Source organism: Canis lupus, chromosome 3 (assembly GCF_003254725.2).
Source record: "Canis lupus dingo isolate Sandy chromosome 3, ASM325472v2, whole genome shotgun sequence".
NCBI classification, from domain to species: domain Eukaryota; kingdom Metazoa; phylum Chordata; class Mammalia; order Carnivora; family Canidae; genus Canis; species Canis lupus.
Genome location: NC_064245.1, coordinates 52,724,185 through 52,847,852, shown reverse-complemented (window position 1 = coordinate 52,847,852; position 123,668 = coordinate 52,724,185). Strand labels below are relative to the sequence as shown.

General features: G+C 48.5%; 5 protein-coding genes and 2 long non-coding RNA genes across 19 annotated transcripts; 4 read left to right on the top strand and 3 right to left on the bottom strand.

The window, feature by feature from the left end:
• The first annotated feature begins 17,634 nt into the window (after positions 1–17,634).
• On the top strand, positions 17,635–32,916 carry LOC112653425 (alanyl aminopeptidase, membrane). The gene is made up of 20 exons (XM_025437577.3): positions 17,635–18,472; positions 19,025–19,167; positions 19,281–19,420; positions 19,840–19,966; positions 20,049–20,203; positions 20,426–20,539; positions 20,646–20,789; positions 20,944–21,009; positions 21,155–21,220; positions 22,725–22,900; positions 23,168–23,247; positions 24,458–24,591; positions 24,723–24,778; positions 25,600–25,747; positions 28,837–28,928; positions 29,672–29,782; positions 29,906–30,073; positions 30,890–31,030; positions 31,447–31,528; positions 32,301–32,916. Exons 1-20 carry the CDS (start codon positions 17,865–17,867, stop codon positions 32,451–32,453), a joined length of 2,904 nt encoding a protein of 967 aa, XP_025293362.3. The 5' UTR covers positions 17,635–17,864; the 3' UTR covers positions 32,454–32,916.
• Positions 32,917–37,764: 4,848 nt separating this feature from the next.
• Positions 37,765–40,071, bottom strand: MESP2 (mesoderm posterior bHLH transcription factor 2). The gene is made up of 2 exons (XM_025438030.3): positions 39,199–40,071; positions 37,765–38,346 (listed from the first exon to the last, which is right to left on the bottom strand). The coding sequence occupies exons 1-2, from the start codon at positions 40,069–40,071 to the stop codon at positions 38,077–38,079; spliced, it is 1,143 nt and encodes a 380-aa protein (XP_025293815.3). The 3' UTR covers positions 37,765–38,076.
• Positions 40,012–45,246, top strand: LOC112653767 (uncharacterized). The gene is made up of 2 exons (XR_003132507.2): positions 40,012–40,142; positions 44,983–45,246. It is a non-coding gene; the product is annotated as an uncharacterized LOC112653767 (long non-coding RNA).
• Positions 45,247–57,402: 12,156 nt separating this feature from the next.
• Positions 57,403–58,949, top strand: MESP1 (mesoderm posterior bHLH transcription factor 1). Its single transcript, XM_025437685.3, has 2 exons — positions 57,403–58,245; positions 58,583–58,949. Exons 1-2 carry the CDS (start codon positions 57,523–57,525, stop codon positions 58,655–58,657), a joined length of 798 nt encoding a protein of 265 aa, XP_025293470.1. The 5' UTR covers positions 57,403–57,522; the 3' UTR covers positions 58,658–58,949.
• Positions 58,950–64,316: 5,367 nt separating this feature from the next.
• Positions 64,317–112,617, bottom strand: WDR93 (WD repeat domain 93). Of its 11 annotated transcripts, none has more exons than XM_025437094.3 (18): positions 112,498–112,616; positions 110,743–110,895; positions 103,778–104,119; positions 102,744–102,936; positions 101,071–101,135; positions 95,008–95,086; positions 92,781–92,896; positions 90,748–90,786; positions 85,208–85,292; positions 81,472–81,643; positions 79,994–80,064; positions 79,363–79,449; positions 78,218–78,337; positions 76,407–76,620; positions 74,243–74,306; positions 73,227–73,383; positions 72,731–72,929; positions 64,317–64,637 (listed from the first exon to the last, which is right to left on the bottom strand). In XM_025437094.3, the coding sequence occupies exons 3-18, from the start codon at positions 104,075–104,077 to the stop codon at positions 64,541–64,543; spliced, it is 2,058 nt and encodes a 685-aa protein (XP_025292879.3). In that variant the 5' UTR covers positions 104,078–104,119; positions 110,743–110,895; positions 112,498–112,616; the 3' UTR covers positions 64,317–64,540. The 11 variants fall into 11 exon arrangements, 8 of the variants coding, with proteins under 8 accessions (XP_025292879.3, XP_025292882.3, XP_025292880.3 ...); XM_025437097.3 differs by lacking the exon at positions 112,498–112,616 and adding an exon at positions 112,148–112,472; XM_025437095.3 differs by lacking the exon at positions 110,743–110,895 and having other exon boundaries at positions 112,498–112,617.
• PEX11A (peroxisomal biogenesis factor 11 alpha) lies at positions 112,611–123,187 on the top strand. 2 transcript variants are annotated; one of them, XM_025437103.3, is made up of 3 exons: positions 112,611–112,751; positions 118,801–118,916; positions 121,140–123,187. In XM_025437103.3, exons 1-3 carry the CDS (start codon positions 112,696–112,698, stop codon positions 121,709–121,711), a joined length of 744 nt encoding a protein of 247 aa, XP_025292888.1. In that variant the 5' UTR covers positions 112,611–112,695; the 3' UTR covers positions 121,712–123,187. The 2 variants fall into 2 exon arrangements, with proteins under 2 accessions (XP_025292888.1, XP_025292889.1); XM_025437104.3 differs by lacking the exon at positions 118,801–118,916 and having other exon boundaries at positions 112,618–112,751.
• LOC112653178 (uncharacterized) lies at positions 114,171–115,688 on the bottom strand. Of its 2 annotated transcripts, XR_004814464.2 has the most exons (3): positions 115,484–115,665; positions 114,553–114,725; positions 114,171–114,436 (listed from the first exon to the last, which is right to left on the bottom strand). It is a non-coding gene; the product is annotated as an uncharacterized LOC112653178 (long non-coding RNA). The 2 variants fall into 2 exon arrangements; XR_003131957.3 differs by having other exon boundaries at positions 114,171–114,725; positions 115,484–115,688.
• Positions 123,188–123,668: the final 481 nt, after the last annotated feature.

The window sequence follows — 123,668 nt, the reverse complement described above, 5'->3', positions numbered from 1 at the left end:
CGCTCCTTCATCCTGGGTGTGGAGCTGACTTGGTGCAGAGCTACAGCCAACCCACGACACATGCAGCATGGACAAGACACAAGCCTTGTTGTAAGACTGTAAAGTGTTGGAGCTGTTTATTACTGCAGTGTAGCATGACCTCAGCTGACTGCCTCAGCAGCTTCTGGGTTTGGGGTGCTTCCTCTGTCCTGGGGACTGTGGGGTTAATCCACACACAACTCTGTGAGAGCAGCAGCCAGATACGTGATTGAATTTATGTACAATTCTAGAAACATAAACTAATCCATAATGACAGAAAGCAGGCTAGTAGCTGGTGATGGGGTGGGGAGAAGGTAGAGTGGGGAGGATGTGGGATGGGGAGGAGGTGGGATGGAGAGGAGGTGGGGTGGGAGGGAGGGATCACAAAGGGGCACGAGGAGACTTTGGGTCAACAGATACCTTTGGTATCTTACTTGTAGAGACAGAGTCATGAATATGTACCTGCCAGGACTTGTATACTTTAAGGAGTTTACCATATGTCAAGTGTACTCCACTCTACCCACCTCTGTTAGATCAGAATTCTAATAAAATCCTTATCTCTATCTCACAGATGAGGAAGATGGGGCTCTTTGGGTTTAGATCACGTGCTGATGGTCACACAGCTACTAAAGGATGGATCCAGAATTTGAACCCAGTGTACCTGAATCCAAAACCTGTGCCTTTCAACCTTGAGGGAATCCAAATGGCTGGCAGGATACGGACATGGGCTACATACAGGAACCCCAGAGACAGCCCCTGCTTAAACATGCTCCCTGAGAGTCAGCCTGGGACAGAGGGGAAGTGGGCAGACCCCAGACCCCAGTTTTCAGACCAACTCTACCTCTCCTGGAAGAGTGCATGGCAGCAGTGGGGGGCTGGAGTCAGTGTGTCCCAGCTTGTGAGAATTACACAGTTTGTGAGTCAGTTGTGAGGCACAGCCATTATTAAAAATTAAATTATAATGCTTACAATTAAATAAAGTATAGCAAAAACAAAGGTAATACTCAAAACTCACGGCTTCCTAATTATGTTCCCACATTTGACCAGTATTTATGCCCTTGAGATTCCACATGCTGATCGTGTCCTATGGTGGAGCATTCTACAATGCTGTGCCCCGCCCCCAGCATCTTTTCCCAACTCTGCCTGGAGCTAAACTTAGATGTAGGGGGGTTAATTATACATGGAGATCAGAAAATGCTAACTCAGGGCTACCTCATGCCCGCCACTGGCTGCTTGTTAAACATTTAACCATCCCCATCACCGAGCCCTAGGGTCTGGCTACCAGCAGGGGTGAGGGTGGCAGGGGCGGTAGGGGCAAGCACAGCTGGGCACTGAGGCCCAGGGCTGCCCAATGTATTTCTTCACTTAAAGCCTGATCACACCCCTGGGAGGCAGAGTGCTGTTTCTCTTGGCAGATGAGGAAACTGAGGCACATAGGAGCTACCTGACCAATCACTCAGCTAATAAGTTGTCACAGCCTGATTCTTAACAGTCACTGTCCACACTCTGTCCCCCACAACTCTGACCACTGTTGGTCACAGGGTCTGGCCTCTTTCCTGAAACCTTCACCTTCAGCCACGTGCAGACCCCAGGCCCCCAGAAACCTGGAGTGGGCTTCAGCGATCACCAGGCCCATGGCCTCATCTCTCCTGTGCACAGCTAGTCCTGGGGACCACAGTGCAGGTCTGAGTGCCAGGGAGAGGGCCAACCCATCTCCAGAGACCTAGGCCAAGGGTGGGTGGGCCTCTTTCCCAAAACAGCTTGGTGCCATTCTTGGGAGCCCTGGAGCACTAGGGGTGAAGCTGGATAGGTGGAGGCCCCAGGACCTCCCAAGGGCTCTGAAAAGCAGAACTTCCAGGAATTGCACAGCCTGACAGCCTCTCAGCTGGTCAGTGGAAGGTGTGAGTGGAGAGCTCCCTGGGTTGTAAAAGGGGTCAGACTGTCCAAGGTCTGGGGTTTCAGAGAAGGGAATTCTAGAAAAGGGTTCAGGCTGCCAGAGCAAGAGGACGAGGTCCCAGAGGTGACAAGTTGGAGCAGGTCTCCCTGGTGTGAGGTGGTTGGGGCCCCAAGAGCAGGGAGGAAGGACCCGTCTGATGCTGAAGCAGGGGAGGCTGGGACAGGGGGTGTGGAGTGAGGGGTTGGTGTGCTCTAGGTGAGCCACATGGGGCGTGGGCAGAGGCTGACCTGGAAGAGGCTAAGGATGGGTGGAATGGTGGCTCTCCAGAAAGTATGTCCACCTCCTAATCCCCAGAACCTGTGAATGTGACCTTATTTGGGAAAAGGATATTTGATATAAGTAAGTGAAAATTCTGGAGATGAGGTCATCTTGGATTATTTAGGTAAGCCCCAACTCCAACGACAACTGCCCTTATAAGAGATGCATAGAGGAGAAGGCCATATGATCATAGATGCAAAGATCGGAGGGACACAGTCACAAGCCAAGGACCTCCTGGAACCACCAGAAGCTGGAAGAGCACTGAAGGATCCTCACCTGGAGCCTTGGAGGGAGCATGGCCCTGGTGACACCTGGATTTCAGACATCTGGTCTCTAAACAGTGAGAGAATACATTTTTATGGTTTTGGGCCACCCAGTTTGTGGTCATTTGTTACTGAAGCCCTAGGAAACCAAAACAGTGGAGGTGAAAACCAGCATATTACAGAGTCCTCCACTGCACAGGGCAATGGGAAAGGAGGTTCACAAACTGGCAGGGGGACGAACAGAGGGAGAGCCAGAGAGCGGGGCTGCCCAGTGACCTCGGGTGGGTTCAGGCAGGGAGGGCACAGGAAGGCCTGCAGAGGGCAAAGGATAGACAAGACGCAGGTGGGAGGTGGGCAGAGGATCTGGAGCTCTTAGAGGGATGGGAGAGCTGGGCTCCAGGAGGGGGGCACAGGAAAGGGCACTTTCAGGAGACAGGGGGGTCTGGGAAAGGAGGTAGGAGGGATGGTCACAGGGGCAGATGGGGAACCCCCCCCCCAGAGCTGACCATTGCTGGGGAAAGAGGCCCAGGAAGGTGCATGGCCAGAGGTGCAAGTTTACACCTTGCAGAGCTGGTCAAAGATGGACACTTCCACGGTGGAGTCATCAGTGAGGGTTTCGAATGCTCTGGACACACTGTTTCTCATATAGTTTTCACAACAGCCCCACAAGGGACTGTGCCCATTTCACAGATGAGGAAGGTGAAGGCTCCGGGGTAAGTAACCACTCAAAGTCAGTTAACTCATTTGTATGCGTCAGACCCTGAAAGGAGGCCATGTGTCTGACTGCAAAGCTGGCCTCCTACTGAGCACCCTGCCCTGCCCTGCCCTCTCCTGCCCTGAGGAGACTCCCTGGACTGGGGGGCTGAGAGAGCACTAAAGTGGGAGCCCACCAAGGGGTTCAGGGCTCACTGCCTTCCTACCCTGCATGCCTGTCCTTCTCACCCGGGCTCGGGACCTCTGTCCCTCCCACTGTGCTCTGGGTCCAATCTGTCCCTTCTGAGGTCCAGGACCCTGCTGGGCCCAGCCTCACATCAAAATCCTTTCCTGCTTCCTGCCTGAGCCAAGGCAGTTTGCTCTCAAAGCTGCTCTTTGTCCTCCTTTATTTCCAACAATGTGTTTTTAATCAATTTTATAATAAAACCCAAACTGAATTCTTGAAAACAACAGCAAGGAGGAATAATAATACAAGAATCCCAGCTCCAGCAGCCAACGGATTCACCTTCCTTCCTTCTTGGAAAATCTACCTCTTCAAGCCTGCAGCTCCTGGTTACCAAGCCTCCTCAATATCCTCAGACTGCCCCCTTGGTGAAGGCAAAGCCCTCCCTCCTCCCTCGTCCACTGAGTTCCTCCACCTCTGGAAAGCCTGGCCCCTTCCCATCAGGTTCCCTGCCTCCCACCTGACTCCCCTCCAAAGGGGACCCAAACTGTCTCCAGGAGCGTGCTCTAAAAGGCAAATCTATCTCCAGTAGGGTCTTTCTCTCAAAATTCATCAGAGACTCAGCATCCCCTAGGAGCAGAGTCTAAAATCCTCAGCATGGCATCCAAGGCTCTAATGTCCCATCCTCACCTGCCCCAGCCTGATGCCCCAGCCTGATGCCCCATCATGCACTTGACCCCCTGCCTTTGCAGATGCTGGTCCCTCTGCTCCAGACAAGCTTCCTCCACCTGTCCACTAGGCTAATTCAACTCCATCCTCAAGACTCAATTCAAATAGCTCCCCCTGTTCACTGACCCTCTCCTGCCCTTCCCAGGCACAGAGCAGACCTCTTGCTGTCGTCACAACAATGACGTGGATCTTGGTTCCTTCATTCATCTGATAAATGTGCCAAGTCTCACGCTAGGCACTGGGGCCCCGTGGAAAACAGTACCGACTGGCCCCTGCACCCTTGGAGTTTATGATCTCTGCTACTGTTGCCTCAGTAGACCATGAGTCCCCCAGGACAGGTGCCACCTGTGTCCACAGAGCCACGCTTGGTGTCCACACGCACGCAGTGTGTGCTCCTTAAATGTCTGTTGATTGACCAACCAAACGAGTGAATGAATAACTGTAACCCTTTCTCTCTTCACTGTTTGAGGCTCCTGGGCAAGGAACTGTGTTGGCCTCAGAGTTAAATCACTTGCTCACAATAGGTGTTCAGTTCTAGGCTACATTGTTCCCCCAGGAGAGGGAGGAGTGTGGAGGGAAGGGACCCTGAGAGATGAGGAAACTGAATGCTGCTGGTCTTCGAGGCTGAGGACCCCAGGAGTCCCCACCCCTCTCCTGCCTACTCCCACTCTCTTTATGAACTCATGGGGAGATGGAGACCTTGAAGGGACTCCTTGGTCCTCAAGGGACTCCAGCTTGGAGGAGGGGGCTTGAGAGGGAACCTTCACTGAGCTGCCTTGGGCTGGTCCCTACCCCACCCTGACATTAGGCACTCCCTGCCAGGGCTCTGCACAGCTGCTCCAGAGCTTGCAGCGGGATCAGGAGCACCCAGGTGCCCCACGCAGGGCAGGGGGGGGGGTGGCTGACTCCCCCCATCTCCCCCTTCCCCAGGGCTTTTTTGTATCCTTTTCTTTTTTAAATAGTATTTTACTGTTTGGGGTGGTGGTTGCTACAAAGATAGTAGGTTTGTTCTATAATTTAAAGAGTACACAGATGTATAAGAAAATAGGGGCAGTCTCTTTGCCCTCCCCCCAGCCCCCTGCAGCAGCAAACTGACCTCACTGAGAACACAGGTTAATCAATGGGCACGTGACTTTCCACTCATCCCAACACTCATGACACCACCCCCAGGAGAGTGCTTACGAAGATAAGAGCTCTTACGAAGAACAATAGTACGCATGTTCCTTTAGCACATGCTTTTTCTTTTTCTTTTTTTTACTTAAAAATATCCATGGACATCTTTCCAAGGTAAATATACAGAATTAACTCATTCTGTCTAACTGCTGTGCTTCCTGGGATGTTTATAATCATTTGTTTAAATGGCATGCTGCGGACCCTTTGGCCTTTTAATTTTTCCTATGACAAGGAATGCTTCAATAAGCCTCCTCCTACACATCCTTGCATTTTTCAAAAGATTTATTAATTTATTTTCAGAGGAGGGGAAGGGTCAGAGGGAGAGAATCTTCAGCAAACTCCCCACTGAGCGTGGAGCCCAACGCAGGGCTCCTTCTCATGACTTTGAGATCATGATCTGAGCTGAAACCAAGAGTCAGATGCTGAATTGACTGAGCCACCCAGGCACCATGTCCTTACATGTTTAACAGTAAAATTGCCATTTTACTTTCTCCAGCACTCAGAACAATTCACAAGTGTTCCAGGAATGCGACCCTCACACCCTGGCCAACTCTAGGTGTGGTCAATTGTCTAAACCTTTGCCAGTATCCTGGGGAAAATCTGACATCTCCTTGCTTTGAAATGGTTTCCTGAATAGGACTAAGATTGAACATTTTTTCATATATCAATTGGCCGTTTTAGTTTCTTCTTCCACAAGTCTTTGAATCTAACCCTTCCACCAGTTTTGAATTGTGAGATCCTTATTTTTAAAAATCACCTTGTAGCAACTTTTTGAATGTTATTGATATTCTTTGTTATATGTGTTGCAAATATTATAGTCCAGGGCAGTTGTCTTTTGCCACGTAGAAGTGCATATATACTTAAATCATTTTTAAATTATCACAGAAATTTGAAAACATACTCAACATAATAAGAACAGTATAATAAGCTCCCAGTGTACCCACCTTTGAGCTCCCAGACAGTGATCAAGATAAGGCTGATGTTCCCCCCAGTATAAAGTTTCCCTTTTGATGTTGCTTGCAGTGGTTTTTGTAATGCAGAGATTTTTGCTTACACGTCAAATTACTTACTTTCCTTTTGTGACTTTTGGGCTTGGCATAATTCTTAGAAAGGTCCTTCCAGTCCATGTTTATTAACAAAACAAAAACAGATTCTTTTACTACTTCCAAAACATGATTTGTTATTTTTAAAATGATGACATAGTATTTTTTTTTTTTGTCCACACGGAGGACCTTAATTTATTTAATCAATCCCCAATTACTGAATATTAAGGTTGCTTGTGATTTTCCCCTACTTTAAATCATGCTATATTGAGCAGCCAGCCCTGACATACCCCTGTGCCTGGATTATTTCCAAGCAAACCCCAGACATCAAGTCATTTCATCTGCAAATATAGAAAAGTTAAACAATTTTTATATTGCAAAATCTGTTAATCCTCTGGTCTTTTTGCCTTGCACTTTTATTTATATTTTGAATACACAGCATATTCACGTGGCTCAATGTGCCAAAAAATGAAAGGATACATGGAAAAATCTGCTTTCTGCCTTGTTTGCTAGCTCCCCCATTCCCTTCCTGGAAAACAACCAGTGTTATCAGTGTCTTGTGTAGCTTTAGAATCATTATTTACATATGTGAAAGTGAATTATGTGCTTTCTCCTGCTTAAAATACAATTGATAATCTACTTGGACATTGATCTGTTTATTTCCTTTTTTAAAAAATGTATTTATTGGGGCACCTGGGTGGCTCAGTGGTTGAGCATCTGCCTTGGGCTCAGGTTGTGATCCTGGGGTCCTGCGATCGAGTCCTACATCAGGCTCCCCACAGGGAGCCTGCTTCTTCCTCTGCCTGTGTCTCTGCCTCTCTCTGTGTGTCTCTCATGAATACATAAATAAAATCTTCTTTTTTTAAAAAAGATTTTATTTATTTATTAGAAACAGAGAGAGAGAGAGGCAGAGAGAGAGAGAGAGAGAGGCGCTAAACCACTAAGCCATTGGGGCTTCCCCAAAATAAAATCTTTTTTAAAATTTTATTTATTAGTTTTATTGCTTAACAGCGTGTCTTAGAGATTGTTATAGGTAGCACACTAGTTCTTTTTTTTTCATAGCTACCCACATTCCTTGTTGCACAGACACACAAGAACGTTATCCTGAATGTTTAGGTTCATTCCAACTACAGATGATTTTGCAGTGAAAAGCCTGATGCATTCACCATTTCACTTCTATGTGAGGATATCTGTAGGATAAATCTCCAGAAGTGGAAGTGCTGAGTCAAAGGGGACGTGTGTTTATATGTTTGATAAATATTGCCAAATTCCTTCTGTCAAGGTTAAATCAGTTTACACACCAACCAGCCAGGTGGGAGGGTGTCTGTTCTCTCCCACACTTGCAAACCCAGTATGTTACCAAACCTTGTTGTCTTTGCTGATCTGGTAAGTGAACAACAGTATCATTGGAGATAAAGTTTTCATTTATCCTTTATAAGGGAGTTTTGAGCATCTTTTCACATATTTAAGAAATTGAATTTCCCCTTTTCCTATGAACTGTTTCTTCATATCCTTTGGCTATTTCTACTTCAGTCATTGCTGATTCACTTAAAAATAATTTGTGGAGGGACGCCTGGGTGGCTCAGCAGTTAAGCGTCTGCCTTTGGCTCAGGGCGTGATCCCAGGGTCCCAGGATTGAGTCCCACATCAGGCTTCCTGCATGGAGCCTGCTTGTCTCTCTGCCTCTCTCTCTCTCTCTCTCTCTCTCTCTCTCATGAATAAATAAGTAAAATCTTTTTAAAAAATAATAATTTGTGGATACTCTTCATATACTAGAGAAGTCATCCCTCTGCCTGTGTCATGAGTTGCACAACCATCCCCCCAGCCCCGGCCCTCTACACACTGCTCCTAGTTTAAAGTTTTTCTTTTGACTTTGCTTGCTGTAGTTTTTGTGATGCCGAAATTTTTAGTTGTTTTTGTAATCAAATTTATGAATCTTTTGAGACTTTAGGTTTTGTGTAATACTTAGAAAGGACTTCCCCACTCTGGGATTTGTGCTTTCTGGCTTTTTATTTTGTTTTTGTTTTGTTTTTTTAATTCTCCCATGGGTCCATTTAGTAGTTAGAAAACATGATTTGTTTTTCATGACGGGATATACTTCATCATATGAGAAAACCATAATTTATTTAACCAATCATCTGTAGCTGAACATTTAGGCTATTTCTGATTTTCCTGAATTATAAGTCATACTTCAGTAAAGAGCCTTGTCCATAAATATTCTTTTAAAATTTTTGTTTGTTTGTTTGTTTATTTATTTATTTGAGAGAGAGACAGAGCACAAGCAGGGGGAGGGGCGCAGGGAGAGGGATGAGGAACAAGCAGGCTCCCCACATAGTGAGGAGTCCGACATGGGGCTCGATCCCAATATCATGACCCGAGCTGAAGTCAGAAGCTTAAGCAACTGAGCTGTCCAGGTTCCCCAAATAATCTATTTCATTGGGCTAGATTCCTGAAAGCAGCCTTCATTCCTGTCCCCAAACTGCCCTCCTGAAAGTTGGGCTGCACTTCTGCCACAGAGGCATGTTTACTCCTCTCAAAATGTCCTCAGAGCCTAAGGCAGAGTGGCAGGGACCTAGGGTGGAAGATTCTCTCCTGGCCTGAGTGAACCTTTCCTTGGCTTTATAGCCATAGAGCAGATAATGTGAAATATGCTGGAGGAGGGGGTGAGACAGGATGAGACCTGAGAAAGAGAAGGAAAACCTACAGTAGCTGCTAGGGTCTCACTCAGAGCCTACCTACTCTTACTTTACACACATGTCTATATTCCAATAAACTTTGTGATCTGGCTTTTAAGAGCACGGCAACAAATTAGGAAGCAGAAACAAGACTGCTGCTTAGAGGCATCCCTGGTCCACAGTACGGTTTCCAAAGGAAGAGCAAGTGAAAGTATCATAAAATGGAGTTAGAAAGTGAGTCTGGACCATGCAGCACAGTGCTAACTGTCCCACAGACCCCAGCAATGGATAAGGAGGCGTGTATTAGATCAGGTGATCTCTAGATGTGCTCCTCAACCTGAGGTTCTGGCAGACATCCTGAATACTGTGGTAGGCAGAATAATGCCCCTGTCCCCAAAGATGTCCTCCTAGTCCCCAGAATCTGTGACCACGTTACAGCTATGTGACAGAGGAATGAAAGTTGCAGATGGAATTAAAATAGCTAACCAGGTGATGTTAAAATAGGGAGATTATCTTGGCGGACACTGTAATCACAAGGATCTTAAAAGTAGAAGCAGGAGGCCGAAGAAGAGTTAGTGTTGGATTGATACAATGTCAGAAAGATGGGACCATTGCCAGCTTTGAAAAACTGGTGGCAGCCACAAACCAAGGAATGTGGGTGGCCTCTGCAACCTGGAAAAGGCAGAGAAGTAGATGCTCCATAGAACCTCCAGGAGAAAAAAAAAAAACAAAAAAAAAAAAAAAAAAAAAAAAAAAAAAAAAAAAAAAAGAACCTCCAGGAGGAGGCCCTGCGGACACCTCTGAGTTTAGCCTAGTTTAACCCATTTTGGATTTGACTAATGGAACTGTAAGGTAATAAATGGACATTGTGAAGTTTGTGCTAATTTGTTACAGCAGCCAGAGGGAAGGAAGAGAGTGTGATCTGGTACTGCCCAGCAGAACAACGCCCCTGGAAGAAGAGTGCCCTGCCCTTGGTTGCACAACGCCTGGAAGCAGAATCTGAAGGAGAAGCACATGCATAGTTCTGGCTCTGGTCTTTTTTTTTTTTTTTTTTAATTTATGTACGTATGTATTTATTTATTTAGCTAAGTCCTGCTGCGTCTCTGCCTTCTTGATGATGAAGGTGTTACCGAAGTTCAATTCTGTGGTGGCATGCATGATTCCGTTATCTGGAACACTCATGTTCAGGGGACGCCAGTCGGCTTTCTGGAGTGGTGCTCTGCCCCCACCCCCACCCTCAACTCCCTGGGCGAAGCGCTGCGCCCCTCCCTCAGGGGCACGTGCTGTCCAGATGTGGAGGGGCGGGGCGCTGGGGCTTTGGGCCCCAGCTGGGCTCGCTGGGCAGCGCGGTGGGGGGTGCGCAAGGGATCGGGGACCCAAGCGCGCTTCCAGGCGGCGCGGCCGGGCCCGGCGGAGCGGCTCCCCACCCGCGGGGGGCTCCGGGGAATGGGAGGGCTGGGGGGGCACGGGTCCCGGCGGAGCTGCGGGCGCGCGGCCTGAAAGGGGTTAACCCTGAGGAGTAGTGGTCGGGTCAGGTTACTTCCCTTTAAAAAGCCGGGGAAAGGAGGAGTCAGGCCCTGGAGGGGCAGTGTCGGTGGCCGCCGGGCGCGCGGCGCGCGGCGTAGTCGGGGAGAAGCTCCCAGCGGCCTGGGTCGGGCGCCTCTGCGGCTGCAGGCAAGTGGGGCGTGGAGGGGCTGCGGGGCGGCTGCGGGGCGGCTGCGGGGCCGCGGGGGCGGCAGCCCGAGCGAGCGGGGGACAAGGACGCAAGCGCAAGCAGAGCACCCCACGTCTGCTGCCGGCGCCCCCTTCTCAGACGTGTACACTGAGGCCCAGGGAGAGCGAAAACTTCTCTCTTCTCCTCTCCCGCCTCTCCTCCTCCTCTTCTTTTTACAAAAGTTTATTCCTAAGTGTACAAGGTTCCAAGGCAACACTTCGTTCTAGATGTAGGTGGCAACAGATGTTGTGGTAGGGAACCCAGATGTTTCCCCAGGAATGGAATGAAGCATCGCCCACTGCCCCAGGCACGGGAAGGGCTTCTGATGCCAGAGTTCTTCATTGCACCTATGGGGGGGGGGGGGCTTCCCCTTCCCCTGGGGGAGCCCGGGGCGGGGCGGGGTGGGGGTGGTAGGAGTTTCTCCTGCTCCTGTTTCTGTTCCTGCCTGAGTGCTTTATCTTGACCCCCCTCCTTGGCCAGCTTCTCGGGCTGCTTCAGGGGCTTCTTTTTGCCGTCTTTGCCGCGGGACCAGGTGCCTGCTGCTCCTTCCGAGGCGTCACCACCAGAAGTGTGAGGAATTCTTTTGGCAGACAGCCCACGGTGATCTTGTGGCCTACTAGCCCACTTTCCTATGGAGTCTTGGAGTCTAAGACTAGACCATCGTGGAAGAAGGTTGAGCTGCTTCCATTTCGCACATGGGGAACAGGCCCAACTGTGTGAGGCCACCCAGCTCCACTCTGGATTCCCACCACCCACCCCAGCCGCTGGGGGCCAGGGGCCCAGCTCCTTACCACTCCCACACCCCTAGTCAGGTCTTCCAGCCCTTCTGCTTGAAGTTTTATTGCTAAGCATTCTGAGGCGATAGCAGGGGTCCCCACATTGGAAGGGGCCAGGGGAGTGGAATTGGGCATAGTTCCTCAGCTTGTGGCTCTGGTGGAAGGTCCAGGACCCCTTGCTGGGTGCTCTTGGACAGTCTGAGAGGGATGGCAGGGACAGTGGGCCAGCTGCTCACACCGAGGCCCCTTGGTGCTGTCATCCATACTGACAGCCATTACCACCTGCCTGGGCCCCACTGCAGGTATCATCAAAGACCCCACAGTGGCCCCAGCTGCAGCCATGGAAGTATAGCTGGGGTCTTCCACAGGCCTGTGCCTGGTAGCAGCCCCCAGCACTGCCCTGCTGCCAAGAAGTTCCACTTCTTGTTCCTAGAGCCACCCCTGGCTTCCAGTCCTGGTCTGGAGGCATGGGGCTCATAGCACACTTGCAGAGCCCCCAAGCTGGCTTGCATCAGATTTTCAGCATCTTGGTCATTCACTACAACAGCTGCTTCAGCTCCATGACCCTTAATGTACCTATAACATTCAGAAAGAGGGGGCACCTGGGTGGCTCAGTCAGTTCAGCGTCTGACTCTTGATTTCAGCTCAGATCATGATCTCATGTGAGATCTCTTAATGTGTGATTAAGCCCCGTGAGCTTTATGCTGAGCTTGAGGCCTGCTTGGGATTCTCTCTCTTTCCCTCTGCCTCTACTTCACCCCTGTAAGGGGTGTGTGTAAGGGCCCCTGTAAGCATGTGCATGCGTGCTCACTCTCACTCTCTCAAAAATAAAATAAAATAAAATAAAATAAAAATTCACAAGGGACATACAGTTCCCCTAAAAGGTGATCAGACCTTTCATCCTGCCCAGATCTGCCTTTGTGACTTACTCTTCTTCTGTTGTGCTAAAAGGTGTTTGTCTCCTCCAACCAGGAGAAGATGCAGGATGGGTTGGGAGAGTGTTTTATGATTTTGGGAAGGTGCATGTATAGTTAAGCCTACAGAAGCTGCCACTAACTAGCTGTGTGACCTTGAGCAAGTCACTTAATCTCCTTTTGCTTTGGTTTCCTCAGCAGCCCATTGGTGGTGATTATCCTGGTGGGGCCCATAATAGATGCTCACTTACACAGATGGGAGCTGTCAGGCAAGATCCACAGCCCAGAATGGTCCCTCCTCAGCTGGTGTACTCCCCACCCTCCACCCCCATCCCACCAGGGCCTCTCTGCTCTTTCCCTCCTGAGTGCTCTTCGTTGGGTTAGAAAATCCACTGCAGGAGCTAACTTCCCATCAGGGCCTTCTGAGTTCTCACAGGACAGACAGTATCTGATGCTCCCAGAGGAAGCACCCTGGGGGCTGGCCCACACCCAGCCTCATGCAGCTGCAGATGGAGGCCTCAGAAGCTTGGGAGTAGGCCAGGGGCTGGAGGGGCCAGGGTGTGCCCTATGCTGGGGCCCTAGCCTCGTCCCTGCCTCCCCCACATGATTCCTTCGGGACAGACATTTGGGCTTCAGACTTTAGGACCCAGCCTGCCTGACCCTACAGGTGACAAGGGGAAACTGAGTGTTAAGTAGCAGCTTACCCAGGGGAGGTAAGCTGGGAGGGAGCCTGGATCACACCCGACTGCTATTCCTGGGCTCTCCCCACCACACTCCCTCCCAGGCTCCTGGTCTTCCCATGTTAGAATAAAAAGTAGTTTGTACCCCCTACCTCTGAGACTTTTCTTGTTCAGCTAATGTCTCCTACATGTGTGGCTATCTATGCCTTTAATATTCTCCAAGTTGTCAACCTTAATTTTTTTTTTTTAATTTAGAAGAACTTTTGTTCTCTAAACCAAAACATAGACAGAAACATATAAACCCATAGAAAGGCTGCTTTGGTTGCAATGAGGCTGGAGATCCGCAGCTTCTCCCTCATCAAGAGATGAACAGTAAAAGGACACACATTTTGCTCACCTGCAGAAGGGTCCCATTCCAAAGACAGCCCATGGGGGGCGCCACCCCCAGAACCAGACAGGGTGGAGCAGTGATTTCCAAAGTGAGTGCAAGATGATTTGAGAGGCCACCTAGATGAATAGTTTTTAAATCAATAATCATTAATTAAGTTGTACCCAGGAAAAAAACGATAGCTTCACACAACTAATCATGAGTTCCTGGTAATTATGGGTCAAGAGAATAAGAAGCGATTGATTTGAAGAAAAATATTGGGGTGCCTGGGGGACTCAGTTGAGAATCTGACTCTTGATTTCGGCTCAGGTCATGATCTCAGGGTTGTGAGATGGAGCCCCATGTTGGGCTCCATGCTCAGTGTGGAGTCTGCTTGAGAATCTCCCTCCCTCTCCTTCCACCTTTGCTTCTCTCTTCTTCCCTTGCTCCTATACATGTGTGCGCTCTCTTTTTCAAACAAACAAATAAATAAAATCTTTAAAAACACAAGAAAAATATTAAGTGAATAATATACAAGAGTATCACAGGTATGGCAAAACTCATGAAGGTGATCCAAGAGCCCAAGGAGTATGAGGTATGTGGGTGGGGTGGGGGGTGGAATCTTCCCCGAGAATCAAGTGTCTGAACTATGGGTGAGTTCCATCTTTCAACCACTGGCTCATTTTCTTTTTGATGCATCCATTTCACAAGCATGTGGTACCTGCCTGCTGTGTACTAGGTGCTTCCCTCGTGTAGGGGATACTATCCCCATGATGCTCAGAGTCTTGGGAGTGCTGGGAGGACTGTCCTGGGACAGCATCACTGCAGTGGGCCTCCAGGGGGATAGGTGAGGGAAACACAGAAGCCTCCCAGAGCTGTTGCAGGTGGGGAGGGGATTGCGATATGCGGCTGGAAGGGGGAGAATGTGGTGAGCTTGAGGAACAGAAAGAGGCCAGTGGGCAGAGCCCAGAGGGTGATAGGGGGAAAAAGCTTGAGATGAGACCAGAGAATCTTGGAGAGCTGTACCATGTCAGACCTAGAAGCCATGGCAAGGATTGTATGCTCATTCATTTAGCCAGTATTTGCTAGACTCCTGCCCTGTGTTGGAAATGGAGGAGGCCTACAAAATTAGGGTCTTCCTTTAAGGTGCTTGGGTCCAGTGTCAGGCTTTTGAACACATAGATGGTCTATCCATGAATGCTGTGATAGAGATGTGGACCAGAGGCCAGGGAAGCACAGAAAGGCGAGAGGTCCCGGTCCCCATGCACAAGAAGGCAGTGACATTTGAGCTGGGTTTTGAAGGATGAGTAGGAGTTTGACAGGAGGGAGAGGAAAGGCATTCCTAGTAGCAGAAACAGGGTGAGTGAAAAGGCCCAGCAAGTGTAGGGAAATGACTGCAGTTGGAGCCACAATAGGCATTGGAAAGAGGAGAGGCCAGACGGTCAAGTTCACAGAAGGTCTTCAGACTCAAGACTGAGATTTCATTCTACAGGCAGTGAGGAGCCAGAGATTGAGTTTGATCAGGAAAGGAAAATTCTTCAACTGAGGTATGTGGTGAGCTTGGGGACAGCCATCACTGCTCGGGGGGTGTGAAGATGGCCAGGCTTGGGCCATAGCTCCATGGGCTATGGAGCATGCCTCTCCCTGTGCCCCCAGCCTGAGCTGGCATGGTGCCTGGAGCAGGGACCCCTCATTACAAGGCAATAAGCCGCCTGCTGTACCAACTTTGAAAACCAGAGGCTCTTTCCAAAATAGTGAAGATTGTAGCCAGCTGGGCGTGTGGTCCATGTCCAAAACAAACAGGAAGAGATCATAGTGGGCCAGGCAGGGCCTCTTTCTTTGTTTGGAGAAGGGATTAGGCCAAGTGGGCTTGTGGGTCTTTCTGCCTCAGAGGTGGGGGGCTGCAGGCCCAGTCAGGGTCAGATTTAAACTTGGTTTAGGGGGACGTGTAGCACTCGGTGCCAGCCTACAGGGTTACTAGAAAGATGTCCTCCTTAGGCAAATCCTGGCCTCGATAGTAGGAGCCTGGGAGCACATGCCACATCACCCATGGGAGCCACTGTTCCCTCTGTCACCGCGCCCTAGCTGAAGCCTTTTCTTGGGCACTTGGCTTCCTATTAGTGGGTCTTGGCCATCAGCCCAGGCCTGAGGAGGGTGGCTTTTGGCCCCCACAGTGGGAAGTACACACTGTCCAGACCAGGGCTCCAAAGGTAGGTCTCTAGAGAGAAGTAAAGAAATACATGTCAAGGGCTCAGAACACCCCCAATCTGAAAGATGGGCACGAAGGATTCCCCTGAAGATCCCGCACTCAGACCCTCACCTCCGCTGGCTAGATGACAGGTGGCAGTCCTTCATTCTTGTAGTTATGCATGAATAAATCAATGTAGGTGTCCATTCAATTCATGTGAGCTTTCATCTACGAAGCATTCTCTCAGGCTCAGGGGAAGGCTGACCCAAGCCAAGGCAGGGAGTGGTAGATGAATGAGGTTCTTAAGGAGCTTACAAGCTGATGGAACAGGCATATGTGAGCCCTGAGATACATTTGGCCTGAATAAGAGCACTGCTTGTCTGCATGTTTGGAGGAAGGTTCAGAGAAGGGGCAGGAAGGTTCAGGCAGGCATTTCTCTCAGGGCCAGAGTGGGGACAGGGACAGGGATGGAAATGGACTAGAAAGACTTCAAATAAGCAGTGACTCCTGAATCAATTCATGCATGTGTGCGTTCAACAAATATGTATTGAGCACCTGCTATGTGCCAGGCATACCAGGAAGTAGCCAAAGGCCAGCTTTCATGAGGACAGCAGTTGCTGAGAGAGAGACAGGACTCAAGTCTTTACCACACAGATCAAACGGAAAACTAACAACTGAGTTATAGAGCTTTGATGAAGAGGTTTGTGGGACTACTGGAACCAATAGGGACTTGACCTGGTCAGGAAGGTTGAGGTGGCTTCTCTGAGAAAGACTTAAAGGATGAATAGGAAATAACTAGAAAAAGAAGGAGGAGAAGATGATCCAGGCATTGGGCCAGCATGTGCAAAGGGCCTGTAGCAGAAGGGCTGAAGACCAGAGTGGCTGGACCACTGTCAAGGGAATGTGGTGAAGATGAGGCTGGGAAGTGAGCAGGCTGATGTCACCTGAATTTGTGGGACCTTTAGAAGATTTAATCTGGATTTTGTGAGCAAAATGGGAAGTTTTGGAGTTTTTTAAAGATTTTATTTTTAAGTCCTCTCTACCCACAACATGGGGCTTGAACTCATGACCCTGAGATCAAGGGCAGCATGTTCCACTGACTGAGCCAGCCAGGTGCCCCAGCAAGCAAGCTATGATGAAAAGTGATCCAGTTCTTGTGACAAACAGGTTTGAGGGGGCCTGAGTGGAAGTGGCGAGTCCATGAGGGGATAGTATCTGCATAAACAAGGAGAGTGGTTTTGACCAAGGACATGGTGAGATGAGGGGATGGGGGCAGAATTGGACATAGAAGTCAATGTCTGAGACACTGGGCTGCTAGATAAGAAGAGTGATATTGAACATTATTTTATTACGTATGATAAGTAGTAACTTCATTGCTACTAAGGATAGGAAAAGAGGCCGTGCCATGCTCTGAGTAAGGAAGAAGGGAATGGTGTTTGGGTTCTGCTCTGTAGTGTTTAATATATTTTCTTGTTAAATCTGTGCAACAAAGCTGAAAGGTGAGTCCTATTTTCTATTTATGAGGAGAGAGCTCTCAGCAAGGTAAAATTACCTGCCTAAGCTCACAGCTGGGAAGAGGGTAAACCTCCACCAGCCTCCTCTCTTAAAAAAAAAAAAAAAAAAGGCAAAACATCTTCTTCCTCCTCAATATGCTGGAGAGTTGGGATAGAAGTTTTTGGCAAGAAGCGATGAGAAGGAGAGACCTCCTGCCCTGGAAGATCGCAAGGGAGGCTAGGACCGTGCCACTGAGGAGCCCTGGGTGTCCTGCCAGGATCCAAACCATAGGGGTGACCCGAGACACACCTGACTCAAACCAGAAACTGACTCTCCTCTGCATCTCCCACCTCCCACTCCTGGGAAGTCCTTCCTTGACTCTGACCTCATCTGATCTGCTTCTGTCCCCACTGTCACAGCATGCAGGCTCACTGCTACCCGGCCCCGCTGCTCCTTCTCCCTGCACCCTCTTCCTGCAGCCTATGACCGGACGCCGTTTGCTCCCCAGCAGGCACCCCGGCGCGCTGTGTCTGGATCTCCTCCCTCTCCGGAACCTGAGCACAGGGTGCCCCTGCCCCATCCACTGACCTTTGCCTGTGTGAGCCCTGGTTAATTTTTTGCCCAGTCTGTGGGCTGTGGGGCTCCTCCTTCTCCCTCCCAGGGATATAAGTCTGGCCGAGGCTCGCTTGCTTCTCGCCGTCCTGAACCTCCCCCAGCTTCCCCGCCCCTGCCCTCACCATGGCCAAGGGCTTCTACATTTCCAAGGCTCTGGGCATCCTGGCCATCGTCCTGGGCATTGCGGCCGTGTCCACCATCATCGCTCTGTCTGTGGTGTATGCCCAGGAGAAAAACAAGAACGCTGAGAGCTCCCCAGTGAGCTCCCCGGTGAGCCCCACAAACCCCAGCACCACCGCGGCTACCACCTTGGACCAAAGCAAACCTTGGAACCATTACCGCCTGCCCAAGACTCTGATTCCGAGCTCCTACAACGTGACGCTGAGGCCATACCTCACCCCTAACAGTAATGGCCTGTACACCTTCAAAGGCTCCAGCACAGTTCGCTTCACGTGCAAGGAGTCCACCAGCATGATCATCATCCACAGCAAGAAGCTGAACTACACCAACATCCAGGGGCAGCGGGTGGCCCTGCGGGGCGTGGGGGGTTCCCAGGCTCCTGCCATTGACAGGACCGAGCTGGTGGAGGTCACCGAGTACCTGGTGGTGCACCTGCGGGAGCCACTGCAGGTCAACAGCCAATATGAGATGGACAGTAAGTTTGAGGGGGAGCTGGCCGACGACCTGGCGGGCTTCTACCGCAGCGAGTATACAGAGAATGGTGTCAAAAAGTGAGTTGTGGCTGGGTCTGCACCTGGGGGTAGGGAAGTGGGGGGTGGGCAGGTCCTAGATGCTGAGGCAGAGCTGGATCCTGGGGGCCGAGGGAGGGAGGGCTTGGACTGGCAGGCCTTTGAACTTCCTGGAGGCTTTTGCTGGTTCATGACTGCGTCCACAGGTACTGGTGGAGCGGCTACCTAGAAAGCAGCCCTCTCCTGGGGGCCCCCATTCCCCGCAATAGGGAGTCAGGGGAAAGTGGTAAAAGAGCCTCTGAACAGATAGGAAAACTGGGGCTCACAGGAGAAAAACTTGCCCAAGGTCTCCCGGCTAATACAGGGAGACCTGTATTACCCTGCCAGGACTTTGACTCTGATCTCTCAAAGGAGCGGCCTGTCGGGATCCAGAAGTTGGAAGTTGGGAGGGCAGGGATGAGGCCAGACCGGACTTTCATGCACCCCTTCTCCCACATGCCCAGCAACACACCCTAAATCCCCCACCCCACCTTGCTCACCCTCATGGGTGCAGGCGTTCCACCGGCACCCGCTCTAATATCCTGGTTTGGACAGGGTGCTGGCCACAACACAGATGCAGGCTGCAGATGCCCGGAAATCCTTCCCGTGCTTTGATGAGCCAGCCATGAAGGCCACGTTCAACATCACCCTCATCCACCCCAGCAACCTTGTGGCCCTGTCTAACATGCTGCCCAGAGGTGAGTGGGTCTGTCCCGGAGCCACACACCCTTAGGAAGGAGGCACCTCCAGGGCTAGGAGGCAGGGCAAGGGAGAGGAGGCATCTCTATGTGCTCAAATGCTCCATGCCTAGGTCCCAGTGTCCCTTTTACCGAAGAACCCAACTGGAATGTCACTGAGTTTGAAACCACGCCTATCATGTCTACTTACCTGCTGGCCTACATCGTTAGCGAGTTTAAGAATGTGCAGGAGAACACGCCCAGTAATGTCCTGGTAAGAAGCTGGGCCCACCTGTCCTTCCCCTGGGATTGGTCCTGGCCGGAGAGATAGTCTTGTTTTAATTCATTTTCATCTAAGCCCCAGATTTGTTTGAATCCCAGCTCTGAGTGATCTTGGACAAGTGTCTTAAATGCTAACCCTCAGTCTTTGCATCTGAAAAATGGGTCTCTCCTCATGAGGGGTGTTCCTAACATGTGGGTGCCAGACATATGGTGGCCATGACTGCTATTATTCCCAAAGCCTCCTCCCTAAGACTCAAAGCCCCTCAGAGACCACCAGCCTTTTCCTCTGCTGCCCACAGCTCTCAGTTTAACTCAGTTGATGCCCTCACTAGCCTACTGGGCCCCTGGGGCTCAGCGCATCTGCACCAGAACCCAGGAGGGACCTCTGACCTACCTTCCTTGTCTTTGCAGATCCGGATCTGGGCTCGGCCAAGTGCGATGGACCAAGGCCATGGAAATTATGCCCTGGGGGTGACAGGCCCCATCCTAGACTTCTTTTCCAGACATTATGACACACCCTACCCCCTCAATAAATCTGGTGAGTGAGGGGCCTTGGGGTGGGGGCAGAGGATGGGGCTTCCTCCCCAGAGGCCATCCTGCCAATGGCCTTGCCCTCCCAGACCAGATTGCCTTACCTGACTTCAATGCTGGTGCCATGGAGAACTGGGGGCTGGTGACCTACCGGGAGAGTGCGCTGTTGTATGACCCGCAGTCTTCCTCCATCGGCAACAAGGAGCGCGTGGTCACTGTGATTGCTCATGAGCTGGCCCACCAGGTAGCACCCCCCCATCCCAGAGAGTGCTGGGAAGTGAGCAGGGGGGCTCTGGGAGGAGAGGGCACAAGTCCTCACTCTGTCCTGGGTATCTGGACCCCACCCTGGACTAACAGCAGAGGGGAGTCCTGCCCAGCACCTGGCACATGGGGGACGCTCACTGAAGGGGAGTTCTGGGTCACAGAGCCAGAGTGGCTAACTGGGTTGACCTTCCCTCCCCAACAGTGGTTTGGGAATCTGGTGACCTTGGAATGGTGGAATGACCTGTGGCTGAATGAGGGCTTTGCCTCCTACGTGGAGTACCTGGGCGCTGACTATGCAGAGCCTACCTGGAATCTGGTGAGCCAGCTGCCTAGTGGAGGGGGAAGGGGGGGCCCCTGTGTGCAGGGTCGGTGGTCACCCCCCACCAGGTTGGTCCCTCCTCATGGCCACTGGGGATTTGCAGAAAGACCTCATAGTGCTGAATGAAGTATACCGTGTGATGGCGGTAGATGCGCTGGCCTCTTCCCACCCTCTGTCCTCGCCTGCCAGCGAGGTCAACACCCCGGCCCAGATCAGTGAGGTGTTCGACTCCATCTCCTACAGCAAGGTACTGAGACAATGGGGAGGCAGGCAGAGGGAGCAGGGACTCAGCCCACAGAAGCCACCCCAACCAGGGCTCTGGGAGCACCCGCCCTGGCCAAGGGGGGACACGGGGTCCTGCTGGCACAGCACTGCTTTCTGAGATCCCTGCCCTTCCCCAGGGAGCTTCTGTTCTCAGGATGCTCTCCAGCTTCCTGACTGAGGACCTGTTCAAGAAGGGTGTGGCAGTGAGTACCCTTGGCCAGCCATGGGGGTGTGGGTTGCCCCCGGCCCCTGCCCTGTGTCCCCGAGCCCCGCCCCCCACCACAGGGGCTCAGTGGGAAAGGCTGGGGAGCACCGGTTCTGTGCTCACTGTGGCCTGTCTTTCCACAGTCCTACCTTCATACCTTTGCCTACCAAAACACCATCTACCTGGACCTGTGGAACCACCTGCAGTGGGTCAGTAAAGCCAGCCCCCTAGAGCCGTTTTATTGGGGTCCTGAGATGCTGTAAGTCCCCAGGGGCAGCACATGTGGGAGAGAATGTGTCCAGCTCCACTGGTTACCAGCCCAGACAGGTCATTTGAAGCCTCGGTTGCTCATCTGTAAAATGGGTGCAATGATACAGCTCCATGAAGGAGGTGTTAGGAGACCAAGGGTCAGGATCCCTGGCAGGCAACTCGCCCCCCACTGTAGTGAGCTCCATGATGCGAGCCAAGGATTGCCCTCATCAACCAGCCTGCAAAGTTCCTAAGCCTCTTCTGCCTCGAACTTTGGAGTTAGTCATTCTACTTACTCAGCACTCCTGGCTGCCCTGTGCCCCGATGGGTCCCTCCCAGGCATGACTGTGCACACTCCGGCACCCCCAGCACCAACTTTGACCTTGCCACCCAGCCCTGCTTTGTATTCTTGTCCACTCAGACCCCACGCAGCCCTGTCTGGGCAGACCCTCTGACCTTCCCCACCTCCACTCTCCCCTCCCTGCCTTTCTTAGGGCTGGAGTCTGCATCCTCCCATCTTCCCATCACTTCCCCTTCCTTCCAACAGCCTGATGGACCCCTCCAGAATCCCGAGCCCAGTCCCAGCAGGGAGGGGAACCAGGGCCTTGTCATGGGATCACAGATGGCCTCTAGTGCCCCCCACTGGCTGGTCTGCAGCCCAACTTCTATCTGCCAGGAGGCTGGTCCACCCCCACCCCTACATCCCCCCTCCCGGAACCTCCCACAACCTGCTGACAGGGGCACCTACCTCACTGCCTTTGTCCCTTCCCTCCACATCCTGGCTCCACTGTCTTCCTGGCCTGCCTCAGTCTCCCTCTCCTTCCTTCCTGCAAAGCTGAGCCCTCCTCCAAACCACGTGCCCCTCTAGCTCCACCCCTCCCTTCTACCTGCTCTGTCCCTGAGCCCCCTCTCTCTGCAGCAGCCCCCAGCTCCCCTCCCTGCTCAGCTTCTGCCCTTCTGACACTCTTCTTCCTCTTTCCTGTCTTTATTTTCTCAGTTATTAACAGATGTTGTTGGCTTTTTGCTGTTATTATAAAAGCAACGTATGTACATGGGAAAAGATGAAAAAAAGACCTGAGAAGACTATAGCAACCACACTAAGCCTATGCCCAGACCACCCACACTCTCATCCTCTCCCTCACTCTGCACCCTGCCTGTTCCTCTCCCCTCTCCTCCTCCGGGGTTGTTCATGCTGGACGCCCCCCTCCCATACCCACCTCCCGTTAGGCCACAGAAGCAGGGAGTGGGGGGGCTTAGATTTGCTTAACCGAAGTGCAACGCACCAAACACCTGGAAGTTCTCAGCCTACCCAACCATTGGCAGCCAAGGAGAGGCAGAGCCTGGCTGAGGACCACCTCCCTCTTGCCTCCCTGCAGGGTGGTGCCAGGTGTACGGAGGCTGCTGAGGATGGGCGAGGTAGGAGGGGTGGTCCGCTGATGGCCGCTATATCTTGCTCTGCCCCAGGCTTTAGGCAATCAGACAGCCATCAACCTGCCTTACACAGTGAGCGCCATCATGGACCGCTGGATCCTGCAGATGGGCTTCCCCGTCGTCACTGTGGACACCACCACAGGCACCCTCTCCCAGAAGCACTTCCTTCTTGACCCTCAGTCCAACGTCACCCGCCCCTCAAAGTTCAAGTGAGCAGACAGGGTCGCTGACCCAGGCGTCCCAGTGAGGGCTCTGAGGGGCAGTTGCCATGGCACCCCTTAACCATTGCAGGTCCTGGCCTGCGGTGGCCCCAGCCCCAGGGGCTGGAGCCAGGCTCTCCCTCTCTGACTGGGAAGATGGGAGTGTTTTGTGCTGGAGCTGGGCAGAAATGGGGAGCGGGGACCTGGGCTGCTCATCACTGACCATGTCCAGGAGCTGCTATCTCTCACCACCTGGTTTGGGGGCTCTTGTTGCAGCTACCTGTGGATTATACCCATCTCTTCTGTCAAAAGTGGCACACAGCAGGCACACTACTGGATGCCAGACAATGCAAAAGGTAATCCAGCCCTGCCCTAGGGGACAGAAGTTCCACCCCATATTCCTGGGCCCACATCTCCTGGCCCACATTCTGAGGGTCAAGACAGGTCTCAGTGATGGCTTCCTTCATCATTTCATTCAATTAATGGAGCCAACTGCTTTGGTCCTAAGTTTTAATCTGCTGTGTGACTCTTGGCAAGTTATTATCCCTCTCTGGTCTCCATTTCCTCATCTATAAAATGGGGCTGAGAACAATATCTAGTTGTGTGAGTTGTGTGAGGACTAAAGAAGAGAATCTACATGAAATGTTTAAAACAGTATCTGGCACAAAGTATGAACAGCCCTGCTCTGCCAGTTACTGAGGACGCCAAGCTCAAGGTAATTCATCCTTGGCCTAGGCCAGAACTGCAGGTGAAGAGAAGGAAGATAAGCAGTTAGAACTTTCCAGAGCCATGTTGAATGCTTTAACCGAGGCATGTACAGCTTCCGGGGCATGGGGCAGGAAGCCAGGAATAAGAAAGATTTGGCTTCATGGAGAGGTGAGAGAAGGCTTCCTGGAGGAGGTGAGCAGAGTCTTAGAGGAAGAGAAGGAGTTGGCCAGGCCCATGGTGGCAGAGATAATAGTAAGTGCAAGGCATAGAGGCAGGAGAGAAGTAAGGCCTGTGACTTGGGCAGAGGTGTGCCCTCAAGGTAAGGCTGGTTCCTGAGGTCCCTGCAGGCTGCAGGACACAGTGGCTGTGTCTTCAGGCCAGGAGAAGCCAGGGAAGGTGGGAAGTGGGCAAGGACCACCTCTATGGAAGGACTTCCTCTGGCTGCCCGGAGAAAGGCTGGAAGGGAGGGAAGAGAGGGGCAACACTGAGGGGTTGACTGGCTGGGAGGCATTGCCTGAGCCTCCTCCTCAGTGACTGGGGGATGATGTTGCTGTTATGAGCTGGGGAGGAGGAGCAGTAGCCTGGGGAGTGCGGATGGAGATATCTGGGTGGCTGTCACTGACCCAGCCATGTGGATCCTATGGGAGGCAGGGTGGGCAGTGAGGGGCAGAGATGGCACTAGGTCCATCTGAAGTCACCGGCAGTCCTGTGCTTCTTCTCCTCCCCACTCCTCGGCATCACCCAGGGCTTCAGGGCCAGACAGTGCCAGAGGCTACATGGGAGGCTGCTCTCACCAAGGCCAAGGGTCAGCCTGTGGCCTTCTGAGCAGCACCATCCAGTGCTGGTCTCTCCCCACAGTCCAGAATGACCTGTTCAAAACCACCGGTGATGAGTGGGTCCTGCTGAACCTCAATGTGACGGGCTACTACCTGGTGAACTATGACCAGAACAACTGGAAGAAGATCCATACTCAGCTGCAGACAGACCTGTCGGTGGGTGTCTGCCCCCCCCCCGCCCCCACCCAGTTGTCCTCCTACCAGGCCCGGGCCAAGGATGGTGCACCAGACAGCCGGGCCTGCCCCCACCGCCAACCTGAGGTCACATCCTCTGTTGCCCCTTCTAGGTCATCCCTGTCATCAACCGGGCTCAGGTCATCCATGACACCTTCGACCTGGCCAGGTGAGTACCCTTTCCCTCTTGGGCACAGCCCAACTCAGGCCTGGTGACATTAGCAAGAGGTGCCCCATAACAAGAGCAGCACTCTTCCTGTTGGCCTTACCATCCGGGGCACAGGGCAGCAGGCTCCCTGAGCTGCTGCACACCCCCAGATAAGGCATCTGAGACTTAGTTTGAGTGCTTTACCTAAGGTCACACAGAAGTAGCCCCTGAGGGCCAGACGCAGGCCTGTCTACCTCTAGCACCATGCTGTGCTGCACAGCACCAGGCTTTTTCTGAAGCTTCACAGGGTGCCAGGCAGCCATGCTAAGTGCTAAAAAAAAAAAAAAAATCTGAGCAGGCCAGGACAGGAGATGCTGTACCTACTGCATCCCCAGCAGGTGCTCAGCCCTCTGATTTAAGTGATGTCCCCAGAGACGTGGACATTTATGAACCAAATGTGCACACACAGCCTGAGAAGGAGGGGGAAGGAAGGGACGGAGAGCCAAGAAAATCAGAGAAGAGGTGGGCCGAATAAGGAGCATAGACTTTTTGTACTTAGGAATCTCAGCTCTGTGGCCTTAGGCAAATCACATGACCTCTCTGAGCCTCAGTTTCCTGTTTGTAAAATGGGGATAATACGCAAGGGAACGTGATTGGCAGCGGCTGAGGGCAGGGCCTGAGCTGGCCTTGTTTGTGGTAGTGGCCAGCGTCCATGTCCCCCAGCTCATCCACAGTGAACCCCAGAGCTGGCGCAGCTGGGGCTCCACGACCTCAGGTTCCACGAACGGGTCAGGGTTCCGTTAGTGTGGCTGACTTACTTGAGCCTCTCTGTTTGTCCCCAGTGCCCAAATCGTCCCTGTCACTCTGGCGCTGAACAGCACCCTCTTCCTGAACCAAGAGACAGAGTACATGCCCTGGGAGGCCGCCCTGAGCAGCCTGAGCTACTTCAAGCTCATGTTCGACCGCTCTGAGGTCTACGGCCCCATGAAGGTACAGGAGGTCATGGCAGGATCCAAGGACCACTTGACTCATTGCCTGGAATTGCATCATTAGGGGGTTAACAGAAACATGGTCTGGGGTGGTGGGACCCTTCAGAGAGGCGAGAGGGCTGTGGGATGAAGGGAGCAGGGATTGACAAACTGAACAGGTTGGGGAGGACAAAGAAAGGACCCAGACTTCTAGCGGGGTTTGTTGTTTTGGAAATTAGCACTGTCAGGAGCACAGAAAAAGCCACTGAGCTGGGAGTTGGAGGGCCCCACTTTTACCAGCTGTATGGCTTTGGCCAACTCTCATCAGCCCCAGTGAACCCCTCTGTGAAATGAGGGAGGTGCAGGTGGGAGGTGCAGGTATTAACAGCTGTGAGCTTGGGGTGGCAGCAGGGAGCACATATGTTGAGGCTCCCATGGGGGAGACCAGAGGGAAACTCGGCAGGTTCACCGAAAAAAAAAAAAAAAAAAAAAAAAAGGCACCTAAGACCTTAAATGTCCAACAGCTGGGGATTGGTTAAGTAAACTACAAGATCCATTTCATGGAATAGTACACAGCCCTTAGATGATACTTGAAGAGATCTTTTTGTTTGTTTTTTGAGAGAGAGAGAGAAAGTGACCTAATGGGTGAGATTGGGTGGGGGGCAGAGGGAGAGGGAGAATCTTAACCAAATCTGGACTCTGCGCCCAGAATGGAGCCTAACGTGGGGCTCAATCTCACCACCCTGAAATCATGACCTGAGCTGAAATCAAACAAGTATCCAAAAAAAAAAAAAAAAAAAAAAGAAAGAAAGAAAGAAAAGAAAAGAAATAAATAATGAGGCACTTAACAGTCTGAGCCACCCAGGTGCCCCTTGAAGAGATCATTTTTACTTAAAAAATTTTTATTTTCCTTTAAGATTTTATTTATTTATTCATGAGAGACACAGAAAGAGAGGCAGAGACATAGGGAGAGGGAGAAGCAGGCTCCTTGCTGGGAGCCCCATGTGGGACTCGATCCCAGAACCTCGGGATCATGACTTGAGCTGAAGGCGAATGCTCAACTACTGAGCCACTCAGGTGCCCCTGGACCCAGAATTTACCTGGGTTTGGAAGGTTCTAGGTTGGAAATTGTTCCTCAGAGATTTTCAGGCCTTGCTCTACGGACTCCCAGCCTCTTGTGTTGCTATTGAGAAGCTCAGAGTCTTGCTCATTCCTGGTTATTTGAATGTGGCTGTTCTCTCCCTTCTAGAATCCTGTGGGCTCTTTTCTCAATCCTAGTGGGCCTTTGCATGAGTCTTTCTCCTCCTCCTCCCCTTTCCATCTGGACCTTTTAGCATTGCTTCCTAAGACATCCCTCCCCTCCTTGCTGTTGGGTTCTCTCCTTCCCAGGCCCCTGTTAATCCAACTTACTGTTCTTGTGTTGGCCCTCTGATTGTCCTCTGACTTCCAGCTTCCAGCTCGCTGACTTTCTGTTCTGCCCTCTGTGATGCACCACCTCTCCGCCTGGCAGGCCACCTCTCTGCTACAGACTGCTGGCATTTCTTCTGTCACGCGTTTAAACTTCCAAGTCCTGGTCCTGGTTCTAGCATCTTATGCAAATCTTCTCTGGACATTCAGAAGGTATTCGTCTCAGGCTTTTACAAAGCTTTCTTTTTTTTCCATTGACTTGTTTCCTGAGTCTTCTGGTGTTTTTGGTCTTTGGAGAGACCACATCAGAGGCTATGCTGCCCCCTTCGGATTTGAAGGTGAGGCAATAAAAAGCCATTGGAAGTTCCGTGCAAAGGTCACATGTGTCACCTGCAGGTCTCGTTGGGGAGGTGGGATGACTGGGTAGCCAAGTGATTCCTCATGGGGACCCTCAAATATTAGTAGCCACTGGGCACCTGGCTGGCTCAGTTAGAAAACCACACAACTCTTGATCTTGGGGTTGTGAGTTCGAGCCTCACATTGAATATAGAGATTACTAAAAAAAGAAAAAGAAAAAAATTTAGTATCTATGAGTGTATTTCTCTGAGACCAGAGAGTCATCTTCTATCTTATATAACAAAGCTGGTGATGCTCATTCTTTGGGATTGAGGGTCAGGGAAGAAACTGGAGATCTCTGCATTCGGGATATAAACTTTCACCTCTGGGCCTCTCTGCAGTCTGCCAACCCTTCCCCTGTGTCTGGTGACTGCCAGTTCTGAGTCCCCACACATTGGGCCTCACCCATGGTGAGGGTGGGGAGGGCAGGGTGCTGCCTGCTGCCAGAAGAGAAGTGGGAGCTTGGGGGGTTTAATTGCTCCTGCTACAGACTTTGACTCCTTAGCTCTGTGTCCACCCCTGCCTCACCCCTGCCCACTGCAGCCCTGTCCCTCTGACCCTGAGCCCTGTCTTGGCCAATCTCACTTCCAGTTCCATGTACCCCTTGGCAGGTGCTGTGCTGCAGGCCATGCCACTCTGCTCTTCCATCCCTCTCTCTCCACCTTCCAGCTCCTTGTCTGCGCAGGGCCCTCATCCACTCCGGTTTTCCTTCCTATTTCCTTTGTTCTTGGAAGTTTATTCCTTTAACATTTGGACGTGGATGCCGATTGGCACACGTGGCGATCTACACCGTTGCACCAGAGTCTGCAAGGGGTTTTGATCATGTGAAGCAAGGCTTACATTCCAGTGTCAGGGACAAAGAGCAGTGTGCAGACTTATAGAAACACTAGGTAGAAGAAGAAAAATAAGGGGTGAACTCACCAACTTGAAAATCATAGTTTAGGGAAGCTCCTGGGTGGATTTTATTTTCTGCAGAGGCTGCTCCCACAATACACATGTGATATTTAGCATCGGGCAGCAGGGATGGTGGGACCCAACACTGTATGAAAAAGTGGTAACATGAGCACATGGAGTGTTAGACTGGCAGAGGGAGGGAGGGAGAACCTGAGACCGGTCAGCTGACAGCTGGCCCAGCCCCGGACCCTTTGCGCACTGGCCGGTCCCGGGCAATACCCAAGCCTCCAGCCTCTTCACTTCTGTGCCGTTAGCCCTTCTACACCTACCCACCCACGTCAGAGGGTGCATGGGGCTCAGAGCGGTCAGGCATGAGTCTCACCCTTAAAGCTCTTTGTGTTTTCTTCTCCCCAGAACTACCTGAGGAAGCAGGTCACACCTCTCTTTAATCATTTTGAAAAAATCACCCAAAACTGGACCGATCACCCACAGACCCTCACAGAACAGTGAGTATGCAGTTGAGAAGCTCAGGGCCTTGCTCGTTTCCTCATTCCCAGAGGTCATGGGCGGCCCAGCCACCCTGACTGAGGAGTCCAGAGCACAGCCCTGCAGTATCCTCCTTTGGAAGACATCTCTGGACCTGGGCAACCAGCAGGGAAAGAACCCCTCCTAGGAGTAGGAGGTGGCCTGCCCTAAGGCTCTTTGTGGCCTGTGGGGCCATCTGGCCCTTTGTATAAGAGACCAAACTGAAACTCTGAGGTCCCTCACTGGCTTGGTCATTTATTTTATTTTAAAGATTTATTTATATATTTGAGAGCAAGAGAGCAAGAGCACATGAGCTGGGGAGGGACAGAGGGGGAGAGAGAGAGAGAGAGAGAGAGAGAACCCCCAGCAGATTCCCCACTGAGCACAGAGCCCAATGTGGGGCTCGATCCCAGGACCCCCTGAAATCAGGACCTGAGCTGAAATCAAGAGCTGGCTGTTTAACAGAGCCACCCATGCGCCCCTTGGTCATTTAGATTCTAAATGTTCAAATTGGGGCTGGAGCCTGTGCTGACCCCTCTAGGTCCCTGGGCTGTCCAAGGCACAGAGCAAACAGAGGAACCCAGTGGGTGGGATGGACTGCAGCCTCAGACAGAGCCTGGGCCGTGCCATCCTCTCCAGAGCTGTGCATCAGCAGGGGAATCTTTGCCAGAGTCTAGGCCAGGTGACCCATGGGCCTGCTGACCAAGTGTCACCCCTGGGACAGGTACAACGAGATTAATGCCGTCAGCACCGCCTGCACTTATGGGGTTCCTAAGTGTAAGGACCTGGTCTCAACTCTTTTCGCAGAGTGGAGGAAGAACCCCCAAAATAACCCGTGAGTGTACCCCTTCTCCTCCCCCAACCTCCATCTGTCCCACAAACCCATAGCCACATCCTCATCAGACCTTCGTCCTACCCTCCCTGCTCTTGCTCTCCCCGACACCCCCACCCTCGCCAGGATCTACCCCAACCTGCGGTCTACCGTGTACTGCAACGCCATTGCCCAGGGTGGCGAGGAGGAGTGGAACTTTGTGTGGGAGCAGTTTAGGAACACTTCGCTGGTAAACGAGGCTGACAAACTCCGCTCAGCCCTGGCATGCAGCACCCAGGTCTGGATCCTGAACAGGTGAGGACTGGGCCCGGACGGGGCTGAGCACGTTTCCCTCCCCACTGGGAACCAGGATCTCCACATGGGAGACAATGAACCAGCCGGGCCTCCACACTCTCATTTACGGGGGATCCCCATAAACTTGTACAATGGGGGCAGTATGTTCCCCATTTTACAGATGAGAACACTGAAGCTCAGAGAAGCCAAACAACTTGCCCAAAATCCAGAAGTTTTAGTAAGTGGTGAAGTCAAGATCTGAACCCAGATCTGCATCCATGTCTCATGTTTTTAACTGCTGTGGCTTCTTGGCCTGTAGTTGATAGCAGCTCAGTTTAACTTCACCAGGGACTCTGGTGCAGCTGGACCTGAGTACTTTGAAGGTGCAGCCGGGCATGCCTCACAGTCTGGGATGAGGGCTCCTGGCTCCCGCCGTGTGCCACATATACCATCTCCCAGACTCCAGTGAAGAGCCTCCCTCAATGTCAAGGACAAGAGTAGCCACTCTACCTGGTACAGGGCTCTGGGCTCTGGGAGTCCTTCCTTTACTCAGTCATTCATGGTCAGTCATCAGATATTTATCAGGCACCTGGTCCATGTCAGGCATGACCCTTGGCATTAGCCAATGACCCCACCGAGGAGACTCAGTGTCCCATTAGGCAGAGGGAGGTAGCACTAAGGGGTCTTCAGCCCGTAGTAGGGTAAAGAGATACTAAGAGGCTACAGGAGAGGTGTGGGCGAGGTGAGCATGGGACCCTTTGCTGTCCTGGATCCTCTCTCGAATCATATGACTCTAGCCCTTGGAAGTGTCACTAACACAACATCCTGCCCTCACAGGTACCTGAGTTACACCCTGAACCCTGAATTCATCCGGAAGCAAGATGTCATCTCCACTCTTAGCAGCATCGCCAGCAATGTCATCGGGCAAAGTCTGGCCTGGGACTTCATTCAGAGCAACTGGAAAAAGCTCTTTGAGGAGTGAGTCTGCGAGAGCATGTTAGAAGTGCCCACTGAGGCTGGAGTGTCCTTGGAGGGAGACACGTGTGTCTGTGTGTCTGTGTGCATGGGACACTGCAGGGCTGGAAGTTAGGAGTGCTGACAAATTAACCGAGCTTGAGGTCAGGTGAGGGGCAAATAATGCAAGACAAGACAGGGTCTGGGCTGTCCCTTTTCACCCTCAGGTGGGGGCGGGGGTGAAGAAAATCTAGTTCTCTGCAGAGATAGGAGCAGGGACAGTGCCATCAGACCTGTATTCGCATCCCTAGGGCATGTCATTTCCTCTCATCTATAAGATGAGAACAGTCACAGGGTGGTTGTAAGGATATAGTGTCCCCTGCCAGTCACTGAGCTTAGTTCTCAGTTTCTCATGGCTCTTCTCTCTCCCCGCCTTGTAGCTATGGCACCGGCTCCTTCTCCTTCTCCAACCTCATCCAGGCAGTGACCCGACGATTTTCCACTGAGTTTGAGCTGCAGCAGGTAAGCTGCCCTGGACTCTGGGGCAGCCCGCAGAGGTCCATCCCCTATCTAAAGGGGCAGCTCAACCACTGAGCCACCAGGGTGTCCCTAGTTTTTGTATTTTTCATTGCTAGTGTGTAGAAATGTACTATGATCTTTGTACTATGCTCTTGCATCTTGCAACCTTGCTGAATTAGTTAGTTTTAATAGTTTCTTGGGTAGATTCCTAGGATTTTCTGTATGCAAAATCATGTCATCTGCTAATAGAGTTTTATTTCTTCCTTTCTGGATGCCTTTTATTTCATTTTCTTGCCTAATTATCCTGGCTACACTAGTACTAATATATCTTTTAATCTATGATATTTAAAAAAATAATACCATTTATTTGTTGAAACAACTAGGTAATTTTTAGTATAGAAATGGCCACATTTTGAATTTGCTGATTGCTTCCTTGTGGTATCTTGCTTAATTTGTCCCTCTCCCCTCCCTTGATTGGGCTGAGATTATAATTCAATTAAAAACTGAGGGCCAACTCAATAAAGAACCATGCAATGAAGGTCAGATATATCCAGGAGCCAGATTTAAGCATGAGGCTGTTCGTTTTCACCTCTGCCCTAGATGAAGACTTTCTCCTACAGAGAAAGAAGGACAGCCCTTCCTCTCCTGGAGAACAGGCTGTGGCTCTGTTGCCAAGGGCCCTAATGTGGGTGGGAGGACAGAAGACTGGACAGCCCTCTCCTCAAGGCTGTGTTAGAGACCAGTCTGGGGCTGAGAATTTTCATTTTCCCGGCAGCTGGAGCAATTCAAGGCAAACAACATGGACACGGGCTTCGGCTCAGGCACCCGGGCTCTGGAGCAAGCCCTGGAGAAGACCAAAGCAAACATCAAGTGGGTGAAAGAAAACAAGGAGGCAGTACTCCAGTGGTTCAGAGAAAACAGCCAATAGTCCTTGGTCCTTACCATCACCTGGCCCCCACGGGAGATGCCTGTATGTGCCTGTCCCTGTGGCCCACAGCAGGACCCCATGTCGGACCCTGAGGCAATGGTGTCCTCCCCTCAGGGACAAAGTCTCTGGCCCATGTTTTCTCCACTCTGCCCATGGGGGCCAGTCCAGTTCCCAATGGCCAGACTGTCCAAGCACCTCCCAAGCCGCTGCCCCTCATGCCAACCCCTACCCCAGGACTGGCCTGGTGTCTGTCACCCAGGGCCCTGGGGCTGATCTCAGGGAAGCCCAGCTCTAGGGCCAGATGAGCAGAAGCCCTTGATGGACGATGGATGGCCTTAGGGGAGCAGCCCTGTGCCCTCTCTCACCTTTCCATAGAGATCCTGAACCTGAAGAATCAACAGGGGACAAGATCTATATATTTTTTTTTCTAAGAGAAAATGTAAATAAAGGATTTCTAGATCAATGTCTAGACTCATTGCTAAACTAGAGCAGGAGTGGGTTTGCCCAGCAGCCAGGAAGACTGAGAGGGGAGGTACCTGGGGTGTATGGGACCCCCAGCGGGCAGAGGGCGAGAAGCATCAGCCTGCTGGTCCCTCCTACATAATGCCTGTGTGTCCCTGTGGGGTCTGCCGGCAGTCTTCATTTCATCCATAATCAATGGCAGGCTGGAGACCTGGGTGCTTGGGAACTATGGGGGGAGGGGCCCTAGGCCACTGGACACGATGGTTCTGATGGTGGTGTGGGGAGAGCTGGGGCTTGGTGCCAGGCCCAGAGCAGGTCCTGACAGTGAAGGGAGTGTTTTTTCAGAAAGCAGAAGTTTCCATAGTTCCAGACACTGGGGTCAGCACCTGTCCTAACATGAGGGAAGGGAGCAGGGTGCTGACTGGGCTCCTCTTCTTGTGTCGCAGCCAGCACATGTGGGACAGTGAGAGGGGGCCTTGGAGTGAGGACAGAAAGCTCTGGGACCCAGGTCTGGTCTGACCATTCACTGGCCAAAGGCATGTCCCATCTCCTCTCCAGGATCCATGGTAGCAGGTGGGATATCAGTCTGTAAAGTGGTTGTTTTCACGAGTAGCATGCAGGAAAAGGCAGATGCCCCCCAGATCACTTGGGGCAGCTGGTGGTCAGTGCCTATTCTGAGGAGGAGGTCTGGGACCCCATGGCTCCATGGCCCCCATTAGCCTTGGTGGAAGTTTCGAGGCAATTGGAGCCAGGTTGTTGGAAGCTCACCTTGCCCTCAGCCCCACAGGGCCCAGCTGAGCACCCCAGGCCGGTGGAGAGAACATGGGAGGTAACAGATCACAGTGCTCCTTGGGGGTCTCCTCCAAGTGAGTCACTGGGGCTGGAGTCATAGAGAGCAGGGGGCCTGGTTTCAGATCACAGCTTGGCCAGTTTGTTGGGCAAGTGACGCAAACCCGTGGGCTTTGGTTTCTGCATCTGTACAATAAAAATAATGGATCAGAGGGTTGGGGTGTGGATCTAAGGAGAGTCACATATCGGGCTATCTGGTGCACTGCCCTGCAGGAGGAGGAAATCTGGGTGTTGTTACCCCTAGTCCTGCCTCCTGGCCTCCCCTCTCTCCTCACAGCCTCTGTTCCTTCTTGGGTGAAGTGGGGGTGGGGCTGGGCCAGGAAGGCTCCTCAGCGGCAACTGCAGTCCCTACATCAAAGGCGGGGCGGGCCAAAGAGTGAGACCAGCCCAGGTTATGGGGTGGGATCTCTTCACCAATCAGGAGGCTTCCCTCAGCCTAGCCCCGTGAGCCAGCCCTTCCTGTCGCCAGTGCCCAGCAGCCATGGCTGGCACTTAACCTTCTGGGGATCAGAGGGCAGGCCCCCTCAGGAGGCCCCGCTGGGGGAGGGGCCGGCCCCCCCAGGGTCCCTGGGAGAGAGCTGACCTCCAAGGAGAAGTGTCTGCAGGGATCCTCGTCTTGGTGCCTGGCACTGGGCCAAGTGTTTATGCGCATTATCTCATTTGGGTCTCAACACACCCGGGAGATAAGGATTGTTTTTATCTCAGGTTTGCAGATAAGGAAACTGAGGCGCAGGGAGTTTAACTCAGTAGAGCTAGAATGAGAAGCAGGCTCTTGAGCTGGGGCAGAGTGGCGGAAGCCCTCCTCCATTTGGAGCTGGGGCGAGGTCTGTGGCATCCACATGTTGTGTGCTCCCCACCACCTGACAGCTTCCGAGGCTGGCATCCCGAATGCCCTGTGTGTCTGGAGGAAATCGGGTCCTGAGAATACAGTGAGGGTGCACAGAGCCAGAGACCCGCCTGCAGAACCATGGTCAAGGTCGCACACAGAGCAGAGGCCTGTGGACTAGAATTCAGGCTGCTTGTCCCTGCCCAGCACTCTGCAGGGGGTTGACCACTCAGGGCCAGCAGGGAAGGAAGACCCTGGGGATGGGCAAGAAGCCGCTGGTGTGGGAATGTCTCCTCCCTCCTCTTCCCCAGGAGGCTCCTCAGGAGGCATGTTCTCTATGACAGGGTCGTGAAAGGATGTCCAATGTCTTACAGATGATGATGGAGGCAGGGGTAGAGGGTGTCCCCAGGAAGGATTGGAAAGATCAGTCACCAGGCAGGGCTCAGGCATCAGCCCCTCTCCCTCTCCTGCCAGGCACTTAGCAGCAGGCAAGCACAGCAGGGGTGAGGCCACGGATGGAGGTGAGGGGCTACTGCTCCTGAGAGGTGGGCCTGAGTCTTCCCTTGCAGAGGCTGAGGACAGGGCTGGGAGATCGGCCCAAGCCCCCTGGGCTCTGTACCCCCATTCCAGCAGCACCTCAGGTGTCTCCCAGGCAACTCTAGCTGGTGGCCTCTCACCTCTGCCTCTTGAGGGGAGCTAGGGGAGCTGGGAAAAGACGGCTGCTGGCTGCCGAATTGCAGACGCTCCAAATGCTGCTGGAGGAGGCCAGTGCTCTGTGGGGCTCCACTCCAGCCCTCACAGGAGGGAGGACCTGGCCTTGGAGCTGGAAGGGCATGGCCATCCGTGCCTGGACCAGGGAGTATCCCCCTCTGTCCCTATGAGGACTAACTCCAGATCTGTGCGAACCAAAGGAAGAGATGGGCAGTTGTTTAATTCTGCCTTTGGTGTAGCTGCTATGAGACCATGGAGCCAAGACCTTGGGTCTTCTAGGGAAGGAGGGAGCACTGGACAGGGAGTCAGGGGCCTGACATCCCTACCTAGCTGGGGGGCTGGGGAAAGTTGCTCCTCTCCCTGGGCTTGTTTCATCAGCTATAAAATGAAGGAGTGAAGACTATCCATTGAAACCAAATCTGGGAAGGATTTTCTTAAAGCCCCAGGTTCCTAAGTCCCAGCTGAATGCACTGAATCATGCTCTCAGGGTGGGCCCCTAGAACCAGGTGTCTCGGCATGCAGTCAGGTTAGGCACCCACCAGACCACACCATCTCCCTCCATTCAGCAATTACTATGTGCCAAGCCCAAGAACCCTGAGATATAGGGCCTGTTACTGTCCCCATTTCATAGCTGAGAAAACTGAGGCTTGGGCAGGTTTCATAGTTTTCCCAGTTATACGGAGAGTTAGAGCTGAGTGGAACGCACACCCAGGTCAGGCCCCTGTAACCATCTCCTCACTGTGTGAGGTCTTCTCATCCTCCCACCTGTGGCTGGCAGGCCCCAGGGACAGGAGCCCCTTTGGTAAGAACCAGAACCCTAGAAGGCTAGGGGAAGAAGCTACCTCAGTGGGCACCTAAACTAGTTCCTCTTTTAGGAGATGGAGTAACTGAGGCACAGAGGAGTGACTTGCTTGATGTCAGCGGGCACATCATCGGGTCGGATGGCTGGCCTGCGTGCAGCTGAGAGCTCAAGCAGCTTGTGCTCTGGTCTTCCTCCCTCCGCTTCTGTCGCCCTGCACTGTGGCCTCCCCACCCAGCTCCATTTCTGCCAAGCAGCCCAAGGGACCACCCGTGCCTCTGACCCAATTCCTTCCACTTTCCCCGCCTTCACTGCCTTCCCAGCACCCAAGAAAGAGGCCAGACAGGATCCCCATAACCTATGAGCTCCTTTTTCGACTGTATTCATCACCTCTGTCAACTCTGGACATGCGGTTTCTTCTGCCGGGGTCACTCCCCACTCGCCCGCTTGGCAAACATCCCTCACTGCCCATCCCCTATATCCTGCGATTCTCCCCTACTTGGGTCAGTATATACAGAACGAGGTTGTTACCACTTTTGGCGCCCAAGCCCACGGTGGCCTTGACTTATGGATCTTGGGTGGCATTCTTTCAAGATTCTGGAGATGCCTCTTATTTTTACTTAAAGCAGCATACATCAGAACAGCAGCAGTAACATGGATCAGGTAACTCAAGAAAGAGGTGTCAACCCTGTCTCCCACCACGCTGTCGCATTCTCTCTGTACTGTATGTAAACTCACATCCTCAACTTGGGCCTTGACCACTCACTTTCCTCTAATCTGCCCTGCTAGCTGGGGAATGTTGTCTCTCCAGGACCTCACATCAGGTATTATGGGTTGTGTTCCCCCAACATCCATGGTGAAAGTCTAAGCCCCAGGACCTCATAATGTGAATGTATTCAGAGATAGTGCCTGCGAAGAGGTAATTAAGGTAAAATAAAGTCGTATGTGTAGGCCCTAACCCAGTATGACTGGTGGCCTTAACCAGAAGTGATTAAGCCAAGTGCAAAGACCACAGGGTAATTATGTGAGGGCACAGAGAGAAGAAGGTGGCCATCTGCAAGCCAAAGAGAGAGGCTTCAGAGGAAACCAACACTGCTGACACTGACCTTGGGCTTTTAGCCTCCTGAACTGTGAGAAAATTATACTTCTGTTCTTCAAGCCACCTGATGTACGCTCTTCTCTTATGGCAACCCTAGAAATAAATACACTGGCCCTAGCTTATGCAAGCTAACCACCTCATTTCTTTTTATTATTATTTTTTTAAAATCACTTTTATATAACTGTGAAAGAGCCCTCCGGGTCAGCGGGAATGTACTCAAAAGAATGGACAACAGAGTGGTGATGGGTCGGAGGCAAGTGAACAGGCCCAAACGTTAACCCCCTGTGTGACCCTGCCCAGCAGGCCAGGTGGAGCCCCTGGAGATAAAGACTCGTCAAAGTGGCAAGTGAGGGCACACACCGACCTCAGGAGGCCTAGTCCCAGGGTGAGGAAGAGCAGCATGACTGTTCCCTGTGGGCTGGGAACATTCTTCCTTCTCCAGGGCAATAAAAACCCAGGTTGATAGAAGAAAAACAGACCAAATAAAAATTTTTGTTGTTGTTTAAGAAGTACAAAATCTAAGCATACAGGCTTCTCTCCCCGCTCACCCACCCCCTCACCCACTCCCCCCACAATCCCAGCCTGGCCAACTCTGTGGTCAAGCAGCCACCACCTTCCTGAGGCTCAGGCAGTGCCCTGCAGAGCACTGGTCATTCTGGGGGATGTCCAGGATGTGGAGGACACTACCCCAGTCCTGATTCCAGCCAGGGAGGCCACCCACTATGTTTCAAACACTGCCTCTGTGAGAGACATCACTTGGAAAAGAGATCATTGGCTCAAAAAAAAAAAAGCTTGAAGATCACAGCAAGTAGCAAATGAGGAGGGCACTTCACACCAAAGGCCCGATTCCTGGCTGACAAGGCAACAGGCAAGACCATTAGTAGAAGATGCCCAGGTGGGCCCCTTCCAAATCTTCTTGCCAAAGTTCAGGGCAGCCACTGAGCTGCAGGCCTGAGCTCTGGGAAGGGCTTTCATCACCGAGCTGGAAGGCAGAGCCTGGTCCCTGGTTCTCTGAGCTGGGGAGCACCTCTACGCTGTGGCTCCAGCATCCCCATTGGGTCTGAGGCTGGAGTCTCTGGCATGCTGGGCGGGACAGGAGGGGTGGGGTTTCTGGCAACAGACAGGACTCTGGAGACACTGAGATACCCTGCAAGAGAGACAAAAGGAGCTGATTAGTAGGCCACTGCCTGATGCCCTGAGACCTTGACCCTGGATGCTCCCTGGAACGTGGCTGGCAGCTTCTGGACAGCCCTGGTGCCGTGGATGCAGTGAAGCAAAGTGGTGAAGAACACTGGCTCTGGAGATACACTCCAGGGGTTCAAATCTCACCTCTGCTACTAATTAGGTTTAAGAATTCAATCTCTTTTATTCAGTTTTCTCATCTGTAAAATGGGGGTGATGATAACAATACCTATTCCACAGTTGTAGGGCTGGCTGAGTTAATACATGTACAGCGTCAAGAAGGTGTTGGGCAAACAGCAAGCAGTAAATTTTGGTTATTAATATGCTCTTTAATGGACCATGATTCATTCACTCATGGGCCTCATGAACAAATGAAGCTTGAAGGAAAGAGGAAGGTCAGTCACCAGCTCCAAACCAGTCTACCCTGGAAGTCCCCACCCCTGGGGCCGGCCGGGCTCCCTCTCCCCAAACCTTAATGGAGCACTTGGGAGCGAATCCCCAATGGCTATTACTTTTCATTTTGCCTCTGGAGCAAGTCCAAGGATTCCCTCTTTAACTTGGCTGTCAAGTTTTCTAGGTCCAGGTGGTGGTGGCCTTAACGACCTGGGGCCCGCCACACCTCTTTCCCCATGGAGGTAAGGGTCCTCTCCATACTCTCTTCAGCTTCTCTCTACCTCTCATAGGGTTGTCGGATTAGATAAACTGGGATAGAAAAAGCCTGTGATTCCCTGCAGACTAGAGCCTACCCACCCCTGCCATTTCCAAAGGAACCTGGGGACCACCCCGAGGGAAGTAGCACCCTAACATGCGCGCGTACCTGGTATACTACAGCCAGCTCGGGGGCCGCGGGGGGCGGCGTCCAGGGCGTGGCCTGGTTCCTCGGTTCTGGGGACGTCTGAGTTCCGGAACAGGCCTGGGGCGGTGTCCAAAGGGCAGCGTCGGGGGCTCTCCCTTGGGAGAGTTGCGGGGGCGACTGCATCGCAGGGCAGTAAGGGGGTGTAACCCAGGGATCCACGTCCGGCACCCCGTTCCCCAGGCGCTCGGGCGCCACTAGCGCTCCGGGACGGGCCGGCGGGGACCCCCAGGGCGCCGCGGAGCCCAGGCCCCCCGGGGCGCGCGCCTGCACCTGCACCTGCACCGGCGTCTGCGTCTGCGCCTGCGCGGGGCCGCCGCCGCCGCCGCCGCCGCCGTCGGGGCAGAGCTGGCAGCACGGAGGCGCCGCCGCGTCGCCACGCCGCCGCCGCCGGCGCTGCAGGCTCTCCTCGCTGAGGCCCAGCACGGCCGACAGGTGGCCGATGTAGCGGATGGCCAGGCGCAGCGTCTCGATCTTGGTGAGGCTCTGGCCGGCGGGCGCCACGGACGGCGGCAGAAAGCGGCGCAGCTCGTGCAGGGCGCGGGCGAGCGTGCGCATGCGCAGCTTCTCGCGCTCGCTGGCGCTCTGCCGCGGGCCGCCGGCCGCTGCGCTGCGGGTTCGTGCGGGCGCCGTCGGGGCGGCCTCTGCGGCGCGGCCGCTGCGGGCCGGGGGCGCGGGCTGCGAGGGGCCGCGGGCGCCGTCGCAGGGGCACGAGCCCGACGAATCCGAGGAGGAGGCCGGGGACGTGGAGTCGGGGTGGCCGGCCCAGCCCCAGCCCCGGGGTGAGGCCCAGTGGTCGTGGCCCAGAAGGCCGCGCAGAGGAGGGGACTGGGCCATGGCCGGGCCGCCGAGGGCTCTGGGAGGCTGAGCCGGCCACCTCCAGGCCTGAGCTTTTATCTGGCCCGAAGGTGAGAGGTGGCCCCCTGCCAGGTTACAGAGAGGTGTCAAAACCCACAGAGCCCAGGGAAGGCCTGGGCAGGGGGGCCTTGGGAAAGCGGGCCCATTTGCGGAGGTGTGGATTCTGACTCCTCGGGGGCTCTAATGGAGGCCCCTGCAGCCCGGGAGGTGCGGGAGGGACAATTCGCATCTGGCTGGAGCTGCGAAGCTTCTCACCGAGTTCCCACCCGCCCGGGCTCGTGGCGCGGTGAGTGCCCAGGAGCCCGACAGTGGTGGGCAGTGCCATGGTCTGGGGACGGCCGGGCTGGCCCTCGTGTGACATGTGGACCCGCGCAAAGAGAGGCTGCCCTCTCCCAGGGCTGGGGGTGGTCTCGCCCAGTGACTTCCCCTCACTGTCGGCAGGTGTGCTGGGTAAGAGGTCAAGACAAGCCCCGAGGGATTTGCCCACAATGATTCGGGGTGGGGTGGAAGTAGGGGGACCTACAGGTGGATCCTTCCTGGGTTGCAGCTGGAACCCACACTTGCCGGTTTGCTGAATGGTACAGAGAAAGTCATCTCACTACCCACAGATAGTTTCTGTCCCTGAGAAATAGAACAGGCAGGAGAAGAGGGATAGGGAGCAGTGGGTGATGAAGATGGGAGAAGGTGAGCCCCCAAGCAGGCCTGAATCTGTTTGCTGTGTGACCTTGGGCAAGTCACTTAACTCCTCTGACACTCAAGGTTCCCTCAATCTCTTAGCAGTAATACAAAAACGCACCACCTAGGATGGCTGCTGGTACTGGGTGGAACCATTCAGTATGGGCCTGGCAGGTGAGCTAAATGTTTGCTGTTCCCATTCATGAAGAAGGTTACTTACATTTCAGGATGCTATAGGCATCACATTTCATTCATATTTATTTAGCAACTGGCAAAAGCCAGGCATAGCAGTGTGAGCTAGTTGTGGTTTCTACTCATGACATTTCAGGCTTGTGCTGAGAGACAGGTGAAAAGGCCATTATGCACTTAGTAGCTCCACCACCAACTAGCTGTGTGCTCTTGGGCAGAGCTTGAGTCTGAGCTTGAGCTTCTGCTCTATAAAACAGGAATAATGATTATAGTATCTACTTGTAGGACTGTTGTTACAGTCTCGTATTATAAACTTGGAAGGTAGGGATGCTTGGGTGGCTCAGCAGTTGGACATCTGCCTTTGGCTCAGGGCATGATCCTGGAGTCCCAGGATCGGGTCCTGCATCAGGTTCCCGGCATGGAGCCTGTTTCTTTTCCTTCTGCCTGTGTCTCAGCCTCTCTCTGTGTCTCTCATGAATAAATAAATAAAATATTTAAAAATAAAATAAACTTGGAAGTAGTAAAGCTCTCCTCAGCAATGATTACAGTTTAAGGGAGGCATCACTGTCCTTTGTGATCTTCAGAGAAAGTGCTATACTCTGAAGCTGAGGCCCAAATGAGGGTCAGGTTATAGAGCTCTGACCACAGAGCTAGAGAGGTCACCACTGGGCCCTGGGCCATGAGTAGGACTTGGTTAAGGAGAGAGGCGAGTAGAACATTCTGGCTGTGGGAACTGCTTAAACAAAGGGCTGGCAGTGGGACTTGGCAAGGTGCTTCCAGAACATTGTGCAAAGGTGCTGCTGTAGAGAGCTGGAGGACAGCTTGGCTGGGGCCACCCTAAGAAGTTGGATTGCCAGATGGACCTTGGAGCAGAAGTGTGATGTGAAAAAAAAGGGGGGGTGGCGGTCAGTAACTAAAGGTCAACATTATGATGTTTCCAGAATAGGTTGGCCTATATCAACTCGAAGTAATAAATAATGACCTTGGAGTATTTGTGGCTGCTCCTCAAATATTTAACTAATTCTCTTTGTAAGTAGTGGGAACATTCCAGGTAAAGCTGGGATCCCTGTAACCCCTCAGCTATCAGGTTGTCATGTGCCCCTCCAGACCTGGCCCACATGTTCACATGGATGTATGTAAATGAGGCAACATTGCAGCCTGTTGTCTGTAAGTTGCAGTTGTTTTTTAAGATTTTAGTTATTTGAGAGAGAGAATGAGTAAGTGCATGAGTCAGGGGTAGGGGCAGAGGCAGAGGGAGAAGCAGCCTCCCCATTGAGCAAAGAGCCCGACGTGGGGCTCGATCCCAGGATCGTGACCTGAGCCAAAGGCAGACACCTAACCGACTGAGCCTTGTGACTTGTAACTTGCTTTCTTTCATTCAACATTGTGCCTTAGAGCATCCCACATCAGGATATATTTAGCTGACTTGTAGAGGGTAATAGATGATTTCAGTGAACATTTAAACATTGTGTGAACATTAGAGCAGATCATTTTAACTGGAAAAAAAATGGCAGGAGGCTCTGACAAACCTTCAATGACCAGGTGACATCACTTCTGCTCAGGACTTATTTTTTAAAATACCAGAGAAAATATGCCCAAATTACCACTCTGACGTGATGATGAAGTAATGATTGTCATTGAACAATGTTGGTCAGGGCAACACCTGTTTAGTTTATTCTAGCTGCCATGATTGAAGAGAAGGAATTTCTAATTTGTCCATGGCACAGAGAGAAGATGACTCACTTAACAGTGCTCTGGACTCCAAATAGGCTTTCTCTGGAGAGAAGCTGGCATAATAAATAAATAATTTATGATAGTCACACAGAGAGAGAGGCAGAGACACAGGCAGAGGGAGAAGCAGGCTCCATGCACCGGGAGCCCGACGTGGGATTCGATCCCGGGTCTCCAGGATCGCGCCCGGGGCCAAAGGCAGGCGCCAAACCGCTGCGCCACCCAGGGATCCCTTATGTGTTTTTTTTTTAATATTTTACTTATTTATTCATGAGTGACACAGAGAGAGGCAGAGACATAGGCAGAGGGAGAAGCAGGTTCTCCGCAGGGATCCCAATGTGGGACCCAATCCCACAGGGAGAAGCAGGTTCTCCGTAGGGATCCCGATGTGGGACCCAACCTGATCATGCCCTGAGCCAAAGGCAGAAGCTCAATTGCTGAGCCACTCAGGCATCCCTCTTGTGTGTTTCTTAATCTAGATTCTGAAGTTTCAACCTGCTGTTGGTACTAAGTTTTCTGACTCACCCCTTTTAAACTGTTCTATGATATTCTGTAGCATATGTGCACCAGTCAGGCCCTTACTGAGGCATCTTTAGTGTGTGTTTAGTTTTTGCCAAATAGCACTGCCTCATGCATAGGCAGGTAGATCTGCTTGCAATCTCCAGGAAGTTCTGAAAATCCAGAATTATCCCCACCCTTAGAGCCAGCCTGGGAGATTTCATATGAAAGAATTTGGTGAATAATGGGAATCCACTGTCAGCATAGAGCCCTTCTTACTCTCCTGTCTCTAGGGTAGCCTGGCCTCCTCTCTTGGGCTAGCACCAGCGCCCCGGCTACAGACTGGGCTGTAAGATGTCAGAGTGTAAGTTCTAGAAAGTGGGGCCCTGGCTCTTAGCCAGGCTCTGGAAGCACAGGGACAAACTGTCTTCCAGCCCCATTTACTGGGAGAGTATGCCAAGATGCCAAAGTAGGTCCCCTCATATTGGGCCTGCTTAGCACAGGGAAGCAGTGTCACTTGACAGGAGGCTGGGCTATGGAATCGGACTGACTTAGGTTTAGAGTCCCAGCTCTACCCCTTATAAGCTGTGAGAACTTGGGCAACTTACTGAGCATCTGTTTTCTAATCTGTAAAGTGGGGATTCTGACTGCCAGGGTGATTGTTGGGGTAAATAAAGATAATGCATGTCACAGTGCTTAGCACAGAGCCTACACTTACAAGTCTTGCTTATAGAAAGTTCAAGGGCAGAAGAATGAAGTAGGTAAAGGATGAGGTTGGGTGTAGGTAAGGGGGGTGGTATCTCTTAGTCTTGGCCCTAGAAGAAGCCAATCCTTTCCATCCCTGAGACTCCAGCAGCAGGCCCAGCACATCCTGCTCTATCTCCCTCCTCCATCTGCAGCTCTTTGCCTCTATGGACCTAGCATGGGGGGTCATCTTCAGCAGGGCACTCCAGCTTCTGGCCTGTGGCAGGGGTCACCCCAGCTACAGCAGTAGAGGGAACAGGAGAGTTCAGATACCTGGAGCCAAAGCTGGAGCCCACCAGCCCAGCCAAGGCTAGGAAATAGAGGATCTGAGCCTGCTTTTCCTGGTGGGCTGGGTCCTGACCCAGCTGCTTGTCCAGCTTGCCTCTGGGACCCTCAGGCATTCCTCCCTCTATGCAGAAACCTGCCCCAGGTGCTTGGCAAATAAGCTGGGTCTGGGTCCTGCCCCACGGAGGCTTCTAGTTGGGCCAGCTCTGCTTCTCTCTTCCCCATCGACTCTCCTGGTGGAAGGAGGGACATCTAAGGCTGTATGCTCTTAGATAAGGTGATTAATGTCTGGGCCTCAGCGGGCTACTGGCACCGGACCGGGTGCACCCCCTGCTTCCTGTGATAGCAGAAGGTGGTGGTTAGTTCAGAGAAACATGGTCAGTAGAATGTTCACGAGTATGGCAGACACTTCTAGTTGCACACAGCATCCATTACAGCCTCTATTCTTAAACCTTTTTACATAGCAGGACTTGGTGTTATGTGGGTAGCAGTATGCCCAGCTGAAAGACTGCATCTCTCAGCATCTCTTGCTCATGTAACAGCCAACAAGATGTTAACAGAAGTATTGGTTGGGGCTTCTAGGAAAGCTGTTTGTTTATAAAGATTTTGTTTATTAATGAGAGACATGGAGAGAGAGGCAGAGACATAGGGAGAGGGAGAAGCAGGCTCCCTATGGGGAGGCTGATGCAGGACTTGATCCCAGGACCCCAGATCATGACCTGAGCCAAAAGGCAGACACTCAACCACTGAGCCACCCAGTGCCACTAGGAAAGCTCTTTAAAGCAGAGATGCACCCATGTTTCTATCCTCTTATATTTTCTTCCTGGAAAATGTGATGACTGGAGCTTCAGCAACCATTTTGTGACAGTGAAGCAATCCCAAGGACAGAAGTCATACATTAAGGATGACGGAGCAAACAGAATCTTGAGGGCTTGATGACAACATAGAAGCACCATACTGTCCCAGGACTATCTATCCCTGAATTTCTTTAATGTGAGAGAAAATAAATCACCACTTTATCCAAGTCATTGACATTTGGGTATGAGCAGCCATGTACAATTCCTGTCTACATACTAAGTAAGTACCTAGGGTATCCTTGTCAACAAATCCTTGTGAGTTGGATGACAGTTAAGGGAATTCATGACAGATTCAGTGTTCCCACAGATGATGAATGGATGGGTGTTCACCTAGAGGAAGATCTACGGTGATAGGCCACTAGCTCTGTTCCCAGCCTCATCAAAGGCCTCATCATGATCTTGAATAAAGATACAAATTGGTCGAATTTTCGGTAAGCACACAGCGAGGGAGTTGGGTAACAGCCAAAATCTCAACAGATGCTGACAGGCTAGAACAACCTACCAGATCTAATAAGGGGAAGGGAGCAACAGAGCTCCAGGTATCCTCTGCATATCTTAGTTCAAGGTCAGGTGGCATCATGTAACCAGAAGCACGCTTGGAAAGGGCATGGTAGCCCTTGCCTCCTGGGCATCACAGGCATATAAAACAAATGTGATCCCAGTTGCAAGAAACGGGATAATGAGTCTCTTATTCCCTATACAGGATGGGCCATTGCCAGAGTAAGCATTCAAAATGTGGGGGCCACCGTTTATAATGGAAGGAAACAGGCCCTAGCCAAGGAGAGCAAGGTTAGTGACAGGGCTTTAAGCCTGGTCACCAGGGAAATAGTTGAAGGACTCAGGGATGTTTTGTGCCCCAAGAAAAAAACTTAAGGGTATGATGGGTGTCTCTGTGTACCTAGAAGGGAATACCCTAGAGAGACTGAAGAGCTGCTTAAGATTGGAAGTGCTGGGGCAGCCCTGGTGGCTCAGCAGTTTAGCGCCGCCTTCAGTCCAGGGTGTGATCCCGGAGACCCGGGATCGAGTCCCACATCAGGCTCCCTGCATGGAGCCTGCTTCTCCCTCTGCCTGTGTCTCTGCCTGCCTCTCTCTCTCTCTCTCTCTCTCTCTGTCTGTCTGTCTCTATGAATAAAAAAAAAAAAAAAGATTGGAAGTGCTGTTTTGTGAGGGAGTGAGTGGCCTGTTTGTGGAGGTGATCAAGAAGAGACTACAAGTACACAGTAGACACATGCAGAAGCTGGAACGGATGGCTGTTACTGCCTCTGCCAATACTCACAAGCCCCATAAAACAAGGAGGTTGGACCTGAAAACCCCTGAGGTACAAGAATCAGGGAGAGGTTGGGGCTACCTCAGGACTCTGGGCTGTGTGAGGGTGAAGAACCACAGGGGGCCCTTCAGGCTGTCGTGGGCTGGGCTGGGGGGCGCAGAAGGAGGCCTCCCAGGTGCCCCATCACCCCTGCCACTCTCACCCCTGTGCTCTGTGCCTGAAGCCCAGGCTTGGCTGGGCCTGCTAGTGCGTGGGCTGGAGCCATAAAGCCCCCGTGACCCTAAGCTATGTCTGCCAGTGTGGCACCAGTCAGGTCGACGCCCCGAAGCAGGGGGTGTCCAAGATCCTTTCACACGGGCGAGGAAACACATCATCCCCTGTGGACTTCCTCGGACTTTGCCCCAGGGCAGCAGTCAGAGCGGAAGGCCAGAGGCCCGGGTGGGGCCCTGAAGGGGCTTCTTCAGCTCTGGGCCTGCTGAGGCTGTGGGAGGGTGGGGACTGTGGCCCAGCCTGCTCTTGGTGGCAGCACGGCCCCCACCTTCTGTTCATGCCCAGCCCTGCTCCTGGAAGCTCTCCACCTGCCCTTTCTCCCCAGGCAGGCAGTGCAGGGCGCCCCAGAGCAGGCCCAAGGACCTGGAGCCGGGTGAAGGCCTGGCCTCTGCCCTGTATGTTGTCTTTGCCTGCCTTCCCCGGGGTTCCCTTCCAGGCCCTGGGGGTGGTCAGCCTGTGGGAACATGGAAGGGAAGGAGAGGCAGGGCACATGGGGGCTGCAGCAGCCGTGTGGTATTCTCATTACCAGGGAGCAGTAAGGCCCAGCCCAGCCTCCCCCTTGGCCACTGGGGCTGCCTTCACACCTCCTCTCTGCCTGTTGACACAAGGCCACCTCCCCCAGGGCAGAAGGTGTCAACTTGGGAACGAGGGTGTTCTGGGGCCTCCAAAACAGTCCGGCAGCAGGTCTTCTCAGAAACCCCAGAAAGCCCTTCTGGGGGTGGGGGCGGGAGGCTGCAGGTCCCCACCCTGGGAGGCCCAGGGAAGGAGTAGGGCCTGTGCCCCTGGGATGGGGAGGGAGAAAGAGGGTGAGTGGGGGAGGACAGGAGCCCCAAGTCTGCCTGCCCAGAGAATGTCCCCTCTCCTGGCTCTGGGGGCTGGTGTGTGCAAGGCCCTGCCAGGTCGAGTGCCATCAGTGTCTCTGGGAGGCCCAGCGATGCAGCTACCAGGGCAAGGTCACCCTGACTGGGCCTCACAACCACCTGGTCTTCTGAGCACTGCCACGCTGCAGAGTGCCCGACACTGCGTCTGCAGTAACCTGCTCACTGCTCAGACCCCGTGACTTTCGGCCTGCGGTTCTCCCCGGACTTAGGTGTGCCAGGCCCAGAGAAAGTGCCTTGACCTTCATTTCCCAGTCAGGATTCTTTTTTTAATTTAAATTCAATTTATCAACACCCAGTGCTCATCTTACCATATTCCCTCCTTAATGCCTGTCACCCAGTTACCCTGTCTCCCCACTCACCTCTCCTTCTGAAACCCTTTGTTTCCCAAAGTTCGGTGTGGAAGACAAACCATCAGAGTCAGGATTCAGACCCACAAAGGCCATGCACCCACCACTGGGAAAGGCTGCCCCAGGCCAAGGGGAGGCTCAAGGGACAGAGGAGCTCTCAAGGGAATCAGAACTTGGGGGAGAGGAAAGATCCCCTCTCAGTCTGCAGTGACCTGGTGTGGGGGTTGTGGAGGGTCAGGGCCACAGAGAGGCCCTACTGGCTAGGTCGAATGAGAGTGATCGAGTGATCAGTGATCAGGGCAGCTCACAGGGGAAGGCAGGAAGCAGTGAGGAGACCACAGTCTCCAGGTGTGGACTGGCCGGAGCCGAAGCCAGGGCAGGGCCTGGGAGTGAGCCGAGGAGTCTATGGGCGGGCAGAGGATGTGGACTATGGCAAGAAGGACATGGCCCCTGTTGGCTGGGAGAAGCACAGGAGTGGCCAGGGCCATGGAGGTGGACCCACAGCTCTTCCTCCAGCAGGAGGCTGGGGCAGGTGGCTGGCAGGGGAGGGCCTCCAGAGGCCCCAGGACTGCCTGGTCCCACGCCCCGGGCAATAAGAGCCAGTGGAGGTGGCTCCGGCCTAGTGCCAGCCATGGCTTGGCTCCATCTCTTGAGCCTTAGTCTTCTCATCTATGAAATGGGTGTCCTTGCTGGAAAGATTAGCTGGAGCAGAATGTGTTCAGCATGTGGGATTCCAGAAGTCTTGCCTGCCTGCCTGCCTACCCTTGCCAGAGAGAAGTGACCACCTGTGGTCCTGCAGCTCTTGGGAAGTACAAAGTGGGAGAGCGAGTGGGAGAGCGAGTGACAGGCACTCCTGTGGCCCAGGCTCTGGGAGGGAAGCCCCAGCCTCCCGGCCCAGGAAGCCAAAAGGGCACTTGGGTCCACCTGTTGGAAGGCAAACAAGTTTGGGTGGTTCTGCAAAGTTTTTTTCCTCAAACCCCCCATCCCTCCCCTTCCTTTTCTTCCTCTTATTTTAATTATCAAAGCAATGCATGCTCATTACAAGGAAGTGAGAAAATGTAGACAGTCAAAAGGAATTTTAAATGCCCCTGGTTCCATCCACCCAGAGAAAACCAGGTTAACACCGGGTTGGCACCGGGTTAGCACATATCCCGGTGTCCTAAGCTTTTCTAGGCATCCCTGCAAATACACAAACATAGAGCTAGAGGCCTTAGGAGAGAGCATGCTGAGGTTTTTTGTTTTTGTTTTTCCATTTTTTGAAGTTTCTGGTATATATGTTGGTTTTTTTTTTTTTTTTAATGATTTCTTTATTTATTTTAGACAGAGCCCTCAAGAGAGCACATGGTGGGGAGGGGCAGAAGGAGAGGGAATCTCAAGCAGATTCCCCACTGAGCCGGGACACAGGGCTTGATCTCACGACCCTAAAATCACGAACTGAGCTGAAATCAAGAGCCAGACGCTTAACTGAGCCACCTAGGCGTCTCTATGTTTTCTTTTTTATATCAGCTTTATTGAGATATAATTCACACATCATGCATTCACCTATGTAAAGTGTACAATTCAGTAGTTTTGTATATTACATTAAAATAGTTTTAAATGGTGGTAAAATATATATAACATAAAAATTTGCCATCTTAACTGTTTTTAAATGGTGTTAATTACATCCACAGTTTTATGCAGCTGTCACCACTTCTTTCCACATCCTTCCATCACCTTGAGTAGAAGCATGTATCCATTAAACAATCACTCCCTTTACCACCAGCCCCTGGTAGCACCTCAGCCTCGTCCTGTCTCTACATACTGCTCTAGGCACCTCATGGAAGTGGAATCATAGTACATGCTCTTTGTATATGGCTTACTTTATCATGCCCTCAAGGTTTGTCCATGGTGTAGTATGTGCCCGAACTTCGTTCCTTCCTGTGGTTGAAAAATACTCCATCATACATATAGACCACATTCTCTTTATCCACTCATCTGTTGCTGGACATTTGGTTTTTTCCACCTTTTGGCCTCTGTGCCTAATGCTTCTACTAAAGTTGGTGTGCAAATCTCTGTTCCAGTCCCTGCTTTCAAGTTCTTTGGATATGAAAAGAGCATGTTGTTTTGTGACCGACTTTTCTCACTAATGTATTAACATTCTCCATATCATAGATGTAATTTTTTTTTAGATTATACTTATTTATTGAGGAGAGAGAGCGTGTGTGCATGAGTGGGGTGGGGGGCAGGGCTGGGGAGGGACAGAGAGAAGGAGAAAATCTCAAGCAGACTCCCCACTGGGTGCAGAGCCTGATGCAGGGGCTTAGTCTCATGACCCTGAGATCATGACCTGAGTTGAAATCAAGAGTCAGCTGTTCAATAGACTGAGCCACCCAGACGCCCCATCAGTAGATGTATTTGTGCAATGAGATGTTTAGGGTGCGCCTGGTTCTCCAGGCTGTGGTAGCAGTTTTGGTAACAAGTTCTCTAGTACACACTGAGGTGCCTTATGGATTTCCGCATAGCAACATCCTTGTACCTAGATTTTTAAAATTATTTTTAAGTTGCATGTGTAATAATCAAATGCAAACTTCTTGTAAAAAATTTAAGCGTTTCAGATGAGATTAAAGTCTCCCCTAACTGCCTCCCAGAACCCAGACCTGCACCCAACCCCACCCCTCCACCCCAACACACACACCAAGTAAGTCCTGGGATGTTGTTTTAGGTTGGGTGAGTGTCCTGAGACCGCTTCTGGGTCTACATGCATGCATACAGTCGACCCTCATAACCTGCATGGCATCACTGGATGACTTTCTGGTTAGAGGCAGTTTTTTTTAGATCTGTGTTCTCTCGTTATTGCGTATATCGGGGGTGTCCTACTGAACGGATTTTTCTGCAACTTGGTTCTGCCCCGCAGCAGTACGTCTGCACGCGTGCTTGTAATCTTTTATCTTTTTTCTTTTCTTTTTTTTTTTTTCTGTAATCTTTTTTCAACCAGAATGAATACCCATCAGGGAAACTGCTGGGCAGAAGGCACACTGAGGCTGTTCTGCAGTTGCAGGCCGGCCCTGGGGAGCCCTGGAAGTGGGCTGTTGAGGGAGGCTAACCTGGTTTGGGGCTGTCAGCAGCCGGCACACCTGGGGCGCCCCAGCTATCCTGGCCGCCTGCACCGTGTGTACTCCCAGAGCCTGGGCTTGGGTATGATCTCTAAGGGTAAGGAAACTCGCTCGGTTCAGGCCAGGGGCTGGATCTTGGATTCCTCTAGGCAGGGGCCCCTCCAGAACTGAGGGTGGCATTCATCCTTTCCTTTCACAAACAACCAGTGCTGACCACGTAAGACCCTTCCCCTGAGTGATTTAGCATCTAGTCAGTTTAAGCTGTGTCCCCTCTCCCGAGATGTTTTCCACTCTGTCCAGGGACACCCCTGTCCTCCAGCCCCTGGCAAAGAATTCTCTGCCCGAAGGGTCCTCACTCCCCCAGGTCCCAGTCAAGTGTCCAGTTCAGGCCTTAGAGCCCCCAGCCCGCTTTTTATTGGGCCTGAAGTCAGATACCTCTGGGGGTGCCCTCCCTCCCCTGCTTCCTCTGCCCTTGGAGCCGGCTGAGGGCCTGAGCCACCCACTGACCTGGCAGGGGCCTCATCACTGTCCTGGTGCCTCACCATGTTGTTGTGAGTGGTCAGCAGAGGTAGGGGTGGCGTTACGAGAAGTCCGAAAGCTGTACATCCTGCCTGGCAGCAGCTCCATCGTGTGTTTTCTGGAGGGGCTGTGTTGGACATGTCCTAGGTTGGCGGCTTAGCTGGACCTGCAGATCCTTACCTGGGAACTTGGCAAGGGCACAGAGCCCAAGGTGTCCCCTGTCCAGAGCTTCCATCAACTTGTGGTCCTTTTTCAACCTTTGCTCCCAGGAATGTACAGGGCAGGTCTGTAGACCAGGGAGCCCTGCTTGGGCCCTACCCTCCCAAGCCCATTACCCTTCTCCTCATTCCTCTTGGCTCTACCTTGTGCTGCTTCTCAGCACACAGATGGATGTTTTTCCCAGTGGACAGAGGAGCAGACAGGGCTCCAGAGAGGGCGAAGCAGCCCGTCTGGGAGTCACACAGCCCATCACACTGGCCCTGAGCTGGCTTCACCCTCTTTTTCTTCTTCTCCCTCTTCTCTCTCTTCTTCCTCCACTTCCTCCTCCTCCTTTCTCCTTTTTCTTCTTCTTCCCCTTCTTTCTCTTCTTCCTCTTCCTTCTTCTTTCTTCCTGTTTTCTCCTTCTTCTTCTTCTCCTTCCTCTTTTAAAGAAAGGACACTCATTTCACATTTTTTTAGGAGTCAGTGGAGTTCAGTAATGGGCCCCAGGGGCAAATGTCAGCCCAGGGTAAGGCAAGTCCAGGTGGAGGCCCAGCCTGCCCGACAACACCACTGGGGCTCAGAACAGGTGGTGAGCTTAGCATTGTTTGCTGCTGGGCAGCAGGCCAGGCTAATGTGGGAATGTGGAAGAGTGAGTCTGGGCCCCCTCAGCTGTCCCCAGGTTTATGCAGGGAAAGCAGCCCTACAGGGCCAACCCTCTGTGAGTCAGGAATCCTGCCTGCCCAGGGGGAGGGGATGGCCAGGACCTCCCAAGCTAGTAAGCCCTTTGCAGTGGGATAAAGCATGGTGAGGTAGGCCCGGCAAGCTTCCTCCCTCCCCTCCCTAAATGCAAGCCTCTGTGCCACAACCGCACCTGGCTGAGTGGAAGGGAGAGAGGCCAGAACTAATGTTTCCCGCAACCCTCCAACAGGCCAGATGGGGTGGCTGGGAGCAAGGGCTGGCATTGCGTGGCTTCAGCCACTTCTTAAGCTGGCCCCAGCATCTCTGGTTCCTAGTGCCCACCACCCCACCCCACCCCACCCCACCCTGGCCCCAGAACAAAGGCCCCTGACTCAGATCACTAAATCCCAGGTGGCTGGGCAGTGCCCTCTGCTGGTGGTGGCTGGGAATTTGAGGACACTGGTCCATGTTGCTGGTTGACCCAGGGGTCAACTCTCTGTTCTGAGACTGGAGCCTTCCATCCAAGGCATACAATCTCCCAGAACATCTCAGCAGGCAGTTGGGAGTACTGGGCTCCATTTTACCGTTAGAGAAACCAAGGTGCTATGTGACAGGTTCCCCCCATTCCCAGGTCGGCCTCGTGGCTTTGGGCTGGTTTGGCTCCTTATTCCCTTTATGCCTTGGTTTCCCCACGCTCACTGTAAAGCTTAGATCTTCCTCCACTTACCCAGATGAAGCAAGGCAGCGTACATGTGACTTCCCTAAGAGAGAGGCACTATCACTATCTGCTTCCCCTGCGTTCTCAGCCTGGCTCCCAGCACGGCAGAGACTCTGGCACTTCCTCTCACTGGAGCCTTTCCTGGAATCCGCCAAATCTCTCTCCTTTCTTCCCACCCCCTCCCTCCTCATCACCCCTCTGCCTCCTGTGACTTCCACTGGCTGTGCATCCAGCTGATCCATGACCAAGATAATCAGATTACCTTGGGTCCAGAATAATCTATTCCATATGGCTTGCCAGCTCAGAGGCTCCGGCAGCTAAAGGTGTGAGGAAGGGGGGTGATCTTAGTTGGAAGGGGCTCCCTGGGAGCCTTAGGGGCCTTAGCTGGGAAATCTGCTGGGGAAGGAAGAAGGTGGAGGAGAAGCCTAGGGGGCCTGCCTGCTGAGCCCCCTGACTGCTCTGGGGCTCCAGGTGACTGCAGCCTTATCCATCTGGGACCCATGGGGGCTTAGGATCCATGCTGGGGGAGGCGGGTACTGGGCACTCCCAGTGCTTTCTCCATCTCTGCATTGGGGGCAGGTGGCTGCTATAGGACACCGAGCTTCATCATTCTGGGGCACTTGTACTTTCCATACGAGAATTCTCCACCTCCATTCACCAGGGCTCTAGTGCTGCTGGTCCAGGGTGGGTGTGGAAACCTTCCTCTTTTACATGTCCACTGATCCATGTGACTTGCGACAAGATGTTGTGGGTGCTTGAGGACTGGGGGAGTCTCGAGGAGGAAAGGAACCCCTCTCGTCTTCCAGAGGAGATAGGAGAAGGTGGTGGGGAGGACAGAACACCGGCTTTGACCCTGACAGAGGCAAACAGGCTGCAGCCCTGCCCCTGTTTGCCATGTGACACAGGACAACCTCTCTACACTCCATTTCCTCATCTGCAAAGGGAGCAGTGACACTCACCTCACCACAGGGTGGTGAGCTGTGACCCAGCCAGGCCCCAGCACAGTAGCAAACATGCACGTGAGTGTTGCCCAATTATCCTGTGGCACAAAAGCAGAAGCTGGGGCTGAGATGGAGAGTGAACTCCCCACCTGATGCAGGTGGTACAGGGCAGGACAGGGATTCTATTCTAACCCACACTGGCCACACTCCAGAAGGGTGTCCTAGGCCGTGTAAAGGTGACAGCTTCCCTCCCCTGAAAGGGGCTGGTGCCAGGGTGTGATGGGAAGATCCTGGCCGCAGGGGACACCTAAATGAGGAGCTTCCCAGGGGATGCGCCTGCTGATGCTAAGCAGGCTGGCAGCAGAAGAGCTGCTTCCTTCTCCTGGGGCCTCTGGCTCCGGCGGGGACCGGGATTAGGGGCTACGAGGGGAGTATTGACATAGCACCTTTGATTAGCACTCCTGTGTCAGGGGGCTGGCCGGGAAATGAGAGCACGGAGGCTGGGGGTGGGAGGGGGGCCGAGTCCAGGACCTCAGGCTTGGCCCGAGGAGCTGGCTGGTTCCTAGCGGGCAGGCTGAGACCCGGGCCCCAGCCCAAGAGGATGCTGCCCTGTGCCTGCCCCCCGACACCCCGGCCAAGGACCCCAACTGAACTTTCACCTCTGCTCAGTGGGGCTACCCCAAGGCCTCATTTCCCAGCCTTACACGTTGGCAGGCGAAGGCAGGCTCGGGCCAGGGGAGCAGGAGCCACTGGCTCCGGCACTTGTCAAAACACAGGCCCCAGAGGTGTGAAGGCCTCACCCCAGCGGGAGGGCATGTGGGCCATGCTGCCCGGAGAACTCATTAACTTGGGCAACTCCCAAACGAGCCCCCAGGAGAGGCTGGCGATAAGGTGATCAAAGGTGAGAGAGGCCCGAAGGGTGGGGTGGGGGGAAGCAGCGACTGGCAGGAGGTGGTAAAGCCCAGGCTCTGGGTTGGGAGTCCCTCCTCTGCCCCAACTTGGCTCCATCGGGCCCACTGGCCATGACTCTTGCACGAACTGAGCCCGGACACCCCAGGGGCAGCAGGAGAGGGAGGGATCCCCAGGTGGCAGCCTTGAGGGCTGAGGTCCCCAAGGTGGGGGTGGGGGGAGGGGGGAGCCTGCCATCTACCCTGCCTCTCTGCACTTTCCCTGGGCTCTTTTTTTTAGCTTCCAAGCCTGACACCAGAGATCCTCAGGTCACACTCTGCTCAGGGCACAAGTGCACAAGGGACTTTTTTTTTTTTTTTTTTTTTTTAGGGACTTTAAATCTTAGGGCCCAGATGTGAGAATCCTCAGGAGCCTGAGCTGTGTTTTTCGGATGAACAGCCTGCCTCCCACACATGCCTGTTGTCCAAAACATGTCTAGTTGATTTTGTACTTAATAAAATAAAAAGTCATTTCTGCAAAAAACCAGTGCTGGCGCTTTCCTCTGGACGGGAAGTGCAGGCCTCAGAGACAGGATGGCAATGGACTTTGTTATACCCTCGGGACTTGTTGAGCTTTGGACTTTTTTTGTGAATAAGGTGCATGTGTTGTATTTTCAAAGAGATGACAATGAAACCAAAGGGCAGCTGACTGCCAAGGTGTTTTGGGGGTCCTTCTGAGTTTCCTCAATTATTAGCTGCAAAGTGGAAATCCGAATCATGTGGGAACTGGAGGGATTTTTTGACATTCAGAAGGTTGGCAGCAGAGTGCCCAGAGCCCTCTCAGATCCCACCCTCCTACCTGATCGTCTTTACTCTGCACCTCCTCCCCTGAGTGCACAATATGCTCTACCAATAATAGTTAGTCCTTTTGGGTCCTATGAGATTGAAGGGGCCCAGCCACTGGTTTAGATCTGGAGCCCCAGGAAGGCATCCCTTGACCAGGGTCCAAAAGGAGCAGACCCATTGACAGCCTCAGGCTGAGGAGCACCCTCCTGGAGCAGGCTCTTCTTGGGAATAGGTGGGTCTACAGCACATGCCCAGGGAATGAGCTCCTCCCCTTCTTCCCAAGGGTGGGTTGGCACTGCCTCTCCTGGATGTGACCATAGGCATAAGAATTCTGGGGCTGCTGGGACAGGCTGCAGGGGAAGAGGGTACAGAAGGTGCCAGAAGAGGCCAAGGGCAGTAGAAGATAAAAGAGAGACGGGGGGGGGGTGGGGGTGGGCAGAGATACCAGGGAGAAGGTACTAAGCCACTTGGCCCCCCTTTGCTACAGACCAGCTCACCCAATGGTCTCACTAGGCTGGAAGCCATGGGCGATGTGAAACATTACACCCCTTGCCCTGAGAAAGATGGTATATACCACTTCTCTTGAAGACCTGATGCTAGACATCAGGTACTTCACAGTCTAGTGGAGAATAGATATCTGTGCACAAAGTAGCTATTATGACAAGGTGCAAACTCAAACTCCGAGGGGGTCAGGCAGGCAGCATAGGTTCTCTGAGATTTCCTACACAGTCATATTGTCTATAAATGGAGATAGTTTTATTTCTTCCTTTCCAATATGTATGCCTTTTATTTCTCTTCTGTGACTACACAAGCTAGGCCCTCTAGGACAATGTGGAGTAGGCCTGGGTAGGCACAGATATCCTTGCCTTGTTCTCAGTATTAGGGATAAGCATTCAGTGTTTCACTGTTTAGTATGATATTAACTGTGGGTTCTTTGTAGATGCCTCTTATCAGGCTGAGAAAGTTCCCCTCAATTGCTAGTTGGCTGAGAATTTTTATTATGAAGGGGTATGAATTTTGTCAAATGCTTTCTCTGTGTCACATCCACTCACATTTCAACTGCAAAGCCTCTGTACCTGCCCCAAAGTGGCAGGATACCAGCTAGAGGCCAGTGGTGGCAGCTTGTGGCAGCAGGTCAGGCCCTTGGTGCCGCCAGGCTGAGGGTGTCCTGGAGGGCATCAGGCTTCCCCTCTCTCAGCTCAGCTGGTCCAGCAACTTGACCAGATTTGGCCAGCTTGTTGGACTTGCCTCGGATAGTTTCCCTTCCTCCCATGACCACCACCACCAGGTAAGGCCACGTCCAGGACAGCCTGCCTCAGAGGAGACACGGATTACTGTTCCTCTCACCTCTAGGGGGGGATCAGGGCCCCACTTGGAGTCCCCATCCTACAGGTTCTACAGACCTGGATGCAGCATGCCCCACGCACGGCTCCCATTATACCAAGTGGGAACGACTTTGCAAGAAAACGTTAAGGTCCCAACAGGTGAAGGTGGCCCCCAATCCGGGTGCTATCCTTCAGGTCCCTGACCTGGCCACTGGGCGACAGCAAGAGGCCCGAGCGGCCGAGTCAGGTGCCCAGGCGAGGGCCCAGGTGGGGCCGACCCGCGCAGCCGAGCAGCCGAGGGGCCCCGCACCTTCAGCGCCCCCCGTTGGTTCAAAGGGTCGAGCCCCGCCCCCTCCAGGCCCCGAGCCCGCTTTGAAGTGCAGATGCTGCGGCCTGGAAGGGGCCACTTCACACCTCGGGCTCGGGATAAAGGATAAAGCGGCCGCCGGGACGGGGCCCCCAGACGCGCCGCCGCCGCCATGGCCCAGTCCCTGTGTCCGCCGCTCCCCGAGCCCTGGCTCCTCTCCGCCGGCTGGGGCCCGGCTCGGCATCCGGACGGCGGCTGCTCCCCCGCCTCGTCCCCCGACTCCTGGGGCAGCGTCCCGGCCGGCAGCCCCGAGCCGAGCCCCGGGCGGCCCGGCGGCCCCGCGGCCCCGCGAGCCCGCAGCGCGGGGAGGCGCGGAGCCCGCGGCAGCCGCCTGGGGTCCGGACAGCGGCAGAGCGCCAGCGAGCGCGAGAAGCTGCGCATGCGCACGCTCGCCCGCGCCCTGCACGAGCTGCGCCGCTTTCTGCCGCCGTCCGTGGCGCCCGCCGGCCAGAGCCTCACCAAGATCGAGACGCTGCGCCTGGCCATCCGCTACATCGGCCACCTGTCGGCCGTGCTGGGCCTCAGCGAGGAGAGCCTGCAGCGCCGGCGGCGGCGGCGTGGCGACGCGGCGGCGCCTCCGTGCTGCCAGCTCTGCCCCGACGGCGGCGGCGGCGGCGGCGGCGGCGGCGGCCCCGCGCAGGCGCAGACGCAGACGCCGGTGCAGGTGCAGGTGCAGGCGCGCGCCCCGGGGGGCCTGGGCTCCGCGGCGCCCTGGGGGTCCCCGCCGGCCCGTCCCGGAGCGCTAGCAGCGCCCGAGCCGCCAGACCCACCGGTGCTTTATGAGGAGGCGGCGTTTTCGGAATCGCAGGCCGTGGAGCCGGGCCCGTCGTCTCCGGTTAGTACTTCTTCCCGCACGGGACGCCCTCCCGGAGCCCTGGGGCGGGGGTGGGGGTGCTACGTGCTGGCCGCGTCCCCGGCGCGCAGCTTACCCTGGGAGGGGGGGCTCGCCCTGCGGCACCCCCACCGGCAGCCTGGGCCGGCCTGCTTGCTGTCCAGAGCAGCGTAGCTGGTGTGCCCGGGGCGCTCAAGCGGCGAGGGGAGGGAGAGGACACGCAAGGGACAGAGTCCTGTGTCCCGCCAAAGGTGCCCTGGGAGTGGAACCCACGAGCGCGACACCCACACCCCGCGGCCAGTGCTGATGGTAAGTAACTCCGTTCCCTCTCCCTCCGCAGCTCTTTCCCGGCGACGTGCTGGCCCTGTTGGAGACCTGGATGCCCCTTTCGCCCCTGGAGTGGCCGCCGGCCTGAACAGATGAAGTGACAACATACAACTGGAGCCCTGTCTGTGAGCATCGAGGCATTTTTGTCCTGAGCACCTTCAAAACGCCCCCCACCCCCCCGACAGACTCCCTTTCCTAGGAGGGGGCACTTGTGATACTGGCATGGACATTCCTGAGAGTGAGAACCTGTCCCCACCCAGGACGCCTCTCCCCAGCCCCTCCCGCAATGGACGGACCCATAGGTAGACTCTTGGACCCCGGCAGGGGATGCCTGCCTCATATGTATTTATTTATTTGTGAATAAACTGTGCTGGTGTCAATTGGCAGTTTCTTCTTCCTCTACATGGACACAAAGCTCCCTCCCCTTCTTCAAAGAACCTAGGAGAATCATGAGAGTTTCTTGCAGTCTTCAGTCCTCAAAATACACAGGCTCAGACCCTTTCCCCCTCGCCCCCAGCCCTGGCTTAGCATCTCCTATTCTAGGAAGGTCAGCCTGGAAAGGGGAGGTGCTGCATATGCGGAGGTGGTAGCAGGTGGAGTCTGTCCATGTTTTCTTTGAACCCGGTGGGAGCTGGGTAAAACCAAAACATCTCTGTAGAAAATACATTTCCGTTAGTACTTACTGTGCACCAGGGCCTTTACACATTTTATACCTGAATAACCATTTTACGGAAGAATCAACTAGGGATCAGCACTCAAGCCCAGATATGAATTCAGAATCTGAGTTTCTTATCCCTGGTAGGATTTTGCCAGGGGACAGGAGCTCCAAGGGGTCATTTCATGCGTCCCAAGCCCCTTCTCCCCTTGTGCTGGAGCATCATGACCTGAACCTTGGGATTTTCTCATCCACCTCCACTCTGGTTTCTCTCCCAGGTGGTTTAGGGACATAAAATAACATCAGTGAGTCAGTCCGGAGAGTTTATGTAACTGTGCCCTCCTAGCGGCCTTGCTAGGATGGAGAGGCTCATGGGGTTGCATCCAAATCCACACACCTGACCTGGAACCACACTCCTGTCTACATTGCTAGGTTCAGGTCAGGGACACACTATAAGGGGAAGAAGAAAGCCTCGACCCAGAAGGAGCCTGGCCTCACTCAAGGGGTCTGGTAAGCAGTCAAGCCTTAATAGGGAGGTGTGGTGGGTCCAGGTCAGCCTCTGCCCAAGGATCCCTCGGCCCTCTGCGGATGGATACCGAGTTTTCCCCTCTCCTTCAAGCATCTTTGAAATACAGGTGTTGGTGTTTGTTTTTTATGAGAGTTTTATTGAGATATAGTGTATGTACCATAAAATTCAACCTTTTAATTCAGTGGTTTTAATGTATTTATAGTTATGCAACTGCCATCACTGTCTTAATGTAGAACATTTTCATCACCCCCAAAAGAAACCCTGTGCCCATTAGCAGTCACTCTGATTATCCCACCCCTCACCCCTCACCCCCAACCCCAGCACACTCATCTACTTTCCATCTCCATAGATTTGCCTGTTAGGGACATTTTGTATGAATGGAATCACACAATATGAGGCCTTTTGTGTCTGGGTTTTTTCATCTGTCATAACATTTTCAGGGTTCATCCGTGTGGTCTCGTGCATCAGTACTTCTTTTACTGCCTGGTGATATTACATTGCATAGATACAACCTGGTTTATCTGTTTGGCCGTTGATACTGATAGGGTTGTTTTGAAACCACCTCAGAGATCATTTCCAGGACTCGCCAGGCCGGGAGGGGCAGTAATTCAGAATAGGCCTGCGGCACTGCTGTGTCATTCAGGCGTTCAGGCGCACCCTGGCCAGCATTTGGCCGCAGAGTGGGATCCAAAAGCAGAGTCCCTGCAGGAGGGCAGACCTCACACCTCCGATGACTACCTCCTTTCCCACACCTCCCCTCCCACCTTGCCTTCCCCTCCCAGGACCCTAACTGGAGCCGAGTGGGAAGGCTTTTCCAGGGGCCTAGCCAATTTAGAAAATCTGTTTGCATGGCAAAGGCCCTGTGGTTTAGGATGGGGAATTAAAGTTATTAGCAAGTCTTTTCACAGATAAGTGGGTCTCATCAGCCAGCGCCCTCCCCTGGGGAGAGCCTCACCCTCCCTCTCGGAGCCCGGGAGCGGCCCAGTGTTTATTAGCACCTGGGTGTGAATTTTCATTAACAGGTCTCTGCTAATAAGATAGGGGATCGGGGATGGAGGGGGGGTCTCCTCGCACTGCTCCTGCGCCCCCTTGCTGGGCCAGCGCCACCCGCCCCAGGAGGAAGGCCGGTGTTCCCGCTCCGAGGCCCTGGGACCGTCCGCGGCATCTAGGTAGGTGAGAGCGTGTGCTCTCTCAGGTCTCAGCCAACCAACCCGTGAAAGCGGTCAGCTGGTGGGGCCGTGTTAAGGATGGAGAAGTTGAGTAGGGAGAGGCGCCCTAATGCGCCCCACGTTTGGTCGGTGGCAGTGTTGGATTGGGACACGGAGGTGAGTGCGTATGTGTGCTTCCCCAGGTCACATGGTGTTTGTCAGAGCTAAACGCCAGCCTGTGTTGGGGACTGGGTGGCGCCCCACCTCACCCGGGTCCCCGCCTGGAGGGAGTGGGCGCGGACCTGCTGCAAGACGGGAGCCAGGGAATGGCATCAGCAGGGGGTGCCCCACCAGGCCGCTGGCCAGCGGTGCTGCCTCCTCCGGGGGAGCTGCTTTCACAGGGGCCCGGGCAGAGCCCATGGGGTACAGGCACACACGGAGCAGCTCCCATCAGCCAGGCTCTGTGTTAAGGGCTTTATTTTTATTATTTTTTTAAAGATTTTATTTTTTGACAGAGAAAGAAAGCACAAGCAGGGGGAGACTCAGAGGGAGAGAGAGAAGCAGACTCCCCGCTGAGCAGGGCGCCTGGCATGGGGCTCCAACCCTGGACCAAGATCAAGACCCCAACCAAAGGCAGATCACTCACCTACTAACCTACTCAGGTGCCCTGTATCAAGGGCTTTAAATTCAACATCTAACCTCAAGCCAGTTTAGCCTCCCAGGCACAGGTGAAGTGGGCAGGTGTGTGTGCTTCTACCCGTTGGACAGATCAGGACGCTGAAGCATGGACAGTGGGGATTTTTTTACAGAGCTAGTACTGAGCGGTTGAGGCAGATGGGCAGATGGTGGGCAGTCGTCGACAAATCAGGTCCTCAGAATAGTGGCGGCAGGCAAGCGTGTGTGTTGGGGGGTGTAGAGTAAAGCTCTTGATGCACCTTGACCACCAGTGCCACCGATCGCCAGCAGGGAAGCTGCTTCTGCTCGCCGAGGAGGCCGGACTGTGGGTGCTGATGCTGGCTGGGCCGCGTCCTAAGGAGGCAGCTAAGCTGATGGTTCTGTACTCAAGACATTGATTCAAGGACATGTTACGTGGGTCACCATATGAACCTCGAGGACAAGAAGGGGGTGGTGGTCATGGGCTGGCTGTCTTCCCTCTAGCCACTTGTAGCTACATAAACGAGGCCATCTGAGGGGCATACTGAGACACCCTGTATCTGGAGAACTGGGGCTGGTCCTGACTGCAAAGCCCCTGCTTATCCCAGGGCCAGGCCACTTTGGCCACCCCAGCTCCCCTGCCCCCAGATGTTGTCCCTGCATTTGCACAACCCTGAGCCTGATGCCTTCTAAGTTTGGCACCGTGGGCACTCCTCTGACTCACATTAATTCCAACAGTCTCCTGAGGAAGACCCAAGGTTCTCCTTTTTTTTTTTTTTTTTGAAAGAGCGAGCGAGCACACTTGGCATGAGCAGGGTGGGGGAGGGGGAGCATCTCAGGCAGACTCCCCACTGAGCGTGGAGGAGATAGGGTTCCATCTCAGGACCCTGAGATCATGACCAGAGCTGAAATCAAGAGTTGGACATTTAACTGACTGAGTGCCCCCAGGTGCCCCAAGAACACCCTAAGTTCTTGGTGCTTTGGAGGCATTCTCCCCAATGGGCCAGAACCTCCTTGGGGCCCCCTGGCACAGCCCACTCAGCCCCCCGGTGCACCAGTCCTGAGTGGGGCTAGAGCTGTGGGGCCCCTGCTCAGCGCTGCTAAGGCCTCTTCTGCCCATATCCCTGCACATGGCCAGGCCCTGGGTCCTCCGGTCTCCCCCTCTCCCCTCTCCTCCCTCCTGTGGACCAGGCATAGGAGGTGCCTTGTGAATGCCCCAACTCCCCTCCTGCTCCCCACTCTCCCCATACTAGGAAACGAGGTAGCAGCGGGGTGTGGGCAGCACATGACTCTGGAGAAGGCAGACAGGGCACCTCTGGGGTCTTGGCCAGCTCAGCACCCCTCCTGCCTTCTCCCCTTGTGCCTGGCACTTTCCTTGCTTCACATGGCTGCCCCTCCTTAGCTGGGGCGGGCATGACCTCCATGTCCCTCCAGGGCTGGCACAGGCCACAGGCCCACCCAGTCAGCACACGAGTGGTTCGAGGATGTGACCAGGCTCAGGGCGGGGAGAAGCAGGCTTCAGATGTTCCCAGAACTATCAAGAAAGAGACACTTGCTGTGGGTGCTATTGGTAGCCGTGTTGCCACCCACGCAGAGGGCCTCCCTGCAAAGGGAATCAGAATAGAGGTGGAGAGAGGTTCCTGAAATTATCTAACACCTGGACCCAGCTACACGGGGAGCATGATGCTCCTGGGTGTTCACTTGACATGAGCCAGTCCAAAAGCTAATTTGAGTCGAGTCTCTGCCACTTGATGTTGAAAAAGTCCTTTAGGGCTTGATAGAGGCTGTTCTAGGCCATGTAACTGAGCCTCAACTTCCTGTCTGTAAAATGTGGGTAATGATGATATGGACATTTCACAAGATCACTTGAGGCACACACGGCAAGCACACATCATAGTAGGTGCCCCATAAATGTTAGTGTCCCGTCCCATTCAGGTGGTGGGTAAGGCCAAGGCCATCATCCAAGTTCTCCCCCCTCATCTTGAGAGAGAGTGGCCTCAGGGCAAGCTGCATGGAGGAAGAGGGTGGTTGTGGGAGTCGTTGCTGCTCCAGGTGGGAAGGCAAGGGGCAGGCACCTCAGGGGGGGGACCTCTCCATCCAGGGACCTTCTGCGGTCTGCACCAGCACCGTGGAGGAGGTGTCGTGGCAGTGGGGAGCATGTGTGACCCAAAGGAGGAGATAGGTGGGAAAGGTCACTGCGAGTCACAGCCCCCACCTGCAGTTGGTGGGGGAGGCTGACGAGCCACCTGCCTGCAGTTCTCAGAGGCACCACACGATGTCCTCAGAGAGGCAGGCACAGGGCTGGAGCTGGGGGACCCCCTGCGGGGTGGAGGGGGTGCTCTGCATCCCGTATTCTGGGTCCAGGGGCTGCTCCTTCCAGTCCTCCAGCCCCGCCCCCGGGGATCCTCCAGGGTCCAGGCCAGCAGGCAAGGGGCAGTAGTGCCACAGTCCCTGCCTGCCACCCTGCCTCTCAGGCCCCTGTGACCTCAGGTAGGTGCCCAGCCACTCAGAACCTCAGCCTCTCCAAGTGATTCCAGAAAGGTCATGAGCCAGCACAGGGAAGGAAAGGAAATGGGTGGGGAGAAAGAGGTGGCCTGAGGTCTTGCTCATTTGAGCGAAGTGACTCTCCTTCTCTTTCTCTAGAAGATGAATGGGCCTCACAAGGACCGGGACTCTGCCTGAAATCGCTGCCTGGGCCCTGCTGGGGTCTGCACTGGGTGGGAAGAGAGGGTTACACAGCACAGCAACTTTGGAGTCTGGAAACGGTATCATTGTTTATTGAGGTGGCACCTCTGCCCACCAAGGGCTCTGACAAGTGGCTTAGGGGCATAGGCTCCCAGGGCCTACCTCCCCCTTGCTGAGGTCCCAGCCTGCCAGTCCAGGTCCCTGGGGCCTACTGAGCTGCTGTCCTCTGTCATTGTGTCTCTGGACCTCAGGGCATCCTGGGGTGAAGGCTGTGCACTGCAAAGCTTTTTGGCAGCCCAGTCACTTCCTGAAGTTCTCTCTTTGGAGCATCAAGGAATACCTGTGAAGCCGGGTCCAGTGCTCCTCCTCTTTCACCTTCTTCTCCAGCTTCTGGAAACTGTGGGCCGCATAGGTGGAGATGAGAGGAAACTGCTTCACTCCGTGTGCCCCCACTCCTCCTCCTCCTAGGTCCCCAGGCAGACCCTGCCTGCCCTGTGCTAATCTAAGAAACTCTCCAAATGGATAAAGAAGGTGTGGTGTCTATAAACAATGGAATATTACTCAGCCATCAAAAAATATTAAATCTTGCCATTTGCAATGATGTGGATGGAACTAGAAGGTATTATGCTAAATGAAATAAGTCAAAAAAAATTAAAAAAAAAGAAATAAGTCAATCGGAGAAAGATAATTATTATAGGATTTCACTCATATATGGAATTTAAGAAACAAAACAGGATCATAGGAGAAGAGAGGGAGAAATAAAACAAGATAAAATCAGAGAGGGAGACAAACCATAAGAGACTCTTAACCATAGGAAACAAACTGGGGATCACTGAAGGGGAGGAAATTGGGGGAACAGGGTAACTGGGTGATGGACATGAAGGAGGGCATGTGATGTAATGAGCACTGGGTGTTATATGCAACCGATGAATCACTGAACTCTACCTCTGAAACTAATAAAAAAAAAAGACAAAAAAAGAGAAGAATTCTCCAAATGGCACATCTGCTGCACGTCTGTGTCCTCAGGACTCAGCCTGGTGCACAGCCCACCCTCAGAACACCCTTACTGCCTGACAACAGGGTGGGCATCTTAAACCAGGAGATGCCCCCCACCCCTGATAGAAAGCACGGTGTGCTGGGGGAGTCATGGTCTGTGTGCGTGGACCCCCATTAGCCACATCAGAATGCCAGCATGTCCGGTGAGTAAACACTTCCTGAACATCTATCAGTGTCACCAGCTGGACCCCAAGACCTGACCTTGACTGATCACCTGTTTGTACCCGCTGACTTTTGTTTCACATTTTTCTTTAAGCTCTTCTTTCCAGCGTATCTCTTAACTCAAGCAAAAGAACTGAGGGACACAGCATCCTGTGATTAAACCCGAACCTACCCCTCAAGTAATAACAACTGCCCAGATAGACTTTCAGAGGCTCAGACAACCCAGACCAGTTTGAACTTAACACCCAACTCACACCTGCACACATGGACCATGGAGTGACCCACGGAGGGACCGACAGATTCTTTTACCTCATTATAATACTAGAATTTTGGGGTGCCTGGGTGGCTCGGTGGATGAGCATCTGCCTTCAGCTCAGGGTGTGATCCCAGGATCAAGTCCCACATCGGGGTCCCTTCATGGAGCCTGCTTCTCCCTCTGCCTGTGTCTCTGCTTCTCTCTCTCTGTCTCTCATGAACAAATAAAATCTTTAAAAAATATATACAATACTAGAATCTCTGCCAAGGAGGAGCATAAGCCTCACTGGCATAACATACACTATGTATGGGCAGCCCTGGGGGCCCAGCGGTTTGGCGCCGCCTTCGGCCCAGGGTGTGATCCTGGAGACCTGGGATCGAGTCTCACATTGGGCTCCCTGCATGGAGCCTGCTTCTCCCTCTGCCTGTGTCTCTGTGTCTCTGCCTCTCTCTCTCTCTCTCTCTCTCTCTCTCTCATGAATAAATAAATAAAATCTTAAAAAATAAATACACTATGTATGCACAGGCATGTGTCCTTACAGCACAGCATGACCCTATGGACAACGACAAGCCTTCCTATCTAAATATTCATCCTAACCCTACAATAAAAGGAACCCATTCACCCTGACTCAGGCCATCTCTTCATTTGCTGCAAATCAAGTTTACTTGTGCGACAGTTCATCTGGTGTCATTTCTCTGTGAGCTCACGCTCTTCTGGTTACACTGGTGACAGGCATGGGTGCGAGTGTGGGAAGGACCAGAGTCACTATAACAGCCCCGGATCCCGCAGTGTACTAAGAGGGACAGGAGAGAAAGAACATTTGTAATACAAGGCATTTAAATGTCATTTGATGAGTTCAAATGTCAGAAGGGGGAAGGGTCTACCCTTCCCTGGGGTGGGAGTGGAGGTTGCTCCTGGAAGAGAAGGCCTTTGAGTTGGGTCTTTTACAAAATAAGAGGTTTTTTTGTTTTTTTAAATAACAAATACACATGAATGGGTACAGGAGAGTCAGAGAAGCTCAAGGTTCATCCCTCATTCTGCACGCAGATGGGGCTGCTGTAAGCAGGGCAGAGGAAGCCTTAGTTCTGGGGAAGGGGTGCGGGCTGCGGGCCAGGTTTCTGCTGGGGGGTGCTTGAGCGCACAGAGGCTGTTACAATGCTTCAGGCAAGCAGGAGGAGGGCCACTTCTGGGCAGCTCTGGATCTGTTTTAAGGCTTTGCCTGCTAAGGAATATCCTCACGGAGACCTATTTGGTTCTCAATGCACTAGAATTTTTTTTAACTTGAAAAAGTAATGTACACTTTGCTTAAAAAAAACCAAAACAAAAACAAAAACAAAGAATCCAAGTGTGTATACAACTACAAGCAATCTCTCCCTCTCACCTCAGATCCTGGTTTTCTGTTCCCAAAGCAACTGTAATTAACAGCGCACTGTAAATCCTTGGAAATTGTTTTCATGCGTACAAGCATAGACATGCATAAAATCTGCCACCCTCCCCCCACTTGGGCTCCCTGGTGTTTGTCCTGGAAATGTATCCTAGAAACTGCCTCCAGGTGGCACTCACACACCTGCCACCTTCTTTTCCCAAATGCGTACACTTGGGGTTGGCAATCTTGACACTCGGGCAATCTTTTGTGAACGCTCCATCCAGGCTGCAATGAACCAACCGTGCCTGCATGTGGGAGCGAAGGGCAGGGAGGAGGCAGTGTGTGTGCACGTTACACACTCAGGCTTTTTTTGTTTTTTTAAAGATTTTATTTATTTATTCAAGAGAGACAGAGAGAGGCAGAGACATAGGCAGAAGGAGAAGCGGGCTCCTCGCAGGGGGCCTGATGTGGGACTCAATCCCAGGACCCCAGGATCACGACCTGAGCCAAAGGCATATGCTCAACCACTGAACCACCCAGGGGTCTCCACCCTCAGACTTTGAACTCAGAGTGCTTGAGTTCACCCACAAGCTGGTAACCCTGGGTGGGCAATTTGACCTCTGTCAGCCTCAGCTTTCTCATTGTGCAGTGGGGGTAGTGATAACAGTAAGAAAAATAAGATTATGCCTACAGAGCACTTAGCATATAGTACCTGGCACACAGTACATGCTCAGTAAAGGTTAATTATAATCATACTTCTGCCAATGATAAATTAGTGGAAGTGAAATTTCTGGGTCAGGAGGTCATAACAACATGGATTCAATAAGCGACCATCCAAGGGCGCCCAGCCGGCTCAGTCACTGGAGCACATGACTCTTAATCTCGGGGTTGAAATTTGAGCCTCATAGGAGGTATAGTGATTACTTAAAAATAAAATCTTAAAAAAAAAAAAAAAGCAACCATCCACAAGGCTGTTGAATAGACAAAACTAGGGCAAGTTTTAAAAGGAAGCCCAACATTAAGGAGGGCACGTGATGTGATGAACACTGGGTGTTACACTATATGTTGACAAATTGAATTTAAATTTAAAAAATAAGATAAAAGGAAGCCTGAAAATAAAGCCATTCATGTGTTCAAGACAACATGGATGATTTTCAAAACATAATGTTGGTGCGGAGAAGGACTTTCTCTATGATCTAATGATAAGTCATGGCTAGCCTTTACTGCAAACGCCATAGTGTTCTATGCGGAGATACAGCTGTCACTGGTTTTATGCACAAAGACACTGCCGCCTGTCCCATCACACAGCTAGAGGCCCCTAGTCTGTGACCCAGTTATACTGCAGAGCTTGCACCCCAAATTTGAGGCTCTTTACACCCGCCTCTCAGTGAAGCCTAAGGGAGAAGAAGATGGAAGACTCCAGCCATCTGACACTTGAAACTTCTCTTTGGCTAGATGAGCAACCAAATTTTCTCCTACCTCAAAACAAACCAGGACAAAATGATTCACAACACATTGATGAAGAATTCTTAAAATCAAAAGAAAATGAACTCATGCTTGGGGAGAAAATCCAAAGCAAGTCAAGGAAGGAGAGAGAAAAACATAGGGGCGCCTGGGTGGCTAAGTCAGTTAAGCATCTGCCTTTGGCTCAGGTCATGATCCCAGGGACCTGGGCTCGGTGGGGGAGTCTGCTTCTCCCTCTGCCCGTCCCCCTGCTTGTGCTCTGTCTCAATCAATCAATCAATCAATCAATCAATAAAAAATGTAATGAGCCATCAATTCTTGCCTGCCCTGGCCAAGGAAGCCAGGGGCCTGTGGACCTGGCCTGTTGGGCTACCCCAGAAGCCCACCTTCTGGCAGAAAGCTGGCTATGTAGAACCTGAATCTTGCTGGGCTTTGTATTTCAAAGGGAATAGAGAGGGGGGGGGGGGGGGGGGAAGGGGCACTCTGTTTCTGTTTCCTGGAGTCCAGAAATTTCTGTCTTGTGATCCAGTTAGACCCAGGCAGAGATGGCAGACCAGGAAATGGTGCCTGGGGACTGGGGCTGGATGGGAACAGAAGCCAGGCCTTGGGGAAGGGGTGGCGGGGTGGGAGGTGGAGACACATATTTGATGCTAACCGGCCTCCTTTTAAAGCCCCAAAGGCAGGCTCCCTTTCACACTGGCTGTTTATAAAAGTCCCAAGTGCGGTTTTGTGAAAACAATTTGGACAGATTATTGCAAGTCTGAAACTTTGAGTCAATTGCCACATAAACCCATTGCCTTGAAATTTCACCTAGTTTTAGAGCCAACAGAAGCTGTTTCAGACATGAGGAATAAAAAGATGGAAAAAAGAGATGAAAACCTTTGGGACATATAATGGATATGCGTGATAAACAGTAGGAAAACATTAAGGACAGAGTCTAAGTTATGGGTTTGTGGATGGTCAGTGACTTTTTCTTCCAAAGCTGCTGTAGGTGTGAAAATTCTGAAAATAACAGGTGCCTGGATGGCTCGGTCGGTTGAGTTCAACTCTTAATTTTGGCTCAGGTCATGACCTCAGGGTCATGAGATTGAGCCTCACGGAGCCTGCTTAAGATTATCTCTCCCTCTCCCTCTGTCTCCCCCCTTCACCCCACGTACACACACGCTCTCTCTCTCTCTAATACAAAACAAAACAAAAAAATTCAAACTAAAATATTGGGGCAGAGGCTCCTCATTGGGAAAGCCCTAGATATCAGATCTCCAAGCAGCAGAACAGGAAAAGCCTTCTTTAAATCAACATTTCCCAGTTTATTGCTGGCATCCAATCTGGAAAATAGGTTGCCACAAGGGATATAATTCGAACACTGCCATCAGGCCCAAACTGCTGTGGCTCAAGCTGGCACCAACCACAGTGTGACCCCTCCTAGCTCCTGCTGGGGCCCCGAGCCCAGTGAGCACTTCCGTAAGCTTTTCTGTTCCCAAGCTCCCAAGCCCTGCCCCTGGCCCCCTGATGCCCACCTGGTCAGCCCCTGCAGCCCTCTCCTCTGCAGAAGTCTCCTGGGAGGCAGTCCTTTCCACCCTCTCAGCGGCCGTGGGGCCTTCCCAGGGAGGGATTGGGGTATGGGACCTAAGGGCTAAGCTGTGTTGACAGAGAGGAAAGATATTTGGACAAAGGGAATGCAGAAGAGTCCCGTTCCCACAGGAACACAGACTGAAGGAGGGCAGGGCAGAAGGGCCTTGTCATTACGAGAGCAGCCCAACCGTAGGGGAGTGGAGAGACAGATTGTAGACACAACTCTTTCATGGAAATTCCAGAGGCATTAAAAACCGTATTTACAAGGAAGTTTTTCTTCTTTTTTTTTACAAGGAAGTTTTTCTTAAAAAATAATTAACTTATATTCTGGAGTGACACCAAACCAGACTGAAAAACTCAACATGAAACAGAATCTCAGCTTAATAAAAACACTGAAGGAAATGCACTAACATATTAACAGCAGTGCTAGGGGGTTTGTGATGTTATTTAAAAAAATTTTTTTTTGCATTGTCCTGTTTTCCAAATTTCTACAAGTGCACATATAACTTCCATTAGAAATAACGAATAATTTTTTTCTCCCCAGTGGGGAAGTGCTCCGTTAGAAGTAGTTCTGCTTGAAGCAAATTTCAGGGGCTAAGTAGGGCTCCTTTGATGGGCGTCCAAGTCCTAATCTCCACTTATACCGTGGCTGAGGATGGGACTTGTCAACCAGGGACTTGAGCAGCCTGAGTTGGCAGGACCCTCTGCTGCCAGGCAGGAGGTGAGCCTCCCAAGGGTTGGAAATGTGGGCCTGGGATCCGTTCCCCCCATTGGCTTCTGGATCAAGTGGGAAGGCTCACCCTTTTTAGGCCAACAAAAGTGAGGCCAGACTGAAATGCAGAAACAGAGATCACTCCTTAAACAAAGAGTTCTCTGGGCCTCATCAAAAAAGAGCTCTAGAACGTTCCATGCTGGGACCTCCTGTGAGAACAGTCTCACTACAGCCATGACCTAAATTCAATCCAGAGAAAAGTTCCTTCTTCGCTGTCCTCCTCAAGATCCACAGGCTATCCCCCTCTCCTGATGAATGGGCCTACTTCCCTCCAGGAGATACCGAAAGCCATCAGGCAGTCCACCACAGCCAGGAAGGAACCAAAGGCCACAGGTAAATGCTGCTGTGGGGGCCATGGCGCCACTTGGCGGTGGTGTATAGAGTTTCCCTGGGGGAACCAACTGGGATTAACCCATCATCATTCTTGGACCTACCATTTATTGAGTGACCACCCTGTGCCCAGCACTTGACATGTATCCTCTTTCGAATTCCTACAACACCTGGCGGCCAGCCATTGTTGAAGAGTCCACAGCACAGCCTGGTGCACTGTGGGTGTTCGGCAAATCTTTTTTTGGATTAACAAAGAAATTGAAGCTCTTGGAGTTTATGGGACTCAACAAAATCTTAAGGTAAGTGGTGGCATCTGATTTCAGACCTGAGTATCCTAGCTGGCCCACTTGGTTCCTCTAGAGCCAAAAAGGGAAGTGATCATAAAGCGATGTTATGTGGACTGGAGAGATCACAGAGTCCCAGAGTGGACACTATAGAAGGCCCTGGAAGGGAAGGGGCCAGGAGAGTCAGCTCTGTAGTGGCAGGCTCAGGATGAGAATCCAGGACTCCACTGGTGACCCCTTCCCGCCCAAAGTGTATGGTCAATTACAACACAAATCATCAACATGAATTTTCAAGCTGCTGAAAATTTGAGGTGGATGGACTAGAGGAGGCACCTGCTTCTCCAGAGCTGAGAGAGCACAGCTCTTTATGCTTCTGCAGCAGAAGGGGCTGTGAGCAGAGTCCTAACAGGACTAGGTTAGCAGAAAGGAGAGAGATGCATGGCCTAACCATTTGTCCAGCTGCTGGATACAGCAGAGGGGGCTTGGACCAGGGGCTGGCAAACAGTTTCTATAAAGGGCCAGATGGCCAATGAGGCAGCTTTATGAGTCATATGGTGTCTGCTGGCACTGTTCAGCTCTGCTGTTGTAGCCCACGAGCAGCCTTGGTAAGACGTAACAAACAGGTGTGACTGTTCCAGTAACACCTTAGTCACAAAAGTGGGCATGGGCCACACTTGCCCTCAGCATGATGTTGGCTGGCCCTCTGCCTTAGATGACTGTGTCTGAAAATCCAAATATGATTTTAAAAAAAGCAAAGGACTGAGAAAGCAGACAGAAAAGACAGTCTGGACATGGGGAAAACAGCAACTGCCAGTCCTCCTTTATCAGTCTGAACCCACTGCTCCTTTTCTACCAAGCTGAATGGGAATGAGTGTGGCTCCTGGACTCTGATATAGTGGGGTCCCCGCTGACGGGGGGATCGAAATGCTAGATGGATCTTACCACCAAACAAACTCCACTAGTCCTCCATCCAGAGACAAACCCAAGGCAGCCTGGGTGGCTCAGCGGTTTAGTGCTGCCTTCGGCCCAGGGTGTGATCCTGGAGACCCGGGATCGAGGCCCACATTGGACTCCCTGCATGGAGCCTGCTTCTCCCTCTGTCTGTGTCTCTGTCTCTCTCTCTGTGTGTGTCTCTCATGAATAAATAAATAAAATCTTAAAAAAAAAAAAAAAAAGAAAACAGAGACAAACCCAGGTGCAGGGGTGGGAAGCAGACCCAAGACTCTACCTTCTCTCGAGGAAATCCTCACATCTTTTCTCCAAGGGCAACACCTGAGTGAAAGCCATGTTCTCGGTTATGTCCGTTTTAGGAATGGTGTGATTTCTTGAGATGTTTTCCAGGAGTGGGTAGGCCTCGAGATTAAAGTAGAAGATGGAGTTCTGGATGTCCTTGGTGTCGTCAGATTCAATTTCATCTGGATGGTCTCCTGAGATGAAACAAGAGTGCACGTTCTGTGGAGTGATGACCTTCTCTGTGGGCTGGGAGGGTACAGGGGGGCTGCCGTCTGCTTGTAAAGGCCTGGTCACTGGGGCTAAGCTGTGAGGGGCTCACTTGATCTGGAGCAGCAGGATTCCAGAGAGAAGACCTTGCCTGTTAGCTATGTGTCTAAAGAAGGGGTAAGAGATTGGGGGCATCCCTCTGTGCTTTGGGAGGGGACAGAAGGTGTCAGGGAACTAGCAGGCCACAGATCTGGGCAGCAGCCCCCAGGGTCCCCCTCCTGTACCTCGGAGCAGGAAACATGGATGTTGCAAAGACACGACAAATACAGGCTTCCAGGGGACCGCCAGATTGTAAGTTCTGGGTGGAGCAAAGGCACAGATGATCTGAGGCTTGGCCACATCCATGAGCTGTACAGAGCCATTCCTGCAAAAGATCAGCACCTGGGAAGCAAAGAGATGGTGATGGGGATTTCTTGGTCACCTCCATTTGGATTAAGAGAAGCAGCTGGACATAAAAACTGGCAATAGAACTGCTTTGCTTTCAGGCACCAAGAGCTGCCCAGGGAGCAGAGGTGTGTGTGTGTGTGTGTGTGTGTGTGTGTGTACTGTGTGTGTACACATATTTGGGTGTGTACACATGTGTGTACTTCTCTGGTGACCCCAGCAACAACAGGCCCTCCAGGTGCTGCGTCTGATCCTGAGCAGTGCTTCCTCCTTCTGCCCTGGCTTCTCTTCGAGTGCACTAGCAGCCCCCTGCTGAGGAGCTGGCTCTTCTCCTGCCTGTCCTTGGGACCCCTGCTCAATCCAACATCCCCTCTTGGCCTGAGATCCAAGATAGGTCTCTCTCCTGCCTGGGCCCCTTCCTCCCTGCAGATGAGCATGCTAGGTGTGCCTCAATCTCATCCTCTCCCAGCCACCACACCATTTCCCTTCCCTTGCACTCAAATATGGGGGAGTCTGTCCTTGACCTCTCCACCTCATCTGTCCTGTCACCACCTCCCGAAAGCAGCCACCCCCACCAAATTCCACAGGCTGTCAGTGACCCCTCTCTCTGCTCTGTGGCATCCAGTGTGGGATGCCAGGATGCTGCATGGCCTCTCTCATCTCCCAGGGCAGCTGCTTGGTGATTCGTCTGTCTTTCCAGCTGAACCATGTGCCCCACCAGGGCAGTGGCTTACTCTTATCCTGCATACCCCAGGGGTAGTGTGGTGCCTAGCACTTGACAGACCTTCGACAGATAATTTTTGAAGGAAAAGTGAACAGATTTACTGAAGAGGAGTGAGGGCCATGAGGAACCTACTGTGCCGGGGAAGGCTTGAACCGGGGCCACTGCACAGATGGCCTCCTCTGGATGTTTCACGGGCCTGCAAGAAACGAGACACATAGACATTCATGCTGGAAAAGTCCAGGCTGTGCTAGCCTCTCCTGGGCATACATCCCAGAGACACTCTGGTACACTGTTCTGAGTAGCAGACACTGGGGACAATCTGATCATCCACTGTTAGGAGAGTGCCTTTTGTGGTCTGTTATATGGCAGGCTGCGGTACAGCAGGGAAAATAAACGTAGCTGCATTCGCCAACATGTGCAACTCTTGTGAACAAGGTCGCAGAGCAAGTTCTAGAAGCAACAGCGCTGAGAAATAATCTGGAGAATACACAGAGCATGATTCCATTTACAAATCCCCCAAATATGCACTGCTAAAGGACATGTTACTTGGAGATACATGTGATTAATTCTTGCAGAAAAGCGAATGATGAATTTTGGAAGATGACGTGTAGGTTGAAAAAGAAACTGGCCATGGTATTTGGCAGCAACTCCCATCAAAAAGTGGAGTCAAGGGGCGGGCGCTGCCTCTCGGTTTCAGCTCAGGTCATGATCAGGTCCTGGGATCCAGCCCGCATTGGGCTCCCTGCTCAGCAGAGAGTCTGCTTGAAAGATTCTCTCCTTCTGCCCCTCCCCCTGCTCATGCTCTCTCTCAAAAATAAATAAATCTTTAAAATAAATAAAAAGGTGGAGTCAGTTTTCCTACTGCTTGACTGCAGGTGTGGCCACATAATGTGCTCTGTCCAGGATGACTGGAGCAGAGGCCTGGAAAGCGTTTGTGCATCGTGGCTGCCCCTGCTTGCTGGGAGGACCCTGTAGGCTGCCAGGTGATGGAGGCTGAGACAGCCCACAGGACTAGCCATAAGGAGGAGAACCAAGGGTCCCAGCCACCTGCTGTCTATGTGAGCAAGGTCATCTCAGACCATCCAGGCCCCAGCTGAGCTGCCAGATGCTGCTTAAGGCACACGTGAGAGCCTGAGCAAGACTCGTGGAAGGGCAGCCCATCGGAGCCTGGCCCAAGTTGCTGACCTACAGTATTAGGGGCTAACCAATGACTGTCTTCTTTTCTTTCTTTTTTTTTTTAAAACCCACCTCAGATTCTAGGCTTTTTTTTTTCTTTTTTTTTTAATTTTTTTTAATTTTATTTATTTATGATAGTCACAGAGAGAGAGAGAGAGAGAGAGAGAGAGAGGCAGAGACACAGGCAGAGGGAGAAGCAGGCTCCATGCACCGGGAGCCCGACGTGGGATTCGATCCCGGGTCTCCAGGATCGTGCCCTGGGCCAAAGGCAGGCGCCAAACCGCTGCGCCACCCAGGGATCCCTTTTTTTTTCTTTTTTTAAAAGATTTTATTTATTTATTCATGAGAGACACAAAGAGAGAGAGAGAGGCAGAGACACAGACAGAGGGAGAAGCAGGCTCCATGCAGGGAGCCCGACGTGGGACTTGATCCTGGGCCTCCAGGATCACACCCTGGGCTCAAGCTGGTGCTTCACCCAGGCGTCCCAACAATGACTGTTTTCTCAAGTCATTAAGTTGTAGAGTGGTTTGTTATACACAGCAGTAGATAAGGGGTGTGACCGGGGACAAAGCACACAGAGAGCCTTAACTGAATCAAAGATTATCTATTTCTTACATGGGAGTTTCTCTCTCTCTTGCTCTGTGTCTCTCTCTCTCTCTCTCTCTCTCTCTACACACACACACACACACACACAAACTATAGAGAATATGTATATAGTGTGTATATATGTGTGTATATAATGTGTACTCCTAGGTGGTATAGATACACCCTAAATATACACACATATATATTATATACATCATTTGCATACATAAAGTGTTTCACAATTTAAAAAAGAAAGACGCTTGAGGAAATTGATAAAAGGTTATTTTGGTAGACACAACACTGTTCTTGGTCACGTGGGACACAAAGGTGTCATTTACACCATCATACAAGTTTGTGACACATGTTTTGCATAGATACCCACACATGAAAGAGAGCGGGGATCCTGAGGTTCTCAGGGAGTGTGGTGACTACAGAGCAAGTGGACTCCTGCTGGGGAGGGGGTTGGTTTCTCCTTATTGAATGGCGTCATCTGTCTGGCAGATCATCTACCCTGTCCTGCACTCAAATTACCAACCTCTCAACAAGCTCGCTGATGGTGGGCACTTGGGTCCCCTTGGCTGTCAGAAGATGGAGGGAAGAATCTGTGCATAGTACCACACATTGCATTTGGGATTTCAAGGGACCCTCAGGATACACGTTCTGTCCTTTGTAGACTAAGAAGTATTTTAGGAAGTGAATGCTCTGGCAGAAACATCCCTCGGGAAGAGCAACGACCCCAAGTGGGAAACCTGGAGAAAAAAATGTTACAGGCAGGTCAGATAAGTAGGTAGAGGATGATGCAGCCATGCGCGCAGGGTCTGTGATCAGCAGGTATATGAGGGAGAGCCCTCTGAGAGTGAAACCAGAGAACCCCAATGCCCAGTGGGAGAGAAGAGCCTTCCTCCTAAGGATGGAGAGGCACAGGGAATGAAGAGGACCAGCCTCATGGAGGAGGAGTGGTAGGGCAAGGTAGATCCGAGGGGTTAGGTGATGGGGTGGTTCTCGGAGAATGAGAGGGAAGTGTGTCTGTAGCCAAGCAATATCCAGAATGTATCAATACCCAGAAAAATGAAAGCAAGCTATTGGGCAAGTGAATGTGAAATTAGGATCATTCTTCTGCCCATGATGTATCTTCAGCTATTTTAAGACCACTGTCGGGGGCAGCCTAGGTGGCTCAGGGGTTTAGCACCGCCTTTGGCCCAGGGGCTGATCCTGGAGACCCAGGATCGAGTCCCACGTCGGGCTCCCTGCAGGGAGACTGCTTCTCCCTCTGCCTGTGTCTCTGCCTCTCTCTCTGTGTCTCTCATGAATAAATAAATAAAATCTTAAAAAAAAAATAAAAAGAACACTGTGGGTGCTGTAACTCTTGCTCAAGTTCAAGAGGGCCTATAGCCATGTTTATCTTTCTACCATGTGGGCGGAGTGCCCGCTATTGGAAACAACCATGGAATTTTTCAGGTGGAAGTAGCTCAGGTGAGGAAGGCACTTAACTGATCTGACATAAGCCTCCCTGAGGCCACCAATAAACAGGGCACTGTCCCGGACTCTCACCAATGTGCTGCCTTAGGAAGGCCGCCAGGGAAGACAACCCCCCTGTACTTTCAAAAATGACAAACCAGGGATTCAGTCATTACTTCTAAAAACATTTGGTAAGAAGGAGACACTCCCAGGGTACCTGGGTGGCTCAGGCAGTTAAGCATCTGCCTCTTGGTTTCGACTCAGGTCATGATCTCAGGGTCCTAGGATCTAGGTCCTGTTGGGCTCTTCATTCAATGAGGAGTCTGCTTCTCCATCTCCCTCTGCCCCTTCATCTACTCTCTCCCTGGGGACCCTGGGACCCCAGGACTCCAGCAAGGTGCCACCCACCCAGAATAGCTGCTGATCTTGCCCTGCCCACGCTGTAGGTCTCTTAGCTTGCACACCAGTGAGGTTCCCGCTGACCAGGCTCAGGGTAGAATAGCAGCAAGGAAGACATGTTTATTTTGAGAGCCTGGGGTATAGAGGGAGGAGGGCTGAGACTGCCAGGATCTCACACCCTGAGCTGGAAGACACCTCCTCACTGGAGTGTGATAATGAGGTAATGGACAGACTTCCAGGCCTTGGTCTGGTGCCAGGTATGGAGCAAGCGCTCAATAAATACACAGAGAATGGAAACCATCAGAACATATTAAGTTCAGGAAGTGTCTATTGAATGGCTGAATGAAGGGAAAGCAAGACCACCTCCCCAAGCTGACAAAAGAAGGCAGTAACTAACAGAAGGCCCAGCGCCTGCAGACATCCCTGCGCTCCCGGACTCTCATTACCCAGAGACCCATCCAGGGCTTAGGCAGAGGTGGGGGGGCTCACCTTCGGCCAGGTCCCACAGTGTGAGCACACCATCCTCGCAGGCAATCAACAGGTAGGAGCAGGTATAGCTGAGCTGAGAGACAGCAATGGGCGCAGCACAGGGCCACACACCCTCTGGGTCTGCAGGGAGGACACCATGCACGAGGCTGCCCCCCCAGCCCCTGCACCTACACATCACCTCTACTGTGTGCAGCCCAAGACCCACACTAGTCTGCCTGTCCAGGCTCACCATCCCTCTCACCTCTCTGCAATGCTGTCTCCTTCCTCAGGATAAAACAATGGGTCATGCTGCTATTCGACTGCAGCTAACATGGAATGAGTGCTTACTAGGTGCTAAGCACTGTGCTAAGCACTTTACATGCCTCCTTCCGGTGAATTCTCACAAGGGTCCCCTGAGGGGGGCCCATTATACCCCCATGTCATTGATTAGGAGACTGAGGCAGGATGTAAGGGACCTGCCCAGGGTCCCAGCCAGTCAGTACAGAGGTTGAGGTTGGAAGCTATGCTGCCTGGGAGACAGAGGGATGATAGGAGAGAGAGTCTTCCTTTCCCTATTTTTAAATGTTACTTTTAAAGGACAATTCTAAAGTTTGACCTACGTGTACAACTCACGGAATTACCACAGGGTGAGTGTGCTCATGCAACTGCTTCCATGAGCCTGTATAAACCAAACAACCACCATATTTCCAAAGTGCCTTTCAATTTCCAAGAGTTGCCTATGTTGAGAACCTCGGGATTCTCCTATTTATGATAAGTGTGAGCAAGGGGCAGGGGTGGTGTCCTGAATTAGCTCTGTTTCAGATGAGAAGACAGGACTAGGGCAGGGGTGACTGGCCTGACAGCACGCAGCTTGCAGGCTGTTGGGCCAGGGCTGGATCTGGCCTCTGATGCCACGTCTTTTTTTACCTCGCTGCCACAGGAGCTCTGTGGACCTGACTGGGCTTTGTCCCTATTGACCTGTTCTCTTTAAGAAACGGGACTGTTCAGAGACAGAGCCTCACAGTGACACCACAGCCACTGAGCCACCTGCTTCTGCTGGCATGTCTCTGGTCCTCTGAAGTGACATGTCAGTCACATGCCCTCAACTAAGCTGGAGGAGGACATGTTCTGAGAGCCCCGCTTAGGCAACTCCCATCCCAAAGTACCGACTTTATCCTTCAGAGTTCGGTTAAGCGAATAGAGGAAGAAGTTGTGACTTCCAGTCCAATGTATGCCAAGGACACAGGCTACTCCTGGGAAAGAAAAAGAGGAAAGGGGTGTCATGTAAAGAATCTGAGTCCCCTCTGGTTTGTACAGAAAGTGTTGACTCAAGAGGAATTCAGTTTGAAATCAAAAGTAGCCTGTTCTAATGGGCAGCACCCAACAGAAGGGGTGGACACCCCTGGAAGGGTGGTTCCTAGGGACAATTCGCCTTCTCGGGTGGGGAGGACAGTCACACTGCCCCTCAGCTGCTCTCACATCTTCTAGATAATTAGCGTCCTTTTGGCTGTCAGTGCTTTAAATAACATTTTCCACAAAATGAATTCCTGTCCAGAAGCAGCCTGGCAGGATATGTGCTCATACCCTCCTCTGTGGCAAGTCTCTCCCTGAAAACAATGCCCAACTCCATTATCAAGGAATCTGGATGCCTAATGTCCAACCAGAAACTGTTAAGCTCCAACTGCAAAGCAGGTGACGCACATTTTGCCTCATTCCCTCCCACCATGCATGGTTTGCTGAGGCATTCCCTTGAGTGGATCATTGCCCAGGATAACCACCTGCTTCGTGCTCATTTACCTGAGGGGCTCTTGACTTCTGCTGGCATTGCAATTATGCTGCTAGGAAGGAGGAAATGGAATGAGGCCATGCTGAGAAAAAAAGAGACACTAGTCAGAGCCACGGCAGACTCCTTGGCCAGGAGAGATGCTGGCAGAGGCTTGGCACTAAAATCAGAAATGGGTTTATGAAGGGAATGTTAGGATGGACCTTTCCAGGAGCATAGGGCCATAAGGTAAATCAGATTCTATGTGCTGGGTCTGGTGGCTGCAGACTTTGGAATTTGGTGAGGGCAGGGCAGGCAGGGCTGCAGGAGTCACTCCCAGACTGGCAACAGTACCCAGCACTGAGTAGAACTTTCTCTGTAGTGACCAGATTTGGCTGACATGAATAATAGTCACTTATGCTGGGGACAATCCAAAGAGTGGTGTGCTAAGTTTGCTCTAAAAAAACCCAAAAAAACGAAAAAAAAAAAAAAAAAGATTTCCTGATTTATAGTTTCTTGTGGTTTAAAGACTCTCACTACAGACACTACCAGCAGTTTAACAGCTAGCCTGCAAAACTCCCAACTACCCTGCAAGGCAGTGCACCCCTGAACCTCACTGGGTCCTAGTTCAGGTATCAAGCAGCTGCGATGAGGGTGCAGCCCTAGGAGTCTGTGTTCTGAAGTGAGAATATTGGAGGTGCACTTCACAGCAAGATGAGAGGCTCCGCTTCCTGTGTGAAGCAAGAACATCCCTGAGGTCCAGCTTAGCTGTGGGGAGAGCTAGTTCCTAAAACCAGCTCCACTGCACTCTTTAAAACTTGGGCTCGGTTTTTTACAATCACAGCAGGGGGTTCATGAGCCATACCTGCTGCTAGAAGGTATTTCAGGAATTATACATGAATATATTATGTTTAAAAAGCTTGGATAGGGAATCCCTGGGTGGTTCAGCGGTTTAGCGCCTGCCTTCAGCCCAGGGTGTGATCCTGGAGACCCGGGATCGAGTCCCATGTCAGGCTCCCTACATGGAGCCTGTTACTCCCTCTGCCTGTGTCTCTGTCTCTGTCTTTCTCTCTCTCTCTCTCTCTGTGTGTCTTTCACGAATAAATAAATAAAATCTTTTATAAGTAAATAAATAAATAAATAGCCTGGATAGAAATGGAGAAAATCTGAATAGTAGTGACTTTCATTTCTGTCTTTAGGGTCTTCTGTGTTGTCTAGATAATCAGGGGAAAAAAATTTAAGAGATGAGGGCTGGGCATAAAATACTAAAATAAACTCTACTCCTTATCTCCATACATGCCTACCCCCTCTTTGAAATCCACAATGTGATCCACCTTTGTTCTAACTATATTTGAACAATCTCCACACACCTTTTCAAAAGATCTGCTGAAACTCTTGGAAAAATTTCCCAAATCAAGAGGAGCCTTTACACCTCAGACGAGTTCAAGGGCTTGGGTTGATTCCTGCACGTGCCCCAGGGCTCCCTGGGAGCAGAGTGCTCCTTCCCACTCACCTGAGTGGCTCCTCCTCCCCTTTCTCATCCAGGTACTTCTTGTAGGAGGCGTGGAAGATGGCTGCTTGCTGCTCCCACTGACTTTCCTTGATGAAGTGGTTCTGCCCCGAGCCCAACCCATAGCAGTCCTCTATCTTTGCAAAGACTTCCAGGGGGCTTTTAAATGTGGTCCCTAAGGTGAAAAGATGCCAAAATTAGTCAAACCATGGGACTTCCCTCTGTCTAATTTTCCCCCCTTCCTCCATGCTCCCCAGTTTCCTGCAGAATCCCTCATCCTCAGAAGTCCATGTGGGAGCCCAGGGTTTCTCTCCACCTCTTTCCTACCCACTCGCTCAGGGAGCACAGGCAAAGGACAGCTGCCTCCTCCTCTAGCTCCTCCAGCTCCATCCCCCTATCACTTTCTGTTTCCGAATTACTAGATCCCCAGAGAAAGCCAAGGAAACGTCCACGAGGGCATTAGAGGCCTCAGACCCCTGTTGGTGTCTCCTCAGGTTGGTAAGGCCCCAAACCTGCCAGCTGGTCACTACTGAGCCACTGCTGAAGGCTAACATAAGCATACACTCCCACCCCTACCTGTGTTTACATCTATCCAACTAACTTCCTTCAAAAACCTCCTGTCTGCCAATCACTTTTCTTACCACTCTACTCCCTCCTCCCACCCTGAAACCTTTCATTTCCTTCTTTTTCAACTGTTCCTAAATCCACAGTAAAACTGGGTGATCGATTTTCTGGGTTCCCATCCCAGCTTTCAGGGTACCCTGAAAGGCCCGATGGTGCCCCAGCTCCCCTTCCCCAGTGGCCACCATTGTTGCTGGTTCCTTGCATACGTTGCTACAAAGAGACCCCTTTTGTTTAAACAAATGGTAGCTAGCATATAAGATACTAGTAGTTTCCCAAGTGTGGTCCCAGATCAGCAGGGATCTGACAGGCTCTACGGGAACTTGTTAGAAATGCAGATTCTCGGGCTCAACCCCAGGCTGAAACAGAAACTCTGTAGGTGGGGCCCAGCAAATTGGGTTCTAACAAGTTCTCCAGGTGAGTCTGATCCAGCTAAAGTTTGAGAATTGCTCTTATACACTAGCACCCTTGCATTTTTTCACTCATAATAGCTTGGAGATCTCTTTATATCAGTACTATAGACCTTCCTCATTGTTGCTTATTTTCATTCATTAAAACTTTGTCTTCTTGGGAAATAGAACACATCCAGCAAAGAGCATAAAATATATATATCTTAATAAATTACCATAAGGCAAACATCTGTCTCTACTCAGATCCAAGGACAGGACATTGCCTGTTCCCTAGAAGCTTTGCAAGGGCCCGTCTCCAGTCACAGCCTTCTGGGAAGGGCAGCAATTGTTCCCTTGGCTATTATGTAAGCACTGCATTACATTTATTTTACTTTTGCTGTCTAAATGTGCATCTAAACATGACAGCTTTGTTTTGCCTGATTTTGAACTATATACACAAATGGAATTACATATAGTGTTAACTCTATGTCTGCCCTCTTTGGCTTAATACTGTTTGTGAGCCACTTTGTTGTGATAGCTGTAGTTTGTTCCTTTTTATTGATAGTATTCCACCGAGTGAAGACATTATAGTTGATCTGTTTGTTGTTGATGGACATTTTGGTTATTCCATGTTTGGGGCTATTGAATATCACATCACTGTTACGATTCTTGTACATGACTCCAGGTACGCATTTACTTTTAAACCTATCAGATGTATACCTAGAAGGAGAGAGGCCACTTCACCCTGGTTTGCTTTGCACTGAAAGCCCCACATCCCTGGAAACCCTCAGTCCCAGGCAAACTAGTATAGTTGGTCACACTGCCTAGGAGTGTAAATGTATAAATGCTGGCTCTCAGGGTATAAATTATCATCAACATTACTAGATCATTCCAAAGTGATTGTTATCAATTTTCATTCCTAACTACAGTGTATGAGAAGTCTAGTTATGGTTATTCCATATCCTTACCAACTTGGTACAGTCAGTGTCTTTTCATTGTTGCCATCCTGGTGGGTATAGAGTGGTAAGCTCATTATGGTCTTAATCTGCATTTCCCTGATAAACTAATGATGTTGAATATATATACTCATATGTTTATTGGCCATTTGAATAATTTCTTGCTGTTTTATACTAGATTATCTCTTTTCCTTAATAAGTTGTGGGAATTCTTTATATACTCTTGATATGAAATTCATAAGTTTTATGTGTTTTGCAAATGTCTTCTCTATGTGGCTTGCTCTTTCATGCTTTTAATGATGTCTTAGGGTGACTCGAAGTCCTTAATTTTAGTAGCCAAATTTATAAATTTTTTCTTTTATTATAAGTGCTTTTTGTATTTGTTTTGTGTGTCTTGTTTACAAAGTCTTTCCCTACCCAGAAATCAAGATATTGTCTTATACATTTTCTAAAAGCGTTATTGTTTTCTCTTATTTATTTCTATGGTTCATCTAGAATTAATTTTTGTGGATGGTGTGAGGCAGGAGTCAAGTCTCACTTTTGTTTCCATATGGACAACCAGTACCATTTATTGAAATGACTATCCTTTCTCCACTGCTCTGGAGTGCCACCCCTCAGGTATCCAGTGGCCATTAATGCCTGGCTCTGTTCTGGCCTCTGATATTTCATTCATTGATTTTTCTATCTATCTATATTTCTATATCTTATATATATTGCAATCTACTATACACTCCTTTGTTTTTCTATCTGTCTTAATCACCGTAGCTTTACAATAAATGTTGATGGAGCATGTTGTATCATCATGTTCATTTATAAGAGTGAATTGGATATTCTTGGCCTTTTGAATTTCCTTCTTTGTTTTTTTTTTTTTTATTTTTAAAGATTTTATTTAGTTATTCATGAGAGACACACACACACAGAGAGAGGCAGAGATACAGGCAGAGGGAAAAGCAGGCTCCATGCAAGGAGCCCAATGTGGGACTCAATCCTGGGACTCCAGGATCATGCCCTGGGCTGAAGGCAGGCACTAAAACTGCTAAGCCACCCAGGGATCCCTTCCTTTGTTTTTTTATGGTTGCGAAGTATTCCTCTGGAGAAGTGTATGAGATTTTGCTTCTATAAATACTGCAGCAGTGAACATTCTTATAGATATATCTTTGATGCCATATGCAGGTATTGAAAGGATATACTCTGTCCTCTGCCTACAATTGACTTCTCTTTTCCTCATGACATATTCCCACTTATCCTTCAAAACCTTCCCAAGTGCCCCTTCCTTTGATAAAGCCTTTGCCTGCTCTGTGGACAGAGTTAGTCACTCTTTTTTCTATGTTTTCATGGATCCAGGTGTTCCCCAGTGCTGCACTTATCATATCCTATAATGCCGGATTCCTCTTCTTCTCCCTTGGTGGAACAGCAGCTTTTAGGGCACAAGATGATGTGTCTTACTCACCTGTGTGCTTACTGCATTACTGGCACTTAGCAAACACTGATGAATGAACTAACACAGGAATATCAAAATGGATGAACTCCAGCTAGATGTGTCTTGCCTGATTTCCCAATTCTGTTAGCTGTATTCTTGTAACATTTATATGTTTTGTCTTTTGATCCCAGAGCTTATGACTTTTAAAAAATTTTCCTCTTCAGAACTATACTTATAATTTACATATTGCCCCTAATAAATAGAAAAGACGGGACATGTGGAGAAAGACAAAGAAAGAAAAAAACAGAAATTAAAGGCAGAAGAGAAGAAAGTGTTAGTTGAATTTTACTAACCTGTAACTGGTTTGGGTGGTTTGATCTTCATTATGTGAACTGGATGACTCAACTTAATGTCTCCTCTAAAACAAATGTTTGTATCCTACGATAAGGAAAAGGCACAGCTAATAAGCCAAACAAAGAAGATATAACAGAATCATTAAAAACACATCCCAAAAGAAGACAGAAAAAGAGGGAAAAGAAAAAAAAACTGGTGGGACAAAAGACAGTAATTAGCAAAGTGACAGATTTAAATCCAAACACATCATCAATCATATTAAATATAAGTGGTCTAACTGCCCCAATTAAAAGGTAGAGATTGTTAGATTATATAAAAGGTAAGACCCAACTATTCATTGTCAAAAAGAAACTTATTTTAAATACAAAAACACCAAAATATTAGAAGTATAGAAAAAGATACATCTTGTAAAACTAATATAAAGAAACCTGGGGTGGTTATATTAATATCTGACATAACAGATTTCATAGCAAAGAATATTACCAGGGATCAAAGATTCACCAAATAATGATAAAATGGTCAATTCATTAAGGAGATATAACATTCCAAATGTTTATGCACATAATAACAGTGCTTCAAAATACAAGAAGCAAAGACTCAGAGAAGTGAAAGCAGAAATAGATAAATCTGTAATCTTAGAGATTTGAACACTCTTCTCCCAATAACTGATAGAATAGACAGAAAATCAGTAAGGATATAGTACAGATACAGAAGGAAAAGCAGTAAATATGTAGGAGATTTAAATAACTTGACCAACAATAGATAAATACACATTCTTTTCAAGTGCACTTAGAACACTTATCAAGATAAGCCATATTCTGAGCACAAAAGAAATCTTAATAAATTTAAAAGGCTTCAAATTATATGAAGTATGTTCTCTGATCACAATGGAATTAAATTAGAAACCACAAAAAGAAAGATATCTGGAACATCTCTAGTATTTAGATCCTACAAATGTTGCCAAGTTAAAATTGGTGAGTCGGATCTACAAACAGTTTCTTTAAAAAATAAAAAGGAGGCACACATAAATAACATTAAAAACAAGAAAAAGGAATAACTTAAAAGATAGATTTTCACTTTTATACTATAGGAGAAATTTATTTACATGTATCTATAGTTCTATATCTATACTGATAAATTATATGAATTGTGACTTAAATTGCCTCAAAATTTTTTACAATGGACTAATAATCATAGAAGAAATTGAAAAGATAATATAGGATTTACTTAGACCTAGAGGGTTAAAAAAAGACATCCAACTTTCTTTACAAATCTTGCATAACACTCATACCAAAGGCTGATAAGAAAACCACAAGAAAAAGGAAATAAAACCACAATAGGCCAATCTCATATTTGAACATAGATACTATCCATGAACACAAAGCTATCGGTTTGCTTTGCTAATATCTTGTTTAGGACTTTAATGTTAGCAAAGCAAACTGACATTATAATTAAATGAATTATTACCAAGTATGGATTACCTAAGAATGGAAGGAAGAATGTTTTAACTTTAGAAAATGTTTTCACTGCCTACCCTCCCTTGTTTCCTTCCAATTTTCTGAAACTTGATATCCTTCCAATTTCTTTGCTGCAACTAAGGCCCTGATGAATACTGATAAAACCACAGACCAGCAATAACTAGCTGGAAAATACAGACGTTGGTGTGAACATTTAACATGTAACACCTTTCCTTCCTGAAACCCCATTAAAATGACAGAAAGTTGCTTTTTAAAAAAGGAATAAACTTATAAGGAACAAGATAATGAAAAGGGAACAAAAGCAAGAACATTTTGAGGTTGGAAAGCAGGTGGCTAATGATTTAGCAGACCCAAGAAAGTCAGATCTGAACCAGTAGGGGAGAAAGCCTAGCAGCCATCTGATTTATAAATATACCACAATACCACAAATGCCCTATGACTCAAGAAAATGCCAGCACTGGGTATGTCTGGAGTGGAAGCGCCAGTGAGGCAGCAACAGGATTGACTGGAAATCTTTTTAAGAAGCATTTAAACTCTGGGGTGCCTGAGTGGCTCAGTGGTTGAGCATCTGCATCAGGGCATGTTCCTGGGGTCCTTAAATCGAGTCCCACATTAGGCTCCCAGCAGAGTCTGCTTCTCCCTCTGCCTATGTCTCTGCCTCTCCCTCTGTGTATCTCATGAATGAATAAATAAAATATTTTTTTAAAAAAGCATTTAAACTCAGACTCTTAAGCTCCAAGCAGCCAACATAATGAAGTTAAAGTTTACATACTGAATGTTGAAGTTACCCTTGACCCCCAAGGTGTCTTCCCCACAAGCCTCTGCAACTCAGGTGAGAGCTGTGATTAGAGCTGAGCACTGAGCACCCACTTAGAGGCCCCGCCCATATCCTTCCTGAGGAGCTACACCTAGCCTGTCAGCATCATGTGCCATGTGCCAGAGCTTTACTGTGTCAGTGAGCATCTGTGCTTCATATTGGTTTATTTTGTATATACATTAGCAAGATGTGTTCTAAGGTATCAGAAAAGCCTCAGAGAGGTTGTATTTTGGGTCTAGGAACCTAAAAAATTTTCCATATAAATTAATGGTAATTGCTTTTTATACCATTTTGACTTAGGAAAGGTTTTATAGGAACGGTCTCCTTTTGGATAGCAGGAGAAATTTGTATTCTCCAAGACACTGACATGCGTGTTTTCCAACACAAAAGCCCAGTTGGGGCACTCTTTAGCAAAACCACAATCAACAAGACCCACCTATGCCCACAGGCCTGGCGTCCTGTTTATTTCCCCATGACCCCTATTCTAGTTTATGGCAGAGATCCAAGTACCACCAGACAAGTGAAGACAGCATCTCTTTGGAAAGACAGAGACCAAAACAATTAGAAAGAAAAAAGCAACTTGGGGGAAAATAGGCCATATATGGAGAAGAAATATCAGTAATTATTATAAATGTTTTTAGGGAAGGCATAGTATTTATCAAGTAAACAAACAATCAGAGAAAAAAGAAGGGCCCTTGTAAATGAAAAGATGATAGCAAAAATGAAAAACTCAGTGAGAGGGTAGAGACTGAGCCACTGAGCTCTCTCAAATGTAGAACAACAAAAATACAGAAAATAGAACAGAAAATAAACAGGGGCATTGACGAGATTAGAACCCTGGTAGTTTTTGCTCCAAAGTTCATTAAGGTCTTGGTGTAGGCAGATGAATATTTTAATGGCACAGGATAAAGAGCATAGAAGTATATATATATAGGAATGATAAAAGATCACATTTCAAAACAAATGGGAAAGGATGAATTACTCAAAGATATTTGTGTGATGGTTGGCTATTTGAAAAAAAAAAAAAAAGATAAAAGTTTGATCCCTTCCTCACTTCATTTACAAAAGACACTCACTTCCCTATGAATTAGAGTGAAATGTTAGAAGCAAAACTCTTGAAATTATTAGAAGAAACCACAGGAGAAGTTACTTATAACCTTGAGGTTGGGAAAGCCTTCTTCAGGCTGCAATGAATATTAAAAAGAGAGAGAGAGAGAGAGAGAAAATTCTGACTATATCCAAACCAAAAACTTCTTTTCTCTCTCTCTCTCTCTTTTCAGAGAGAGAGAATGAGAGAGCACATGCAAACATGTAGGCAGCTGGAAGGGACAGGAGGGGAGAGACAGAATCCAAAGCAGTTTCCACGCTCAGCACAGAGCCCCAGGTGGGGCTTGATCTCACGACCCTAAGATCATGACCTGAGCTGAAATCAAGAGTTGAACACCCCACTGACTGAGCCACCCAGGCATTGCAAACCTAAAACTTCTTTACAACAGAAAAGCACATAAACAGAGGAAAAAGGGAAACAACAAATTGGAAGCAAATATATAACAAGCAAAAGATATAGGCAGGCATTTCAAAGAAAATCTCGTCGCCAACAGAAGATATAGAGATCAGTAAAAATTACATGGGATGCTATTTTGTTCCATCAGTTTGGGAAAAAAAGGATAATATCAAGGTCAGGGAGGCTGTGGAGAAATATTAATTAAATGTAAATTGTCATGCTACTTTGGCGGGGGCAATTTAACAGTATCTGTATTAACACTAAAAATGCATGCACCCAAATGCTCAGAAGCACTCAGATATACTAAGAATTTACAAAAATTTTCACTGTGTTATAAAAGCCATAAACTGGGGATATCATCAGTATCATCAGTAGACTCACACTCAAAAAAACTGTGGTATGTGCATAACATGGAACAGAATTCAAGAGGTCAAAAGAACAAGGTAGGCTTATCGGACACTGAAAAATGTTGCCAATAAGTTGATGAGTAAGAAAAACACAAGTTTGTAGGAAAATATAAATAGTATAGGAAATTCTCATAAAACAAAATAGAAAAAAATTTCCACAGAAAAAGCATTTCCATAAAACAAAACTATATTTTTCAAAATAAACATATCAGAATTTAAATGTACACTGAAGATCGAGAAAACATACATCGAGCTAATAATGGTGAGGACCTGTGGAGATGGCTGCTCTCTCTGAATTACCTGGCTTTTCCCAGAGTGATTTGTTCACATATTGTTTGTATAATTTAAAATATAACTTAAAAAATATATATATAACTTTATTTATTTATTCATTCATTCATTCATTCATGAGAGATACAGAGAGAGGCAGAAACATAGGCAGAGGGAGAAACAGACTCCCTGCAAGAAGCCTGATGAGGGACTCCATCCCAGGATCCCAGGATCATGACCTGAACCAAAGGCAGACACTCAAACATTGAGCCACCCAGGCACCCCAAAATATAACGTAATTTAAAAGGAGGAAAAAGAGAGGGCTCTAGAGAGACTTTTATTTGGAGGTCACCACTACGCTACTGGTAAGCCTGAGTCCTCCCTAAGCTGAGATTCTCAAAAGCCTGGTGTGCTCTACGCCTCAAAGGGAGAGCTAGGAAGCTCCAGAGAAGCTCTCCGTTCTCTAAGGTATCCCAATATAAAGATGAAATCCCTCAAGACACTTGGCTTGGCAGATTGGGCTATTACTTTGGAAGGGTGACCTGGGTTTCATAGGGCCTGAGTATGTATAATTTGGGGGCCACTGTAAAAAAGGGAACAAAAAAGTTTGAACACAAAATGCCCATGACCATCCTAATACCATCTGATATGGGGTAAGTTATGACAGGAGAAGTTTGAGTGAAAAGAGACAATGGTCTTAAGTGACTGTGGTTAACATGTTACTTTTGCTAATTTTACAAAACCATGTGGCCCTGTGAAAACATGGCGAGGGCCCCTCACGGGCAGGCTTGGAAGAGGCCCTACAAGTGACAGGTCCTGAAATTTGACCTCACTTATCTTCATGGAAACCCATCTCTGGACAAACGACTCAATTATCCTCAAGGATAGGGGGCCATCTTCTGTGGATGTGGGGCTCGAGATTAAGTCACAGAGAGTCTGAAAATAGTGCCCTGGTGGAACATTTTACTAGTATACTTGATATTTAAAGTAAATTTCAAGTCAAAATAAAAAACTGTTGCATGCAACTTAAATCTCTTTAAAGAATTTCTTTAAAGGTCCTTACCATTTCTAAAGTCTCTGAAGTCACGGGTTCAAGAGTGCTCTGAGGAGAAAAGTGAGAAATTAATTCACAATAGGGTTGATGTATGTTCCCCCTCCCCTTTCATCTCTTTCTCCCCGTTACTGTTGTCAGGAATCAACTCATCCTGGAGACATGGAGGACTGATATTTGTGTAATCCTCTGGCCTGCAGGATTTTAACATATGATCCCTACTGTCCAGAATCTTAAAATGTAGGAGGGGAAACTAGAAATAGTGATAGGAAGAAATATTAATGAACAGAGAGGTAAGATCAGTTAGGAGCTCATTCCAGAAAAATCTAAGTTGAAGCAAATATTTCTGATTGGCAAAATATATTGGCAATGTTGACAATTTTATTTAACCAACTCTAAATGTAATTCACAGCTACCAGGACTACCCCTGTAACTGGTGTTAATTGACTACTTCTTAGTGTATGGACACTGAGTGAATTATGGTGAGAAACATCCCCATTCCAAGGTGGTTTTCCCAGTTGGATAATGAATTAAGCCCTCAAAAATGTATCTGTTGGGTACTGAGTATGATACCATGAGGTTGGTTAATGAGAAGAAGAAGGTATGTTCTTAACAATCCAGAAATATCTAGTTAATAAAAAAAAAAGTTCATGCACAAAAGGATAACTAAAATCAAGGTAGTATATGGGAAGTACCCAAAAAGAGGTATAAGAAATAAATTCCAGGGATGCCTGGGTGGCTCAGTGGTTGAGTGCCTGCCTTTGGCTCAGGGCGTGATCCCAGTTTGGGGATCGAGTCCCACATCAGGCTCCCTGTGAGGAGCCTGCTTCTCCCTCTGCCTATATCTCTGCCTCTGTGTGTGTGTGTGTCTTTCATGAATAATAAATAAAATCTTAAAAAAAAAAGAAAGAAATTCCGTAAGAGTTTAGAGGAGGAAGATCTCTGGGCTGGTGACTCTTCCAGTAATCAGGACTACACTTTGATTTGAAGACATAGACTGGGGAGAAAAGGCATTTGTTTAAAGCCACTCAATGAGCTCAGTAGTGAATGTGAGTTTCATAGCTCTTTAGCACCTGATACAGTGTGTTTTAAGAGCACACTCAATAATTCTTGGCTAAAAATTAAGTGCACATTGGATAGATAAGCAAATTAAGTTTCCTTTTTTAAAAGATTTTATTTATTCATTCACGAGGGACACAGAGAGAGAGAGAGAAAGAGAGAGAGAGAGAGAGAGAGAGAGAGGCAGAGACACAGGCAGAGGGAGAAGCAGGCTCCATACTGGGAGCCTGACCTGGGACTCAATCCTGGGTCTCCAGGAACTCACCCTGGGCTGAAGGCGGCGCTAAACCGCTGAGCCACCCAGGCTGCCCAGCAAATTAAGTTTCAAAATAATATTAACCGAGGAACTATTCTAAAGACACAGTTCAAGGCCCAGGGATCACATATAACTAAACTGAAACAGCAGTGCCTGGCTGTTCAGTTGGTGGAATGTGCAACCCTTGATCTTGGGAGTCATGAATTTGAGCCTTATGTTGGCCATAGAGATTACTTTAAAAAATTAAAAATAAATTAAAAAAAAAAAAGGAAATTGTAGAGCTCCTACTTTCCTACTTCCTAAGAATGATATGAAGCATATATGTTTTCCTATATATTGAGAACTGGTTTATACCATAATCTGGGAAATTCAGTGGAATGTGAGGCATGAGGGATTATTTCAGTACAGATGGGGGAAAACATTACCAGTGAGGCAGGAGTCAAGATGAAAGACCCTCCTCCCAGAGAAATGCCTGGGAGTGGTTTTGGTGCAGAGGCAACCCTCAGACAAGAAAAAGAGTGAGACTCCCACTACTGAGGACACCTCTACTTTTTAATATCTTATTTTAACCAAAGCAAATTGATTTTAGAGTCATGGGCCAGTATGCCTGCTGTCCTCTCTGACAGCCTCCATAAGGCCTTGTTCGTGTTGACACTGCAAGGAGGATTTAGGCTAGATGTGGGTCAAGGGTAGGGAGAAACAGATCAGTGGAAAAAGGGATGTTTCCTACCAGTTGTGGCTGTCTGCCTTTTTTCTTAGGATTTATAGCAAGTTGGGGGTGCTCCACTTCCTTGAGCCAAGACTCCTTGGGCAATTTATACACATCCAGCCAAACATCTCCGGCTCCTGCATTGGGAAACCAGGGAGCCATTGAGCAACAGCAAGCAGGCAACAAGTGTCCCGTGAGGAATGGCCTGTCTTCTCAGAACCCCTGGCGCAGGGACCAGCAGGCACGATTGGAGCAGTGACTTGGGCAAAGGGATGTTGTCCTGCTATGGGTCTCTTCGGGTCCTCACTCATGAACAGCTGTACAGCCTGTCCCTCTCAGGCCACTACCATCTCAAGGCAACAGGCCTCCTCACTGACATTACAGCCTTTGACCATGCTGTCTTCTTGCCCCAGTCCCCATGCTTTCTAGGTTCCACATAGGAGATTCCACTGACATTTTGTCGTATAACTTTTCTTGTCTGGGGAGGAAGGTGGTATTACACAGAATCCATAACTGAGAGGGGTATGGCTAGAATTGGGAGAGATCCCTCAAGAGCATTCTTCTGATATTTGAGGAAATGACAACTGATGGAAGTGGTTGTGGGGCTTTAATTTGTCACAGAAACACACACAGCTTCTATACCGAATACCTGTCAACCTGGGAGGGGTCACTTTCCCTTAGTATGGGGGTTCTGGCTAAGTATTTCCTTGAAAAAGTCATCATCTGGACACCTAGATTTCAGGCTTCTGGCCTCCAGTCCTGGGAAAGAATAAATATCTTTTGTTTTAAGCCACCCAGTTTGCAGTGTTTTGTTGGGGCAGCCCTAGGAACCACCACAGAGATAAAAGCTTCCTTTGATGCATAAAGCATAATAAAGTGTATGCTTTCTTCAAGCCCTTAACATTTGAGGGGCCTGGGGGATCCCTGGGTGGCTCAGCGGTTTGGTGCCTGCCGTTGGCCCGGGGCACCATCCTGGAGTCCTGGGATCGACTCCCACGTTGGGCTCCCAGCGTGGAGCCTGCTTCTCCCTCTGCCTGTGTCTCTGCCTCTCTCTCTCTCTATGTCTATCAGGAATAAATAAATAAAATCTAAAAAAAAAATTTGAGGGGCGTGGGGGTAAGAATATAGAGGCCCATATACCATGTGTCTAAATATTTAAAAGTTAAAAATCAAGCGAACAGTCACTTGAATAAAATATGTTCTATCACCAGTAATAATTACAGCACATAAGATCCAAGGATGAATGCTAGAATTGGTAGGCTATCCTTTAAGGGGAAACAGGATATCTGCAGTCTCAAAGTATCTCCCCACAAATGTTTATCCACTACTGTGGTGGTTTCAGCATATGCCCCCAAATTCTTTGATTCTCCTACCTCCAGGAAGAGATGCTAAAATCCTCTGCCCTTGAATGTGACCTGGACATACTGACTTGTTTCTAACAGAGTATGGGGAGGGAAAAGCAGTACCTTAACCATGGAGGAACCTGGCAAATGCCAGTTAATTAGGTGATGTTGCTAGCACATACCCCCTGATATATAATGACAAGAGCACTTCACCTCTGTGGCATCTCCCCCAAATCCTTAACCCTGGTTGAATCATGAGAAGCATATCAGGCAAATTAAAATTGGGGGACATTGAACCAAATATCTGACTGGTATTCTTCAAAAGTGTCAAGGTCATGAAAAACACAGAAAGACTGAGAAATTGTCACAGATTGGGGTGTCTAGGTGGCTCAGTTAGTTAAGCAGCTGCCTTCAGTTTAGGTCATAATCTCAGAGTTCTGGGATGGAGCCCCACATTAGGCTCCCTGCTCAGTGTCCCCACTTCTCCCTCTCCCTCTGCTGCTTCCCTGCTTGTGCTCTCTCTCTCTCTAACAAATAAATAAGATCTTAAAAAAAAAAAAAGAAAGAAATTGTCACAGATTGGAGTAGGCTAAGAAGATACGATAACTAAATATAATATCCTGGAATGAGCCTTAGAACAAAAATATTAGTGGAAAATGGGCAAAACCTGAAAAAAAAAAACCCACCTTAACAGTATTATACCTGTGTCATTGCTTAATTTTGACAAATGTACAGTGATCATGTTATTTGTTGGTATTGGAAAATCTGGGTGAAGAGTTCCAGGGGAACTCTGTACCCATCTTTACAATTCTTCTGTAAATTATTTCTAATTAAAAAGGTTTGAAAAAAGGGGGTTATCTGAAAGCTCTATCTGAACTTTCTTATCAGCCTGCGGGTAATCTTGCCTTGTAGGAGGAAGGCTGCAAAGTCCCCTCCTTGACAGATCTCCATCTTTATACAGGTGGTTTGCTTGCTGGCATCATCCTGAAAAGAAGAGAGGGGCTGATGGAGTAAGCTCAGCCTGATGATAGAGAAGAATGTGTTTCAGGGTCTTTTGTGGTTCACAAAATCCTCTTAAACTAGAGACATGAAAAGTTGCCTCAAACTGCTTCATACTCCCCATTTTTGTACAGCAGTTGGACAAGATCATATACAAAGAAGTGGAACTTTAGTGGAACTAAAGATTTTGAACTTACTTCCTGGTTTCTTAAGTACTCCTGATGATTGTGGTGACTGCATATTATCTGTTCTCCTGGTCATATCTGCAAACTACCTACGTTAGAACTCAGTTATTCAAAATGAGTTGAAATAAGTTCTTTTTTTTTATAAATCTTTTTTTAATGTTTATTTATTTATGATAGTCAGAGAGAGAGAGAGAGAGAGAGAGAGAGAGAGAGGAGAAGCAGGCTCCATGCACCAGGAGCCCGACGTGGGATTCGATCCCAGGTCTCCAGGATCGTGCCCTGGGCCAAAGGCAGGCACTAAACCACTGCGCCACCCAGGGGTCCCTGAAATAAGTTCTATATGACACTGAAAACTCTGGTCAGGTGCTTGAAGAAAGGCTCTATCTGGACCACAGCAGTGCCTTCATCTGTTCAGGCTGTTATAACAAAATACCATAGACTGCATGGCTCATAAACAATAAACCTTTATCGCTCACAATCCTGGAGGCAGGAAAGCCAATTTCCAAAGACTTCAAGAATCTGGCAGATTCAGTGTCTAGTGAGTCCCAAGCAGCCCATTTGCTGCTTCCTAGACTTCCTGCCTGCCACCTTCTCAGTATGCCCTCACGTGGTGGAGGGGTTGAGGGAGTTCTCTTGGGCCTCATATAAGGGCACTAATCCCATTTATGAAGGTTCTGTCTTCATGACCCAATAAACACCTCTCAAAGACCCCACCTCCTAATACTATCACACTGGGAATTAGGATTTCAACCTGAATTTTGTGGGGACACAAATATTCAGTCCATAGCAAGTAGAGACTGACTGTAACCCTAGTATGAAATCTGCTCAAATTTCAGGCCAGGTGAGAGACTCCATACTTATGGTTGTCTGTGGCTTGCTTTTACACTTTCTTAATTGTACCTTTATAATAATGAATAATTGTTCTCATTAAGACCTTTATTAATAGGTGCTTGCATTTTATTGAGCTTTTTTGAAAAAAGTCAAGTTGCAATGTTTTATTACAAATTTAAAATGAGGTACTTAAAAACCTCAACTTGGCAAGGGGTTCCTGGGTGGCTCAGTTGGTTGAGTGTCCAACTCTTGATTTTGGCTCAGGTCATGAGATCAAGCCCTGTGTCCAGCTCCGGACTGGGCATGGAGCCTGCTTGGGATTCTCTCCCTCTCCCTTTGCCTCTCTCCTACCACCCCTGGCTCACTTTCTCTCTCTTTTTCCAAAAAATAAAAATAAACTTGGCTAGATACAAAACACTTTAAAAACCTTTAAAGGTGTATTTTAAAAACCCATACTTTTAAAAAAAACCATTTGGTATTACCAAAGAGACATCCTTAAGAAAAAATAAAAGCCAGATGCTGCATAGATAATGCCACATGTTAATGATATGCCACATATCATTATGGCATATGATATATGCCATATATTATGGCACATAACATATGACATTGTTAATGCCACAATGATAATGACAGATGTTCTAGTTGTGTGGTCAACATAGAAAAACAAGGACTTAAGGTCTTCAGCTCCACTCTTTCATTTGCCTCTTACTGCTGAAATGTCATAATTTCACCCATCTTCCCATGTCCACATCCTACCTTGCCCCTCTGACAACCACCAATTTGTTCTCTGTGTTTAAGAATCTATTTGTCTCTTTTTTTCTCTGCCCATTTGTTTTATTTCTTAAATTCCACATAAAAGTAAAATCATGGTATTTGTCTTTATCTATTTCATTTAGAATTATACCCTCTAGGTCCATCCATGTTGCAAATGGCAAGATCTCATTCTCTTTTATGGCTAATATTCATTGTGACTGTATATACCACATCTTCTGTATCCATTCTATCAGTGGACACTTGGGTCCTTCCATAATTTGGCTATTGTAAGTTATGCTGCAGTAAACACAGAGGTGCACATATCCTTTCAAATTAGTTTTTCATTTTCTTTGGGTAAATTCCCATTAGTACAATTATTGGATCGTGTGGTATTTCTATTTTTAATTTTTTGAACAATTTCCAGACTATTTTTCACAATGACTGCACCGATTTACATTCCCACCAACGGTTCCTTTTCTCTACACCTTCACCAACTCTTGTTATTTCTTGTCTTTTTCATTCTAGTCATTCTGACAGGTGTGAGGTGATATCCCACTGTGGTTTTGATTTGCATTTCCCCGATGATGAGTGATGCTGAGCATCTCTTCATGTGTCTGTTGGCCATCTGCATGTCTTCTTCTCTGTCTTCTGTCCATTTTTAAATTGGATTGTTTAGGTTTTGGGTGTTGAGTTGTAGAAGTTCTTGCCCTTTATCTGATGTGTCATTTGCAAACATCTTCTCCCATTTGGTAGGTTGCTTTGTCATTTTGGTGATGGTTTCCTTTACTGTGCAAATACATTTTGGTGTAGTCCGGAGAGTTTTTTGTGATCACTCCTAGTTGGCTGACTGAAGTGCATGATGGTACAGGTGATGAGCCTGCATTTACTCAGCTCTGTCCTATTTAGCCTCAGAAGCCACAAAGTCTCACTTGGATTCTCAGCTACTTTTGTCCCTTTGCCATCTCATGGCTTAGGTGGTCCAGGCATTTGCATCAGTAATAGAAGTGGTGGGGTTGAGATGGCTGCTGACCTTGGTCTCATCTGCTTGATTTTCCTTCTCCTCTTTATTGCTGTCCTCTCTAGGCTATCTGTTGAGGCGGGCCACCCCGATACAGATTCTCTCACTGGTCTATATGCTTCTGTGCCCTGCTTGACAACCCCCTCCATCCCCTCTGCACAGGAAGTTGGCATGGTGTGATGAGCTCCTTCAGGGTGTCTGCCCATATGCAGGTGGAGAGTGTTGCTGGCACCAGGGCCAATGCTGTGGGGCCTGACCTTCAGGGGCACTCTGACCCCTTATTCCTTTTACTGCTCCCACAAGTCTGTAATTCTGCTGGTAATTGCATGGAGGCCTAGCCCTAGACATGGCAGCGTTCACAGTGATTCTGTTTGGCTGCAGATTTACTGCCTTGCACTGAACTCCACCAGGGCCTTTAATGTCTGCTACCTCTGCACACTTTCTCCTCCGACAATGTCAAACTCCTCCATCTCTCCATATCCTATACCAAAAAGTCCCTTCCTGGGGTTACTCTTTATGGCAGTCTGCTGTCCAAATACATCTTCCTTGGTGTCCTTGCGGCTGATGAAACCATGTCTGTTCTGCACATAGAACCATCTGACTGTTCGCTAAACCTCTGTTGCCGTGACCTTCTTGTCCCCACCAGCAGGTGCCACTGCTCCTTGCAAGGCGGCAAGTGGTGTGGGCAGGGGCATTGTGGAGGTCCCCGCTGGGTCTCCACCTCACTGCTCAGGACTGTGGTTACTCTAATGGGGGCCAGGTGTGATAGCTGTGGCTCCTCCTGAGGTGTGCGGGTCACTGGGCCGGCACTGGTGGGGCCACTCAAGGCTCTCAGGGTTCCAGTCAGCTCCTGCTAGAGTGAACTCTAATAACATCTTTTGATGAGTTTTATTAAACAGCGTTAGAGGGATAACATATACCAATTACACGTTTAAAGTGTACAATTTGATGTCTTGATATATGTATATTCCTTGAAACTATCACTCCAAGACTGTGAACATATCTATTACCCCCCCAAAATTTCCTCCTGCCCTTGGTAATCATCCCCTTCATCCTCCTCCCACCTTACCCAGGTAAAAACTGATATTCTCCATCACTACATTAGTTTGTATTCTCTAGAATTTTCTTTAAATGGAATCATATAATTTGCCTCTGACTTCACTCAGCATATTTTAAGATGCATCCATGTTGTTATGTGCATTACTAGTTCTGGTATATCCAGAACTATTGTGTGGGTATATCACAATTTTCTTATCTATTCACCTGCTGATGGACATTTGGGTGGTTTCCAGCTTTTGGCTATTACACATCTAGCAGCTTATAAACACTCACATGTGTTTGGATGGAGATATGCTCTCTTTTCTCCTGTGTAAATATCAAGAAGTGGAATGCCTGGTAGATGTATGTTTAACTTTCTTAAAAACTGCCTGGATGGCTCGGTTGGATGAGCATGCAACTCTTGATCTCAGGGTTGTGAGTTTGAGCCCCACGTTGGGTATAGACATTACTTAAATAAATAAAAAACTTAAAAAAAAAAACACTGCAAAAATGATTGTACCATTGTACTTTACCATCAGCGTGTATGACAGTTCCAGCTGTTCTGTAACTCTGCCAACACTTGGTATGGTCACTCTTTAATTTTAGGCATTCTAAGACATGTGTAATGGTAGCTCGCTGTGATTTTGACTTGCATTTCCCCAGTGACTAAGGATGCTGAGCATCTAATTTACTTTCCACATATCTTCTTTGGTGAAGACTATCTTTTCAAATCCTTGCCCATTTTGAAAACTGGGTTACTTAATGCCTAATTTTTTAGTTTGCATTTTGAGAGTTCATCCTATGTTCTGGATACAAGTCATTTATCAGATAGGTGATTTACAATTATTTTCTGCCAGTCTACTGCTTGTCTTTTTATTCTTTTACCAGTGTCACCTATAGAAGTTTTTAATTTTGATGAAGTCCAACTTATCAATTTTTTCTTGTATGGATGGTACTTTTGATGTTACAGCTAGAAACTCTTTGCCAATCCCATGGTCATGAGACTTCCTCCAGTGTTTTCTTCTAGAAGTTTTATGATTTTACAAATAGACATATGACCCATTTTCAAGTGAATTTTTGTGTATGGTGTGAGAATAAGAAGTGTTTAACATTGATGAAGCCCAATATCAATTTTTTTCTTTTGTATTTAGTGCTTTCCATGTCTAAGGAATCTTTGCCTTCCCCAAAGTGGCTAAAATATTTCCCTGTGTTTTCTTCAAAAAAGGATAATGTTTTTAGCCTTTACATGTAGACCTGTAATCCATCTCAAATTAATTCTTATATACAGTGTGAAGTAGGGTGGAGGTTCATTCCCCCCCCCCTTTACTGGTTAATCTAGCATTCTAGCACCATTTGTTGAAAACACTTTCTTTTCCCCACTGACTTGCTTTGATGACCATCAACAGTATTTTTACAAGACAAGCTACAATTAAAAATCTACTCTGAACATTCCTCTCTCTCTCTCTCTTTCTCTCTTTGAACTCATTGACTCACTAAACATTTTTTGAGACCCATGGCATATAGACAGTATGCGAGGAACAAGGGCTACACGGGTAAGTAAGACATGTCCCCTGCCCTCAGGATGGTTACATCCAAGAGAAGAAGCAGTCATACAAACAAATAAGTGTGGAGAGTGGAGAAAACACACACTGTGATAGAGATTCTGCTCTGTATGGGGCCAGGCAGAGGAGGGAGAGATTGGGTCCTTTTTGAGTATATAAGGGAAAGTATCTCAGAGAAGGAGATAATCTGAGCTGGTCTTAAATGAAATATAAGGGAACGAGGGATATTTAAGAGGCACTCATAGCAGGTAGGGAGGCAAGGAGAACAGAACGTGAGCAGAAGGAACAGCACGTGAAGCAGCCTGGAACATTTAGGGACTTATAAATAGTGGCTGAATATATTGGTCTGATGCTCAGTCTGGACTGGAGTTCCTTAGGAACTTCTCTGAATAAATCCAGGGCATCCAGCATGTACCCTCAGCTGGTGGGGGATCTAAGTTGGATATTTTGGAGGAGGCTCTCTGTCCAGAGAGTCTCTTCCTTTCTACCCTAGGACAGCTGTCATCACCTCCACAGTAAAAGTGAACTTTGTTTGCTACAGCTTTTGGCCCAGCTATAAGGGAAAGAACATGAACTTACCGCTTCATTGATGGCTTTGATTAGGAAAAGACTATCCTTATAAAAGTAAAACAGTCTAGCAATACCTGAAACAGAGAATGTAAAATAAACAAGTAAGTCAAAGAAAAACTGGGATTTTTATATCTGACTTTTTGAATTATCATCTTGTGCTCATGGGTTATTAGGCCTCCCCCTGCCCTACTGGCTCCTGCCGATCTGTTTCCCTAGCTTCCTCTCCCGCTGACTCGACATGTTCAGGCTGTTCTCCTTCCTGGGTCCTCTCTGCCTACTGCTACCCATTCTCTTATCCTGGGAGCCTCGGTGAGACACTCAGAACTTGCCCTGACACCCATAATCCAGAAAGGCAAAGGCAAAGAGCCCACCGTGGGTGCAGGCCTAACTCAACCCAATAAATATCCAAGGGATATCTGCTGCACGACAGATGTGCTACGGACAACCAAGGCAGTTGCTGCATTCAAATGCATTACATTGAGGGTCACACAGATAGGATTCCAAGTAGATATAATGCAGAGTGATAAATGCAATCCCATCTTTAGACCAAACTCCTCTTAAGTATCAACATTCCCATTCTAGCTGCCTCAAGGCTGCACATGCTCAAACTTATAGAAAAGTTTTGGAAGTAGTACAGAGTTCCCATATATCCCTCACCTCGTTTCCTCAATGATTGCATCTTACATAACAATACTATGATTTTTTCCTCTCGTTTTAATAGCCTGTGCCTTGGGTCAGACCTTCAGAATTTCTCTACCTGATGAAAGAAATAGTTCTGGCCTCCTACTTCGTTGCTTTCTTTATTTCTTTTTTTTTTTCTTTCTTTCTTTCTTAGGGTAGTCTTTCGGGTTTAGGATTTTTTGTGTTGAGGGAGTTTTCCTTTCTTGCGGTACTTTCTTTCTGTCTTTTTCTTTTTCTGGCTTCTTTCTTTCTTTCTTTCTCTTCCTTCCTTCCTTCCTTCTTTCCTTTCCTTCCTACTTCCTTCTTCTCCCTTCCCTCCCTACCTCCCTCCCTCCCTCCCTCCCTCCCTTCCTTCCTTCCTTCCTTCTTTCCTCTTCCTCTCCCTCCCTCCCCCAACAGAAGATAGGTTTATTTGGGGATACTAGAGAACTGCATCACCAGACAAGCAAACTACTACAAAACCAAACATTTCTGCCTCTCATTTTGACTTACTCCTACCATGGTGTCCTTCCTAAAACACCGATTGAGTCAGGTCACTCTCCTACATAAACAGTGTCCTCTATTACACTGTCTAAGGTTCTTGTGTACTGTAGGCCCTGTGAAGGCCTGGTTCGCCCTCAGGCTGAAGGGAAAGAAACAATCCCTGGTTTATATGAGCAGCAGGACTTCTGAGTGCCCAAAGGGTATGAAGTCTGGGTTCATACTGGCTGGTTGGCATCCTGCCTGTGCCACTCACCTTCTACATTTCCTCAAGTGAGTTATTTAACCTCAATGCCTCAGATGCATTTTCTGAAAAAACAGGGATAATGAATTGTACTTACTTCCTAGGGCTGTTGTGAGGGTTAAATGGGCCAACCTACAGACTAGTGCTTAGAACACCATCCTGTTCTGTAGATGTAAGTCAATATTACATGGCCCCACCCATACCTGGAAAGGAGATTAAATTAAATAGTCTACAGATAACTATAAATGAGGCTACAAATAAGAGGGAGAATCTGTACCCATTTCATCCACAGGAGCAATAAGTATTTCATTCCCTAAATCTGTGGTCCAGATGGAAGTGACATCGACCTTAAGTTTCTCCCAAATACATATTTGTTTAGCACTGTACAGATTATAGATGGAGAATCCTTTGGCTCCTCCAATGAAGACATAGTCTTGGGAAACTGCCATACAATTTGGCATCTTGCTGAGCTGGGAAAATAAAAACAAAGAAAAAAAAAGGAGTGATTTTCATCTGCCCCATCTATAAGAATATGAGCTAGCTTTTCAAAGAGGCATATGGGCCCTTCCTAGATATAATATTACCCCCAAACAGTGCTTATCTAATTATCTTGCCCAAGCATCAAGAAAGTCATAGCATTCTATTTTTAGGAGAAAGGGGCCAGAGAACACAAATAAGTTAAGAATAAGTACACATTTACAATGTTAACCATGACCACAGGTCCTGTGATGAATGGACAGGCGGCCCCATTCCCTGTACTCTTTTCATTGAGAACACTATGGAAAGGGCTATAGCTGAGACACTGGCAGATTCTCAACTATCAAGCAAGAGGGTGATTAATACATTCAGAAATATATTTTTTAAGATTTTGTTTATTCATGAGACACACACACATACACACACACACAGAGAGAGAGAGAGAGAGAGAGAGAGAGAGAGAGAGAGAGGCAGAGGTAGAAGCAATCTCCATGCAGGGAACCCGACATGGGACTTGATCCTAGGTCTCCAAGATCATGCCCCAGGCTGAAGGCAGTGCCAAAGCACTGAGCCACCAGGGCTCCCCCCCAGAAATATTATTAAATAGCAATAGAATATAAAAGATTTTCTGTGTAATCTTCAACTAATTAGAACACCCATTTCCCAGGCAATTACTAGATCCATTTTAATCACCATGAGCATGCCTATAATCTTTCAAAATTGCATCTGTCTTGTGAATGAAGGTTCCTTGGAGCAGTTCCTTCCCTGAATCAGGTATTTTCATTTATTAACACTCAACTGGGAAACAGGGACTCCTGGTCAGCTGCTCTATACCTTGTTTTCTACATGTGGAGGGTAGGTGACAGGCTGGATCCGGCTGAGCTCAGCTTCCCTCAATGCATCCCTCTCCTGGATAACTTTCCAAGACTGGTCAAATAGAAGGTTCACCATCTTGTTGATCATTCGATAAGGCTGAGGCAGGGAATCCATCTCCTGACCTGAATCTTTGAAGACATAATCACCTTCATCATCCTTTGGCCAGTCCTTCTCTGTTGGGGATGGCACTTCCAGGAGCCCCTTTCCTGTAAAACTGGAGAACCTCTTCTTCTCAACTTGACTTCTGGGGATTGACATCACAGAAGCTGGCACGGGGAACTCTTATGAAACTCTGAATAACTGATAAAGGAAGCAAGCAGAGGTACTCTGAGAAAAAGGGGAAGTTACCAGAAAACAGCACATTATTACCCTTTCTAGTGTAAAATCCCATGGGGACTATTTCTTCTAGAGACTGCCACTCTCCTGATTTATCACAGGATTGTTACCGCATTGCTAAGGTATGCTCTTCATGTTATAAGGATATCGGCAGAAATGGGTATTGATGAGTCACATCTTCCAGGCCAGCCCAAGATAATGTGTGGTATAGTGCAGGGAGAAGAATCTGGCATTCTTGCTGCTTTCTCCATCTCCTGCTCAGAGACGGTCTGTCTCGGTCCCAATGAGAATTCAACCTCTCTCCTACCACTTAGGTTTTCTCTTGCTTCTTCCATGTCTGCAAATGGTTGTGCCCAGGCCAGCTGAGTAGTGAACCAGGATTGCTCTCTTTCCTTTCCCTCACTTCCAACCAGATGCCAGATGCCGTTCAAGCACTTGCAATCCTAGCTGTCTCTTTTGTTCCTTTCTCTCTAGGCTCACTGCTACCAATCAGGAGTTCTGTAGGCAGAGTGTATTTTTGTAGGCCTGTGAAATTTTTTTCTAGAGCTTACAAAAATATTGGAGACTCAAAAAAATTGGACTAAAACAAAACAGAATCCCCACAAAATCAAAATAATTAAACACTCACAAAATATTACAATTTATCAGTTCCAATCCGTGTGTATGCGTAACATGTCAGACCATAGAAAAGAACAAGTAATCTGTACTTCATAAAACACAAAGCTATACAAATTATAAAAAGGCTTTCAAAATTACAGTTAAATAAAGGCATTTAATGTGGCACCTGTGGTCCATTTTAAGATGCTTAACATGTAGCAGAGTGGGGTCTTATACTGTCAAAGTGCTAGGGGCCGTGGAACTCTTATAAAAACCTGCTGCCATCATCTTTCCTCGTCTGCTAGAATACATCTGTGATGTTTCCAGTGCATGAGTAGAGGAGATAGCTGAGTCTCAATATGAGAGAAAAGAACCACCTGAATTAACTGGTAGAAACAGTAAGCTGAGCTCACACAGGGCCAGGAATAATACCAGTTTCCACCAGGGAAACTGGAAAGCCTCATAATTCACAAACACTGGATGGGGTACTCAGAAGAGTCTTGCCAACTAGTGGAAAAAAATTAGCCCTAGAATAAATGCTTCTCTGGTATTGCCAAATCTTAGAAGATCAAAAAATTGCTAAGTAACTTAACTGCATACCAGAACAAAGCCCAAGAATATTTACAAGAATACAGAAATATCCAGCATTCAATGAAATAAATGTCTGGGATCCAATAAAAAAAATTACCTGGCCTGCAGAGGCAAGAAAACATAGCCATAATAAATAGAAAAGTCACTCAATTGAAGCTGACTCATCATCAACACAGCTAATAGAATTAGCAGACAAAACAGTTATATTTCACATGTTCAAAAACCAAGAGGAAATGTTAGCTAGAGATGTGGAAGATACAAAGAAACCCAAACAAACTTTTAGAGATGAAAATTACCATGTTGAGACAAAGAATACATTTGACTAGATTTAAATTTTTTTAAATTTATTTATTTAAGAGAGAGAGTATGAGAGAGTACATGCTTGTGCTCATCAGCGGGGGAGGAGCAGATGGAGAGAGAGAAGCAGACTTGCCTCTGAGCAGGGAGTCTGATACGGGGCTCTATCTCAGGACTCTGGGATCATGACCCAAGCCGAAGGCAGATACTTAACCAGCTGAGCCACTCTGGCACCCCTACATTTGATTAGATTAATCACAAGCTCTCAAAACAAAACGAATTACATGGACAGAAGATAAATAAATTTTAAGATACAGAAAAAGATACAGAAACAAAAATGAAACAAAAGAGAGAAAAAAATGAAGAAAGTGAGGTGTGGGAGAACCTGAAGTAGCCTAACATAAGTGTGGTTGAACTCCCTAAAGGGGGAAGAGACAGAAAAATCTGTAGAAATAGACAAAATGTTTCTAAATTTGATGAAAACTATAAACTCACAGATACAAGAAAAAAATAAGTCCTAAGCAAATGAAACACGAAGAAATCTATACCAAGGCACTTCATGAATAAAACTAGTGATAAATGGGATACATGGGTGGCTCAGTGATGGAGTGTCTGCCTTCGGCTAAGGGCGTGATCCCAAGGTCCTGGGATCAAGTCCCACATCAGGCTCCCCTCATGAAGTCTGCTTCTCCCTCTGCCTATGTCTCTGCCTCTCTGTCTCTGTGTCTCTTATGAATAAATAAATAAAATCTTTTTAAAAAACTGGTGATAAAGACAAGATTTCAAAAGCAGCCATAGAAAAAGAAGACATGAATAAAGGAACAAAATAGAGGATGACAGCAGATTTCCTAAGGAGGTAAAGAACAGTGGAGCAGTGTTCTAGAACACCCTACCCAACAACAGCAGCAGACAGCTTCTTTGTTAAGTACACATGAAACATTTTTCAAGACAAATCATATTCTGGGACATAAGCCAATTCTTAAATTTAAGAATACTCAAGAAATACAAAGTATTTTCTGACCACACAGAATTATTTCAGAAATCAATGACACAAAGATATTTAGAAATACACAAGAGCTCAAGAATAACACACTTCTCACTAACTTATGGATCACTACTAAATACCTATTAGAATGGCAAAAATAAAAAAATACTGACAATACAATACAAAAAAATGACACACTGACAGTACTAATGTAGATGTGGGGCAACTGGAATACGAAATGATACCACCACTCTAGGAAAGGATTTGGCAGTTTCTTATGAAGGTAAACATATATTTACCATATAACCCAGCAATTGCACTCCTAGGTATCTATCTACTCCAAGACTATGAAAACTTACATTCACACAAAAGCCTGTACACAAATGTCTATAGCAGCTCTATTTTTAATTGCCCCAAATAAAAAAACAATCCAAATACGTTTTACCACATAAATGGATAAACCAACTGTGGGATAGCCACATAAGGAATACTACACGGTAATAAAAAGTGAAAAACTACTGATACAGACAAAAACATGGGTGAATTTCAAAGGCATTATGCACAGTGAAAGAAGCCAGTCTCAAAATCTATGTGCAGTGATTTCATTTATATGGCATTCTAGAAAACACAAACAAGTAATGCAGAACAGATCAGTAGTTGCCAGGAGCTATGTGTGGAGGGAGGATGTTATTTTTCTTAATCTTATTTATTTATTCATGGGAGACACACAGAGAGAGGCAGAGATATAGGGAGAGAGAGAAGCAGACTCCCTCTGGGGAGCTTGATGCAGGACTCCATCCCAGAACCTCAGGATCATGACCTGAGCCGAAGGCAGACGCTCAACAACTGAGCCACCCAGGTGTCCCAGGAGGATGCTATTTAAAAAGGATAGCATGAGGGAGATTTTTGGGGTGATGAAGCTGTTGTATCCAGATTGGAAAAGATGTTAAGCTGTCTTTATTCCCACACAATATGATTATTTATATAGTAAATCTGATGAAATCTACCAAAAAAATCTACTAACACTAATAAAATGAGGTTAGCAGGGTTGCTGGATAGAATTTCAATATAAAAAACCTACTGTATTTCTATAAACTGGCAACAAGAAACAAAAATTGACATAAAAATACTATTTATAATAGTATCAAAATATGAAATAGGGATAAGTCTGGCAAAAGATGTATAAGACCTGTATGCTGAAACTGTAAAATATTGCTGAGATAAATTAAAGAAGACCTCAATAAATGGACAGAATACCTTGCTTATAGGTTGGAAGGCTCAATTTTGTTAAGATGTCAATTCTCCCCAAATTCATCTATGAATTCAACACAATCCCTATGATAGTCCCAGCTGTCCTTTAAAAAAAAATTTAGGAAATTAAGAAGCTGGTTTTATAATTCATATGGAAATGCCAAGTACCTATAATAGCCAAAATAACTTAGAAAAAGAAGGACAGAATTGGAGGATTAACATTACCTATTTCAAGACTTATTATAAAGCCACAGGAATCAAGACAGTGTGGTACTGGCATCAAAATACACAAATAGAGGGATCCCTGGGTGGCGCTGCGGTTTAGCGCCCGCCTTTGGCCCAGGGCGCGATCCTGGAGACCCGGGATCGAATCCCACATCGGGCTCCCGGTGCATGGAGCCTGCTTCTCCCTCTGCCTGTGTCTCTGCCTCTCTCTCTCTCTCTGTGTGACTATCATAAATAAATAAAAATTAAAAAAAATCTATTAAAAAAATACACAAATAGATCAGTGAAATCAAATAAAGAGCCCAGAATTAGACTCACATATGTATGGACAGCTTATTTTTGACACAGTAAAGATTATCCAATGGAAAAGAGGATAGTTTTTTTTTTTTCAATAAGTAATGCTGCAGCAATTAGATATACAAATGGAAAAGAAAATGAACTCTGGGGGCACCTGGCTGGCTCATTCGGTAGAGCACATGACTCCTGGGGTTATGAGTTCAAATCCCATGTTGGGTGTAGAGATTACTTAAAAACAAAATCTTAAGGGGTGTCTGAGTGGCACAGTTGGTTAAGTATCTACCTTCAACTCAGGTCATGATCCCGCGGTCCCAGGATTGAGCCCTGTGTCAGGCTTCCTGTTCAGCAGAGAGTCTGCTTCTCTCTCTCTCCCTCTGCCCCTACCCCCACTCATGTACTTGTTCTCTCTCCCTCTCTCTCTCCCTCTCTCTCAAATGAATAAAATCTTTAAAATAAAATCTTAAAAAAATGAACTCTGATCTATACCCTGCAGCATATACAAAAATTAACTCAAAAAGTAAATCATAGACCTAAATGTAAAATTTTAAACTGTAAGACTTCTAGAAAAAAATATAGGAGAAAACTTTTGCAGTCTTTAGTTAGACAAAGATTTCTTAAATATGACACTGAAGTACAACCTATACAAGAAGAAATGAGTAATTTAAACCTTCCAAAAATAAATTTATCCTTTTCAGAAAACACTGTCCAGAAAATAAAAGGTAGTCCACAGACTGGGAGAAAATAGTTGCAGGTCATATATATGATAAAGTACTTGTGTTCAGAATGTTTTGCACATTCTTAAAACTCCATTATAAGAAATGACCCAATTTTTTCAAATGGGCGAAAGATTTGCACACTTAACCAAAGAAGGAAGATAGACCGGATGGCATATTGGCACATGAAAATATGTCCAACATCATTAGTTAGTGAAATGCAAATAAAATCACAGTGAGATGCCACAACAGGTGTACTGGAATGCCTATTTATTTATTTATTTTTTTTATGATAGTCACATAGAGGAGAGAGAGAGAGAGAGAGAGAGAGAGGCAGAGACATAGGCAGAGGGAGAAGCAGGCTCCATGCACCGGGAGCCTGACGTGGGATTCGATCCTGGGTCTCCAGGATCGCACCCTGGGCCAAAGGCAGGCGCCAAACCGCTGCGCCACCCAGGGATCCCTGGAATGCCTAAAGCTAGAAGACCACACCAAGTGTTGTCAAGGATGTGGAGGATACGGAACTCCTCCAAATACTGTTGGGAAGATAAAATGGTACAATCAGTTTGGAAAACAGTTTAGCAATTTCTTAAAAAGTTAAACCTACTACCTACCACAATAGCCAGTCATTCCACATTCCACACCTAGGTATAAGGAATGAAAACATATGTCCCCATGTAGTCTTATATATGAATGTTCATTATGGCTTGGCTGCTCCAAACTGGAAACGACCCAAATGTTTATCAACGGGCGACCAGATAAAATAGCATAGTCACTGGGACGCCTGGGTGGCTCAGTGGTTGAGCACCTGTCTTTGGCTCAGGTCATGATCCCGGAGTCCCGGGATCCCAGGATTGAGTCCCACATCGGGCTCAAGGAGCCTGCAAGGAGCCTGCTTCTCCCTCTGCCTGTGTCTCTGCCTCTCTCTCTGTGTCTCTCATGAATAAATAAATAAAATCTTAAAAACAATAGCATAGCCACTTTGGAAAACAGTCCAGCAATCTCTCACAAAGTTGAATATACACTTGTCATATGATTCAGGAATCCCATTCCTACATATTACACAAGAAAAGTTTGTTTCATATGAAAATCTGTACTTAAATATTTACAGTAGCTTTATTTATAATTGCCCCAAACTAGAAACAACACAAATGTACGTCAGTGGGTGAAGAGATAATGAACTATGGTACATCCATACAATGGACTTTGTTTTTTTAACAATAAAAAGCCAAAAACTACAGATAGGATATATACAACATGGAACAAACTCAAATGCATGATGCTAAGTGAAAGAAATCAGATAGAAAAAGCTATATACTACATGATTCAATTTGTATAATATTGTGGAAAAGGAAGAATTATAGGTGTAGGAAACAATATAAATCTGTCTTTAAAAGCAAAAGTGCTCATCTTTATCATCATATCACTGTGTTGTATTTACTATTTACTTATGTCACTCATTAACCTAGGCCTTAGCACAGTGGTTGGTACATGGCCAGCATCAACAAACCATTTGCTTGCAGTATCGCCCTGACCTGGGACATCAAATTAGAGAATACTAAATGCCTCTCTTACAAGCACTTACCTCTGACAAGGATGAGCAATTTATGGGGCCAAGAGATTATACGTACCCAGAGCCTAGATGCATTCTTCTGGAGTCTAGACCACATTCAGGTAACTATAACCTGAAATTCACTGCCCAGATGATGCCAAGGCCGACACAAGCCTCTTTCCCAGCTTTCTCTTGAGGGCAGGCCCAGATGCTAATATGTGCACTCCTAGACCTGAAAGGTAGCCAGAACGTGGCTGTTTGCAGGAGTATGGGCAGAACTTGGATATGGCTTGGAATATCCACACATTGTATGCAAGGCCCCCTCAAGTGATGTGGATGGGAGCCAGGAATGAGAAGAGAAGTGGCGGGTGGGAAAGGACTGGGGGCCAGCTCTCCCCACAGTCCCACATTCCAGCTGTGTTTCCAGGTATTTCAAGGAGCCCAAGAATTCTGAATGTGAAACTGAACTTGTAGGTCATTATGAAAATATATATGACAAGGTAGGAGAACAGAACATATCTGATGTGACAATTGGTTACCTAGACTTAAAACTTTAAAATATTTAGGGGTACCTGGGTGGCTCAGTCAGTTGAGCATCTGCTTTCTGCTCTGAGTGTGATTCCCAGGGTCCTGGGATTGAGTCCTGCATCGGGCTCCCTGCTCAGTGAGGAGCCTGCTTTTCTCTCTCTCTCTCTCTCTTTCTCTCTCTTATTCTCTCTCCTATCCTTCCCCACCCCTACATGTCTCTCTCTCTTGCTCCTGCTCTATCTTAAATAAATATTTTTTTAAAAAACCTTTCAAATATTTAAACATATGAAATGTGGGAGAGGTGCCTAGCTGGTTCAGCCCTTGGAGCTCAGGACTCTTGATTTCAGGGTTATGGGTTCGATCCCCAGGATGGGTGTAGAGGTTACTTAAAATCTTTTGGGGCATCTGGGTGGCTCAGTCTTTAAGCCTCTGACTCTTGGTTTCAGCTCAGGTTATGATTTCAGGGTCCTGAGATGGAGCCCCACACAGTGCTCAGCACCAGTCCCCTGGGGATCCTCTCCTGCTGCCCTAGCCCCCACTCACTGCATGCCTCTGGGGTACTCTCTCTCTCAAATAAAGAAATAAAAATATTTAAAATATACAAAATCTCTTTAAAAAAATAATAAAATAAAAAACATATGGTTTGTGGGTCTGTATTTGCAATCCTACCCCGAGGCCTGCACATTTTAAGGGCAGGAATGACCAAGGCAATAACGATTACAAAAATAGGTGACCTCGCTTTTTGATTAGAGGGGATATATTTCGTAAAATTACTGCTATGGAACAGGTGGGATTTCCATGTTTTCAAGCCCCAAAGAACCAACGTTCAGTGGTGCAATTTCCTCGAAATCAGTTTCTGCCTCCACTTTGTTCATATTAGCCCTTCTAGGATATCCTCAGGCAGCAATCTTCTTTGAGGACTCAATGATCCAAACAGAAAATTCTCTCATATTTACCGGGTTTTCCATGCTAGAAGTACATGCCACGCACTGGCTGATTTCTGCGCTAAGCATTTCTTCCCCAGACCCGCAGCTGGTGGTGCTCAAGAGGCATAGCGGTGGGAAATGATTAAGCCCCAAAGTCCCCAAGCAAAACCTCGGGGGAATCTCCATTCGGGATGCCGCAGGGAGTTCCCAGGATCTCCGGGGACACCCGAGGCTGGGGAGATGGGTCCTCCCCTTCCTCAGAGCCCGGGTACCCCCCCCCCCAGCAGAGCCCCTCTCTAGGAGACTCTAGATATCGAGGGGTGTCCAGGGACACGCGGGGAATCGCTGAACACGCGCCGGGAGGCCGAAGTTCCGCTCACCTGGGCCGGCGGCGGTGCGTCTCCTTAGTAACCGCCACTTCCGGTCCCCGCCGGAAGCCCGTGAAGTCGCTCTTCCGAAGGCGCGCCCGCCCGCCCGGGTGGAGGCGGGGAGATTCAGCCTCTCCCGCAGGGACCCAGTGACACCTTTGAGGACTCGGGACCGAACGCGGAGCGACACGTGGCCTCGGGCCGGGCGCCATGGACGCCTTCACGCGCTTCACCAACCAGACCCAGGGCCGGGACCGACTCTTCAGGTGAGTCAGGCGCCGGCGGCCTGCACCCCTTCCTGGCGCTGCGACCCGAGCTGGTCCCTGACCCCTGGCTCCCGAGGAGGGACTCGCGCAGTGGACGGCGGCGGGACGGAATTGGCTTCCGAAGCCCTTCTCGCCGGCACTCTGCCGGACCGGGCCTCGCGGCCGCCCTGACCCCAACCACGGCACACCAACCCACCAGCGCTCTCCTAACCCGGGGAACACCGGGTCTTCTCCACTCGGCATTCCTCCCGGGAGTTATTTTTAAGAATTTAATTTTTGGGGGGACGCCTGGGTGGCTCAGCGGTTGAGCGTCAGCCACCCAGGCTCGGGGCGTGATCCTAGAATCCAGGATCGAGTCCCGCATCGGGCTCCCTGTAAGGAGTCTGCTTCTCCCTCTGCCTGTGTCTCTGCCTCTCTCTGTGTCTCTCATGAATAAACAAACAAAATCTTTTAAAATTTTTAATTTTTCAAAGTAATCGCTACACCACAGTGGGACTCGAACTGGCAACCCCGAGATCCAGAGTCCACCGCTCCACCGACTGAGCCAACTAGGCGTGCCCCGCTCCCCACCCCACCCCCCACCCCCCTGTTTGTTTCTTTATTTATTTTTAAGATGAACTTTGGGCTGACATTTGTGGCCCGGGAAGCCAGCCACTTGGTTGTGGCTTCAAATACCCCCATGAAATGCTTATGGAGAGACAGAATTTGTATTTCTCTTCTATTATTGCCCTTCTATCTCACTGAGATTGTAGGGAAGTAAAGATTCTCCCTCTATCCTTAAGGTCTTTCAACTAGGGGATCCCTGGGTGGCGCAGCGGTTTGGCGCCTGCCTTTGGCCCAGGGCGCGATCCTGGAGACCCGGGATCGAATCCCACGTCGGGCTCCTGGTGCATGGAGCCTGCTTCTCCCTCTGCCTGTGTCTCTGCCTCTCTCTCTCTCTCTCTCTCTGTCTGTGTGACTATCATAAATAAATAAATAAAAATTAAAAAAAAAAAAAAAGGTCTTTCAACTAGACTAAGAAATAAATGTACACGAAACAGGGAAAAAAAAAAAAAGGTGTGTGCACAGAGTCCCAGTATTGAAATTAAGACCTAAAGAAATGACCCAGGGAGGCAGTTTGTCTACATTTTAGACAAACAGACAATATATTTGTGAAGAATTGGCAGGATAAAGAAAACAGGTGTTTTGGAGCTTCATTTAGGAGCAAATCCTAAACAGGATTTAGGCTGAAATAGTAAGATGAGAAGAAGAGAAAAAAAAAGTAACGAGGTTTGTTTCTATAGATTTCTCTGTTTTAAAGCCCTTCTTTGGTGATAAGGAAGTCTTTTTACTTAGTACAAGGAGGGTATTTTTTTCTCATGGGAGATGTGTTTCCTACTTTCTGGGGGATGGAGAAGAGTCTGAGTGTCCTTGCACTGCTGTTTCTTAAATAACTTTTATTTAGAATAATCTAAATGCCAGAGTGGCACCTTTTGGGTTGGCCTACCCTTGGCCCCTACAGTTTCCCTTTCCGAAACTTCCCTGGAAGTTTCTTACATTAAAAGTTGAGCTGGTAGATTGTCCCATGTCCTTGAACCAGTGTCTTAGTTCCGACGATAGGTCATTTTAGTTAAACTCAGGAGGTGGTGACGCAGTGTGTTCTAAGTTTGGCCAGGGTTCAAATTATCAGATTATAAATAAGGCATCTTTAGGGAAACAAAAGAAAAACAATTAATGATTAGATCAAATTATGAACCAGCTTCTGAGTTCTGAATGTAGCCAGTCAAAGATTTCTAGTTGTTAAGGTTTAAAGCATCTTTACATAAAGTGAGGGCAGGCAGTGGCAACCTGACAGAGTTTCTTGGTTTGTAGTTGAGTGTTTCTGGAGATCATCTTGAGTGGCTTGTAGAGCACCAGGCATGAAGATTGTTCATGTGTGAGCTGTTGTGACTTTTCTGAAGTTCACATCAAGTTGTTCATACTCAATTTGCAGGGCTTTAAGAAAAAAGGCAATCCTAGTTATCAAATGATTTCATGTCAAAAGGATAGGAAATACCAAAAATACTAGTTTGGAGAATTGTAACCAGGCTTCGGAAGAAGGTAGAAGAAATTAGGATCTAGCCCAGTTTATAAAGAATTGTATTTGAATCTAATTTCCACAAAGGTGTATTATTGAAACATAATTTTTTTCATATACTCACTCTCATTTTACCAAAGAGAGCCAAATCAAGACTAATTTCTTACAAAATAAATCTAGTTGGGATAAACTTGGCCTGATTATTTACATAAGTGCAGCAAAAAGCAAAAATGGTGATTAAACATATAGGCTCTTTTAAATCGGCTTTGCTGGAACTTTTTTTTTAGGAATCTCCATACTGAACTTTAAACAACCTCTTGAAGCCAGAAGCCAAGTCAAATATTGCCATCAGACTTCACCTGTAATACCGAAAGATTAAGGTTAATTCTTCTCGGGACGCTTGGGTGGCTCAGCAGTTGAGCGCCTGCCTTTGGCCCAGGGTGTGATCCTGGAGTCCCAGGATCGAGTCCCATGTCGGGCGGGATTGAGTCCCACGTCGGGCTCCCTGCGTAGAGCCTGCTCCTCCCTCTGCCTGCCCCTGCCCCCCACCCCTCTCTGTCTCAAGAATAAATAAATAAAATCTTAAAAAAAAAAAAAAGTTAATTCTTCTCTTCTTGAGGTCCCCAAAATACCCTGAGGTTCTTGGATCTGTTAGGAAGTGGCCTCCTTTACTCACCTGGTAAGGCTGCTGGGAGCCCTGTAAGCAAGCTCTCAGGCTCTTTTTCCAAAGGCCCTTACTGGCTCCTTAGAGTCACCCTTACTGCCTTAAAACTGTCCAGTCATATCTTAGTCAATGCCTGTCTCCCAAGTGTGACATTCCAGTCAAAGCCTTGGTAATGTAACCCATGTTTCCACTTGTGTCCTGTTACAAGGAGAACTAATTCTTACTGAACTTACCTAAATCTTGTCCAAAAAAAAAAAAAAAATAGAATAATTCAATGAGAGTTTTTGAATTCTGGAGGGATCAGATAAGGAGAGAAAGAAATTGTTGTAAATCATAGGTTAAGAGAAAAACTTTTCTTAAATCTGTAAAACAAAGCATTAAAAAATTAGCAATGTTTCGAGCAAAATTATCAATTATAATTATTCTCCAAAGTTCATTTAGTCGTTATTTATTCTTGATCTGCTTAAATTCTTTTCTTCCATTAGTTACAAAATTCCTTACCCAGTTCAGTATTATAATCTTAAGGTTATCGAAACCTATATTTGTAAAAATTCGTTTTTAGGAATCTCTTAAGATAAAACATATTTGCAGGAAGCTTTTGTAAAAGAATCTGAGTAAAGTATTAACTGTCTATAAATGATAAAAATGTTAAAAATGGCCATGATTAAAGATCTGACTAAAGTTTGTTAGGAAGCAAGATTTCCTGTTCCTACATTTCCTACATAGAACATTTCAAAATATTTGATCATTTTACTTCTTAGTACAGGGAGGGTATTTTTCATGTGGGAGATATATTTCCTGCTTTCTGGGGGATGAAGGAGAGTCTGAGTGTCCTTGTACCAGCTGTTTCTTCAGTAACTTTTATTTAAAATAATCAGTGTACAGATTTTGGGGCAGCCTGCTCTTGGCCCCTTCAAGATTCTATGTGGAATAGTTTTTTTTTTTTTTTTTTTTTAAGATTTTATTTATTCATGAGAGACACACAGAGAGAGAGAAAGAGAGGCAGAGACACAGGCAGAGGGAGAAGCAGGTTCCATGCAGGGAGCCCAACGTGGGACTCAATCCCGGGTCTCCAGGATCATGCCCTGGGCCAAAGGCAGGCGCTAAACCACTGAGCCACCCGGGCTGCCCAGTGTGTGGAATAGTTTTGTGAACCATAAAACAAAGTACAATATGGAGAGCACCAGAGTACAATATGGAGAGACAGAACTAACTGTACCTCTAAGGTGCATGCTATGCTGCTGGAAATACTAGACAGAGATTGTGCTTTTTTTTTTTTTTTAAGATTTTATTTATTCACTTGAGAAAGAGAGAGCATGAGTGGGAGGAAGAGGAAGAAACAGACTCCCTGCTTAGCAGGGAGCCTGACATGGGGCTCTATCCCAGGACCCCAAGATCATGACCTGAGCCAAAGGCAGATGCTCAACCACAGAACCACCCAGGTGCCCTGAGATTGTGGTTTAGCACTAATTAGTTTCCAATTAGTAACACTAATGATATTTCTTTTAGAAATTTGGTTGGAAAAAAAAATTTGGTTGATTCTTAATAAAGAAAGAATAGTTAGGGTTGTGATTTCATTTAACATCTTTCCCTTCCCTTCTCTCCTGGATATGGAAGGGCTAAGACAGTCCATGAATGCCCCCAGTCATGAGACTTTTGGAAACCGATTTTATCCAGATTTTGTTCTCAGTGTGTTACAACTGTTCATTCGTTTAACCCTCATCACAACCCTAAGAGGTAGATACTCTAAATTATTCCCATTTTACAGATTGGGAAACTGAGGCAGAAGGTTAATAGGAACTAAGTGGCAGAACTGAGATTGAAATCCACATGGTTGACTCCAGTGCCCACATAGTAATAACCAACCCATACTACTGTTGTAATTAATTTGATGAATTTTTTTAAATGGTTGCATTATATACAAGCTTCATTAAAATAGAAGCCTTCTAATGCACTGCTCTCGGAATGTACCCTGCAAGGTTTATCAGTGAGGTTGGTTAATAAACAAATTGTTTATGATATACTTTTCAGTAAGATCTGAGATCTCTAGTATTTATTTCCCAACACCCATGGTGATCTATAGCTCCCGTAAACTAACTGGCATTCATAAAATAATACCTTGGTTTGGGACACATTCCTGTTATTACACCAAATCTGAAAAAGGGGGACTTATTGGTGTGACCAGCTTGAGCCCTATGGCCATGAAGCTACTTTATTTTTTTTTTTTTTCATGAAGCTACTTTAAAAGAGAGAGAGAGAAAGAGAGAGATTGATTCTTTTTAGTTCACCTCCAGTACCAAGTTCACCATTTTGGAAAATGTGCCACATTTTATTGAGCATAATATTGGTAGCTGACAGTGGTTCCAGTGCAGTTACAGGACTGTGGGAAACAGGCACCCACTTTGTTAAATATTAATGTGTTTAGATGTTTGATTCTGTGATATAAAATTTCTCATGTGTTAATGCTTTTAGTAAGGATTGTTATTTATAGTCCTAGCAAAAATCACTTTACTGAATATTTAGTATTTTTAGGGAAAAAAAAACAAAACAAAACTAGTTAGGGTTTTATATAAATACAGGCTCGGGATCCCTGGGTGGCACAGCGGTTTGGCGCCTGCCTTTGGCCCGGGGCGCGATCCTGGAGACCCGGGATCGAATCCCACGTCGGGCTCCCGGTGCATGGAGCCTGCTTCTCCCTCTGCCTGTGTCTCTGCCTCTCTCTCTCTCTCTCTGTGTGACTATCATAAATAAATAAAAATTAAAAAAAAATACAGGCTCCTGCTTAATATTGAAAGACAAATATAAAAACACATCTATATGTATTTATGTTGGCATGTATTTGATCTTTTTACAAAAAATTAAGCAATGTGCCAACTAAACTTTTCATTTGGTTCTGGTCTGAGTGTATGTCCAATCATATCAGTAGTTGGTAGTAGGTAAAAAGTTCATTTTAGAAATCTGAAAAATCATTCTATATAGGAGAAAATAAGGAATATGGATCACTGGAAACTTACCATGAAGGAGATATTTGTACATTTTACTGCTTTGACTACCCATTTCTCTGTGCCAGCAACAGGCCTCTTTAGGGGCTGTTCACTATTCCTGCAGAGTTCTGTTGCATTACCTTTGTGTCATATTTCCATCACATGTTCTACCCTTTGGCCCTTGGAGTGACTGTTGCAAAATTATGCTCTTGTAAGAGCCACTTCCATGAGAAATTGTCTTGGAAATTTTGCTTTTAGCAACACACTTTTCTGCTTTCCTTACTGCATGAATCAAATTTTGTTTGGTTTGTAAATCATTCTCCTCATTTTTTTTTTCCATTTCAGAGCCACTCAGTACACATGCATGTTGCTTAGATATTTGTTAGAGCCTAAAGCTGGCAAAGAGAAGGTGGTAATGAAGCTCAAGAAACTGGAGTCCAGTGTGAGCACTGGCCGTAAATGTAAGTACCTGGTCTCTTGAGGGACAGTGGCTCCTGGTTTCAAATCATCAGACCCTGTAATTCACAAAATGCTTTCTAGATCATTGATTTCTAATCCATCATGTTTTTTGATGAAGTTGACCAGTAAGGCTGCCCTCATGAAATGACAGGCCCAGAAAATTGGATGTTTTGCTACCGACCATTTGCAAACACCCTCCTATGTGCACACTTGGTGCTGTACCGTATCTTTTTGCTTAATTATAACCAGTGGACATATGGCATTTTGCTCGTCTTTCATTCTTAGAATTGTACAACATTTTGGCAGTCCCTAACATGAGCTTCTGGCTCCTGGAAGGCCTTTGTATTTTCTAGAAGAGCAGAATAGCTTACCTTTTCTCCTTCTCTTGAGGGATTGCTAGAGAAAATCAATGGGGTGGTTCTCAGCCTGTTTGTGGGGTGGTTTCATGTTCAAGGCAAAAATGAAGTTAGTGTTTTACACTCTATTAATTCAATTTAATAATAAAGCATACTGGGAAAACCTCGTACTTCTAATAACAATTTCATACCCAAATCTTAGTTGTTTGGTAAGAATCAGATGTTGTCACAGCAGGAAGGTGGAGATGTTAGAGTGGAATATAGAAATTAGATGTTGAACAATTATTTTTGCATACCTACCTTAGGTATGGTGCTGAGCTTTATGAGACAAATAAGATTACATGGTGTAAATAATAAGATTTAGTGCCAAATATATTAGCTAGGATAGAGGGAAAGAAAGGTTTAGGAGGAAGTGGAACTTGAGCTGTAGCTAGAGAATAAGGGAAGGAGAGCCTTTCTGAAGGATGATTTCCTCCGTGAAAGCTCAGAACTGTTATGAGCAGACCATTGTATTGGACGATCAATGAGGAAACTAGTTTGACAGAAGACTTAAATTTTCTTTTTTTTTTTTTGAAAAGATTTTATTTATTTATTCATGAGAGACAGAGAGAGAGAGGCAGAGACATAGGCAGAGGGAGAAGCAGGCTCCATTCAGGGAGCCCGACGTGGGACTCCATCCCTGGCCTCCAGGATCAGGCCCTGGGCTGAAGGCAGCGCTAAACTGCTGAGCCACCGGAGTGCCCAGGAGACTTAAATTTTCAAGTGGAGGCATGTTGGGGGTAGGGTGAGCTTTGGGGGATGGCTTTGAAGGATAGGATTAGAAGTTCTCAGATTCTTTAGTATGTTAGAACTCACAGGTCCTTTAGAGGTTACTAGTCTCTGAAGTTGAGGAAGGAATTACCCAGGGTCATTCAGCCATTTTGATGCAAGAGTCCGAACTGGAACCCAGGATTATTCATTACATACTCTGTTTTGTGTTATTTTTGATATAATACGAGACATTCTCTTGAGATTATAAGTCTATTGAGGATATTAAGTGTTTGCTGAGTCAAAAATATGGTCCTTAATGGAAAATACTTCTTTTGTATTCTCCATAATGTTTAGGACTATAACTCATTTTGAGTAGACACTCAGTAAATATTTGTTGATTAATACATCCCCGATTAATTGAATTACATGCTCAGATATGGCTATGCCTTATAGTGGTTGATTGAATTCAACTAGGAGTCACATATGACAATATTAATAGTTTTCCTATCCTCTAAATCCTACCATCTCTACGGAGCTGAAGGGGCTTTGGGACACAGAGATGGCAAAATGATAATGGTGTTTTATTTAAAAACAAAAAAACAAACAAAAAAGCAGTCTTTTGTCTGGAAAGTCAATAAAATCTAAGGTATCGGACTCTCCAAAAGGATATTGGCATCTGGGTCGGGAGGAATGGCCACAGTGAATCAAACCTTAATATGTGCAAAAATAAACAAGGAAGTAAATAAAGTTGCATCTAGACTTCATGTTATCATAGTACTACTTCTAAAGATGTAGAGCTGATAAGCTGATAATAGTAAAATGTCACAATCCACACTCATGATTGACCTTGCCTGAAGGATGTTGTAAGCCAGTGTTAAGGTATTCACTTGAATAGAAGTGATAAATTTAAAGAGTTGCTGTGTTTTATGCCTTCCAGGATCATTTTGGGTGTCCTTAATATGCTGTAAAGTCCTTCCTTATTCCTGAGTGAAGACTGAGCCTCAAATGACAGTTAGTTGTCAGAACACCAGCACTGGTCTCTCATCCTGATATAGGGATCCTGCCTTCATATCCCATAGTAACTAAATATTTGTTAACTGTTGTGGGTTCTTCTTGCAGGGTTCAGACTAGGCAATGTAGTACATGCTGTGCAGGCGACTCAGCAGAGCATTCATGCCACTGACCTGGTGCCCCGTGTATGCCTAACGTTAGCCAACGTGAACCGTGTGATTTATTTCATCTGTGATACCATCCTCTGGGTGAGGAGCGTAGGGCTTGCCTCTGGCATTAACAAAGAGAAATGGCGAATGTGGGCGGCCCGCCATTACTACTATTCTCTCCTGCTGAGCCTGGCCAGGGATCTGTATGAAATTTCCCTGCAGATGGAAAAGATTGCACACAACAGAGCAAAGAGGGAGAAGTCACTGTCTCAGGATCCTCTTGAGTACAACGTGGCCGATGAGGAAACAGAGTGGCTCCAGTCCTTTCTCCTTCTCTTATTCCGCTCTCTGAAGAAGCATCCTCCCTTGTTCCTGGACACAGTGAAGAACTTCTGTGATATCTTGAACCCCTTGGACCAGTTGGGGATCTATAAGTCCAATCCTGGCCTTATTGGACTTGGAGGTCTTGTGTCTTCCATAGCAGGCATCATCATTGTGGCATATCCTCAGATGAGGCTGAAGATGCACTGAAGTGGTTTCAGACTGAAGAGACAGCATCCTTAGGATGGACATTTTTGTGAGCCACAGACCATGCTATACTGAGCATAGAGACTCGTTCATGGGAGCATTTCATGACCAGCGATGTGAGCAGAGGTGGGGCCAAGAATGGAGAACAGGAGTGCCTGAAAATTTGTGTTTTTTAGAGAGATGGAGTGACTTCTGCATTTCTGAGTATTTTCTTTTCATCTAATACTTAATCGAGCATCTGATATGCTCATAGTGGGAGCTTACTATTTGCTGAGTAGGTGAAAATTGAAAAAGGCCCAAACAATTGAACATTAATATACAGTGACCTTTTGGTTGTGTGCCTCACTACTGTAGGTCTGATACCCAGCCCTCTTTCAGACCTAGTAGAGGCCTCTCATTCCTCTGACCAGATACCAACCCCAGCTCTTGCCTCCCCACCCCCCCCCCACTTCTCCATAGAGGCCCATGCCAAGACACAGGAGAGCTAGGCTTACGTCCTTTTATCCTGTGATTTCTTTGTCCGGAAGTAGAATCAGAAATGCATCAGGTCCCTTCATGGTGTAAATGATGACTGGGTAGTACAGTGAGTAAGCAGAAATCAGAAGCACATGGAAAGGACTAGAGTACCTGTAATATGGGAGGTTACAACAGGTGCTTGTGGGTAGCCTGTGACAGATGGACAAAACAGGTTAAAAAAAACAGGCCAGCACCTCATTCCTCTCACTCCCAATCCAGTGTTCTTTCCAAAATAGTTTGTTGCCTTCCTGATTGAGTGGAAGTGTGAGACTCCAGAATCCTGTGTGAAAAGCCTTTTTTTAGAACTTTGTTAGTGGTTTATATAAAAAAAACTATCTAGATTTATCAACTAGATTTTTTATTTAAAGCCATATAACAGTTTGGGTACTTGTACATTAATTTTCATCAAAATTCATGCAGTTAAGAAATTTCATGAATACTCTGAATGGAGGAGCATCACAATTTTCTGTGATAAATCAGGCTTCATATGTGTGGGGTGGTTGGGGGAGTGGAAAGAGCAATTAGGGGCTACTGAGAAGACCGTTTATTCATGGTCCTCCTTCCCATCTTGGGTGTTGAGTTCTTATTTGTGATTGCAGATCCTCCGATTGGAGGGCGGTGATATAGAAAAATAGGATGCTGTCAGGTAGGAAGCCAATGTCAGTCCTATCAGTAAAGCCATTTCACTTACCTGAAGGGAAATGAGAAGAGAAATGCCACTAAATAAATTTCCCGTAAATGTGAATGAGATTCTTAAGAAGTAGACTCAGGTCCTTGGCTCTCTTATTTTTAAAGTGATTAGTCAAGATAACGAGATTTGAGAAAACACTTGGGGAATTTTAAGAGGAATGAAAGCTGCTAGGTCAGGGCAAATAAAACGTTTTAAGCAATTAAATATTACTTTGTCCAGATCCTCTACTATCAAAGGTTAATTATGTCTAATAAATTTCTAGACAAAAGACACTCTTGTATCTGTGAATATATTCTGGGAATGAAGAAGGGCGATCCAGAGATGATCAGAGTATACACAGTTGGTAGAGAGAGCTCCAGGAAAAATAAGCTCTCGCCTGGAGGACCCAAGCTGAGGAAGATGATCAAGAAAGCTTTAGATCGGAACATCTGCGTTGAAAGAGACCTCTGGGATGATCTCATCCAGGAGAGGGTCTTCTGTATTAACTCTCAGATGGTGCTTTGGCTTCTGTCTGGAGAAGTTGGCCTCAAATCTGTGGTGGCATGTTATGGTGGTGTCCATCTTGGTACTTTTGTCCTCTAATTTAGGGTGGGTGATGAGTTTGGATAATAACCACCCCTTCTGGAATTTGTGAAAACCTTAATGGTACATCCTTCCTTGTGCATCTTTCTCGTTTCTAACTACCTCCCCACTCCGAGCCTCCGCATTCATGAGGGGTTCTAAAAACCAAAGACATTCCTAATAGATGTACAG

What these genes read in the sequence shown, in the direction of transcription:
- LOC112653425 (XM_025437577.3), top strand. Translation starts at nt 17,865, where the DNA reads ATGGCCAAGGGCTTCTACATTTCCAAGGCTCTGGGCATCCTGGCCATC. An exon ending in CTACCCCCTCAATAAATCTG is followed by an intron (nt 19,967 to 20,048) that starts GTGAGTGAGGGG and finishes TTGCCCTCCCAG; the next exon opens with ACCAGATTGCCTTACCTGAC. An exon ending in GACACCTTCGACCTGGCCAG is followed by an intron (nt 24,779 to 25,599) that starts GTGAGTACCCTT and finishes GTTTGTCCCCAG; the next exon opens with TGCCCAAATCGTCCCTGTCA.
- MESP1 (XM_025437685.3), top strand. Translation starts at nt 57,523, where the DNA reads ATGGCCCAGTCCCTGTGTCCGCCGCTCCCCGAGCCCTGGCTCCTCTCC. An exon ending in AGCCGGGCCCGTCGTCTCCG is followed by an intron (nt 58,246 to 58,582) that starts GTTAGTACTTCT and finishes CTCCCTCCGCAG; the next exon opens with CTCTTTCCCGGCGACGTGCT.
- MESP2 (XM_025438030.3), bottom strand. Translation starts at nt 40,071, where the DNA reads ATGGCCCAGTCCCCTCCTCTGCGCGGCCTTCTGGGCCACGACCACTGG. An exon ending in AGCTGGCTGTAGTATACCAG is followed by an intron (nt 38,347 to 39,198) that starts GTACGCGCGCAT and finishes TCTCTCTTGCAG; the next exon opens with GGTATCTCAGTGTCTCCAGA.
- PEX11A (XM_025437103.3), top strand. Translation starts at nt 112,696, where the DNA reads ATGGACGCCTTCACGCGCTTCACCAACCAGACCCAGGGCCGGGACCGA. An exon ending in GGCCGGGACCGACTCTTCAG is followed by an intron (nt 112,752 to 118,800) that starts GTGAGTCAGGCG and finishes TTTCCATTTCAG; the next exon opens with AGCCACTCAGTACACATGCA. An exon ending in TGTGAGCACTGGCCGTAAAT is followed by an intron (nt 118,917 to 121,139) that starts GTAAGTACCTGG and finishes TTCTTCTTGCAG; the next exon opens with GGTTCAGACTAGGCAATGTA.
- WDR93 (XM_025437095.3), bottom strand. Translation starts at nt 104,077, where the DNA reads ATGTCAATCCCCAGAAGTCAAGTTGAGAAGAAGAGGTTCTCCAGTTTT. An exon ending in CTCCACATGTAGAAAACAAG is followed by an intron (nt 102,937 to 103,777) that starts GTATAGAGCAGC and finishes TTATTTTCCCAG; the next exon opens with CTCAGCAAGATGCCAAATTG. An exon ending in TCCATGTTTCCTGCTCCGAG is followed by an intron (nt 72,930 to 73,226) that starts GTACAGGAGGGG and finishes GTTTCATCTCAG; the next exon opens with GAGACCATCCAGATGAAATT.